Here is a 110,554-nt window from a genome sequence, read left to right as displayed (position 1 = left end):
TTCTGAATCTGAATTCTGAATCTGAATTCTGAATCTGAATTCTAAATCTGAATTCTGAATCTGAATTCTGAATCTGAATTCTGAATCTGAATTCTGAATCTGAATTCTGAATCTGAATTCTGAATCTGAATTCTGAATCTGAATTCTGAATCTGAATTCTGAATCTGAATTCTGAATCTGAATTCTGAATCTGAATTCTGAATCTGAATTCTGAATCTGAATTCTGAATCTGAATTCTGAATCTGAATTCTGAATCTGAATTCTGAATCTGAATTCTGAATCTGAATTCTGAATCTGAATTCTGAATCTGAATTCTGAATCTGAATTCTGAATCTGAATTCTGAATCTGAATTCTGAATCTGAATCTGAATTCTGAATTCTGAATTCTGAATCTGAATCTGAATCTGAATTCTGAATTCTGAATTCTGAATCTGAATTCTGAATCTGAATTCTGAATTCTGAATCTGAATTCTGAATCTGAATCTGATTTCTGAATTCTGAATCTGAATTCTGAATCTGAATTCTGAATTCTGAATCTGAATCTGAATTCTGAATTCTGAATCTGAATTCTGAATCCGAATTCTGAATCTGAATTCTGAATCTGAATTCTGAATCTGAATTCTGAATCTGAATTCTGAATCTAAATTCTGAATCTGAATTCTGAATCTGAATTCTGAATTCTGAATCTGAATTCTGAATCTGAATTCTGAATCTGAATTCTGAATCTGAATTCTGAATCTGAATTCTGAATCTGAATTCTGAATCTGAATTCTGAATCTGAACTCTGAATCTGAATTCTGAATCTGAATTCTGAATCTGAATTCTGAATCTGAATTCTGAATCTGAATTCTGAATTCTGAATCTGAATTCTGAATCAGAATTCTGAATCTGAATTCTGAATCTGAATTCTGAATCTGAATTCTGAATCTGAATTCTGAATCTGAATTCTGAATGTGAATTCTGAATCTGAATTCTGAATCTGAATTCTGAATCTGAATTCTGAATCTGAATTCTGAATCTGAATTCTGAATCTGAATTCTGAATCTGAATTCTGAATCTGAATTCTGAATCTGAATTCTGAATCTGAATTCTGAATCTGAACTCTGAATCTGAATTCTGAATCTGAATTCTGAATCGGAAATCTAAATCTGAAACCTGTTATCTGAATTTTTAACGCTCAAATTTTGAATTTTTTTTTCTGAATTCTGATTTAAAGATGTAAAATTTTGTTTTGCGTTTATAAACATAGTTTTCATCTTTGAATCTTTAACCCGATTTTTTATTTTAATCATTGTAAAACTCTTTCTCCGTGAATTGCAAAATGAATTTCGATAGCTTCAGTGCTTGTAGTGCTGTAGAAATCGCCTAAATGTTTTTAAATTCTTAAAGTTCCAATTTTTTTTTCGATCTTTATCAGTCAAAATTAAGCGCCTTTAGTTAGGCAATGCCTCTTAACAAATCTGTTTAAAAGTTTTTTTTAGTTTTTCGTTTTTAAAATTAAAGTTTCTCTATTTTAAATATATTTAAAAAAAGTTAGTTGAGAAAGTCAACACCTTTAATCGTATTTTTTCCGGTTTCAATTTGTCAATCCAATAGCTTTACAACGACCTCGATGGCAGGCTTAAGTTTTGGCACGCTGTTTCACTTGTTTTTTTTTCTTTATTTTATTCAACTTACTTTCTATAGATGATCAATCAGATTCACCAGATGTGTTGAGAGTGTGCAAAAGTCTAGATTGAGCTTTCGAACTTTTTGCATTTTTCCACCGTTTTCTTATGTCTGAGAAGATTTTTCCCTCTTATTTACACTAGTGGTTTTTTTTTAATTTAAGTTTAAATTTACCTGGAATTAACACGTTTACACCAGCTTTTTGTTGAATCTTTCTAGAGTCCAGTGTGATTTCCGAAACTCTTCACAATCCATTCCATTAAAATTCGTTCGCTCAGTTGACTCGCTCAGCTTCCGGTTTTTGGTTTTTTCTTCTTCTAAATTTTACATTCCTCTTTCCAATTCCCTTATCTTATGACATAGACGCCGAGTACAGAAGCCCAGAAAATCGTTACACAAACGATTTCGAGCTTGTTGGGTTTCGTTTAGTTCTTCCGGTAAAATTCTTCCAATCTTGAGCCTTTGGGTTGAGTTTTACTCTATAGCAAATTTCGTTCGCCTTCGTTTTTAACCTTAAAGTTATCATAGTTGATGATTTTAGTTTTGTATTCGTTTGATTGGGTTCCTCATTTGACGTGTTGGGTTTGGTTTTGTTTTGAAAACTGCTCACGTACAACTTAATTCTATACGTCTTTTTTTGTTTGTTTTCTGTATCTGCAGGGATTAAATCATTGAGTTGTTGCCCTTTGAAAACAAAAAAAAGTTCAGTACCCATCTTTTTGTTATTTATTCCTTAAAAAAAAAAAAAACGATTTTTCTCTCAAAATAATTTAGTACAAAAGGAAGTTTTAATCTCATCTCAGTTTCGATCAATAGCTTTGGTTATTTACACAGACATGCAGATCAAATCTGGCATTCATTTATCTACTTTTTTTTTAAACGTTTTCCTTTGTGAAAAAAAAAACTTCTTACAAAACTTGTACTCAATCGGAACCGGAACACAACATTTTTTTCCGTTTTGTTTTACAAATCAATTTCCCCCCCACCCTTTCTCTCTCTTACTTTCTCCTCAGAATACTAACGAATAATGCAAAATATGTTTGTATATATATTTTGTTTTTTTGTTATTAACATTCTTATAAATGTCACACAGCCTTTTCGTCAATTAGATTTCAATGGAATTACTGAAGAGAGGATTTTAAATTTAATTCAAAATGATTCCAAACAACTTTTTGAACTAAGCCAACTGAAATGGATTGAAAAGCTTGTTTTTCCCAAACGAAAAAAAATTCTTAATCTCACTTTAAAAACTCCGTAAACTTTCATCGTGGAAATTTAAAGTTTGTCAGGTTTTCTCCATTTAATTTTCCCTTGTTGTTTTGTTTGTTTATTTTTTTTTAGATTTTAACCTTTTTTGCTATTTCATCTTCTGCAGGATATGTATAAAACTAGAAATATATAAAACATTCATATATATATATATTTTTATTTATATATATTTGTTTGCTTGTTTTTCCTCTTCTCTTTTGTGTGAAGATTTTCTGTTTCATTTTTTTGCTGCTCTATTCGTTCATCTTAACGTACTTCTATTTTGCGGTTAACGTTTCCTCGTTTTCGGTTTAGTGGTGTGGTTGACTGTTTTTTTAGTGTTGATTGTTTGTTGGTGAAAGGAAAGTTTATGTTTCTGGACTATTTTTAATTTTTTTTTCCAAATTCTCTAATGGTTGAATCTCCGTGGATCAATCGGCTAAGATTTGTGAAGCGTTCTCTCTCTTTTTTTCCAATTTTCGGTAAGCAGTAGCACTTTGAAGATCTTTTCAAACAATAATTTTATTAATTTTTAACAATCCTGAGATCAGACAAATATTGAATGGGATTTTGGCTTTTTTTTTCAAAATATTTCTGTCGTAAGGTTAAACAAAAATCGAAATCTTAGCTCATTATTTGTACCAGTGTTGATGAAAATGTTGTACGAATTATAGTTCACACCATTGAGCAATAAAATGTTTTGTAAAGTTATATATTCTGATAGATAAAATGCTTCGATGCCTAGAACAAAAAATCTCCTGCAATATCCAAGAAATTCTCCATAGATTCAGTGTAAATAAAGCGCCTTTGTGTAGGCAACAGATAGTACAATTGGAAAGAGGAAATCATTTCACAAAATGGAAATTGAAATATGTGTTGTGAGCCTACTTCGTTGAATAATTCTACTGAATCAAAGCAATCGAAAGATTCCCTTTAATTCAACCACTATAAAAATAAAGTTCAGATACCGGTATTTCAATCGAAAACGTTCACTGAAGAAGATTGTAATTTGCTATCGAAATACCGGTATCTGAATTTTTCTTTTATCGTGGTTGAATTAAAGGGAATCTTTCGATAGCTTTGATTCAGAAGGAAATTGTGTTTAAAATTGAAAATTAGGCACAACATTTTAAAGATTCGAAAAAATATTTGTATTTTCAAAATTGACTCAAAACGACAACCATAAAACAATAAAACAGCCGCGTTTGTCGAACAATTTGCCAGATCAATAATGAAAGGAATTTTGGCATTTTTTTTCAATATTTCTATCGTAAGATTAGCAAAAATCGAAATCTGTGTTCATAATTTGTGCCAGTGTTGTTATAAATGTTGTACAAACATTAGTTAATTCCATTTTTTTGAAAAACAAATAATTGTAAAGTTCTATACTCTGATAGATAAAACGCTGAAACGCCTAGAGAAAAACGCCTGCAATGCCAAAGATATTCTTCAAAGATTCAGTGAAAATAAAGCGCCTTTGTGTAGGCAACAGCTAGTAAATTTGGAATGATAAAGTAAGGTTGCCAGAATTTTTTCAGCACTTGTCCGTACCGGACAAATCCGGGAAATTGTATACAAAAACCTGGCAAAATCAGGGCATTTGATTTCAAAATTGACGTCCAAAAATCCGGGCAAGACCCGGGCAAATTTTGTCAAGATTCAAAAATTACTCAACAAAAAAAAAATTAAAAAAAAATCATCAAAACTTTCTGACAGATTTCAGATCGTATTGAAGGCTTCCAAAAAACCTACCATGATTTTTTTTTTTAAAGTTGCTCGAAAAAATTGGTTTTGGAGGCATAAATAAGAAAAAAAAATCTACAAAACTTTTTTTTACGTTTGATTTGACAAATAAAGTGGAAACCTTATGATAAAACTAGTTCCCCAAAAGGAAATTGTGTTTAAATGTGAAAGTTTGACACAAATTTTTTTAAAATTTGTAAAATTTTTTATCGTTTCGAATAGGATTGAGACAAATATTGAATGAAATTTTGGATTTTTTTAAATACCTATTTCTGTCATAAGGTTAATCACAAATTATACTTTGTACCAGTGTTGATGAAAATTTTGTACGAATTATAGTTAAAACTATTGAGAATTTTTTTTTGTAATGTTCTACATTCTGATAGATAAAACGATGAGACGCGTTGAGAAAAACGCCTGCAATGTCAATGAAATTCTTCATGGGTTCAGTAAAAATAAAGCGCCTTTGTGTAGGCAACAGCAAGCAAAACTGGAATAAGAGAATCAGCTCACCAAAAGGAAATTGTGTTTAAATTTGAAATTTAAGCACAAGATTTTTAGGATTCGAAAAAAAATTGGCGTTTGGAATTGAACTTAAAAGACAACCTATAAAAATTAGACGTTTAGCCGCGTTTTTCGAAGCAATTGTTGCTTCAGAAATGGATATCATCCAATGGCAATTAAAAAAACAATCATAACTCTCTTTCTTTTTGGAGCCACTTTAATATGTAAAAAGAACACAAAAAAAAAATATCTGCTATAAATTCGAAGGCTGCATGGATAAAAAATAGGACTGAGTTGAACTCGATACATATATAAAACTGCAAAACAACTTCTCATCTCTCTCTGGAGCCACCTTATAGCTCGACGGTGCCAAAACTGATCAAATCCAAAGCTGATTGAGTAAAACTCGAAACTGAAAAAGGTTTATTTTCCGGGAAATTTTATTGTAACAAACGCGTTTTGAAGTTGATAGTAATTTCTCCCAAAGAAACCACCCAAAGTCAGGAACTTTTTTTTTTAAATAATGCTCAATAAATGCTTTACAAAAAATATATATATTTTAAAATTTAATTTCTGAATAACATTTGAGTGAAATCTTAAAATCTTCAAAAGTCCAAGGAGTACTTTTTACGAATATTGGTTGAAATCTTAAATCTTGAAATTGATGCTGTTCCACGGTGTTTCTGGAAGAAAACTTTATTCTTCGAAAATGAGAAAGCTTATTTTTGCACCATTCGAAAACTTTGACTTTTCCCTTTCATTTGAGATCAAATTTGAAATAATCCATCGAGGGGTCTAGAACAATTTATTTTTTCTGACGATTTTTAAAGGTTTTTTTCAAAGAGAAAATCATACTTATCACTAAAGCGCATGTCTTACCTGAATAACATGATCTCATAGGAAAAGTGATACAAACTGAGAGAAAAGAGTTGTAATGTGACGAACAGAGTGATTATTTTTTCATTTGAAAAAAAAAACTTATATAACTATTCATCACTGATTGTACCAAGACCAGAAATAGTATTCTGCCAACTTAGTTATTGATTGTAAAGAGTTTAAATGATCAGGATGGTTTATTTTCATTAAACAATCAATATTTTATATAAATTTTCCCAGGATAATATGAAGTAAAGAGCATTTGTGAGGTTTTATTATGAAAATAACATACCCCTCTTTTTCCTTATTCCTTTTTTACTTTTGGAATTCCAGAAACGTGGCTCCAGAAATAACTTACTGTAAGTGAAAAATTGAATCTCTCAACTGTCCTTTTTTCCTTTAAGATATTCACATATATTAAATCTCACAATTCGATTGTCAATTTTGAAGTTGATTTTTTTTAAATATAAAATTTCAATGAGGAATCTTGCAGTCTCAAAAATGTTTCCGCCTTACAAAGTTTCCGATACATTCTCATGCTTACTTCATACTCATTCTATGTCAAGTAAAATTGTTTAAATATTTTTAATCACTTAAACTGTGGAATGTTTCATCAGTCTCTCTTGAACAAGAAGTATGTTGGTGACTATTATCATACCCCTCTTTTTCCTTATTATTTTTTTTCATTTTGGAATTCCGAAAACGTGGCTCCAGAGATAGTTTACTGGAAAAGTGAAGTGAAAAATTGAATTTCTCTATTGTGCTTTTTTTTTTCCTTCAAGATAATCACATGTTTACAAGCTCACAATTCGGTTGCCAATTTTGAAGTTGATATTGAAAAAATATGAAATTTCAAGAGATTCTCAAAGTTGAATCTAGCTGTTTCGAAAATGTTTTCGTCTTACAAAGCTTTCGAAACAGTTTCATGCTCAACTCATCACCATTCATTGTCAAGAAAAATTGTTTAAATATTTTTAAACACTTGAACTGTGGAATGTCTTGATCAGTTTCTCTTGAAGAATAAGTATGTTGATGACTTTTATCATACCCCCCTTATTCCTTATTCCATTTTTTTCCTTTAAAACTCGACTCCAGAGAAAATTTTGAAAAAGTGATAATCACATATTTACAAGCTCACAATTCGGTTGACAATTTTGAAGTTGTTTTTGAAAAAATATGAAATTTCAAGAGATTCTCAAAGTTGAATTTTTCTGCCTCAAAAATGTTTTCATCTTACAAAACTTTCGAAACATTTTCATGATAACTTCCTACTGATTAATTGTCGAGTAAATTTTTTGTGAATTTTTAAACACTTAAGCTGTGGAATGTCTTGATCAGTCTCACTTGAACAAGAAGTATGTTAGTAACTTTTATCATATCACTCTTTTTCCTAATTCCTTTTTCCTTTTGGAACTCAGAAATGCTCAATTGGTTTATACAGACAAATCATGATATAATATGATGTTGAACTTGCATTTTTTAAAATTTGGATTCCCTTAAAAAAATGTTTTTTTCAGTGGTCCAATTTAATGTAACATCAGGAAGCTTTTTCATAATTTGCATGAAATTGCAACAATTTGAATTCAAAATATTGGGGAGAATGGAAATACTTGATACCTTTGTCTAATTTTCATCATTCTTTTTTTTAATTAAAGATCGCCGACTTTTGCATTTTCCGACAGTGTGTAATTTCAAGTTTATATGCTCCTAAAGTTAGATCGATACATGAACCCGGAGATGAACTAGAAGCGTTTTCTTGGGACTAAAAATATAGTGATATTTTGGAAGTTAAATTGGCTTTAGGTTTTTTAAGCTTCGGCAAAAATCTAGCAAAACACAAAGATAAATGGTCCGTTGACTATTTTTTTGCCATATGAGTTCTTATTTCACAGTTTACAATTTTCAGGCGAAGGGAATTCTAAAATTTTAAGAGGAGAAATCACCGTGAATTTGTTTTATGAAATGAATTTGCGGCTTTATCGGTGAGGGTTAAAGAGTTGAAATGAAAGACGAATAGAAGATCAGAAGAAAAATTCTAAGGTGGTGAAAAGAGCGAAGAGCATTTGAAATAGAAGCTTGACCACATGCTAAATTCTTTGTCCCGCATCAATTAACTGTATTGAAGAAGTAGTACCCAATAGAGAAGGCACTACATTTTTCGATACAGTTAATTATGGATGGTTCGACCGCTATGTGAATGTGCACATGTGCCGTTCGGCATGTGGTCAAGCTTCTATTTCAAATGCTCTTCGCTCTTTTCACCACCTTAGAATTTTCTTCTGATCTTCTATCCGTCTTTCATTTCAACTCTTTAATCCTCACCGGGAATTCTAAAAGTTTGTCAACTCCTCTAGTTTCATTGCATACTTTAAGGCGTTTTACCCGTTTTAAGAGAAATTTTTAACAGATAAATGCTGAATCAACATCTGTCATAGGACAAATATTAGTAATTTCGAGATAATCAATGATCAGGATCCATTCAGAAGAGAAATATACCATTTTGAGCTCTAGGGATCAATTTTACCAATAACATTTATTTTGAAAAACCTTTTCTTTAAAAAATTGGCTATAGCTTTGAAAATTGGGCAGTTCATATTATGCTTTAACGATTGGCATATTGGAATAGATATTTTTATCATAATTTTTTTTCGTGTGGGAAACATTTTAAAGTGATAAAAAACGATCTTCAAGTCACATTTTGTTAGATTTTTCAAACAAAGTGCAATAACTTAAAAAATAAAACTTATTTTTATTATAAATATCAGGTTTGTTGTTTTGTTCTATTTGGCAAATTTTTCTCTTGAACATTTGATCTATGCAAGACATTCCAGTTTCGATATGTTACTTAGGAATCAAGAATCCTCATGCTCTCCTACTTATATGATGATGAAACAGATGTAAAAATTTCACTCACTCATCTGGTAGAAACTTCCATTTAAGCTGTGTCTCCAGAGAGTGTTTTGAGATAATTTTTTTCTACCGGAGTTTTTTCTACGGCTTGGTAACAGAAATTGTCTTCACCATTTAGGACTTTCGACAAGAGCAAACGCTCAACTTGATTCAAAACTGAAGGTAACTCCAGTTCGACTCAATTTTTACTGCTACTCTAACAGCAGTTTCTGAAAAAAAGCACAGTGGAAAAAATGCAAATTAGAATGTTTGTTTTAACATGATCTGCTTTACAGAAAATGCTTTTATTGGGCATTTGGTTCAGCTTGTTTTGTCTGAATTGTCGCCTCTGAATTTGTTGAAGGTAGAGTGGATAAAAAAATATTCATAATTTTTTTTTGGTAGGTATATGTGCATAATTTACTTTTCAAGTAGCTCGAGAAATTTACTATTGACTATTGAGTGGACAATTTTTCTTGGCAATTATTCTTTTTTAATAGAAGTTCAAACTAATGTGAGTCACGTCACGTGACTCTCAAGCAAGGTTGCCGAAAAAAAATCTGTGCTTTTGAGAAAAAATTTCTGACATTCTGTGATTTTACCCAAAAATTCCGTGATGGATTTCTGTGATGCTATTTTCTTAAACTTCATAGAAAATTCATGATAAATTGGGTCTTTTTCACATTTTATTTGGGCAAAATCAATTACCATTACCAATCTTATCATACTTTTCTAATTCAAAGTAAGAAATCTAAATTTTATATTGTCAAAAAAAATATAATTTCAGAAATCCGTTCAAGATTTAAAAATTCTGTGAAATCTGTGAAAATTTCAAAATTCTGTGTTCTGTAACACAGATTCTGTGATGAAAATTTGCTCAAAATTCTGTGAAATTACAGATTTTTCTGTGATTTCGTCAACCTTGCTCTCAAGATATGGCCTTATGACTTCTATTTAGCGAGTTCTATTTCAAATTTTGTTCAAATTCGATAAATCTTAGCACAGTATTTTTATATTAATACACTAAGGTTTCAAAAAATTTTCCCATATGCCTCTGGGCCCGACAAATCCAGACTATTTTATTTAAAAATCTGGCAATATCCGGGCATTTGATATCGAAAGTTTTACAGAAAATCCGGGCAATATCCGGGAAAATTCGGTCAAAATCCAGGAACAACGCAAAAAAAAAATCAGGAAGATAAATTCTTGAAAAAAAACTTACTCTATCGAAAGAGATCAGCAAGTTTTAAATTTCTCATATTTTTTGGTTCCAGAAAACCGTTCTTCGTTATTTTGACAAAACTTGCTCAAAAATTTCTTTTTTTAACGAAAAATTTAAAAAAAAAATCAAGAACTCATCATAAGTTTCTTGTTTCACTTTGTAAATAAGTGAATAAATCCGGACTATTCTTAACGAAATCCGAGCAGTTCAAATTTTGTGTCAAATATCCGGGCAAGTCCGAGTAAAACCGGGCAATCTGGCAAGCTTACTCTACACACTCATTATCTGGAGCCACCCTCGGAAGAGTTGTATTTGCTAAAATTAGGGGAAATTTTAATGATTTGAAACTTTATGGTTCGTTTTTCTATTTTAGAGAAATTTAGGGAGTCAAATACTTAAATTGGCATGAATTTTTTTTTTAATTTTTGTGAATGTATCTCAGAATTTTTAATGCCACCTCGAGTAAATGCTTTCAAATTTTTCCATTCCTAAATTAGAGCGAAGTGAAAGCTACCGAAGCAATTTCTATTCTTTTTTATTCATTCCACCTATTTTTTTTCTCAGAAAATTGATTGTTTTAAATCTAAAAGTGATTGAGAAACTGCAATTAATTTTTTTTTATTAACTTTTCAAGGAATTTCAATAATAAGAGTTTTGGCAAGTTTTAGAATTTTTCTTTGTCAATTTCCAGAGTTTTTTCACAAAATTCAAATGGCATCGCAGTTAGAATTGGGCAACCAGTGATCATAATTTTGAATGATTTGTCTAATTTTTTACTTAGTCAGCAATCTCTGAGATTATTTTCAACTGATGGGGATGTATTTTTGTTTCGATTACGAACCTTCCGAACTAGAATGAGAACGACATCTGGTTGTTGAAATTGCTCAATTTAGTAGTAAATCTCAATAGTGAGAACCTTCTACTGGAGCAATTTTCAACTTCTTTAAAAGCTACTTCAGTTGAATTTCAATCTCACTGACACTTTGCTTCAGGTTCAGAGAGTAATCTCTGTTAAAATTTAGGCAATTTTTTTTGGTTAGAGAGTTAAAAAAAAAATGCAGCCAAATTTCCGATAAAAGTAGTCATAAGAATGACCAACAATTTTTTTTTGGTACAGGCTTAGTAAAGATATAAGGGTGCAAACTTTTGAATTGTTGAAATCGAAAGTTACTTCAGCTGAATCTTAATGCTACTGAAAATTTGCTACGAAAATTTGAATCACTGAGAAAGTTTGCTGCTGTTGGACTTAAAAGTGATTTAACAACTGCATTTTTTTTTTAAAATTGTTTTTCGAATTTCAATAAGTTGTGGGTTTTAGTGTTTTTTTGCCAATTTTCAGAGTTTTTTTTTACAAGATTCAAATGGCATTGCCAGTTAGAATTGGGCAACCAGAGTTCATAGTTTTGATTTAAATTTCTTATTTTACACTCGCTTGGTTCAGAGCGATCTAAGAATTGATTTTCTACTGATTTTCAATTGATATATTTTTTTTCGATTTCAATTTTTACTAGTAAATATCAGTATTGAGCACCTTCTACTGGAGCAATTTTCTACTTGATATGAAATTGAAAGTCACTTCAGTTAAATTTCAATCTTACTGACACTTAGCCTCAGGTTTCGGGAAAAATCGCTTTTAGAACTTATGCAAATTATCTTTTTGAGTTGTGTCAATATTTTTTTCAAACAAATGTTGTCAGTATTTCGAAGTTTCGTCTGGAGCAACGTTGAAATCAATCTGAAATTGAAGGTTGTTTCAGCTGAATCTCAATGCTACAGATAATTTTCAACAAAAATCTGAATCTTTGAGAAAGTTTGTTGCTGTTAGATTTAAAGTAATTAAGCAACTGCAAGAAGAATTACATTTTTCTTATTTTTCAAAGAATTTCAATGATTGCAGTTTTGTGGGGTTTTAGTAAATTTTTCTTATTTTCCAAGATTTTCACAAGATTCAAATGGCATCGCCAGTTAGAATTGGGCAACCAGTGATTTTGATTATTATTTCTAATTTTATACTAAGCTGGCAATCTCTGAGCTTATTTTAAATTGGTTTTCAAGTGGAATGAATTTGTTTCCGAATTTAAACATTTCAGTGGAATGAGAACAACATCTGATGGTTAAAGGTGCTCGATTTAGTAGCGAATGTCAGTATTGAGAATTAACTACTGAAGCAATTTTCAACTTAATATGAAATTAAAAGTAGCTTCAGTTCAATTTCAATATTACTGCATCTTACTTCGCCTCAGGTTTCGGAAAAAAATTCTGTTAGAATTTATGCAAATTGTTTTGTTTGAAGGTTTGAAGGTTTTTTTAAAATAGAATTGTAGCCAAATTTCAGATAAAACAAATCATAAAAATGATCATAACTTCATTTCGGTGCAGGCTTATTGAAGATCTAAGGGTGAAATTTTTCGTTACTTTTTTGAGTTGTGTTAATTTTTTTTTTCAATTAAATGTTGTCAGTATTTCGAACTTTCGTCTGGAGCAACGTTAAATTAAATCTGAAATTGAGTGTTACTTCAGCTCAATTCCAATGCTACTGATAATTTTCTACGGAAATATGGAAAAAGTGCTCCACGAAGTTCGAAAACCTTGAAAAATTTATCGTGGAGACGTGGTTGTTACTTTTAAATTCTTGGTTTCAAACTCCCTTTAGAGTGTGGCTCTAGAGATATTTTCAATGAAAAAACGACAAAAAAAATTGCTAAATTTAACTGTTTAAATTTTTTTTTTCAGTTTCTGAACAGTTTGCGGCTTAGTTGAGATCTAAGGCTGCACATTTTTGTTACATCTTTTTAAGTTGTGTGAGTATTTTTTTTTCAATCAAATTTTGTCTGAAATTGTTCAATTCAATCTGATATTGAAATATACTTTAGCTGAATGTCGATGCTCAAATCTGAAAGAAAAAGTACTCCAGAAAACTCGAAGAATTTTGAAATATTTATTTTCGATGCATGATTTTTTTTTCAAATTTTTGGTTTCCAACTTTTATTTGAGTGTTGCTCTAGAGATATTTTTAACGTGACAAAAAATAGCAAAATTTCACTGTTTCACTTCTTTTTCAAATCTTTCACAGTTTGTAGCTTTGTTAAAATTTCAGTGAGCAAATTTTCGTTAAATATTTTTAAGTTTTGTGAATATTTTTTTTCATTCAAATGTTGTCAGTATTTCGAACTTTCGTCTGGAGCAACGTTCAATTCAATCAGAAATTGAAAGTTACTCCAGCAAATTTCAATGCTACTGATAGTGTGCTACGAAATTCTGAAAAAAGTACTCCAGAAAGCTTGAAAAACTTTGAAATATTAATCTTGGATGCGTGGTTTTTTCTTTTTCATTCTTGGTTTCCATACTTTCTTTTGAGTGTGTCTCTAGAAATGTTTTTAATGTGACGGAAAAAAATTGAAAAATTTCACTGTATCAATTTTTTTTGTTACCTGCACAACTTACAGTTAAGTTAAGATCTAAAAATGCATTTTTTTTACATTTTTTAAATTAAATTAAAAGTTTTTTTTTTAAATTTATTTATTATTGAAACTTCAAGCAAGCTGGTTCATCTATTTAGTAGTCTAGAGATGTTTCAAACTTGACAAAAAAAGTTATAGCAAAATATAATTGTTTTAATTTTTTTAAATTAAATTCCTGAACAGTTTACTAAAAGCATTTCATTTTGATCTATCAATACACCAGTTTTGGGTTTTAGCTTTGATCTGACTTAAGTTGGGTAATTTTGCAACTGAGAACTTCAGTTATCAATGTTTGAGACACTTGTAGAAGGAAAATCGATCATTTTGATCCGAAATTGACTTCAGTTAATTTTAAATCTTACTGAAAACATGCTGTTAAAATCCAGAGCAATTGTTTCAGTAGAAACTACAAAGAATTATAGAATTTCCAATAGGCTTGGCGTTCACTCTCTGGAGCCACTCTCTAGAAAGTTATGTACATTGCACTTGAAAACCGCTGTATTCAGAACAAGTGATTGAAATTAAAATTCCACATGACTCAACTCAGATATTCAATTTTATTTAAGATGAAAATTGGTTCAAAATAAAGAATTTTCAGATTTGGATCTGTATTTTTCTCTATTTTCATTGATATTTCTATTGACACTTTTCAAAAACTTAAAAAAAAAGTATTCTGGTTTTTCATAGAATTATTAAATCCACAAGGTTGGTGATATATGAAACTTCAACTGTTACTTTAGTTAGGTTTGGATTACTCCAAAATTTTCAATCAATTAGTAACTTATACGACTTATGTTGACCTTGTAGTGAAGATTAAAAAACGCGCAACAATCTCAAAAATATATATATTTCATAGAACTTATTAATTTCATATGTAGTTTTAAGTTCCTCGAATCCCGTTAAAAGTTGAAGTTGAAGAAATTTGAAAAAAAAAATCAAAGTGCTAACTGTTCCCTACTCAAAATCACAAATTCTCATCAAAACGATGTTTCCTTTTTGACTTTTCTACTGTGAGGTTCGTCCCCGTTATTTATCTGACTAGAATCTGAATGATGATGAACAAGTAAATTGTCCCTAGTAAATACACAACCAAGTATGTTTGCATGCTGCCATTTGAATGTTTGTTGAGGATGATCCTTTTCAATTGGGATGATCGGGAAATAATAGATTCTTTCACTGTTTTTAACAATTTAAACTAGAGAAAAATGCGTTTTTCTTGATTTTTGATAGCATTTGTTTTTATATCCATCCAGTTTTTTACTTTTGTGTGAGAAATCGATTGGATAAAAATAACTTTAACCCCACCATTTCCACTTTGTGGCACGCGATCAACCTTTCTTTGTTGGGTGCGAAATTTTCAAATTTGCTTTTGCAAAAATTTGCTGAATCTTGGTTTCGTTTATAAGTTTCTTTTTTCTGTTTCTGTTTGTCTTACATGTTTGAAATTCTGTACTATTTTTCTCGCTTTTTGTTGCTGTGTGAGTGACTGAATGTATGTTATGTGTGTATTTGTGAAGTTATTTCTTAATAGCTGGTTTTACTATTTTTAAGTTTTTTTTTGTTTTGTTCATCTCTTTGACTCGTTCTTCTCTAGAATAGCTGCCTTGAATTACTTTAAACGTACTTTTGTTTTCAGTGAATATGTTTTTCATTGATTTTGGGAAGAGATCTGGAACGTCGTTCCATTCCCGTCATTTTTTTTTCTATTCTCTCTCGTTTTTCGGGTAGTTTTGTCTTTGTTTGGTTATTAAAATATTACCTAATTTCTTTTTTCCAAGAAAAATGATCGTCACTTTCGGGTGTTTGTTTGTCTCATTTTGGTTTTTGTGAAGTCTTAATTGGTTTGAATTGATTTGATTTTTTTAACCAACGTGCTTACTTAACTTTTTACATCGGCAACACTGCTGATGCTGACGAAATTTGCGACGACGATGCCGGTGAGATCAAAGTCGTTGTTGCTGTACCGTGCGGCAATCCCAGATATTTCTCCTCGTACACTCGATCCTGTGGCAATGAAAAACAATCAAAAATTAGTTTGACTAGATTTAATTGTGAATATTTTTTCGTTTGTAAATCGTTGAAGTTCAGTGTTTATTATTCGTTTACATTTCGGTGTTTTGCATAAATCTTTACATACTATTTACTCTACTGCTACTCAAATTTTCGTCATTAAAAATTGAAAACTATATTGAAAACTATATTGAACTATATTGAAAACTTATTTAAAATGTTTGCCTTTCACGTTTTCAGAGAGCCATTTTCTTAAGTTTAGCTAGATCTATTATGTGATTTCGTTAAAGCTTGGGATTTTTAACGGTCGCCATGAAAGGAGAACTGAGATCTTTGCTATTTTAAATGACATAAGAAAGCAATTCTTTTGTTTCCTTCAAGAGCATTAACAGAATTTTTTTCACCTAATGGATTGCACCAATTCACGCACCAAAGTTCGCATTCATGTAATGGTCACCCAGTAGAGTGGAGAGGTCTCTTCAACGGTAATTAAACGGACAGAGATACTGGAACTGACCGAAAAACGGAAACAGCATCTCTCCATATCGACGATACCTGGGTTTACTTTCGGGGCCCGCAGGAGAGGAATAAATTCGTTTCTACTATTATTTTAACCCGTTTAGCCGAGACACCATCTGCGACATACGAAATCCGCACCACATGCGGAAATACCAAGGGGATGACGTGGTCCAATCAGGATCGTCGACATCACCGATTGGTCGTACCGGGGGAGGTGATAAAAGGCCGACGCACCAGAGGGCCGGCCTCTTATCCCTTGGGAACGTGAGTCCGCTAAGTGTCGTTCGACCGTTGTGCGCGCTTTATATTATCCGCCAACTAATCATCCACCATCCAAGAGTCGTGACAGTTGAGACCTTGGAGGTTGTCACTTAAAAAAGTTCAATTTGCTAAAGGCACCTAGGCAAATAAGTGCCTAAAGAGTGATACGGTCAAAATTAGTCATTTTCAACTTGACGTATTTCTTTCAATTTTGCATTTAAAAAACCTGAACATTCCTCATTTTTAAGGTGTGTATGTGTAGAATGTTGCTTCTATTTTGATTTTGGAATTCACTCTTCAGTAGTCTAAATGCCGTCCAAGGAAGAAGAGCAGCGTATCAATATTTTGCTCGCGCAATCGCGCGAAAATCCGAGTTACTCGCACGCAAAGCTGGCAAAATCGCTAAAAGTTGCAAAATCAACCGTTACAAATGTAATTAAAGTGTTTGGGGAACGTTTGTCGACAGCCAGGAAGTCTGGATCGGGAGGAAATCGAAAACCGGAAGCCGCTGAGACGACAAAGAGAGTTGCCGGTAGTTTCAAGCGAAACCCTAACCTCTCTCTCCGAGATGCCGCAAATAAGCTGGGTGTATCGTCTACAACCGTGCATCGAGCCAAAAACGAGCCGGACTATCGACTTACAAGAAGGTAGTGACTCCAAATCGCGATGATAAACAAAATACGACGGCCAAAGCGCGATCCCGGAGGCTGTACACGACGATGCTGACGAAGATTGACTGCGTGGTAATGGACGACGAAACCTACGTCAAAGCCGATTACAAGCTGCTTCCGGGACAGGAGTTTTATACGGCAAAAGGAAGAGGAAAATTAGGGGAAAGGTTTCCTAAATGGGCCTATCGGGTTAAATGACCCTACGGCTGTTTGATGAAATGGCTGACTAGACAGCTTATCTGACCAATGCATTTTGAGGGTGATACGCTTAGAACCAGAAAGAATTTTATGAATTTCCAAACCCAAAAAAAAATTAAAAAATCATACAAGGTTTTGATACATTTTGATGTAATATTTCGACTTTTAAAAATTATACGTAAAGAAGCTTAAAACAAAAACTAGGATGGTTTTTGTTTCTTACTCAAATGAACTTTAGAAATTAAACATATTTCAGCTTTTGTGGAGGTTTAATAATGATTATATAGTGGAATAATAAAGTGTTTTTGTATGCCCCCATCATGTTTGTAAAATGCCTCCATCCTAAAATAACAGGTTAAATAGAATAAATAAATGATTTTTATCGTTGAACCTTCAAATCTAAGCTCTGAATAACATCTTAAGAGAGAATTGAATATCTGAAAAACAGATTTGATAAAGTTTGTCTCATGGATGAACTGCCTCCATAGTACGACAACCCTAACTTTTGTTTTATTCCATAAAATTAAAATATACATTGATTTTCATAAAACTTCAGCTTTGTGGTACGGAAATTATTACTTTCTAGCAGTTTCAATGAAATTTTACGGAAATATTGCCCGAAAAACAGAAATTTTGTTCAAAAAATAAATAGGCGCATTTAGCCCGCACGGTTTGAGGTTCGGCATTTTAGACAACACTTTTAATAAAATCGTTTTCTTGAAAACAGAAGTAAATTTTTACATAAAAATTACTCCAATGTATAGAAAACAGATGCCTGCACACGTGTATATCGTTTTTGTACACATATTCGATGTGATATTTGATTAAATCAGTATTCTGCTTAATAGGCGCATATAGCCCGCTCCTCCCCTAGTAGATATTTTCAAGCACATGAAACTGTCAAAGTTCGCGAAGAAATATCTGGTTTGGCAAGCCATCTGTACCTGGCTTGAAAAGCAGCATTTTCATAGCTTCCGGGACTGTAAACAAAGAAATTTATGTGAAAGAGTGTTTGAATAAACGTCTGCTGCCTTTCCTCAAGAAACACGGTTGTTCCGTACTGTTTTGGCCGGATTTGGCATCTTGCCATTATGGTAAAAAGGCCATGGAGTGGTACGCCGCCAACAACGTGCAGGTGGTTCCCAAGGACAATAACCCTTCCAACACGCCAGAGCTCCGCCCAATTGAGAAATACTGGGCTATTGTTAAGCGGAACCTAAAGAAGACCAAAAAAAAACTGCTAAGGACGAGCAGCAGTTCAAGGCAAACTGGCTTTCTGCGGCGAAGAAGGTGGACAAGGTGGCTGTACAAAATCTGATGGCAGGGGTAGGCCCGGCAATTCGGATTTGGAAAAGCGGAAGCCTAACTGCATATTTTTCCTGAATTTGATACTAATTAAACTTGAAAAAGAAATTTAAATCGATTTTTAAATAAACGATTTCACCGATTTAAACGCGTTTTCCCTTGACCAAATTTTGACCGCATCACCCTTTAGTGCGTCCCGAGAGGGTCAAAAAGCCGTCCGTCAACATACGGCTAAGGACCAACCGTAAAAACCGCGATTTTCATCCACCATCTCCCTCTCGGAAGTAGGCCTGGGTTGACGCAAGTTAAACGCGTCTGACTGGCCATAACGAGGGAATCCGAGGCCGAGAAAGGAGCCCTGACAACACGCCAGGTTATTGATAACCCCGGTGAAAATTCAAGATCCAGACACGTGATACCACGTCAGCAAGTTTCAGCAGGTGTCCGGCAGCATCGACGAATTAAAATTAGTGAAACTCTCGAACATTTTTCAATATACCCCTTTTGCTGCCCTATAATTTTTTTTTAACTTTATTGCATGCACCAAAATAGCATCTAAAATACGGGTTATAACTAAGTAGGAGTTAACGACATCGAACTGGTGAGTGAGTGTTTTCCTAGTTACGACGAACCGACCCTGAGGCCTAGTTTCAAGAAGAAATTGGCTTAGGATGCGCAGAGTTTTAAGACTGCTGCTGCTGCTGATAGTTTGTTGTGATTTGACCTTCCGGTGTAAAAAGACGGATTACCTTATAGTGTTTTCGTTTATTGCTAGTGGCAACCTCACGGTGTCTCTGATGGAACGATTTTATTTATCGAAAATTAGCATCGCTAATTTTTGCACCATTCCAAAGCTGGGACTTTCCCCTTTCATTTGAGCCCAAATGTGAAATAATCCACCGGGGGGTCTAGAACATTTTATTTTTTTTAAGATTTATTAACCTTTTTAAAGGTTTTTTTTTTCAAAATCAAAATCGTACTAATGACTGTGAAAATGATTGTCTTTCCATTAGCGCAAATCTAACATCATATGTCAATAACATGATTTAATAGTAAATTTCCCTGGCTACAATTTTGTAGAATACATCAAAGTGATACAAATTGAGAGAAAAGAGTTGGACTGTCACAAACAGAGTGATTATTATTTCATTTGAAAAATCTCATAAAACTTCTCACCACTGATTTTACTAAGACCAGAAAAAATATTCTACGAGCTTAGTTATTGACTGTAGAGTGTATTAATGTTCAAAACGGTTTATTTACATTAAAAATCAATCTTTCACATAAAATTGATCAGGATTATCTGAAGTTATGAGCATTTTTGGGGTTTTATTATTCCGGAACAAATATCAAATTCTTTTTTTTTTTTTTGTCACTCCAATTATTCCAAAAATCCCGAAGTAGGGAATAAATAAAGTTTTACGTATTTTAAACAAAAATTTGATAAATTCTTCGAAAATTAAAACAGTTGAAAGAGCGAAAGCCAAACTGTAGATGCTAAGAGTAATATCACCTGTCGTTTAGATTTTTTTTTGTTTAAATGTTTGATCCTAATTTTCTCGATTGTTTGATTTTGTGCAATGTAAATAGTTCGTATACAAGTTTGTTGCAAGCCAGCTTTGGTTCAATTTTTTTTCCAACGTATCGAAAATTTGAATTAATATAATTTGAATTAAAATTATTTTAAGCATTTCAAGCCACTGCTTTATATACTGTTTATGACACGATGTTATATTTTGTTTTCATACAAGTAAGAAAATAACATTCCAGGGGAAAGTCAAAAATGCAGAAATCCACAGACAAATGTTTGCAGTGTTCTATACTATCAGATAAAAATCCATTTTTATATCTAGGAAATTTGAAAAAAAAAATCAGCAATTTGAAGAAATAAAAAATTTTCAGAAAACGGAATAAAAAATTCGCAAAAAATTTGATGACTTCAGATCTGAAAACTTGAAGTGAATTGAGAGAATATTTTCACATAATAGTATTACATCAAATCAACCTTTTAAAATTGTTGAAAACAAAGTTGATGTTGAGATTTTGTAATCTTTTTTTTGCTTTTTATCAAAAAAAATCAATGAAAGATAATGAAAGATTAGGTTCAGTTCGTGCACGTTTGAGAAAAATGAACAATCTAGAATTTTTGCTTGAAAACTTATGTAAACTCGACAACATTTTTACATACACGAGTGCGAGTGGTTCCAAAAATACTAATTTATGCAATTAAACATAAAAAAAAGATTGAGTTTTTTATTTTATATATGACACTTTATCACCCTTGTTTAAGGTTTAACAATCAATCAAAGGTGAAAAGTATGAAAACCTTCAGAATTCATAAAAAAAATGAAAGATTTTCAACCAAGATGTTTGATTATGCAATTCAGGTGAATTATTTAAAATTTGGGCTTAACTGTAAGAAGTAAATATGATTTGTCTCCTAGTCTCAAATGTTTGTTTATAAAGTATTCAATCTAACTTAGCTCAGAATATAAATAAAAGAATTTTCAAGATAGGCGGGAGACATTTTTTCCAGAATAAAAACCTACAAATGCTCATAACTTCAGATAATACTGATCAACTTCATGTAATAGATTGATTTTTCAATGTAAATAAACCGTTTTGAACATTAATACACTCAACAATCAATAACTCAGCTCGTTGAATACTTTTCTGGTCTTAGTACAATCAGTGGTGAGAAGTTTTATTAGATTTTTCAAATGAAATAATAATCACTCTGTTTGTGACAGTCCAACTCTTTTCTCTCAATTTGTATCACTTTGATGTCTTCTACAAAATTGTAGCCAGGGAAATTTACTTTTAAATCATGTTATTGACATATGATGTTGGATTTGCGCTAAGGGAAAGACAATCATTTTCACAGTGATTAGTACGATTTTGACTTTGAAAAAAACCGTTAAAAAGGTTGAAAAATCTTCAAAAAAATAAAATGTTCTAGACCCCCCGGTGGATTATTTCAAATTTGGGCTCAAATGAAAGGGGAAAGTCCCAGCTTTCGAATGGTGCAAAAATTAGCGATGCTAATTTTCGAAAAATAAATTTTTCTCCCAGAGACACTGTGAACCTAGTTATCCACGAGTTTTGCCCTAACTGCTGTTTTGTGTTCGTTTATTAATTCAGAAGTCCACTGGTTTTGCCCGAGGTTTGAACCTCAAGCAGGCGGTTGCAACCCGTAAAAGTTGTCAGTGTTGGGGGTAAGCATAAGGGTGAGTATAGCAACCATATATTTGCATCATCCCGGGTAACGATTCTGTTTGTTTATTCAGAAAAAGTTTCGCCCCGCGCCAGTGGAGAAAACGAAAACGGCATTAGAAAGCGGAGATTTTGCTACTGTTGATTGTTTGCTTCGATTTGGTGTTTTGTTTGGGAAAGTTGTTCCTAAGAATATTTTCGGATTGTTCCGACTATTGGGCTTTTTTAATCAGAATAGAGGGGAAAAGGAATGAAGAGATGAGATGAAGGATATCCAGAAAACAAATAAAATTTTATAGATTTGAAAAGCCTGTGCTAAGAATTCATTGAAGAATTAGGAGGAAGGATATTTAGAAAAGTCGCGAATGACATAAAGGTGTTAAAACGACTTTAATCGATACAATAAAAAAAACAAAAAAAAAAAAATATTTGGAAAAACAAACAACAGCATTTGCTTGGAATGTAGAATAAAGATAATGGATGTTTGATAAAAAAACCAGAAGTCGATAAGTAAAAAGTTTTAATTGAGGATAGAGGTGAGAAGGAATGTAGAGATGAGATGAAGGATATGCAGAAGGTACATTAAATTTAATAACACGAGAGTTTTTAGGATCGCACAATTGATTCCAATTATCCAATTTTTGTCAGGGGCCGGAAAAAGGGGTCGTCCATATTACCTAATCACTGTTTCTGCGATATTGACGATATTATAGAATGGATTAAGATGAAAATTGGTTAAACGAAAGTTTTCAGGGACGGATAATCGATATCTGGTATCACATTTTGTGTGAGGGTTCGGCAAAGAGGGTCGTCCATATTACATGTTCACTGCTTTTGTGACACTAACGTTATTGTTCATAGGATTTCAATGAAACTTCACGCATGTGGGTTTTAACAGATGGTCAGCCTTATTTAAGTATCAAATTTTGTAACGAGTCGGCCGAAGGAGTCGTCCATATTACCTTATCACTGTTTTTACGATTTTGACAATATTATTTACTAGATTTAGATTAAAACGGGCAATCGATTTCATGTAGCAAATTTTGTGCAAAGGGACTGCAAAAGGGGTCGTCCATATTAACTGTTTATGGTTTTTAGATGTTGACGTTATAATGCATCGGATTCTGATTAAATATTCCACATCAGGATTTTAAGATAAATCGATGCGTATTGTGGCATGATGAGTTAAAAGGTATTGGAGGATCGATTAGAAAAAATTGTGCACAGTTATTTAATGAGAATTGTGGGTATACAATTTCGGATAGTCATGTAACGAAAATATACGGGTAAACGTACGAATTGAAGAACGGGGTTTGGAAAAAAACAGATACGTTGTTAATGTGGTGGTTTTCTAACTTTTTAATAAGAATACCTACTCTTACAAAACATACGGAATCAGCTGATAACTAATAAAAATACCAAATATGACAAGTTTGGCAATAAAATGACAGAAATCTTACAACACTATGACAATAATATTACAATTGCGATTAAAATATGACCAAAATGTGACAAAACCATGACAATGTTTACTCTTGGATTTGAACTCACAGACATTGACTCAGGAAGCAAATGACTTACCAACTGCGCTTATATCACAAGCACATACATAGTTTTATCTTAATTTTGTCATATTTTTGTAAAATTTTTCATATTTTTGTAACATATATTTTCTAATATATTTTGGATTTTTTTTCACATTTTGTTAAATTTTGTCATTTTTTTCATATTTTTGTCAGAATTTTGTGACATTTTTATCTAATTTTTCTACATTTTGCCAGATTTTTGTCATAGTTTTGACCGAACTTTCTCATATTCTATCTCATTTGTGATATTTTTGTCATTTTAATGTCAAATTTTTGCTATATTTTTACAATCTTTGTCATAGTTTTTTTTCATACTTCATCATTGACCATACTGACTCAAATTTGTATGAGAAATTTCAAGCTTGTGAAATGTTATGCGCTTAGGCTTAAATTGATTCTAAGCCTAGTACAAGGTCTCATGCCAAATTTGGGCCAGATCGGAACTCGAGAAGGGGTCGCTCCACGGGCCTAAAATTTGTATGGGAATTTGAGACAATTTGTTCGGAAGGAACAAGAAAGTCCAGTTTTTCATGTATAAATTTGGTCTCCTTCGGCCGATTTCTTTTGAAAACGGTTTTTCTTAAAGGCTGAACTATGACAAATATTTTATCCGAAGATTGCATTTCGATTCAAGCTAAGACACAAATGTTATTAAGCTTCAAAAAATAGTTATCTTTTTAAAGGGTGATATTCATCACGAAAATCCCATATAAACTTTAAGCTCGTTGAGCGAACCCTTCCCATGATCCGATCTGGCCCAAAATTGGCATGAGCCCTTGTACTAGGCCGAGGATCAATTCAAGCGCATAACTTTTTCAAATGTCGGGTCATTTGGGGCACTCTACTGGACATCGATTTCGTTTGTTGGATAATTTTTCCAGCAGGTTTGCCACCTACCGTTGGTATTGCAAACCTGCTAAATTTGACAAAAAAAAATTAGCCAGAAAATGATCGAATTATTGGCCTAAGTGTCATGCCAGTGTGATCAGTGGTTTCATCATATGTTTGTCAGATTTTTGTGATTTTATTTTAAATTTTGTTACTGTTTTGTCATATTTGTAATTTTTGTTTGTCAAATATTAGTCTGACTTTTAGTTCTGCCAGGGTTTTGTCATTTTATTGACCTGGTTTGATCATAATTTTGATATATCTGTCAAAACTTTGTCATATTTTTATCATATTTGTCCTTGGTTTTATTTTTTTTTTAATTTTTCTTAACTTTTTGTCAGAACTTTGTAATATTTGTTATATTTTTGGCCTAATTTTCTGTCATTTGTCACTTTTTAGTTTGTCATAATTTGTCATTGACTTTCAGATTTTTGTCATTTGATTGTCGAATTTTAGTCATAGTTTTTTTCATATTTTGGCAACAGTGTTATTATATTTTGACATTGTTTTGTCTTATTTTTTTTAACATTGGTCATAGTTTTGTAAATTTTTTCAGTGCTTTTTTCAAATTTTTGATATTTTTTGTTAAATTTTTGTCAGACAATTGTTTTTATCTACTTTTTGACTCTTTTTACTCAATACCCATATTGAGGGGGTTCATGCGATTTTCAGTTATTTACTACTTTTTGAAGTTACTTAAGCCGCCATCTTGGATTTCAAGAGGCGTCCGACATTGAATTTCAACTTCAATCCGTTCGGCCCCTTCACCCTGTACACTTATTGTGGTGGTTTTATGCCACCGGTTGTTTATTGCCAGTTCCAATTTGTTTCCATAACCATCGGAGAAACGGCGATGATAACTTTCGAAGACAACTTTCGAAGACAACTTTCGAAAAAAAATGTATTGAGAAATTATGATTTGCAATTGAAAATATTCGAGAGATCTATCTCATCTGAAAACTCTTTAAATTTTGATTTTAATTTTTTCCTGTTTTCGTTTTCGAAATACACCGCAGTTTTTTGTTTGAACTTCATCAAGTTTTTTAAACTTTATTGTTTATTAAATTGTTTTCGTGCTTCTGTTTTTTTTTCTTTTGCTGAATAAATCAAGTGTCTCATCCAATGCTCAATCTTTAGGCGCAATGCGCGTTTTAACTCAAGTTAGGCATAGAGTTAGTTACGATCGGCATTTAAATTTGACAACCTCTTCGGGGGCTGTGGAAACAGTGAAAAAAACTAGTCTTTTTTATAATCAAGGAAAATTGTCAAACAATCAGATACAACTGATTGTGTTCCTCACTTAAAACACGAACTTTGAAGGAGGCTCGAAAGAATGGTAAAAGAACAACACAAAACTGCAGTGAAAACACCTCCATTTTGAAGCTTTTGGAAACATTTTATAGCTTAAAAAAATATCACTTAGACTTTCCAGTCGAGTCAATTTTCACTGAATATTCTAAGATTTCACAGAAGGTTTGCGAATCATCGCCTAAGATCAAGTTGAAAATCTGTTTTATCATAAATTCACAATTTTCGTAATTTTTTTTTAAAGAGTCGTAGCACATTAAGCTTGTAAACAGTTTGGTGATTTTAGAATGAAATATTGGAATGACTGGATAAATCTCTTCCAAAATGTGTATTGGGTTTTTCGTTAGTAAAAACAACTAAAAAGTTATGAGAAGTGAAAAAAAATATTATAAATTTGAAACTTCCATACAAAGCTTTCAGCGGTCTTATAAGCGTACCCTTCACAGTTTTCTACAAATCGTTACAACAAATCAAATTTAATTTGTTTACTTATTTATTGTTTAGAAATATGTAGGTACTATGCCAATGTAACCAATTCTTTGATACAGAGGGTGAATGACCACGACGAAGGTTAAAATACTCTTTAAATAAATAAAAGTAGAATAGTAAAGAATAGAATATGTACTATGTTTACGGTGAAATCGGTAAATGGCAAGATTAGAACACTTAGGCCTAACGTTGACTATTTTTCTGTAAAGTTTGAAGAATTTGAAGCTTATGTCAGTGTGCTGGCCATCTTTTCTTATTATAGTTATCCTAAATAGGTATAGATAAAAATTCTTAAAAACTATCAAAAGGTCGTCAGAAAGTTTGATAAATAACGATGGATATAAAACCTTAGAACCAGGATCGCTCCCAACAAAAAGACTTCAAATCAAAGCTAGACTCACCTGCGCCCTATCGTACTTGAGCCGCTTCCAGATGGTGTTTCGCTGCGAGCCGCCTCCCTCCGAGCACAACCCATCGACCCCGTTGTAGTTGGGGTTGGTAAACGTCAGCACGTCACTACCACTGCGGGACGTTTTCTTACTCTGTTTCCGTTTGCAGTTAACAAGCAGGGCTACAAGGCCGGGTGTTGCGATTTGTTGTTGTTTGACGAACATCCGGTAAATTTTTGGAAAGTTTCGAAAGAAAGTTGGGAAAAGACAACGAAGAATGTGTTAGTAATTGGGTGAGGTATGAGTTTGGGATACTAAGCAAACGCTAAGCTTAAATATTTGGAATGTTACCTATGGTAGTAATGACTACTAGAATGACCAGCACTGCCAGTACGACGGTTGCGATCAGAACGATTTGAGCGTGCATCTGATTCTTGTAGAGCATATTGGATCCGCTGGATTTGGGTGGCTGGCTTTCGATTTCGAGTGCCGGCCTCAGCTCGTTGTTGGTGTGAATAGGAACATTGAATGACGGTTCTAGGCTACAGTGGGTTTCGTCCGGGACGTCCGGACATCCACAGACGTATCGCGTCTCAGCAAACAGGCAAAGATGACTGCATCCGCCATTGTCCTGGCCGCATGGGTTCATGTCATGTGGTTGCCGACTTCCTGACACCGATCGAATCTCCAGGGCACCTCTCAGGCCAAATCGAACCTCTTCAACTGGAGCGGCGACCCGTTTCGGAGCTCGAAGGACCGATTTATTGTGCCAATCGGTCCAGTACATGTAGCCCGAGGTCAGCGTCAATCCGAACGAATGTGAGGCCTGGGATATGACGCGGGTGCGCTTCTTCCCGTCGAATTCACACATTTCGATCCGATCCTGCTGAGCGTCGGCCCAGTACAATCGCTTCATGTCAAAGTCGATGGCCAATCCGGTGGGGAAACCGAGCTCCGAATCGATGATGCTACGCCGTTCCGAACCATCCATATAAGCTCGTTCGATTCTTGGTGCCTGGCCCCAGTCAGCCCAGAACATGAAACCACGCTTCGGATACAGGATAATTGATCGGGGATCGTCCAAACCACCAGTCAGAACGGCCTTCCGGCAACTTCCATCCAACCGAGATACTTCGATCTTCTTCAGCGCCGCATCTGTCCAGTACAAATTGTCCGCCAACCAATCGACGGCAATTCCGTTTGGAGTGTTCAGGCCACTCGAAACGATTACCTTGGTATCGGCCAGATTGCTCATGCTGACCCGCCGGATCGCATCGACATTGACGTCCGCGTAGAAGATGTACATCCGATCGAAGTGATAATCAAGCGCAACCACCCCATGAACGCCATCGATCGGCAGAACCACATCATACATGTCCTGGGTGTCCAGAGAGATGCGCCCGATGCCAGAACGCAGCGCTACCAGCAGGTATTCCTAGAAGAAGAAATCATTCATTAAAAACAAGTTCTTATAGACGCCGTCCATAATACTCACATCCGGAACGGTTTTACATTCGGTACTGCTACCCTCCCGCATCAGCAACCCAGTTGGACATTTGCAAGAGAAACCCTTTGGTTTCCTCAAACAAAGATGCGAACATCCACCATTGTTTCGGCCACAAGGATTTTCACTGTACTCGTTCTGTTCCAAAATCACCTTTACGTCCATCAGCCCTTCGAGATCTTTGGCAACCTTCCGGGCCTTGCTGATGTTCGTTTTTGGCACCGAGTGCAGCGCTTTGCTAAGCCAATCGGTCCAGTAAACCATATTCCGGGTCACGGCCAACGCATAGGGATGCTGTAAATTCTCCAGCAAAATCTTCCGCGAGTTTCCATTCAAATCACACGACTCGATGGTCTTCGCTTTTGAATCGGTCCAATAAATTCGTTTCTCCTGACTATCAACCGCCAGGCCACAAATGTATCCCAAATCTGTAGCCACAATAACTTTCCTCCGTTCCCCATCCATATCGGAACGCTCGATGACCGGATCCTTACGCCAGTCGGACCAAAACAGGAACCCGGTATCGTAATCCAGTGCGATTCCCCTCGGATGAACCAAATCGTGCCAAACCAGTACCGTCCTAATTGTGCCATCCAGTTCGCTGACCTCGATTGAACATCGCCCGGCATCGGCCCAGTACATTTTTCGCCCTATCGAGTCAATCACCAAACTATCGACGCTGTCCATACTTTCGCTGAACACCTGCTTGATGCGCATCCCGTTGGCCGAGGATCGCATGATGACGTCCTCGATGGTGTCGGCCCAGTAGACGTCTCCGGTTCGGGTATCCACGTCCAGGGCAACGGCGTTCGATATCGGTGGCAGCGGTAGAACGACGTCAATCTGATAGTCACTGTCCAGCGATACTTGGCGGATGTCTGTGCGATGCGCAAAGATCAGGTAGTTCGAGGGGCCGTCCTTACACGTTTTGCCGTTGTCCTGGGGAAAGAGAGAAAGAAAAATTGATTTAAGTGTTTACGACTGTACGGCCTAATTATCTAGCAGATGTACGGGAAAGGTAACTATATTTCTCCCACGGTCTGACGGTATATTTTTACAATGCAATATGATACACTCATAGATAAGCTTGCCAGACTACCTGGTGTTACTTGCCCGAATATTAAATAAATTTTTTGGGAAAGGTTCGGTCCGGCCCCGGGTGCTCAGATTTTGTTGAAAAATACCAGAATTTTGCCCGGATTGTTTCATTTTTTTCGCAAACTCCAACAAAACACTTAATTTTACTCATGGAACATGTTAAGATACGATGAACTCAGTAAGGGAAGTTGAATCTACTTTCAATGACTAATACAGGGTCCGGCAATTGAACTGCTGCATTACTTCAACAGTTATTATTTCGTTGCACGCGAAACAGTATTGAACGACCCCTCGTCGCTTTGTTCACATTAAGTCTGAGCTATCATTAGATGTAAGTGTTACTTTGTAATCAGGTGTTGTCCGGAAAAATGGATCTCGAACAGAAACTTAGCGCTGTGGTTGCCTTGTTCCTAGCTGTCGAAGTGCCACTAAATTGGCAGAGGATCTCAACATATCGGATCGAAGTCTCCGTCGGTTCCTAAAAGATAAACTTCAGATCAAGCCCTACAAGATCCAAAAGGTTCAAGACCTTACGGTGAAGCAGAAACATGAACGGGAGAAAAGAGCGAAGGCTCCGCTGGTTTTTCTCCCTGAAGGAGTGAAGATCAACCAAAATATATATCGGGAACTAGTTCTACAGAATGTCGTCGAAGCGTGGGCACGTCGACATTTTGGTTCCAGGGATTGGGTTTTCCAACAGGACTCGGCGCCGGCTCACAAAGCCAAGAAATCCCAACTTTGAATTGCGCAACATTATTCAGGGTTCATTTCGAGCTCCGAGTGGCCGGCGTGTTCGCCAGACCTGAACCCTATGGACTTCGCTGTTTGGAGTATGTTAGACCAAAGTATGCTCTAAGAAACATGAAGGTGTGGAGGTCCTGAAGCGACATCTCGTGGCAGCCTGGGATAAAATACCACAAGAACACTTGCGGGCCTCATACGATGCGTTCCTCGACCGTCTGCGGCGAGTGGTTAAACTCAAAGGCGAACAAGTCGAACTTTACCAGTGAATTTTGAAAAAGTAATTTGTTTCCACGAGGAATTGAATAAATTTGAACTAAAAAGTTGTGTTTATTTCAATGTAGCACTTCAATTTCCGGACCCTGTAGGTAAGAGGATGGTTGACCTACGTCAAGTTTCGGAATCAACTTGGAAAATCTCTAGGAGAAGCTTCGCCAATCATCGCCAATCATTAAGTGGAAGCGAGGGTCTTTACCCCTTCCAACTTTTCATGCTATGGCTTGTAAGAGGAGGATGTCTATTGTTTCGACAACAAAAACACGCCCAACGTACGAGATCTCGCCAAAGAGAACTAGATGTTCAACTGGCTGCAGCTATGGGACAGTAGACTGAGTCGATTTTGGGTCATTTTGGAATTTCTCAAACCCTGGGGTCTTAAAAGCTTCGTCTTGGTCCAAAACTCATCCATGATTTTTTGCAGAATTTTAAAGTAATGTTTACATGAGTAAATTTGAACTTTTAGGTTTGTATGGGAAAATTGAATATTTTGTACTGAAAAATCAACATTATTTTTGTTTCGTCTATGGAACCGAGCCAGCGGATGATTTTTGTGCCAATTTATAAAATTCCTAAAGGAAATTTTCCGCTGAACAACTTTGTCGAAGACCATAACTTCGTATCATATTAGGTTAAAAAGTTATAAGCTGTTTCACAGGGGTATGTCTTTTCGCACTGATAAACAATAAATTCAATTGACATCCCTGCAGGGTGCCTAGCGAGGTATTGCGTGAATACTTTCCGTGCAACACTTCGCGAGGCTCAAGCAGTGATGTCAATTGAATTTATTGTTTATCAATGCGAAAAGACATACCCCTGTTAAAAAGCTAATAACTTGTTTTCCTAATAAGTTACGAAGTTATGGTCTTCGACAAAGTTGATCAGCGAAAAATTTCGTTGAGGAATTTTATAAATTGGCACAAAAATCATCAGCTGGCTTGGTTCCACAGACGAAACAAAAATGATGTTGATTTTTCAGTACAAATTAATCAATTTTCCCATACAAACCTAAAAGTTCAAATTTACTCATGTAAACGTTACTTAAAAATTCTGCAAAAAATCATGGATGAGTTTTGGACCAAGACGAAGCTTTTAAGACCCCAGGGTTTGAGAAATTCCAATATGACCCCAAATCGACTCAGTCTAATGGGACAGCTCAGCGAGAGAAAGGTGGACCCATCGTCTGATCCCGCACATCGGGAGCTGGATCGGAAGAAGACACAGTGGACTTCCATATGACGCAATTCCTGACTGGTTCCGGATGCTTCATGAAGTACTACTACCGGTTTGGGCATGTGGCTTCGCCATATTGCCCAGTTTGTGGAGACGAAGAGGAGACACGGTACGTACCAACATACTTGCCGTCAGTTGGCCCAACACGAGAGTAGTCTATCGTCGGGAAGCATCTGAGTAGTGTGCGTCCGGTCGTAGTAGAGGTCATGGATACTCCGCCAACCGATGTAGGATACCTCATCGCCGGGGAGTATCCGTGTAATGCCGCTTCCTACGGGGGAAACTGCGGGGATAAGACAATACCTTCCATGTAGCGGACCTCGCAGAAAGGAGATAAACCAGTGTCGGGGGTTACCCACGGGTAGAGAGGTTCTCGATGCAGAGCGAGCCTCTCGAGTCGGTGTAGAATGTCGTCACTGTCGGGAAACATCCGAGTTGTAGCGGTAAAAGTCCCGAATATGTTTCGTGATAGGCGCAAATTCAGGACAAGCTGCTTTCTAACACACGACGGGTAGAAAAACGCCTAGGGTTGCAAGCCAAATGAGTGCAAGAAGACCGGACAACTGTCGAAGTAGACTGACCATATCGACGGGGGGCTGCCGAGTAGAGTGCGTCCGAAACCACGGTTTGAAGCTACAAAGATTAGGCAACATCTACTGCGTAGTGGATGCCGTGGGTACGCTGTTCATGAGTAGAATTCTTCACCTCCGGGGAGTATCTGGGTAGTGCGGTTTCCAACGATCGAAGCTGTGGGAATGAGACTTTACGCAGTGGAAATGGTTGAAAAAGAGTTATTCCACAATCGGAAATACGGGTAGAGTGGTTCGCGACGCCGAGTGAGCCATTTGAGTCTGTGTAGGATGACGTCTTCGTCGGGAATCATCCGATTAGTTGCGTTAAGTCCCGCGCATGTGTTTTGACAGGCGCGAGTCTAGGATAAGCTGCTCTGGAATCGGCACACGACGGGCATAAAGGTGGCAAACCTCGATTCCTGGAGATAAGAGGTCGGACTTCGAATCGTTAGAGAAGAGGTCAGGTTTCAAATCTTCAGGAGGAGAGGTTTGCGTGTTTAACCACGAGTCTTTGCGAGGTCGGGTCTCGAGTCGCAAGAGGAGAGATCAGGCCTTTAATTAACAAGAGAAATGGGGTGTAAATGTTTACCTCGAGTTATTACAAGGAGAGGTCAGATCTCGAGGTATTGCTGAAAGTGGTCTCGTCTATGAGTATTGCCTTGGAGCGCGCTAGCGCGAATGGACCTCCCTCTATTGAAAGGTAGTGTGTAGTGTGTTGAACAGTTCGAAGTGGGAACTAGGTCTACGGCTCCCGGTGGAGTTCAGGAAGTAGGAGGTAGGAGTCTTCCCATTACCAGCTCTACACCGAAAGTGCGAACGGCCTATCCGACAAACAGTTCGGTTTCGGAAATGCCGCAGTACGGTGGATGCCATTCGACGGGTCATCGAAAGGGCAGATGAAGCCAGAATGAAGAAAAGGAGAGGAGACCGGTCACTCTTCAACGCCTTCAACAGCGTCAGTCGGGCAGCGATTGCGTCGTCGCTCATCAATATGAGGATTCCGGCATATATCTGTAGGATGTTGGAGTATTACTTCCGTAACCGCCAACTACAGTATATGACCAGCGAGGGACTGGAAACAATGAGAGTCTAGGCAGGGGCTCCACAAGGGTCGATAATTGGCCCGGTATTGTGGAGCATTGTCTACGACGAACTGCTGAGACTGCGTTTCCCCACGGGAGTGAGACTTGTGGGATTCACCGATGACGTGGTTCTCCTGGCATCGAGCCCATCAAACGAAGAGGTCCAGCCACTCGCCACAGTAGCTATCGAGAAGGTGAAAAGTTGGATGCGCTCCAAGAGCTTACGTCTGGCTCATCACAAGACCGAGTTGGTGCGATGGTGCGTCAGGGACGATTGCAGCTGGGCCGTGCGCAATCGAATCCAAGCGTGCGATCAAATACCTGGGGGTGATAATCGACGACCATCTGAGCTTTACGGCCCACGTCGACTACGTCTGTAAAAGAGCAGCCCTCTCAAGTCGACAGCAGCCCTCTCACGGGCCATGTCAAACAACTCGGCGGCACCCTGGAAGGCAGCCTTGAGCAGGCAATGTAACCTGCAAAAGCTCTGCAGTGTGCAGCGGCTGATGAACCTGCGAGTAATCAGCGCATACCGAACAGTGTCCTCGGTAGCTGCTGATGTTGTGGCGGGGTCATGCCCCCGTGCGGAAATATGCCAGAGAGGCCTCGATGTCCAACTGGCAGCACCAGTGGGACAGCTTGGGACGTGGCCAGTGGACCCATCGCTTGGTCCTTAACATCGGATCCTGGATGGACCGGAGATATGGAGAGGTTGATTTCTGCATGACACAGTTCTTGACTGGTCACGGATGTTTCATGCAGAGTCTTCCCATTGCACCCATGAACTCGGAGAAGCAAACAGAGAGGGGGGGGGAGGTGGGGGGGGGGGGAGTGTTGAGGGGTGGGGGGTTGGTGAGGTGCGTGGTTACTCGCCGTGCCTTGGAATACAATCCGTAAACCGTGATTTACCACCTGTGGTTACCAACTAAAAATAATGCTCTGGTTCTGAACCTTGGTCTTGTAACTCGTAAGGGTTTAGGGAGGGGGGGTTTTTTCCCTTAAGTTTGGACCCATAATATTTTGAGCAGTACTAACAACAACAAAAACATGAGGAACGTTCTCTTCACCATGAAAGAACTCCTGAAGGTCTCCTTCATTAAGCAAAGTTGTCAAGGAGTAAGGAATAGAGATAGGTTGCTAAAAGATTGCAAAAGATGCGTGCAGAAATTGGCAAAAATGTAAGGCACACAATTTGAGGATGTCGAAGGAGCAACCTTCATAGAGTTGTTTTTGACATTCCTCACGCACATTAACTGGCGTCCCACTGGCGTGTATACGGACAAGAACGGGACAATTAACCTCCAAAATTTCAGTGCAAAAATTGAGAAGCCGGCCGACGAACACGGTCGCTTCTGAGGTTAATGTTCCTAATATGAAAAGTGTTATTGGAACGCCCTGGATAGTGACACGAATACGACTAGCGGCAAATAGGACTATAGCCCAAAGCTCCACGAGTGAAGCAACGAGTAGAACAACGTTCGTGGACTTATTTCGGGAGCTGCGTTCGAAACCTAAACTATCTGGTCTCGGTAAGAGGGTCTCCCGAAAAGGTTTTCTCAGGTATAGGTGACATGGTGAGTTAGCGAATAAGTAGCCTTAAACTTTACAAATGGGAATGGAAGCATATACTGATAAAGATAAAAAATGGTAGCAGAAGTGGTGTTTTGATGTGACTCCTCACTCTTTTCGAATCTTGGAAATGCAAAAAAACTTGTGAATCCATCTTAATAAATTGTCCATACCCTTGCGTGGTACCCCAGCAAAAATTCAAGAAAGTATGTCGCAGAAAGAAGAGAATGACTCTAATATACCAGATGGGATGGTTGTATTAAACTTACCAAAATAGCATATAATTACAAAAGTGGACATTTTCCGTCACTTTATCAAGAGTCCAATTCTTTAGGTAAATTGTGCTATTTACGCTGTAACTGAATAGTCGAGATTTTCTTTTTTCGAGCGAGTAGAGAGAAGCAAGGTAGCGACTCGTTTGTGTGGCAATTTAAGCCCCGCTAATTTATCGTAAATTGCTTCACATGAATGATATACTAAATCGTAAAAAACAATCAACATATTGCTGATTGAAAACATATTAACATATTAACGGAGTAACTTATTATGCCCTCGATTCAACTTGTGTTTAAGCAAAGCGTGGCGCGAATAAATAAAAAAAACTAGTGAGGCTTATTCTGCGGCTCGAGTGACGGGACTCACAAAATTTTACGTCTTCGTCACTCTGGAAAATGCTTCAAAAAAGAAATTTTTGTATCGACCAGCTCTCAAGACCAATAACAGCTCATCCGAACGTAAATTTCGAGGCTAGAGAGGCTAAATATACAAGCCAGCAAAACGATATGAAATTTCATAAGTCACGTCACTCGAGTCGCAGAATAAACCCCAGTATTACTTTATGCGCCTCATTTTCCGACTTAACTGCGCGGCCGAAATATTCCAGCGAGTATTGGAAAGAACTTTTTTACTTCATCAGGAAAGTGACATTCATAAGCCATCCCATTATGTTCTGACATTTTTGGCACATATATGACGCTGAGACACAACCAAGAAATTATGCAGCTTTCTTGGCTTTGTGAACTGCGCCGGAAAGTTCATCCTAAATCTTTAAAAAATCAGTCAGCACACCTCTACGCTAAATGATTCGCTAGGAATAACTTTTGAATACATGGATAGAAATTGCTGAAATATTAAGTGAAACTACTAAGTAATGTAATGTTTACTTTGACTTTATTTTTGGGCGTCACTTGCGCCATCTATATTACTCACTATGAACCATCTCTTTTACAAATCAAGGATTTTTTGGAAAACGTTTTCTATTTCCCGGAGGATCGAAGTAAAGACAAGTTCAGCACATTGTTCTCCTTCTGCAAAAAAATAAAAAAATAAATAAAACAGCAACACTGATTTATTATCATTCCTCTACAGTTTTCTCACAATAACACGATTCCAAAAACAGCCAAAATAAAATAACAGCTTTGTGAGATTGATGAAAATGCTTTGAAATTGTCAGCCTTATTAAAAACTAGATAACAATTTTTTTCCTTGTTCTTTTCCTAAACATCCAGGCGAGACTTGTCAACGAAAAAAATCTGGCTGGAGATCTGCTAAATGCCCGCCTCAAAATTTGGTTAGCTGAGAATTTTGGTTTTTTTTCTATAAATTTCACTCCGCCCAACAAACATGAAATCGAATCAGAAATGATAACTTAAATCGTTTATAATGGTGTTGCGAATCACAATTCCAACTGTATAATGAAAAAATCGTATAAAATGTCGTCTCAAGTCAGTTTAAATCGGATATGATAGAAAGTTTGCCTTATTTGAAAATTTAAAAATGAATTTGCTCCCGCGTAGGCTTCAGTTGTTGTTGTTTGTTTGTTTGCTTTATTATAGAGGCTTGTTGGGTAGATTCGCCAAGTCAAGTCGGTATTTTATAAAGCCTTAACAAGGACAGAGGGAATTTGACCACCTTTTAAGGGTAAAGAGGGATTCGTTGAGACCGATAGGGCAAAGGTGTCCGATTAGCCCGATAGGGCAAAGAGGTATTCGATCGCCCATTAGGGCAAGAAGGAATTCGGGAGCCCTGTAGGGCCGAGGGAATGCGTGTGTTGTATGATTTCAGATTTCCCTAGCCCAAATTTTGCAAGCCCTGAAACGGCTAGATAATCAGTTAATTAGTTTGAAATTGTAGTGTATTGGCTACAACACAGCAACCAGCGAGACCGACCGAGGTGACGAAGAGTATAAATAAGCATCCCGTTTCCCAATTAGCTCAGTCTATTCTCATCGTTCAAATAAAACAGTTACTTGTTAAGTACACAGCTCGTCTATTTTTGTTGATTGATACATAGCAAATTGGCGACGAAGGGATATTTTTTTTTCAAGATGAACGTGAAGCCTCCAGAGTTCAACATCGGAGATTCCTGGTCACTGTACGAGGAACGCTTACGACAGTTTTTTGTGGCCTATGGAATCGGAGAGAAGGATGACGAGCGACGATCGGCATTTCTGTTGACGGCAGTTTCCATGGAGGTGTATCAAACTATTCGAGACCTTTGTTTCCCAGCGAAACCGGAAACAAAATTGTTCGACGAGCTATGCTTGCTGTAGCGCCAACGGTTTACCCCGACGTTGTTGGTTTTTCACGAGCGGACCAGATTTTTGGAAGCACGTCAAGGCGACGGAGAGTCGGTGATTGAGTGGTCAACCCGGTTAAAGAAGTTGGCCGCCGGCTGTGAGTTCGAAAACGATCTGTCAGTTTTCTTGACAAACGTTTTTGTTGTTGGTCTGAAACGCGGGCCAATATACGAACGGGTCTGCGAAGAGGATCCCAAGTCCGAGTTGGAAGTCCTGGTGAAAGTAGCTGTGAAAAAGGAATCAACATTACGACAACGTGAGGTTTTGGAAATTTTCAAGGTTCGTTCCGACCGTGGAAGGAAGGAAGACAATCTGGAAAGACCCGATCCAGATTCCCGTTGTTTTGCTTGCGGTAAAGGCAATCACAATTTTCGAACTTGCCAGTACAAGGCGTACGTGTGCAAGTTGTGTGAGCTGAAAGGACATCTGGCCAAGGTTTGTCCTAACAGGAAAGACCCGACCGAAGGAGCGACAAAGCCCAAAGTTCATCATTTGGCGATGAACAGATTGGATGTTCCTCCTCCCATCATTGTTCCTGTTCGAGTTGGTGGACATTCAATCGATTTCGAGCTGGACACAGGGAGTCTGGTGAACGCTATTCCTACGACGTTGTTCAATCGGCTTTTCCAATCGAAGGTGCTCGAGCCTGGCGGATGCGATTATTTCGTGTCATACAACGGCAACAATTTCCAGGCGGTTGGAAAATTCGAAATAGAATTGAAGTTCAATCGCCACAAATCGAAGGAAGCAGTCTATGTTTTCGATGGTGACCGGCAACCGTTGCTAGGGCGGCAAACAATGTTGCGATGGGGATTGTCAGTCGATTTTGGTTCTCCTACGGAGCCTCAAGCTCCAACAAAATCAGCATCTTTTCCCAAGTTTTTCAGGCCCCATCGGAAACCTAGAGCTTTCAAGGAGGAAGCAAACCAAGGCATCATCAACGGCGGTGTGCGAGTCGATCCAAAGGAAGCGAAACCAGCCGGCATTCCAACGAGGTACAAGGTTAACGAAACAGTTTTTATCCGAGACTACCGGTTACCCAACAAGAAGTCCTGGATCCGAGGTCGAATCGTGGCAAAACGAGGATCTAATCTGTACGAGTGCCGCACTCAAGAATTTGGAGTCGTCAAACGCCGAAGTCATCAAATCATCAAATATCCATACGATGATTTTGAACGTGAAGCAGATCCTGGGTCTAACGATGACAATCCACGGGAGAGCTACGTTAAAGTTGAGTCATCAGTTCCGATGCCGCTTTGGTCCCATCAAGCCCCGACCATCATCGTCCCGATGGAACCTATGTGACCGGATACAACCGTATCATGAACACGCTTCGTTACTTGGAGAGGGAGTAGTTGTAGTGTATTGGCTACAACACAGCAACCAGCGAGACCGACCGAGGCAACGAAGAGTATAAATAAGCATCCCGTTTCCCAATTAGTTTCAGTTTATTCTCATCGTTCAAATAAAACAGTTACTTGTTAAGTACACAGCTCGTCTATTTTTGTTGATTGATACATAGCAGAAATCAAAGAAAAAAATCAATCGATAGTGAGCTGGGTTTAAGCAAATAACGGTAGAAAGTGAAAATAAAATAAAAATTAAGATGCCCGGGTTTCAGCCCATGGCATCTGATGGTGGCCGAGTTGCCCATGGTAAGTAAATAAATTCGATAGTTAGCCGGGTTCCAGCCCATGGCTGACGATAATGAATACATGACCCGGGTATAGCCTACGGCCATCGGTAATACAAAATTGAATAAGTTGAGAAAAGCCCTTGCAATGAATGAACCAATAAGAAAGTACGCTATGAAACTTCAAAACGGGGAGAATGTGGCATCCTCGAGTATGTCTTTTTTGTTCTCACATCACGAGAGCCATATTGAGAGACTAGCGATGTTGAGCAATCGCTAGCACAACTGACCATTCTAGCATCTAGCTAGTATAACCTCGACAATCTCGAAATGAACCTTTAAAACGGGCCGTCCGGGATTCCACACTAAATCTGTTGTACAACATAGAGCTGGCGTAGAATTTAACATAACATATAATAGATCATCTATAATATAAAAAGGCACTTACATTCAACTGGATTCCAATCGGACAGGCACAGGCGAACCCGGATGGATTCAACAAGCAGATGTACGAACAGCCACCATTGCGCACCCCACAGGGATTTCTCACGTCCTTCCGGTTCCGGTGAAACACCCGAATGTCCATCAGGTCCGTATTGTTCGCCAGGATGGTATGTCTCTCGGCACCGGTAAGCTTATCGGCCACCTGAATGCTGTGGGTGTCCCAATCCGTCCAGTACACTTTCCGATCGTACACATCGAGCCCAAATGGGTGCTTGAGGCCTTCGGTGATTAGTCGATTCCTTCCCGTTCCGTCAAAGTTGACGTATTCTAGGGCTTTGGTTCCTCCGTCAACGAAATACAACCGGTGGTTATCAATGTCCAGGGCTAAACCGTTGGGCCACTGAAGATTTTCCGATACCAGCGTGAATCGACCGCTGCCGTCCATTCCGGCTCGTTCAATCAATGGATTTGATCCCCAATCGGACCAAAACATGAAGCCTTCACTCGGGTGGACTACAATGTCCCTAGGTTTATCCAACTTTTCCCAGATCAGGAGGACTCGCTGCTTGCCATCGGTAGTTGCCGCCTCTATTCGGTTAGTTCCGGCATCGGTCCAGTAGATTTTATCGGTGATCCAATCCAAAGCCAGTCCAGCGGGTGACATGAGGTTCGACTTGATGATTGCCTCCTGTTGACTTCCGTTGATGAACGCCCTGCTGATGATGCTCTTGCCGACGTCGGTCCAGTAGATGACATTCGTTTGACTGCACCAATCGATCGCTACGTTTGATTTGATTCCGTCAAGGGGAACGACCATGTCAACGCCCTTTGTTGGATTCTGCTGATCCAGCTGACGCACTCGGATATCCTTTTTGCGAGCAATCAAGAGCAGTTTGTCGGGGACGTTTGAACAGGTTCGCTGGTCACCTTTGAGGGAGAGACCTATTGGACAGGCACAACGTCTGTGGTTCCGGTTTGGTAGACACAGATGCGAGCATCCACCTGGACGTCCTTGTGGATCAGGTTGACAACGGTTGGTGTAATCCGGCTGTCGCGAAGGATGGTAGCTCTGGATATCCATCGGGAAATGAAGACCTTCATGAACTACCCGGAAACCGCGGCCGTTGACTTTGTTGGCTGTGGATACGGTTCGAGTATGCCAATCAGTCCAGTACATCGAATCCTCGAAAAGGGTCATGGCGAAGGGATGCGGTAGATTGTTACTCAAAATCTTCTTCCTGCCTTTTCCATCAAAATTGGCACTTTCGATGACATGTTTGGCGTCAGCCCAATAGATACGATTCGTAGTGTAGTCGATTGCTAGACCATTGGGCCAGAATATGGATTCCGATATGATAGTCTGCCTTTCGGAACCATCCATGTAGGACTTTTCAATTTTCGGAATGGTTCCCCAATCGGTCCAGAAGACAGTTGCTTTCCCGGGATGAACTGCTATGGCTCGGGGTTTGTCCAGGTCATTGGCTGCAATCACGGCACGTAGCTTCCCATCAAAGGTGCTGACCTCGACTCGACGTGTTCCCGAATCGGTCCAAAACAAAAGGTTGTGAATCCAATCAACAGCCAGTCCACCCGGAGATTCCAATCCCCATTTGATAACATCCTTGATGCCGGTTCCATTCAGATAAGACCGCTTGATCACATCGATCGATACATCCGTCCAGAAGAGCAAATCCTGTTGATAGTGATAGTCGATTGCGATGGCATTCGGCAAACCCTTAACGATCGATGTGAACTGGTTGTTACTCAAAGAAACCTGTCGGATGTCAGCTCGATTGGCCATCAGTAGCTTAACAGCTCCACCAACGGCTTTGCAGGTTCGCTGATCCGGCCTTAGGATGTAACCCGGCTTACACGAGCAACGGAAACTTCCAATCGTGTTGATACACTCCTGAGAGCAAACCGGATTGTTGACGATCGAACACTCATCGATATCACTACAATTGTAGCCGTCGCCATTCAGTAGATACCCCGGTCGGCACAGACACTCTTCGCGGCCACTGTAGGCCGTAGCACAGAGCTGTTCGCACCTTGAATGGGCACTACAAGGGTGGACAATTGGACATCGCAGCTCGTCTTCACCGTCCGCGCAATCCTTGTGGTTGTCACAAACGTGTTTCTGATTTATGCAAAGCCTGATTCGACGAGAAGAAAAGAAAAAAGTTGTTAATTTAGGTCATGGTGTTATCAGCACTATTCGGATGAAAGAAACTTACGAATCCTTTGAGCTATTCCGTTTGTTGGTGGGACAGGCAAACTGATTGACTTCACATTTTAAGTCGCAGTCCTGTTCGTCCTCCCCTCGCTTGCAGTCCGCCGACCCGTCGCAAACCCACGATCGCTAAACACATTTCGAAAAAAAAATGAAATTAACTTCACACTCGCAAAAAACCCTCAGCTCCAACTTACCAGAATGCATCGTCCATCCTTGCACGGGTACTCATCCGGGGAGCACGTTCGGCCACCCAGCTTATCGACCGGGCAGCCCTTCTCGTCCTCCCCGGCATTGCAATCGCGCTTGTCGTCGCATCGCCACTGCACCGGAATGCAATCCCCGTCGTCGCATTTGTACTCGTTCGAGCTGCACATGGCCTGTTTCTTGGGACATCCCTCTTCGTCGCTCCAGTCGCCACAATCGTTATCACCGTCGCAGCGAAAGCGCATCAGCACGCAACGACCCCCGAGGCCGCTTAGACCTCCCAGTGAACCCTTGCACTTGAACTCGCCCTCCGGGCAGCTCTGCATCGGTCGGTCGCAGGCCGTTTCGTCCGATTCGTCGATGCAATCCGGCTCCCCGTCGCACTCGAACGAGGCCGAGATGCAGGACCCATCGTGGCACCGGAACTCGTCCTGGGTGCACCTGTAATGGAAAGAGTGAAAACGAAATCATTTGAAAGTGCCCAGTAATATCTGTAATATCTGTAGTGTAAATATGTACCTATTTATAAGATGTAAGGCGTTTGGAGCCAGAACGGACCATCAGAATGTCTAGATTCAGTCGTTCAGTTCTCATCGATTAGATTTATGAATAAAATCTTTAAAAATCCATTTATCAGTTTATGGATTAAATCCATCAAAAAACGCCTGAGACCCGAATCATTAAACCTGTATCTTGGGTATCCACCATGGGTGCTTGGATTCACCACAATTTCTGCCTTAGTATGGGCTTGCATGTATTTTTTTTAAATAAATTAGTTCGACAAATCACCAATGCAGCGCGTACCCCATGCCTGGACCCAACGACATCGAATGAACTGTTATAATGCGAATGTATTGCGTGTTTTGATGTAGGGTGAGTGCTCCTAAAGTCTGTTTCACATAGAATCTCATCTCGCATCTTTTCATTTACTGCAGCGCCCCTAGTTGTCACATCGCGAATCTATTGACAGTGTTTTTATATGGATGGTTTGTTTACTGAGTGGTGAAAATTTGATCAAGTCAGTCAAAAGTTATCGACGAAGGAACGCGAAAGGCGAGAGAAAATTTTGCACACTCACGTAGAGAAACTGACGTGGTCAGGGGTAAAGATCGCGAAATTCCTGAAATATCCAAAATCGACTGTAAATTCGGTGCTGCAACGTTACCGGGAGACCCTTACGATGGATCGAGCAAAACAAACCAGCCGTAAAAGTGGAACATATGACCGGAAGCTGCGAGCAAAGGTAATTCGATCAGTTCACTAGAAGTCCTGAAATCTCCTTGCGTGATTTGGCGAAAAAGTTCAAGACGAACCACAGTACAGCTCGACGAATTTGTTTGCGAGAAGGCTTGTGGTCGTATCATGCAAGCAAACACCCCAACAGGACGCTGAAACAAAACCTGGTTGCCAAAAGCAGGGCAACGAAGTTGTACGAGAAAGTGTTGACCAAGTACAACGGATGCATTTTGATGGAAGACGTAACTTACGTCAAAATGGATTTTGGACAAATACCCGGCAACAAATTTTACCTTGCGAAGCGTAAATGGAATGTTGCGGGTAGATTCAAGTTTGTTTTTGCAGATAAATTTGCTTGTAAGTTGATGATTTGGCAAGGGATCTGTAGTTGTGGGAAGAAGACTAAGATTTTCATCACTGGGGACACAATGAATGGTAATGTTTACAAAGAAGAATGTCTCCAGAAGAGGGTATTGTCATTCATTCGGTCCCACAAAGGTCCGGTGAAGTTCTGGCCGGATCTGGCAAGCTGCCACTACAGCCGGGATGTCGTTAAGTGGTATAAGGAGAATAAGATCGATTTTGTTAAAAAAGTATCAAAACAATCAACTGTCCGGATTTTCGTCCAATAGTTTCGGGCAATAGTTAAGGGCAAACTGAAGAAATGTGGCAGAACCATGAAAAAACCCGCTCAAATGGAAAAGTGGTGGAACAAGATGGTGAATGAAGTTACCAGCAGTACTGTGCAGAAAACGATGGGTGGTATCACAAAAAACGTTCAAAAATTCATCCGAAAAGCTGACGAATGATTTTTATGTTTTTTTTTCTTAAAGTGCAATAAAAAACCCTACAAAATGACATTTTTACTTTTGTTGTACGTTATTTCTTTGCAGAGAAATGATCTATTTTATCCGACCAGATTCAATGCGAAACAGACTTTACTTTGGACCTGGAGCCTACTTTAGTCCAAAAATGCCGAAAATTGTAAATAATTCATTTTGCTGGCATAGAACCGAAATATTGCTAAGCACACTATGAACTTTTATTCTTCCTGAATCCTACCATACCATTTTTTGCCATTAAAAGTCTTTCTGAAAAAAATCATCAGTGGTAAATCAGACAGCTCAATTAGTGGGGCGCGTATGGACAAATGAGAGAGTTTAAGGAATTTTACTGCCCAAGCCAAAGTTTAAAGGAAATTTGCTTTCACTGTGAAGAATATGAACCGTTCTACCTATTTTTCTTGAAATTCATGAAAATCAATGAAAAATTCGGAAAATTTGCATAGGGTCCAACTAGAGGAAACTTTCGACTTTGATGTTCCTTGTTTAGACCTGACATCACCAAAACTTTGATTCAATACCAACAAATCCACAAAGGCCAATACTGAACATTCCTTACATTTTTTGCCAGATCTACGCAAATAAACTACAAATAAGTAATCACAAACAAGTTTCAACTATTGTTCTGCTGATAGAGCTGACGGAGAGTGAAAGTGTTTGTGATGTTCATAACAGAAATTTTAGTTCAGTAGGAAATGTGACGAAACTAATTAAACTAACTTACACCATGAATCTCAGTGGAAAGATATTTCCTTTGAAGAGATCCATGTTAAAATAACATTTTACTATTCTTTACAACAACAACAAAAATTTACAAAAACTAATTAATAAGATTTAAAATGTTTCACTAAGATTCTACATACAGTCAGTTATAGGAGTAAAAACATATTATCTGTCGGCCACTTATGGGATTCGAACCCAAAAGATTTTAGCCGATATCGGGAATCAAACCCAATACGCCTGGCATAGCAGACTCGCGCCAGCCTATCCGTTAGACCACCGTTTGGGACCTGACCTAGAATTTAGACATGTAACAGGACTTGAGACAGGAGACCTGAGATATGAAATATAAGACATTGAAATTGGGACTTGAGACCTGAGACATGAGACGTAAGAATACATAAGGAGTGAGGCATGAGAAGTAATAAGTGAGATGTAAGATGTGAGAAGTTAGAATTGAGAAGTGAGAAATAAGAAATAAAAAGTGTGAAGTAAGAAGTGAGAAGTGAGGAGTCAGAAGTGAGAAGTAAGAGTGGAGAAGTGAGGAGTCAGTAGTGAGAAGTTAGAAGTGAGAAGTGAGAAATTATAAGTGAACAGTGTGAAGTGAAAAGTGAGAAGTAAAAAGTGAGAAGTCAGAAGTGAAAAATGAGAAGTTATGAAAAGTCAGAAGTGAGAAGTGAGAAGTATAGTGTGAGAAGTGAGAAGTCAGCAGTGAGAAATGAAAGGTCAAAAATCAGAAAATAGACTTGAGAAGTTACCTCTCACTTCTCACTTAATACTTTCACATTTTCGTAGGTGATGGAAAGAAAAAGAGAAACATGAGGTATCAAAGAACGAAAGAACATAAGCTGTAGGTAAATATCATGAATTTTTAGAAAAAGATACAACGGCTCACCGGCAGGACTTGAACCAGCAATCTCCGCTTCAAGTCAAGGTTCAAGTCCTGCCGGTGAGCCGTTGTATCTTTTTCGAAAAATTCATGATATTTACCTACAGCTAATGTTCTTTCGTTCTTTGATACCTCATGTTTCTATAATTCTTTTCATCACCTACGAAAATGTGATTATTTTCAGGTACAAAGATGTACCAAGCGATTTCAGTTCAGTTTTAAAAATCAGAATTCAGATTCAAAGTTTGTATTGAGAATTGATATATGACATTACGATTCAGTTTAGTTTTAAGACTATTAGTCCAGATCAAGGAATTTGTTCAGATAAAATCTCCCAAAATAAGAATCACAATTCACATACAGGATCCAAACTTAGGGTTCAGATTCAGAATTCATTTTTCATGTATTACATTTTTTCTTTTGCAGAAATAGCTAATCCCAGCTTGGGAGGATGGGTTTTTTCGTGTTCTAGCAAAACATAGCTACAGCATTGAAACAAATTCCATGCATGAGAAGATGACCTGTTTATAAATTTACGCAACAACAATTTCGATGAGAAAATTTAATGGATTTTTTTATACAGGTAAGAGTTTTGTTTTCCTTTTCTCCGTTACTGATTTCAACAATATATATTCAATATAGTTTTGATTCATAATGCTACTATTAATTTTAAATTTCGAGGATTGAAAAAACTCCACTGAAATCCTAATTAAATTTGAATTCAAAATTAAGAGCTTTTTTTAGAATTCAGAATAAGAAATTATGCCAGAATTTGGATTCATATTTCAGTTCAGAATTTTAATTAGGATCAGATCTAATCAGATTCTAATTTGGATTCAGAATTTTTAATTCAGATTAAATAGATAGATTGAGATTTGGATCCTGATCAAGAATCGGAATTATCAATTAATATTTTGAAATCAGTTTCAGTTTCTGAATTCAGGATTGTGATCAAGAATTCATAACCAGAATTCAATTTCAGTGTTCAGATTCTAAATTGAGGGACATAATTAGGATTCATAATCAGATTCAGATTTTTATCCAAATTCCGATTTGGATCTAAATTCAGATTGAGAATATAGATTCAAATTATTAAACTAAATAAAAATTACTGATTTGTTTTAAAACAGTTTTAGGTTTTAACGTTTAACGACAAATAGAAAAGAAATGGAGATTCATTGATCTTTTTTACAACATTATTATTCCTGTTTAAAAATTTTGAAAAAGAAAGACTAACATCGATGGATTCGAAAAACGTTCAGCAAATTTGGTCATTTATGTCCAAGAGAGCCTGAGGCTGAAGGATTAGTTATGGGCCGTACTTATAACGTTCAGGACGCAGCCAAAAAATGTTACAAGATTGATAATCCGAATCTGGAACGAGAATTCGGATCTTGAAAATGGATCTTAAATTTTTATGGTTTGAATTTTTGAGTGCATCTGATTTATGATTTGAGTTTATTCATCTGGTCTATAGTTTTTTTAAAATTTATTTCAATCAGGACTTAAATTCTTAATGCAGATTCAGGATTTGAATTCTAAATGCATGTTCATAATTCAGATTCAGATTAAGGATTCTGGTTTATATTTCACATTTAGATTCAAAATTAAAACTCAAACAAAACCCACGTCCACCCAGGTCCAAAATTTAAATTCATATTGAAAATTTAGATTCGTAATTCAGCTTTCGGATTCAATATACAGATCTTAAATTGGGTTCAGTGAACAGATTCGGATTTAAAAATCATTTTGATAATTTAGATTCAGAATTCAGTTTTCAGATTAGTTTTGTTTAGAGCTCAGAATTCTGATTTAAGAATTATTCATTAATCAAAATTAGAATCCTGATTACAGATTCATATTTCAAAATGAAATCACGATATTTGATTCAATTTTTTCACCCTGAGCCAATTTTTTCTACTCCAGTTTGAGTTTTTCAAAAAGATAGGTATCGTCCGGCAAATTATTGATATTAAACTTTCATGCCACGAGCTATTAATGAATTAAAAAAATATTCTTTACTTTATAGAATTTCAAAAAAAAAAGAAAATTCTTCAAACTAGATTTAAACTCGCATCCTCCTACACGTTAGTTTTGACTGCTACCACCTAGACCTCCTTCTCTCTTACATAAACTAAAAATTGAATTCTTTAAATAGCAATCTTTCCCCCAAAAAAACGTTCCTGTCATTTTTTTTTTAAATTGATTTCGGATTTTCTGCATGAATTAAAAAAAAACTCTTCACTAAATAGAATTTCAATAATTTTAAAATCATCAAACTAGATTCAAACCCGCATCCTCCTTCACGTTAGTCTTGAATGCTACCAACTAGACCACTTTCATACTTACATAAACTCAAAATTGAATTCTTAGCAGTCTTTTCCCCAAAAAAACGAACTGGTCATTGTAAGAAAGGCTCCAATCCACTGTTTAGTGTATTAAATCGGGTTTTTTTTAATGGAGTATCAATCCATTTTTAGAACCTATGAAACATGTTGAGTAAAATATCTTATTTATTGCAGTTTTTTGAGTTCGCTCAGAAAAAGATTTAAATCATTTCATTTCACCTATGTTAAAAGTTGGAAAAGTAAGTTTTTATTAGCTTTTCACAAAAAATATTTTCAATATTTCAATTTTTCAACTCTTTCACTCCTGCACTTTGAAAATGGGATTATGAATATCTCGAAATTGATTGTCTACTTCAAGGCGTTTTAAATCTTCAGCGAACTTTTCGTCAGTTGATAAATTCTGTGATTAATCGAGAAAATGGACAGTAAATAGTTGAGAAAACTACATTTGAAAAAATATACTACTTTCATTTTCCTATATTTATCTTATTTGGTCCAAAGTAGTATTAAAATCCAACTAAATTTATTTATTGCTTTATTTTTTTAAAATTTCGTTTGTGTATGGATGCAATGTTAGAAGAGCGAAAATTGACAATTTAAAAAAAAAAAACAAACCGACGAATTCAACTGAATTGTCGAGAACTCATTTACTGTAAGAAGCTAGGTTCTGTAACCTCCTTTTTTATTTGCCGTTTTTCTTCTAAGAGTTTCATTTTTTTTGGTTCGCGAAATTGTTTATTATTGAATGAAGGTTAAATAATCAAGTTGCACTACTCTGGGTGCTGCTTTTCTAAATTTCAAAACTAGGTACTATTCCTTTTCTGCTATTATTTACACCCATTAATTTGTTTGTTTTTTAGTGTCTTAGTATTTCAATTCCTTCGTGAGCCCAAATAGCACAACCTTCCAGTCGCAATAAATCGTCGCAAATTCAAACAACCAAATCATGCTTCAACGCGCTATTTCAAAGCTATGAATGAAAGCAACCAAGTATAGGTACCTTCCTACCTAAGAACCAACTTACAAAATTTCGTCCCACTACATGTCGAAACCGCAACTTTGCGAGGTCATAAGAGGGAGATGCTCCCGGGAGCAGATAGCAGAAGTTTTAGCGAGCTTTTTCCTTTGTGGAAAAGCTCTTCAGCTGATCCGTGAGGAGGAAGTTGCTCTCCCTCTCGAAAGCTTTTCTGCTTGCTGGACCCATTTTCATATCCGAGATGCTGGGAAACTTCCATTCCAATCTCTCCGTAATGTGCTCTCGCGAGAGAGATTTTTCAAGGCACCACCTAGATTTTCCGAACAACGAAATCATTGTTGGGAAAGTTTCCAAAAATTTCCTACTAAACAGGGAGCTATTTTTAAAAGATCGCCAAAAAGGCAAGGAAACTTGTTATTTCTTATTACTGTGCTTTTTTGCAACAGGATTACGAAATCATCTTGATCTAGTTTAAATGCGGTCCCTCGATGTTTAGGATTTCATTACCATCCATCCTACTTTTATCGATTGCTGCCTGTCTGCCTGCCTGGATGTCAAAGACCACCTACGCAGCAATTTAATAACATGATAAAGAATGTTGAAAGACGTGCTACAGACCGAATGGACGCTTTGGGCGAGTGTGTGTGGTGCGGTTTGGGTCGTAATTGGGAAAAACTTGACGAGGAAGCTGGGAGCTTGAAATAAACCGATTCGAGGTGTTTAAAAAATCAAATATTTAGTATTTGTTGAAACATTGTAAAATTCATTCAAAAATATCGATTAACACTCAAAGGGCTGACAGCTAGTTACACTAAAACCCTTAAACCCAGGCTCTGAAAAAAGTGGAAACGCCAGATTCTGCACCTTGTATCTTACGAGCTGCTGAACCGATTTCCACGAACTTTAAACCATTGAATTACTTTAAGTCGCAAGATTTGTTTATCGTCTTTCAGAACTTTTTTTTACACTTAAGCTTCAGTATTTTGAACTAGGTTGAAATAGATCTACATATCTTCTTTAAGTGACAAGCCGGACGCTTGAAAGAAAAAAAAAACAAGCGACATATAAGTTGGGTGTTTCTCCAAGAACAAAAAGCACGGTAGTTGAGTGACTGGTAGCTGCTGACAGGCATGGCCAGATTGCAAATCGTTGAAATCCGTGGATTTGACTAAAACGAAAAGCATACAAATTTTGACTTGAAGATGTTTTTGTGGGTCGTCAGATAGAATTTTCGTTAATCCGTAGAATCTTACTGTTTTTGTCGATAATCCGTAGAAAATGCTGAAAATCCGCAGATTTCGAGCATCGACCCGAAGAAGTGGTTATATCCGTAATCTACGGTAGGATCCCTAGATCTGATCACGCTGACTGTCAGCCAGCATCAGTTTGAGACTCCTCCCTCTTACTGGAAGGAGGGAGGGGGTCTTCCAAGCAAAATAGAAACGTTTGCATAACTTCAAATCAAGCAAATGATACCCATGCTTTGCATGGGAGAGTATTTGTCTACGAAAAATATTTCTATGACAATTTCGTTCCTCTTCCTTTTTCCAGTGAGAAGATATTAAAGGAAGGGGGGTTGGGGCTCTCTTACATTTTTTTACATAAATCGAGAATAAGTCAAGTAAATGGATCCAGATTTGGCATGCGAGGGAATTTGTATACGAGAAAGGCTTCCATACAATTTTTATTTAATAAATCGATAACTTTCCGAGCCAAAGAAACCAAATTGGCATGCATGAAAAGGTACTATGATTATTTGAGACTAATCCAGATTTGCATTGGGAGCATAGGAAGAGGGGAGGAAGCCCATACAACTTTATGCAATATTATATAACTGACCAAGCGAGGGGAATCAAATTTGGAATGTGAGAGTATTTGGATGACTTAAATGTTTCCAAGATAGTTTAAGCCCTTCTCACTTTCGATTAAAGAATCAGAAAGGGGGAGGGGGCTCTCATACAATTGTTTGCAAAATTGAAGAAATTATCAAGCAAATGGAACTGAATCCGGCATGTGTTGATATTTGGATACGGAAAAAGACTCTAATGATGTTTGAACCCCCTCCTTAATCCCAGCTCACAAATTTTGCATCGAAGGGATTGATTTACGAGAAATATTTTCTCGATTATTAAACAGGGGGACTCTCATAATTTTTGTTAGATGACTTGTAAACTAATCAAGCAAATGGAAACAAATTTGGCATGGGAAAAGAATTTTGTACAAGTAAAACATTTGTTTTGGCAGAACTAGATACAGAGAATTAAATGAATACAGAGTCTTAATTTTAAATACTAAATAATGATAGGAAACAACTTTTTGTCAGGTTTTGAGAACAGAAAAGAATATTTAAGAAAATTAGAATCAATCTCTTTTGTCTTGCAATTCGAAACTCAAGTTGAAGCTTCCATGTCAAAAGGTTGATATATATGATGATGAGATTTAAAAATAAAATATTTTTCAAACAAATTTAAATTTAAATTATTATTAAAATTTCCATCCTTTTTATGAGGCGTAGCAAAGCACACCGGGTCAGCTAGTCTACAAATAAAGAGATAATGCGTGGTAAAGGTGGAGTACATTAGGCGGTTGGCGATTAAATTTGAAAGGAATTTTTGGCTTCAAAACTATTTCGTTTCCACGATTTTTGTTTTGCTTAATTAGCTATGGAAAACTCAAAAGTTATAGCACGATAACAAAATTTACCAACTGGAGGCATATCCAGCAACTTTAACCAATTTTTTACAATGAGTTCAATCAGTGGTCGGTAAGTTATTGCTGTTTGAACTTTTAGGACCGGCTAAGGTAAAGTTGCCAGATTGCCCGGTTTTATCCGGGTTTGCCCGGTTATTTCTTACAAAATTTGGGAACAGCCTGGTCCGGCCCGGTGTCCCGGATTTCATTGGAAAATGACCGGGTGTTTCCCGGATTTATTCACTTTATTTGGCAAATAAAACAAAAAAAAAACAAGTAGTGTTTTAAAAATTCACAATTTATGCCTCCAAATCGAAATTTTTGAGCAAGTTTTATAAAAAATAATCATGAAAGGTTTTTTGGAAGCCTCTAATAAGATTTAAATTCTGTCGATGTACTTTGATGAAAATAATTTTTTTTTCTTAATATTTGTTGAATAATTTTTGTGTTTTGACAAAATTTGCCCGGATATTGCCCGGATTTCGATCGTCAATTTTGAAATCTAATGCCCGGATTTTGCCAGGTTTTTATAAAAAATTGCCCGGATTTGTCCGGCCCGGATAGGTACTGAAAAAATTCTGGCAACCTTAGGCTAAGGCCTTTAAATGTGAATAAAACATCTTCTGAAATCTTCTGACTTAATTAGAAATTTTCTCATTTTTAAAGAGTTCAATCCAAACAAAATTTTTGTAGGTATAATTTAATTTGAATTAAAAACCTAGTAGATAAAAACAAGTGTAAAGACAAACGCCCACATAGGATCTCAGTGAAACTTTATGTTTCTTCGAAGAGATATTTTTTCTTTACCTTTAAGCGTACATCTTTCGAAGTTTCCACCAGACCACAGAAAGTGTACTATGTATACCATGACTGGGATTCGAACCTTGGCATGATTAGCGTATTGAGAAATTTGGGCAACAAATAATCTTTTTTTGTTATAAAAAAATCTAGCGACACTGCCAAAAAAAAAAGTACAATGATCAGAAACATTGTTAAATTGAGAAAGTTATTGACTTTAGAGTCTTGAAATGTTCAGATAAATTGATCGAAGTGTCTCGTACATATATTAATTCAGGATTAACTATAGCTCAGGATCACTAAAAGTCATGGTTTGAAACAAAGTGCTTGGATATGGTTGAAAAAATAAGTTTTGGTCTTTTTTTTCTTTTATTGAAACGAATAAAAATTAGAATTTTTTATTTGTTTGTGTTTGTTTTCGTTTCTACTGGAAAATTTGAAGAGCAAAATTTTTTGGTGGGCCGCACATAAAGTTAAACTCAATTATCACTTAAAAAAAACTATAAACCAGAACTGGTAAGGTGGTAGGTGGCAGACACGAAACTCGTTTTATCAATAAACCTCGCACTTTCTTATTCCGTGCAGACACATTTTACTTTTTATTTCAACCCAGAAAAAAAAAAATCAAAACTCAGTTTAGTAAATCACAATGAAGAGATCTGGATCTGACATTTAAAGTCCATAAACTATAGCCAGCAACGAAACTTCAACTTCACTGTTAAATTTTGGTTTGAAAAAAAAAAATAAGAAATAGAAATTTAGAATCGCATTATAAATAAATTACCGTGTAATGGGTTGAATAGGGGAAATTTTAGGAATTTTTCGGTTATATTTTTATCAAATGCACCAGATTTGTTTAGAATGGTGTATTTTTTGGCTTAAATCAAACTTTATCGAAGAAAAAAGATAAAATTACAAGGGTTTTTTAACTATCACTTTTTGAACATGAATTTTTTTTCATCCCCCAAGTTTGGTGAGTGGGGACAGTTGCTTATTCCTTGGGAAACTCTGTTCAACAATTAAAATGTGTTCATCTGAGCTTCTTTCTTCAAAAACGCAAATCAGTACATAGTTTTCGCTTTACAGATATCATCTTTTTCTTCATCAAAATTAATATTTGATGAAATGTTAATATTTGTGCCTACCTTCAGGGGCAAAAAAAAATCAAATTAAATTTATATTTTTATTTCTGGATTTCTGGATTAACGCCACGATAATTGGGTCAAAGAATGTTTTGTTAAAATGTCTCACCGTGCGAAGCAGTATCAATAAATTGTCTTAGTTTTTTCGCCTTAATCATGTTGAAAGAATTCGTCAACATATATCAAATTTTTGACATGTCATATTACTATTTGAAGTGATGCCGAACAACACTTGTCGTGACTATTTTTTAAATTTATTCAACCAATATAATGATGATGATGGCCCTCCACTATCCCCCGTACATGGGAAATTGGGCTGGATTATCTTAATAGATATTTTTTATAAATTGTCTCATTTAGTCTTTGATCAATTGATTCGTTGAATCTTACTGGATTTGTTCCCATGTACGTCCATCATTGCCTTTTTTATTTATTGCTTTTTTTTTCTTGCTGTTTCTTTTGCTGCTTCAAATTTTTCAACTTAAGAACAGGGACCATCTGGGAAAAGGGACATTTTGGGGTGTAGCCCCATCCCACACACACATGAGTCCATTTTCAGGGTTTTACCGCGCCCCAGATCGCGTTGCTTTTGAGATTTGTCATGTGCGGCCCAGAGACGTTTGTTCAGTTGAGTTCATCATCATCATGTAATTTAATTACTAGCTTATTTTAACACGTACTATATCCTAATATTGTTTTTCACGAACGCCAAACATTTATTTTTAAAATTTGTCAAGTTTTCTTCTCGCTTGATGTCCATAGGTAAAGTGTTATACATTTTTATTCCTTTATAATATAACGAATTCTGTGTGGATGCTAATAAAAATGAAGCTGCTCTTATCTCACTGGCAAAACGAGTTCCATAGCGATGCAGGTCAGTTCCTCTGATTATTCTTTCCTGGAGGTATTCTGGCGCTATTCCTTTTACAATTTTAAATATCAGGATCATGGTATGATACGTCACTCGCTGCTTAACTGAGAGCCATTGTAATGTACTCAGCATAATTTGAATAGGGGTTCTTCGGTCACATCTTAGAATCAGTCTCATTATTTTATTCTGACGCCTCTGTAGACGAGCCATTTGTTGATCATTTGCAAAGCATATTATTGAGGGGCAGAAATCAAAATGCGGTGATATTATTACCTTGTACAAGTAAATAAGACTCCATTGAGTCAAATCATTACGCAACCGACATAAAATTCCAAATTTTTGTGCTATTTTCTTAACAGCATAGTCGATATGGTTTTTGAAATTCAATTTTTCATCAATTATAACACCAAGATACTTAATTTCGTGAACTATTTCAAGACGCACACCATCGATACTAACATTAACTATATCACAGTTTGCAGGCTTGTTGGAGACAATCAAACATTTAGTTTTCGAGACATTCAGTTTCAACATTTTAAAATTCAGCCATTTACTTAAGTTTTCTAGATCACAGTTCAGTTGTACAACAGCAGCATCAGCATTGTCATTAGCAATAAATATTACAGTATCGTCAGCAAACAAATTTATATCACAGTGGTTCAGGATTCGTTTCATGTCATTAATGTATAAAATAAAAAGCAAGGGTCCAAGCACACTTCCTTGTGGTACACCGACCTTGGTTTCTTTGGTATTGGATATCACAGTGGCATACTTCGTTCGTTGATAACGGCATTCTAAATACGATTGGAACCAATTCAGAGTTGTGCCCTCTATACCGTATTTCCATAGAGTTTTTATAAGATTTCTGCGTGAAATTGTTTCAAATGCGCGTTTCAAATCTAGAAATACTGCGATTATCTTTTGCCTTTTCTCCAACATTCCTTTCCATTTGGCCAACACCAAGTTTAAAGCTGTCTCACAAGAGTGATTCTTACGATAGCCACTCTGTTCTGGGATAAGCAGTTTATACGTGTCAATATAATTTATTAATTGTTCCTTAACTGCTAACTCCAATACTTTCTCGTACAGAGGAAGCATATTAATTGGACGAAATTCTTCTGCTTTCGATGTACCATTGACTTTTTCTATTGGGACAACCAAAGATTCTTTCCAAGAGCGGGGAACAATTCCAGTCCGCAGTGACTCATTTATTATGGTTAAAATATTTTCACCGATAGCATCAAATGCATCTTTTAAAACTCTGCAACTAACCTCATCCGCACCAGAAGATGATCCCATTGTCCATATAATTTTCTTAAGTTTTTCAAGCGTGATGGGCGAGAAACGAGTTAATTTGCTTTGGGTGTAAACTCCTCTAAGTTGCATTGGTTCGGGCTCTGCTTTAATAGAGTTGCTAATTTCTTCAATGCTTTGGATGAAATAATCATTGAATTTATTTGCGATTTTGGTTTCGTCTAGTTCAACTTCTCCGCCAAATTCAATTAGACTTGGATTAGGTGCATTTGGACTTAAAAGCCTTCTGAGAGTTTTCCACAACTCCTTACTATTATCTCTGTTTTCTTCAATTGTACGCTGAATCCACTCTTGTTTTTTTCTCCGTAAGCAACAGGAGTATTCATTTCTGTACGTTTTATATACCAACCATGTAAAATCAGAGTTACATTGTAGAAATTTTGTATATGCTTTATCTCTTTTTCTTTTCATTTCAACAAGTCTGAAATCATACCATTTATTTGATTGTTTGGCTTTTATTAATTTATAAACCACTAGGTTATTAACACATCTTTTGACAATTTGTACAAGATTATTTGCTTTGTCATGTAGATCATTGGATAGCTGATCTAAATTTGTTTCTTGCTTGTGTTTTCTCAATAAAGTGAGTAGATTTTCTCGAGAATAGTTTTTCCAACACTTTACCCGGACAAAAGTATCTTCAACATTATTAACATTGCTAGCAACATGTATACATAGAGTTTCATGGTCAGATATTTTAAAATCATTGACGGCACAAACACTGATATCACAGTTCGAAAATACCAAGTCAATTATTGTTTGGCTAGTACGTGTTATGCGAGTGTAGTCTTTGACATGTTGATTTAAGTTGTACGAGGACATCACATTCTTTAAGTTTGCAGAATTAACCGAATTAGACCAATTGATATTGAAGTCTCCAACAATTAAGTTGAACTTAGACAAATCTACGAAATCATCAAGCCAGTTTTCTTCTAAAACCTTCAGAAAATTTGCATCGCTTTCGTTTGGCGAATGGTACAGAATACCGTATCGTCCGGCAGTTAGTCCATTGTAAATTTCTATTCCAAGGAACCAATTTTTATCTTTCTGTTCATTTAGTAAGACCTTGTATTTCATACTTGTGTGTATATACATCATCACGCCTCCTGTGTGTCTCGAGTCAGAATAACAACTTATGGAACGGAAGTTTGCTATTTGAAAAAGATTTTCTCCCAGTGCTTGTGTTACATGTGTCTCAGATAGCAATAATAATTTCGGTTTGATCGTGTGCATCATTAAACGAATTTCTTCAAAATTTGTAGTCATACCTCCACAGTTTAAATAAATAACAGCTGGATGATTTTTGCTTAGTTTGTGGGATTGCTATTGAGCATAATCTATGAAACGACGCTTATTCGCAACCATTTTTTTATAAACGGGACATTCCTCACTGTAAGCAAAATGATTTATATCCAGGTTCATGTTCCGCTCTTTGTTGATGTTTTTGCAATTTATACAGATCCTAAAGTCTGATTTACAATCGGAAGTTCTGTGATTTAAAGCGCAACGTGAACAGATTTCAATGTTTTTACAGTCTGCACTCTTATGACCATATGCACAACATTTGAAGCAACGCATTATGCTAAACGATTCGACTACTCTGCAGCTATCCCATCCTATGTTTACACGGCCCATTTCAAGCATAGTTTCTTGTGAGGCCAAATCGACCTCAATGATTGCTGTATATTGTGTGTAATTCATATACTTACTTGCAAAACTAGTAACAAGCTTTAAATTTTTGATATTCAAATATTCGTTTTGGTCTGTTAGGCATTGTTGAAGGATTTCGGCCGATAATTTTTCCGATAATCCTGTTATTTTGAGTCGTGGTTTGATCGGCATAGACATGGATACATCATAGTTTTCTCCTAATAAATCTTGTACGTTTGAGACTACTGATTCTAAGTTGTCGGAACTATTAACACCGAGAATCACCCTACCATTATATCCTTCTCTAACGGTTTGTATTTTAGCAGCAGATCTATCTACTTTGGCACGTAAAGCTTCCTTAGTTTCTCTAGATGTTTGTTCTCCCTCTTTAGGCTTAACTATAACCATTGGCTCTCTTTTTTTCAGGGGCGTTTTTTCGGAAAATCGATTTTTACCTTTTAAAAGATCAGCAAAGGTTGGAGTCTGGTTGCTTTCTATTAAAATGGGATCATCTTCTGGGTTTTCATCAGCGCTTTTTTCCAGACGAGCTCTCTTCCTAGATCGTAAATTAGCACTAGGGCCAGATGGAGTATCAAGACTTATTATTTTTTTCGATTGTATTGGAAGATTTTTAATATTTTCTTCCAAAACACTTTTGACTTCATCAAGAATATAATGTAAATTTAACCCTTTGCTTTCTCATGGTAGCACCTTTTGGTAGCAATTTTTCACAGCTCGCATTTGAACTGGGCGCTTTGGATCAACTCCATTTTATCTTCAAATGTGTAAATATGAGTGAATTGAACATTGCACAAAATTTGAGGTAAATCGATTCAATAGGTTTTGCTCGGCGTATCAAAAGCTGCACAAATGTCGGATTTTTTCGTATTTAAATCAAGTCGTCATTTGTTGTTCAATAACTTGACAAGTTTTCATAATTTTCCGCAAATAAAAATAATGACGTGCTGAGTAGGTTGCCTATGCTTAGGGATAAAACAGCTGTCAAATCGCTAACAAACGCACCGAACCAATTTTTGGTACCAGAACGTCACTGTGTTTCCCAAAATTAAATACTTCACTCCAAAACAGACTGAAAATAGGGTAACATTTTGATTGTCAAACGCATCTGTTGTTGTCATACTGCAGATTTAATATCAATTTTAACAAGGATTATGCTGAAAACTCTGCATTTTGTGCCAAACAATAATTTATTAATGTTACCAAAGATCCCTTTGATTGTCATTCCTGAGCAGCACGTTTTTCAACCCAAATGGAACCATCTGATCCGATTCCAGAAGCAAAATAGTGTGGTATATATAGGTATATATAGGTATTTTCTAGGCTTTCTTCACCGGAGATCCTGTTTTTGAAGTTATTGTGACCTGTTTGATATGGTGAGTGCTTTTTTACCGACAATTGCTCTTGCCAAGGTCTTTTGAAGGCGTTTGGAGGATCAAATCGATGAAAAAATTAAAATACATGGAGAAACTTATGTGTCCGTCTTACCCGCCTTAGCAACTTTTTTTTCAAAACGTTTGTTGTTAAGCCCTTTGACCGAAATTCGCTGATTTACCTCCAGATGGTTAAAAAGAAGCCTAATAAACACTCTACCTAAGAAAACGGTTGAAATTTTCGAAAATTTTGCGAGTTATGAACTATTTTATGAAGAGAGAAAATTGCATCAGAAAATGGATCCTCAAAGTTTTTGTTTGTTTTGTTTAGTTTCATGGGACCTTGCGTGCTATAAATAAAAGTGTTGATACACTTAGACGAACATATTCCCATCTTTAGATTTGTGCCAAACATTGTAATTTTCGAATTATTGAAAGTGTTCAAAACGGGTAAAACTGTCGCTGTGTCCGTCTTACCCGACTTGCCCCTACTAAATTTTATTGCTTCAGTTTAGTTATTTAATCTTCTAAAATGACCACATGTCTCGGAATATTTTTAAAAGTTTGTGATTTTTTTTTCCGAAAAATGCCACGTTTTGATTTCTTAGCTAAAAGTGTCAAGGCAAAAATGAAAATTTTGAAAATTTCAATAATAAGACTTTTGATGATGATTTTTTGACATGATTTTTTTTTACCAAATAGGATTTTTCAAGTGTGTGACCAATGAGGTGTTGCTATCTTCCCAATGGAGCATACATATGTATATGATCCACCTCAGAACGCAAATTTAACAAATGAAATATTAAAGCAGTCTAAAATTATGCATCTTTTGTTTTAGAACTATAGTTTTAAATAGATATTTCTTTTTTTTAAACGTGTAAAACCTCGTTAAAGGTAAGGGTTAATTTATATTTGCTTTGACGGCATAAATCAAGGAACGTTTTGGTCTGGAAAGGAGAAAAAAATAATGTGTAGATTGCTTATTATTTGGATCACAACAATTTTCCCTGTTTGTGTCCCTATTCACCCCATTTAACGGTACTACAGTTTGAGTAAGAGTTTTAAGTTGAATCCAGAGCCACAATTCACAACAAAAACTTATTTCAAAATTCTAAATTTGGATAAAATATTTTATCTATTTGTCTATTTAGCTTTGAAAACTGAAAAACAAATTGTCACACATTTACGATTAACATAATTCTGCTAAGAATTCTGTTCCCAAAATCTAAGTTGGCACTGGAAGTCCTAAATTTTCCCATACAGATTGAGATAAATTTGATGTCTGCAATTCAATTCAAAGCAATGGAAAACTGTTAACTTTTTTTCAGAAAAAGTTTTCTAAAATGTTCGTTATGGGTACAATTAATTCCTAGAGTTCAAAAAACGTATATACTTCTGCTGAATGGATCGTGATCATTGCTGATTACGAGATTGCTAATAAGCATCCAAAAACTAATATTTATCCAATAATTGTCTGAAAAAAGGGCTAAAAACTGACTTTCTCCTAATTACAGAAAATTGCGCCCTGAAGTATGCAATGACACAACTGTTGAGTGAGGTTATGGAATTTTCTTCTTCTGACACTTATAAATTGTGAAATTGGAACAAACATGATCAAAATAGTTAACTGAAATTTTATCTTGGGTTTTGTTTTATCTTTTTTTCAAGGATTTGGGATTTTTTAATAAAAATTCAAGCCTCTTTCAATAGAGGATCAAGTCTCCCTTAACTTCAATGATATCGCTTTATTTTACTTCTTCGAAAATGCTTTTAGTTCATCTACGGGTTCAAATATCGATCTGACTGTTGGAGCAAAGAAACTTGAAGTTATAGGCTGTCAGAAAATGTAAAAGGGTGCGAGTTGCTGAATTTTCCCAAAAAGATATGTTTAAAATAAGAAAATGGGATCAAGTATCCCCATTTTCTTAATCATCTTATAAGAGTAATTTATAAAATAATTTATATCTTAGAAAAGTTCTACGGACCGCGAGTTGCTCATCCTTGGTATGTATAAAGGATTATACGGTCAAAATTTGGTCAAGGGAAAACGCGTGTAAATCTGTGAAATCGTTTATTTAAAAAATCAAATTAAATTTCGTTTTCAAGTTTAATTAGTATAAAATTCAGGAAAAATATTCAGTTAGTCTTCCGCTTCTCCAAATCCGAATTTCCGGGCCTTACGCTTAACCCCTGCCATTAGATTTTGAACAGCCACCTTGTTCACCTTCTTCACCGCAGAAAGCCAGTTTGCCTTGAACTGCTGCTCGTCCTTAGCAGTTTTTTTGGTCTTTTTTAGGTTTCGCTTGACAATAGCCCAGTATTTCTCAATTGGGCGGAGCTCTGGCGTGTTGGGAGGGTTCTTGTCCTTGGGAACCACCTGCACGTTGTTGGCGGCGTACCACTCCATGGCCTTTTTACCGTAATGGCAAGATGCCAAATCCGGCCAAAACAGTACGGAACAGTCGTGTTTCTTCAGGAAAGGCAGCAGACGTTTATTCGAACACTCTTTCACGAAAATTTCTTGGTTGACAGTTCCGGAAGCTTTGAAAATGCTGCTTTTCAAGCCACAGGTACAGATTGCTTGCCAAACCAGATATTTCTTCGCGAACTATGACAGTTTCATATGCTTGAAAATATCTACTACCTTTCCCCTTCCTTTGCCGTATAAAACTCCTGTCCCGGAAGCTGCTTGTAGTCGGCTTTGACGTAGGTTTCGTCGTCCATTACCACGCAGTCAAACTTCGTCAGCATCGTCGTGTACAGTCTCCGGGATCGCGCTTTGGAGTCACTACCTTCTTGGAAGTCGATAGTCCAGCTTGTTTTTTGGCTCGATGCACGGTTGTAGACGGTACCCCCAGCTTATTTGCGGCATCTCGGACAGAGAGGTTAGGGTTTCGCTTGAAACTACCGGCAACTCTCTTTGTCGTCTCAGCGGCTTCCGGTTTTCGATTTCCCCCCGATCCAGACTTCCTGGCTGTCGACAAACGTTCCCCAAACACTTTAATTACATTTGTTACGGTTGATTTGGCAACTTTTAGCGATTTTGCTAGCATTGCGTGCGATTATTTTTATTTATTTACATAGTATTCCGTCTCACGACATAACTTGACGAACATAATTCCTAAAATTCACTCGGTTCATAGCAACCGTTCTCCAATTTCTCGGGCACCCCACGTTCGCCAGATCACGCTCCACTTGGTCTAACCACCGGATTCGTAGCGAACACCTGTTTTGCAGGACAGTCGTCCGGCATTCTCGCAAAATGTCCCGCCCAGCGTATCTGGCCAGCCAGGTTGGTTATTCAGAAGGTGGTTATTCTGGATACTGGGTTCGCCGTAGAGTCGCGCGAGCTCGTGGTTCATCCTTCGCCTCCACACTCCGTTCTCCTGTACGCCGCCAAAGATGGTTCTTAACACTCGTCGCTCGAATACCCCGAGTGTACGCAGGTCCTCCTCGAGCAATATCCAAGTCTCGTGCCCGTAGAGAACAACCGGTCTAATGAGCGTCATATACAGGTTACACTTCGTGCGAGGGCTAAGTCTTCTCGACCGCAGTTGCTTGTGGTGTCCATTAGTAGGCACGACTTCCGCTGATAATTCGCCTCCGGATCTCACGGCTGGTGTCATTGTCTGCGGTCACCAGTGAGCCGAGATAGACAAAGTCTTCGACTATCTCCAGCTCGTCGCCGTCGATCGTGACCTTGTTATTACTGGACAAGCGGGTTCGGTCGGACTCGGATCCGCAGGCCAGCATGTACTTCGTCTTGGACGTATCAATCATCAACCCAATCCTTCCTGCTTCGCGTTTCAGTTTGCGGTAGATCTCCCCCACCGCCGCAGATGATCTGCCGACTATATCAATGTCATCGGCAAAGGAGATAAGTTGACTGGATCTGTTGAAAATCGTGCTTTGCGTGCGAATAGCTCGGATTTTCGCGATGCGCGAGCAAAATTTTGATACGCTGCTCTTCTTCCTTGGACGGCATTTTGACAACTGAAGAGTGAATTCCAAAATCAAAATAGGAGCAACATTCTACATACACACACACACCTTCAAAATGAAGGGCGTTCAGGTTTTTTAAATTCTAAATTGAAAGAAATACGTCAAGTTGATGTTGACCAAATTTTGACCGTATCACCCTTAATGGCAATTATAAAAATACGGAGTAACTCATCAAAGAACGCACCAATTAACAAAATATGATTCTATTACCCTGGGTTATTATTTTGGCTATAAAATTGAACAAGTAAACCAATGATCTCAAAATTATACCATTGAATCCGAGCCTTTAATAACTTTTCATGATTTCATGATATGAGAAAAAATAAAGATTACTGTCTTGTAGGGTGGCCATTAATGTATGGGAAATCATTCATTTCGTTTAAAAACTGACCTGTGCAAAATTTCAGTTCAATCGAACTTGATTTAGAGCTGCCTCAAAGCGCTTGATGTTTCGGGTCTTTTTTACCCTCAAAAATCACCTAAGTCGTGACCAAGGAAATCGGAAAAATTAAAAGTTATTAAAGTTATTTGGCAGACTTTTGAATCCAAAGGTTGTGCAAAAAGTCGATCAAAAAAGCATAAGATACGATCATAGCAAGAATAATATAAATTATAAATTTGCACTTCTAAACACTAAACATTAAACATTACATTCACCTGCACTTTGATGTAGGCTTCCAATATGTGAACCTTCACTTGATTTGAGAAGCTTACATTACATTGAGATTGACATATTTTTCACAATCAGCGGTTTGTTTTGCCCTTTTCACCTTTAAGAATGAGATGAACTTTTATAAAATAATTGCGTAACATCTCATTTGAACGTTCATCGATTTCAACAAAGCTCGAAATTTCAGATCGGATGATTAATGACAGCTAAGGCTAAGAATATGCTAGTTAGTAAAAGAATTTACCTTATTCGAAAAGTTTGATTGATTGATATCGTTAAATTCCTGTGTAGATTTTATTCATCTTTACGAAACTTTCCCATTAAATTGTTATATTTACCTAAAAAAAATTTACTGAGAAATGGTTTTGTTGAAAAGTTTTTTTTTGCCGAAGTTAATTTTCACGAATTCATGATTATTTTTTCCGGGTAATAAATGCCCAGTAACATTTTTCTCATATATATCTATCTGATAAAGCCCAATGGTGATCTGAATTTTTGGGAATATTTCTCGTAAAATAAGTATAATTTCAGATCCTCAAACTCGAGGCTTCCATTTTTTTGGGGTTTCGGTTCCAAATTTTTTACAGTTCAATGGGTCTCTTACTTGCAGAAAAGCACAAATTTAAAAATGGCTCGTAGGATTTTTTTTTTATGAGCATTTCAATTTTGAAGGTAAAAATGGTAAAAATTGGCGTATATAAATATTTTTGCTTAAAACTAAACTTTCAACACAATTACTTTAAAATTTAAAAAAATGAGAAACCGAATTCTGACATTCAACTTCTTTTGATCATTGCAGAATTCTTTACACATGTATAAACTAGCTTTCGGATTGACTTCGATTTTCCTCTGTGGTAGGTTTCCGATATATCATGGGATTTTCTTTAACCATTTTACTGATATACAAGCACACTAACACATTCACAGCCAACGAGTTTTCTCATCGAGCAGCATCGAGTCTTTGAGCAGGATGGCTATTATTATAACGTTGCACGAGAAATTCGGTACACCCACGCATTTTCCGGAATATAGAGACATCGACATTGCCAGTGCCAAGACAAGACAAGTGGGGAGATTTCTGGGCTTCCACTTGTATCTCCTTGGGGTAGTTACTGTACATAAGGCGAAAGCGTTATTCAATGGGAAATTAAAAATTTTTATTTTTTCAAAATAATTTTTACTAAACGTTATATGTTTAAGTTTGTTTTATAAATGTAAATGTAAATATAATAAAAGCATGTTTGAAAAAATAATTTTTTGCAACCGCACAGTGAATTTAATTGATTTTTAAACTATCGTCGTTACTCAGCCGGAAGTAATCCAAACGATGACGTACTCCCGGATGTTGCTTGCTGGTTGTTGTGAATCTGGTGGGCCGTTTTTCGATGGCTTTTGGGAATGTTCCACTTCGAACGAAAAAAACCGTATGCCTCTCTGGTGACAATGTGTCCATCCATTTTCCATTTCACCAGCAACCATTTTCGGTTGCTATCCACGCGTGGGGCCACGCCGCCGTGATGATGGGTTATGATTATGGATGAGATTTTTTTCTGGATCCGTGGCGGTGGCGACGGTGCGGTTTGCCTACTTGCTGGCTTATTCGTGGCTCTGACGTCATGGGGTTGTGTTTTGCTGCAATCGTGACCAGCAATTTCGATGAATTTGATTATCTTTCCGGTGAAATGATATCAGCTGAACATCGGCGTGTACCGATTTAAAGGGCGAAGAGGCATTATAATTGAATCAATCGAATTACGTCGTTTAAATTTGAAAGTGAGAATTGTGAGTTGAGTCAATTGAAGGACTCAATAGCATATACAAGGATTAAGTACGATATTCCGGAGGTCTTTTATCTCTAATAAGTGATATTTAATCTTAACTGTTATAAAGCTCCGTTCCACAGAAAAATCAAAAATGATGTTGATTTTTCAGTACGAACTATTACATTTTCCCATACAAACTTAAAAGTTCCCATTTACGTAAAAGTTTCATAAAAATTCTGGAAAAAATCATGGATGAGTTTTGAATGGAAATGAAGCTTTTTAGACCCCAGGGTTTGGGAAATTAGAAAATGACCCCAAATCGACTCAGACTAATGTACAGTAAAGTGTGTCGTTTTGCAACTTTTCTCGAATTTCAAAAACTCTGTGGTCGAATAAGTTTCCTTTATGGTCAAAACGGACGTCAGAAATTTTGCTTTTTTAACTTCTGTAAAATTTTATGTCAGTAAAATTCCATAGAATGAACTTAAAGGTAATTAGTACTTAATTTATTTTTAACTGCCAATTTACAGGTGAAAAGATAAAAGGACGTGATCTGTTTTGCCCCTTTCTTCCCCCTTCACCCCTATGAAAAAGATGTGATTTTATAAAATAATTGCTTTAGGATTTACTTGGAAGTCGACCGATGTTTACATAATGATTATCAGTTCAAAGCTTAAAAATTGAATCAACCATGTCCAAACTTAAAATCGTTCGACTGATACAATATACAATTTTGTATAAGAATTTATCTTTTCAAAATGTTAATTAGTTGAAATATTTGTTTCATTAATTTAACCTCTGTAATGAATCGAACATAACCTCTGTAGCATTACATCAATCTTATAGAAACGTTCACATCACATTGAAATGTTTCCCATCAATTTTACGGATGAAAACTGTGTTGATCATTTTAAGTTGTCCGAAGTTATGACTGTTTTTTTTCTGGATAATAGGGGCCAAATAAAGCTTCACTTAGATGTCTCCGGTCTAACTTGGCGGCAGTTTTGAATTTCTGAGAAAATTGCACATCAGATAAGTAATATTTCGAGTCTTCCTTTTTGACTTTGATTTTTATGGTATTAAGGATCGAAGTTTTCCTACTATACAATATTTTGACAATATAATTTTCAAAATGGTGGTAGGTTTGGTGTTAACATGAAGCACATTTTTTTAAGATTTTTCGTCTCGAAATTTGAGAAACAGGGGTTTTTTTCAAAACAATCTTTAGATTATTTACATAAAATGTTGAGTTAATGGCCGGGATAAAGGATTTCAAAATATATCTGATAATATCGTAGTCTCTCAAAGTCAAATCAGTTTTAGTGACTCAAGCATTTTTCAGACATTGCAAGTTGCCCGACTTTCATACATACATATGGAACCAAATTTGGTATGGGAGTGTATTTGGTTACAAGAAATGTTCCTAAAATCCCTTTCTTCTTCCAGTGGGGAAATAGGAAGCGGGGAGGGGGGCATCCATACATTTTTTCGCAAAGTTCTAAAACTAATCAAGCAAATGGAACCAAATTTGACAAAGGTAGTTATTTGGGTACGAGAAATGTGTCTATAATTATTTGGGACTCCATCCTCTTCGATTGGGAAGATTTTCAAAGACAGGGAGGGGAGGCGGTCTTACTTACAATTTGTTGCATTATTTGATAACTAATCATGCAAATGAATTCAAATTTCACAGAGGAAGGTCAAAAGCTACGAGTCAAGTTTTTACGATGTTTGAGAACCATCTGTCCTTCTACTGGGGAGATAAGACGGGGGAGGAGGTCTTCTATACACTTTTATGCATTACTCGAGAACTAATCGAACAAAAAAACGAAATTTATCATGGATGTATATACGAGTACGAGACATGTTTGTTTATGTTTCGAGACCCCTCTTTCTCTCCAACGGAAAGAGGAGATTTATTTGAGATTATTTTTGGATCAGTCGAGAACGTATTATTCAAATTCAACAGCAGAGGGTATATCACAGGATTTTTTTTCTATGAGTGTTTAAGTCTTCTTCCTCCTTCGCAGATTCTAAAGGAAGGGGGAAGGGAAGCTCCCATACATTTTTTTAATGACTCGAGTGCTAATTTAGCAGATGGCAAGATATTGGGAAGAGTATTTAAATACAAGAAGAGATGTTTTAGTTCCCCTCACGGGATAGGAAAGAGAAGACAGAGACATACGTATGTTTTAATAAATTCAAGAGCTCATCAAATAAATTTAACCAAATTTACAATTTACAAGGGAGAGTACAAGGGTACGAGAAATGATTCTATGGTTATTGAAAAAAAAACCCTTTTCACCTTCCAGTGGGGAATAAGAGGGGAAAAGGAGTTTCGCACAATTATTTATATAACCTGAGAACTTATCCCACAAATGGAACCAAATTTGAAAGAAAAGATATTTGAGTACGAAAAATGTTTCTATTTTTTTAAAAGGAAAGTTACCATACAATACAGAGCCGGGGATGGGGGACCTTTCCAATATGCCTTGCTACTAAAAAGTCATATAAACCATACATTTTTTATGTTAAAATATCGGCTGACTGAATCGATTGGTGTACTTCAATTTTTGTTTTTACTACGAAAAGTGGCTCATTTTGCCTTTTTTCCCCTAAACTTAAAAAAAATTTCATTGACGTGTAGTCAAACTAAGTGTAATCCAACAATTTTTCATCATGAATGATCGTTTTTGGTAGATTTATTCATTCTCAAGCTGATAGGGTCGTTTTTTGTACTAGAATGAAGACAAACGGTTTAATATCCCCGTGAGGTTGACGAGAAGAGCCTCAACCACCCCGATTTCCCCTTAATTCCTGCAATTTCTTCAAAAACTAAAAACTAGCTGACCCGGTAAACTTCGTTTCACTCGTTACATAATAAATCGTTGGAAAATGTTTACAGTTCTTTAACCTCTTTGTGCTCGTGAATCAGTTTTCATGAAAATCGTCTTCAAGTTGTTTGAGTTTTGTCCCGTTTCTAGTTGATTTTGTCTAGGAGCTCCCCTTCCATAAAAAGTGAGATTCTTAAAACTATTATACAAACTATCTCTGACCCAAAAAACCGTCGGATACCAAATGTCACTTCATTACGACCGACCATTGATACGTGATGGTGTTACAAAGAAAACGCCTCCATTTTCATATATAAGAATGTGGAAAAGAGATAATTTTGTATGGGGACCCTCCTCCCACAAAAAGTGAGATTCTTGAAACTATTATACAAGCCATCTCTGACCCGAAAAACCCTTGGATACCAAATTTCACTTCATTACGACCGCCCATTAATACATGATGGTGTTACAAAGAAAATGCCTCCATTTTTATATATAAGAAGATGTGGAAAAGAGATAATTTTGTATAGGGAACCCCTTCCATGAAAAGTAAGATCCTCAAAACTAATATACAAACCGCAGCCGCAGCCCGTGGCGTAGAAGATAGCCTTCAAGTCTACTAAGCCAGTGGGCATGAGATCGAATCCCGGTCACGGCATACAAAGTACACTTCCTGTGGATTGGTGGTTTTAGCATTTGTGAAATGCTAGCCATCATATCCTCGAAAAATGTACGCTTAGAGTTAAGAAAAAGGAATCTCTTCGAGGAAACATCAAGTTTCATTGAGATCCTGAACCTATGCGTTTGTGTTCGTTTTAAAAAAAAACCATCTCTGACCCGGAAAACCCTCGGATACCAAATTTCACTTCATTCCGACCGACCATTCAAACGTGATGGTGTTACAAAGAAAACAAAAATGTGGAAAACAGATAATTTTGTATGGGGACCCTCCTTCCTTAAAAAGTGAGATTTTTGAAACTATTATACAAACCATCTCTGGCCCGAAAAACCCTCGGATACCAAATTTCACTCCATTTTTATATATAAGATGTGGAAAAGAGATAATTTTGTATGGGGACCCCCCTTCCATGAAAAGTAAGATTTTCAAAACTAATATACAAACCATCTCTGGCCCGGAAAACCCTCGGATACCAAATTTCACTTCATTTCGACCGACCATTCAAACGTGATGGTGTTACAAAGAAAACAAAAATGTGGAAAAGAGATAATTTTGTATGGGGACCCTCCTTCCATAAAAAGTGAAATTCTGGAAACTATTATACAAACTATCTCTGGCCCGAAAAACCTTCGGATACCAAATTTCACTTCATTACGACCGACCATTCATACGTGATGGTGTTCCAAAGAAAACGCCTCCATTTTTATATAAAAGATGTGGAAAAAAGATAATTTTGTATGGGGACCCACCTTCCATGAAAAGTAAGATCTTCAAAACTAATATAAAAACCATCTCTGGCCCGGAAAACCCTCGGATACCAAATTTCACTTCATTCCGACCGACCATTCAAACGTGGTGGTGTTACAAAGAAAACGCCTCCAATTTTATATATAAGATGTGGAAAAGAGATTATTTTGTATGGGCACCCTCCTTCCTTAAAAAGTGAGATTCTTGAAACTATTATACAAACCATCTCTGGCCCGAAAACCCCTCGGATACCAAATTTTACTTCATTACGACCGACCATTCATACGTGATGGTGTTACAAAGAAAACGGCTCCATTTTTATATATAAGAAATACTTTGGAACATTCAAGAATGCATAAGAAAGTGCATTTGGGTTTGCTCTCATTAACTGAGTTCTGAACGATGCTTATCATTAGATTGAACAGTGAGTGTAACACCTGATTTATTTTTAAAAAAAAATTCTGAGGCTTTCTCATTTCGATATTTCAAATTATATTGGATGTATTATTGAATGAATTTAGGAGAAATTGTAGGGAATGAGACATAATTCGTGAACTGAATGCTAAGCGGTGTTGATAATTCGATTGAGCAATATGTTTAAAATCTGATTGAATCATTTTTGTTCTTTTTTTTGATGGTCTCTCATTTGTGACGACGACGATTTTTTTATACATATCGCCTGATTTTAGGGGAAGTTGGGCTGATTGAGGCTCTTCTCGTCAACTTAACGCTAAGCGATGTACATCATTCGATTCAGCAATGAGTTTTACACCTGTTTCATTCATTTTTGTGCGTTTTCTGATGCATTGTCATTCGATATAATTTTTTTAACAAATCACTCGATTTTAGAGGAAATCGGGGTGATTGCATCTATTTTCGTAAGCTGAGCACTCAGCGGTGTACGCTTCTCAATTCAGCGACAAATTTTACACTAAATCACTTGGTTTTTGCATGTGGTATGTGAACAGCTCGATTGTCACTGTGAAATTTATGCACAAGTTTGAAAAGGCTAGGGGAAGTTGGGGATATTTAGCCGTTTCTATTAATTCTAGTGCAAAGAAGCGAAACGATCAGCTCGAGTATGAATAAATCTACCGAAAATGATCATTCATGATGAAAAATTGTAGGATTACACTTCGTTTGACTGCACTTCTATGAAAAAATTGCTTAAGTTTAGGGGAAAAAATGCATAATGAGTCACTTTTGGTTGTAAAAACAAAAATTGAAGCACACCAATCGATTCAGCCGACATTTTTACATAAAAAGTTTGGTTTATATGACCTTTTTATTGCATGGTAGATTGTTATAAACAAAATTCCACCTTTACACCTAAAAATAGGGGACATCGGGAAAAATGAAGCGTTAAGAGTCATTTCATCAAAAAGTGGTGTAGACCATTCGATTCCTCGTGATTTTTTTGCATAAGAAATGATAGTATTTCAAAAGTTAGTGTAGTTTAGGCGATCGTCACTGGAATAACTACCTTTTTTTGATCGAAATCTCCAGTCCCCACTGAGCGATGGGCCAAGGGACAAGGATTGGCAAATCACCCTATCTACGTTTTTTCTTAAAGAAAAATGTCATATTTTGAACGTAACTGAATCCCTGTTCTTATATTTTTTTTCAATCTCATTTTTGAATTTAGCGCCCGATTTTAGACTTGAAACATGGTTCAGCCAATACATTTGCGTTTTTTTGAATGTTGTAAACTAGTGTAACACACCCCTACACCTTACACGAAATATCAACAATATGTGAAAAAACAAATTGAATTGCGAATATCATCACCGCAGTAAACTCGTATAGCATAACAATCTTCTACAAACTTTTTCCTCATTGTTTGAACTATCAATTCTGCAATTTTGAGTTATAAAGTATACTGAATTTTTACTATCCTTGACCTTGTACAACAGTTACATGTAACTTTGAGGCTACCGTTATTTCGAATAATAAACTTAAACTTAAACTGAAGGTATATTTTAGAACATAAAGAGAGAAAGTATGTTGAAGTCGAATTCGCCAGTTGGTGTTTCAACTACGTCTGAGTTAAGAACACTATACATGCAGAACATTCGCTACAAGTTCATAAAAGTTGTAGCCAAGAAAGTGGATTTCTCAGTTTTTCCAAAACAAACTGTTTCAAATTTCCATAAAATTTGAGCATATAGGTGACGGAAGCGCTGCCAAATTTGGGTGATGGATTTGAATTAGTGCAAGTGGGATGCGCTTTAAATTTCACCTAACTTTTGACAGATCTTACGAGTTTTTCTTAGAGCAAGTTCACTGGTGTTGGGAAAAAGTGGTAAAAATTTTGACATTTTGAAAATTTTACCATGCAAAAATGTTTTCAAGATTTTGGGGCGTTGTATTTTTTTACAACACTGTTTCTATTTCTGCCGTATGTGATAGAAATATCGCTATTTTTGCATCACAGCATGCGACAATACAACACGTGTAAAAACTTGAAGGCCACAGATCTTGAAAATGTTTTTACATGGCAAAATTTTCAAAATGTGCCATAAGAGCAAGTTCACTGGTGTTGGGAAAAAGTGGTAGAAATTTTGACATTTTGAAAATTCTACCATGCGAAAATGTTTTCAAGATCTTTGGGCGTTGTATTTTTTTACAACACTGTTTCTATTTCAGCTGTATGTGATAGAAATATTGTTATTTTTGCATCACAGCATGTGAAACTACAACACGTGTTGTTAAAAACCTTGAAGGCCACAGATCTTGAAAATGTTATTACATGGCAAAATATTCAAAATGTGCCGTAAGTGTCAAAATTTCTACCACTTTTTCCCAACACCAGTGAACTTGCTCTTAAGGAGAGAAAAAATAACTTTTTGATTCCATCGCCAATTGTTGAGTGTCCCAAATTAGTTAAACAAATCAGCTAAATTCGCTGGGGCATAGCAGGCCTAGGAACGATTTTAGCCTCCAAGGTTTTAATTTCGAAACAAATCTCTTTGTATGGACCACCCTTTCGCATAAGATTCTTTGAAAATTTCTGGAACGTTTCTCAATCAAATGAGAGACTCCTGAAAAGACAAGCTCTAGACAGACTGAAACCACGCGCAGAAAAGTTAAACCATTATTTTTGACAAATCTGTAAAGGAAAGTACATGTAGGTATAAATGTTTTTTACGATACTCACTGTCGTGTGCAATTCCGCTCATCAGAAAGATCGTTGCAGTCGTTGTCCCCGTCGCAGACCCACTCCCGCGGGATGCACAGCTCGTTCTGGCACTCGAACTTGCCCTCAGTGCACTCGTGCCGGTTACCGCAGTGCGTTTCGTCCGTGTAATCTCCACAATCATCGTCCCCATCGCAAAGCCACTCCTTCGAGATGCAGGTATAGGTGGTGGCACAGATCACGTGCGTTCCCGAGGCTTCGCAGCTTTCCTTCATCTGTTTCAGCAGCTCCTGTTGCACCACTTCGCAGTTCTGCTCATCCTCGGATAGGATACAGTCCGCCTGCCCGTTACAGTGCAGATCCATGTGGACGCAGGCACAGCTTTTGTCGCACTTGAACTCCTTCGGTTCACACTTGAGGGCGCAGTTATCTACCCCGGAGGCATTTTCGCCATTTCCTACTGATCCCTCACCCAAAAGTTCCAGTTCCGGAACGAAGACCTTATCGTAGGTCTCGTAGTTCCCATGGTGAAATGGGAAGAAATCAGCGGGTCGTTCTCCGCCCGGAGGCTTGTTGATCCCGTGGTGAATGGTACCGTAACCGGGTGGCACGTAGATTGGAACCGATGGCCGCCGGTGACTTCGCCAGTCGGGTATCACCTGGTTCGGGAATGTGGGGACATTCATCGGTGGAACCGGAGGCCTTGGAGCTAGGACAACCTTGCCCAGCGGAAGTGGCGGGTTTCGCATTTTAGGTTTCGGAGTTGGCTTTATCTTGCCGGCCCGTCCCTCCGTCGCTTTTACCTTACCGGAGGGATAGAGCTGACGTGGGCCGGTGAACTGATTCGCACCGGGGTACAGTATAGGTTGGGAGAAGCGCCGGCTGTCATCCAGCGGATGGGGAGTCGTGTCCTCGTCGCAGACCACTGTAGAAGGAAGAGAGAAAAAGCAATCGATTAGATAGGATAAAAACTTTCCGGTTTCAGTATAATAATAGAAATTCCAAATCAACGCTTATTTTAGTAAGAATCTAGTATAGTGGCAGTATAACATTTAACACTTAGTACCGAGATGGGAATCTAACCCTTGCCATCAGTGGACCAGTGATAATCGTTCTACCGTGCTAACCGCTCAGCCACCGAGACAGCTGCAAGCTTTGGATTTACTGTGCAAAGTGTCAAGAAAATTACCTACAGGGTTCTTGACCATAATCTGCTCTTGAGTGACAATAGATACTATTGGCGGCTTGTTACTTTATTTGGGTGCATCCAAATAATAAAAAATCGAGGTCGCTCAAAGAATTCTTGAAATCTTTCATTTTACATCATTATTTTTTATGTACGCGCTATGAAATCCCAGGAAAAAAAAACTCCCTAATCAGATCTTGAGCGTCAATTTAAAACTCCTTGCTTAACCTCGTAATGTAAACCAAAAATGTTCCTCAGACAATATTCAGCTACAACACTTCAGTTTTCCGTTATTTAAAGTCTAAGATAAAATGTTAGAAAAAACATGCTTCGGAAAAAAGACTGTGGATCAGCTACGGGAAGCTAAAAAAAAATTCACTTAGTGTCCTAAAAGCAGAAGTTAGAAAGTGGTGTAAAAACCCTATTTTCATTAATGAACCGTCAAAGTTGATTAAGTCACATCAAATAAATTTTGAAAAAAAGAATTGAACAGTTGACGTAATTTTTGCTTTTTTAGATTTTAGAAACAAGAATCACCGAATTTTTGACAAATTTTTAAAAGTAGCTGTTTTTCGAAGTTTTTATCAATTTGAAATTTCTCAGATTTCACGAAGATTTTTGCGATTAATTTATATGTCTACTCACCAGAGAGGAAATTTCATATCGATTCTAGTGGTTTAATTACATTAGCGCTGCAATACTTTACAATAAAAATATGTAAAAATCGGTTGAGAAACAAAAAAAACTATGTAAAAATTGGTTGAGAGATATATTGGTTAATGTCAGGCAGGAGTGTCAAATTAAAACTTCAGGGACTGTAACGGTTAAAATTGTAGGGACGGATGAGGGTTAAGAACCATGCAACTTTATATGGATTTTCAAGATTTCTTTGGAAGAACTATGGTTATTCCTGATAACTTGTAGTGCGCTGAAAATCAGGTAAATTAAAAGAAGACCATCGAACTGCAATATACCAGCGATGCGATATTATAAAAATAGTTAAATAAGGTAAGGTACAGCGGGGCAAGTGCAAACCCGGCTCAAGTGTAAAGATAAAACTTTTCTCTGTTACCAAAAAATTTAAAAAATATTTCTTCTTCTATAAATTGTTGTTCAGGCCTAAAGAAACAATCTGACATAGATTAACTAAACTTACTTTAAATTATTCACTAAAACACTGCACTGTTTGATTACACATGAACTCAAGTACGTACTAGACATGAGCAGTGTGTTTTTGTTTTGCATATTTTGGCTACAAAACAGGGCATTCAAATCCGGATTTTCGTTGAAAGATGAGTGTTTGGGACTGATATACAAGTGAAAGCAGTAAATTTATGATAAACATTCAGCACATCCTGAAAGTTGTGAAAATGTTATTCACTCTTGTCAACCCAGTTGATGATCAGACTTGGTCGAGATAATAACTATTATCTCATGAGATCTTCAACAATAAAGTGCGGTTTTGAGTACTATAACCTTAAAGTAGATCGACCACGTGTTCTACGATGGCCGACGTTTTAGTTATAAACACGTTGTCGTTTCTATTCCCGGATGGAACACCAGGACCTAGTTTGTATGAAGTGACCCGTTTCGTAAAAGCGTTTGCAGCTTATAAGGGGGCATCCATAAATTACGTAACGCTCCTAGGGGGGGGGGGGGAGGGAGGGAGTAAGCTCGAGCGTTACGAATTGTGACATAGGGGAGGGGGGAGGTATGCTCATCGTTACGTAACGATTTTTTCCTCATGAATTTGAGTGTCATCGCAGCTATTTTGATTTCATGCAATTTTAGCAAAATGATAAGTAAACCAAAATCAGCCTTAAATTTGTAAGCTTCAACATGATTGAAACTGGTTTGTAACCTTTTCTATTTGAAGATTCTGAGATAGATTCCTTAAAATGTGTATTGAATATCCGTGAAATAACAGTTGGAAAATCGAATATTAGATACACTCAACCACAAGAACTCATTTCAATCTTAAGACGGAAATTTCACTATTTTTTCTCGATTGATTTAAAAATGCAAAATAAATTATACCGAAGAATATTTTTGAGTGGAGTATATTTTGCATAGCAAGTTATGCTCCGTGAACAAAATAAAGTAAACAAGATAGATCTCAATCACAGAGCAACTCGTAATGAGATATTCAATTTGTTTAATCAGAGAATTATCATCAATGAGTACTACAGTACTAGGATGCGATTTGAACAAAATTTTATGTTAAAATCTTTTTTTGACCTTCGAAAAATAGTATTTTAAACACGAGAAGTTGAGAGGGGGGGGGGGGGGGGGGTAATGAGATATTCAATTTGTTTAATCAGAGAATTATCATCAATGAGTACTAGGATGCGATTTGAACAAAATTTTATGTTAAAATCTTTTTTTGACCTTCGAAAAATAGTATTTTAAACACGAGAAGTTGAGAGGGGTGGGGGGGTAATTATCAGCGTTACGTAATTTGAATAGGGGGGTACGTCGAAGTGTTACGATTTGTGACATACGGGGGGGAGGGGGTCAAAGAAGTGCATTTTTTGCGTTACGTAATTTATGGATGCCGCCTAAGCTATCTATGGAATCGACATTTAAGATAGCAGAAGAACGCTTTTGTTTCAATTATAGTCGCTTTACCATCTTTATGGCATTCGCTCACGCTCACTTTTCATGAAGTTCAAATTGGAAGAAGCTTTCAAAAATGCGGTGGCTCAAAATCCACAGGATCACAGTTTTGAATATTCCACTGGAGAAACTGTTACGTTGAAGATGGGTGTGGCTGAAGGCATCACAAACTATGTGAGGTTCTTCGATTTACCACCGAAATATGGACATGTGAAACGACTTGTACGGGAGAAGTTTCCAGGCGATCTTGAACTAGATTTTTTCATCGGTGTCCGACGCGTCTATATTGACGTAAAAAAAGAAATCCCAGCATCTCTCTTCTTTCTCAATCGAAAGGGACGGCTTTACTATGAAGGCATTAAGCAAAAGTGTTTCCTTTGCAAGTCTGAGGGCCACCTGAAAGTTGAGTGCCCAGACGAAAAATGTATTTAGATTATCGAATGATCCCTGTTCAAAGGGGTCGTCCATACAACACAAACACGGTTTTGGCGATATTATCGTTTTTTGGATTGAATGGGGATGAAAATCAAGAGTTTTCAAGGACGCGTAATCGATTTCAGGTATCAAATTTTGTGTAAGGGACCGGCAAAAGGGGTCGCCCATACAACAAAAATACTATTTTAGTGATATTGACGAAATCGTACTTGGGATTGAGATGAAAATTTGCTCACTGGAGTTTTGAGGACGGACAATCGATTTAAGGTATAAAATTTCATGTAAGAAGTTGTCTATGTTACCTGTTCACTGTTGCAGTTTCAGAATATTTCATTTGTTAAATCTATATTCAATCAGAGTCAGTTTGAAACACCAAACATTATTGTGAAATAAGATCTTAATTGGTTTTGAATATTGTTTTCTTTGAAGATCTAGATTTTAATTTCAATTATTTTTATAGAAATTTAATAAAAAAATCTTTGGGTAAAAATTCAGCTGAAAACATATTTATTTGGTTATTGTTAAACATTATTTATATTGTAAATACTTCAAAACCAATGTTTTCAATTTAAAAATTCAATTTTTTATCGAGTTATAAATCTGATTTGAACCGCAAACTTAATCTTCAAACTAAGAAATCTTAGTCGGAAAACACCTGTATTCGACATTCTATATCTCAGAAAAATCTGGTCCGAATTCTACAAATTTAGAATCTTTAGGTTACCAAGCGTGTTGTGTTCAATTTTACAGAATATAGTTTCATGATTAATGTAAAAACTGCCTTTCGCCTCGCGCTGGAAATCTCCGGTTGATTGATTGTCCTCGACCGGAAATGGTTGACCTGCTTGCTGGTATCCGCCGACGCTACCTTTCGAGGCCGTTGTACTCTTCGAACTGAAGCGGGAAAGTTGTGTGTTTTTGTGTGAGAGCAAATGTAGAAAGGCTTAACTTAACGAGGGGTGCTCAAATGTAAATACCAATTTGCGTTTAAAATTAACCACACTTCAAATTAGCCATTACTTACAATTAAAATTGTAACAATTGAGTTACGCTTCTGAATGTACCGTAAACTGGGGGAACTGATCAGCGGGGTAACTTTGAACAACATGAAATTTTTGCAGATAATCATCATTAACTAAGTATAAAGTTAAAATATCTGAAAACTGTTTGCTACGTTTGAAAGCCTATAAAATGAGATACAAATAAGCTAAATTTGGTTTTTATTATGAGATTTTTTATATTATCAAGAATATAATTTTAAAATCTTGAAATATCTGGTTTTTGGAAGGCTCACAAACAAACATCTCTCCAGATCAAATTTCAACATTTAGGAGCAAATGGGTTGTTTAATATGAAAGTTCTACTTTTTTCTCGGTTTTGGTTTAGTTTAAGTGTTATTCTTATGGTCATTTGATGATTACTTCTGAATATTGAAAAAAACGGTCATTTTCCACGAAAAAGACCGTATAGAAAAAATGGCTGACACCTCTATCAAATAATTAAGTTAGTATAAATAAAAGAACCAGGTTCCTGCAACGATACAGGATTTGTCTTTGTATCGTGTGACCAACATCTTTTAACTAAGCGTTGGTGAATCTCGTTTTTAAGCTTTTTTTTCCTCTGATTAAGCTTTTTTTGCCTTGAGAGCATAGGAGACGGAAGCTCAAATCTGAAGAAAGAAGCTTAAATCTGTCAAAAAAGGGGAAATCTGAGAGATGTGCTCCATACGGTTTGTATAGCATTGCCAGGATGTGAAAAGAACATGGGAACAGTTTGAGAACTTAGGAAATTGCATGAAGGTAAAATTTCATTTGTTTTTTAGGCTAAAAAATATGGAGAAATGTTTATAATTTTTGCCCCTAAATGTATGCAGCAACATTGTCCATCTTTTGAGTATATTTGTTTTTGAAAGAAAGCGTTAAAACATTTAATTGTGTCCAAACCAAAACTTACTGTTATCGATGTTTTGAGCCTTCTGTGCTAAATGGCATCGAAACCATAGTGATAAAAATTACCCCGAAACTCGAAATCTGGTTTTGTAACAAACATTTAATTATAACCACCAATGTCGTTTGAATTTACTGCACTCAATGGTCATGTTTAATACTCCTCACCTCAGTAAGTGTTTTAAAGATTTTAGGTATTACGAAAAAACAACCCTTTCCACAATATTCAAAAACAGTTTACGGTACTTATTTAAGTTTATGGAAAATCGGCAAATTAGAATTCTAATTAGAGAGCAATTAAGACAGCTTCTGAATGTGGCACATTCGCGGCAAGGGAAAAAACGAAATATCTCGTATTTGGTCTGCAATGTGTAATAATTATTTTTAAATTTTTGACACATTTTCATCGATGTTTTCCACTGTTTTTCTTTCAAATGGAGTCTTCAAGATCCCTCATTTATTTCTAGAAACTTCATAAAAACTTGGAAGTATTTAGGGTTACCAGATCCCGCAACACCAAAAAAAGTACATTGATATCTTTTACTCAAAAAGTCAGGAGAAACGGTATAACTCCAGTTTTCTGAGCTCCCAGCCATTTGGGTGATACAAGATGCATTTAATTATCGAGTTTTGCACCCGGATGGTATGCAAAATAGCAGAAAAAGGATGTACATATTTCGAATTATCTGAGGACTCCCCTAATTCCTCGAACAAGCGTGGATCTACTTTTATTGAAAACCGAGATATTTCAATTAAATCTAATTCTGCCAATTTGTTGAGTTTTTGTAAAAGTTGGATTGTTCGAAAAGATAGCAGTATTTAGACGTTATGCTGACAAACCACAATAAACATCATAAAACAATCCATTTCAAAAATATTTTTTTGGGACGCGTACATTTCCATTACGATCATTATTTGAGATTTGCGCGCATTTAAACATATTACTTAAATGGTGTTCAAATGGATAACTGTTTGCATACTCAAAGGCGCTTATCACGTTCACTTTATTACGATTAAAAATGCATTTTATTGAAAACAAGATGTTATTGAATTTAATTTCTTGTAAGCTGAATTCCTTTTGTAGTTTTCGCATAAGATGTGAAACAACCACATAAAATGGAAGTTATACGTTGGTTTTGGAGATCAAATGCCTTTCAACAAAAAAAGAGTACATTTGGTAAAATTTCACAAAAAGAAGAGTACGCCCATTTTTCGATCGAAAAAGAGTACATGTACTCTTAAAAGAGTACGTATGGTAACCCTAGAAGTATTAGGACTTAATTTAAAAAGTTATGATTTTAAATGAATATTAATGAAAAAGCTCTTTAGCAGGAGTCGAGTAGGCATTGACACGCGCGGATGTCAAAATTTTCTAATGATTTTCATACAAAGTATTAAGTGTATAGTACCAAACCGAATAGCGACAGTAGGACTAGCAACGCTTTTTACTAGCGAGATTTCTGTCATTCGCAGGTTTGTATTTCTTTTTTCAGTCCAGTAGGCGATTTCGATGTAGTACTCGAACATTGTTTATGTTATTTACTGTCCATTTTCTTTAGGGCATCAATCGCATGCTCCAGGTCTCCTAGGAAACTTGCGGTGCGTCGTTATTATTTTCAACGTCGCGACGTATGCGACGTGTCGCTAGTAGGCAAAGCTGCTATGATTATTAGCGCTCATATTTTGGATTGTTTCTGCATGCATAATAAAAGAATAGTATGCACATTATTCATATGCATGAGAATAGGGTTGCCAGAAAAACCCGGCAAAATCCGGGCATTTGATTTCAAAATTGACGACCAAATTCCGGGCAGTTTCCGGGCTAATTTTGTCAAAACCCAGAAATTACTCAACAATCACCGAATGATGTAAAGATGGTAAAACAACTATAATCGAAACAAAAAAATCATATCATATGATTGGTCTGGCCGTAGTATATGCAATGCATTAATGTAACAGTCTTTCATTTTTTAGGATGCTTACCAGTTTTGGCTTTGTTGGCAAAACAAGAATAACTTATAATGTAAAAACACTTAAACCCAAATAATTAGATACTTTTAGTACCTACACTTTTTTCACTATTGTTCAGGTATGCATTGTTCAAGAAAAAATCTGAGCAAACCCATGAGGCAGTTCTTCCTACGGCCCTTGGTTAAGGTAAGAAATATTTGAATTTATTTTATAAATTTCTACAAAAACAAAATAAGTCTAGATTAAGCCTTATGATTTTTATAAAATCACTAAGTTTCTGTATTCTTTTTAACCAAACTTGGATACACTGATCAGGTCAAATATTGTTATAAAGGGTGATACGGTCAAAATTTGGTCAATATCAACTTGACGTATTTCTTTCAATTTTGTATTGAAAAAACCTGAACACCCCTCATTTTGAAAATGTGTGTGTGTAGAATGTTGCTCCTATGTTGATTTTGGAATTCACACTTCAGTTGTCAAAATGCCGTTCAAGGAAGAAGAGCAGCGTATCAAAATTTTGCTCGCGCATCGCGAAAATCTGAGCTACTCGCACACAAAGCTTGCAACATCGCTAAAAGTTGCCAAATCAACCGTTACAAACGTAATTAAAGTGTTTGGGGAATGTTTGTCGACAGCCAGGAAGTCTGGATCGGGGGAAATCGAAAACCGGAAGCAGCTGAGACGACGAAGAGATTTGACGGTAGTTTCAAGCGAAACCCTAACCTCTCTCTCCGAGATGCCGCAAATAAGCTGGGTGTATCGTCTACAACCGTGCATCGAGCCAAAAAACGAGCCGGACTATCGACTTACAAGAAGGTAGTGACTCCAAATCGCGATGATAAACAAAATACGACGGCCGAACGCCATCCCGGAGGCTGTACACGACGATGCTGACGAAGTTTGACTGCGTGGTAATGGACGACGAAACCTACGTCAAAACCGGGACAGGAGTTTTATACGGCAAAAGGAAGGGGAAAGGTAGCAGATATTTTCAAGCACATGAAACTGTCAAAGTTCGCGAAGAAATATCTGGTTTGGCAAGCCATAGCTTCTGGGACTGTCAACCAAGAAATTTACGTGAAAGAGTGTTTGAATAAACGTCTGCTGCCTTTCCTGAAGAAACACGGTTGTTCCGTACTGTTTTGGCCGGATTTGGTTAAAACATCTTGCCATTACGGTGAAAAGGCCATGGAGTGGTATGTCGCCAACAACGTGCAGGTGGTTCCCAAGGACAAAAACCCTCCCAACATGCCAGAGCTCCGCCCAATTGAGGAATACTGGGCTATTGTCAAGCGGAACCTTAAGAAGACCAAAAAAACTGCTAAGGACGAGCAGCAGTTCAAAGCAAACTGGCTTTCTGCGGCGAAGAAGGTGGACAAGGTGGCTGTACAAAATCTGATGGCAGTGTTAAGCGTAAGGCCCGGAAATTCGGATTTGGAAAAGCGGAAGCCTAACTGAATATTTTTCCTGAATTTTATACTAATTGAACTTGAAAAAGAAATTTAATTTGATTTCTTACATAAACGATTTCACCGATTTACACGCGTTTTCCCTTGACCAAATTTTGACCGTATCACCCTTTAAGTGATAGTTTAAAAGCTCTTTAAGCGAGAGTTTTTTCCGGGCTAAGAAAATTTAAGACATTGTCATTTATGAACTCATGTTTTGGAATAAAAAGACATCGTATTATGAAGGAAAACTGAGAGTGTTTTGGAGCAACTCACCAGGAATTTTTTTCCAACTGATGTATTTTTTCTATGATTTAATGGATTACTTTTCAGATATGCATTCAATATTGAATTTGTTTTGGTTTTGTTCATCATCTCTATAAATCGCATAAACACTAATGTGCTTTAAACTCAGGAGAATGCGACAATTACTCTATTAAACGTGAAAACATCTGAAAAGCTTAAATCTTATCAAAAAAGTTTAAATCTGACTTAAAAAAAACTTGAATCTGAAACATGTTCCAAATTCATTCCCTTGGACAATCGCTTATCCAGGTTCACCGGTTTTTTTTCAAAACAAACCCTCTTCAAAAAGTGAAAAAGTGATGATCTAGACCGAAAAAAAATGTAAACATACAAAACGAGCTAGACTTCTAGCCACGAGGTATGAGCCGTTTCAAATAAAGAAATTACAAAAATAAAGGTGATTCAATTCCCATCTTCAAAAGTTTGACTTTCGTTCTTTTAACTTAAACAGTCTACGAAAGGCTTATCAAAAGCTTATCAAATTTTTAAACAAAATATTTTTAACTCTATTTACTTCCCCCTTCTGAATTTTCGAAAGTATCGAAGGGGGTGGGGGGAGTTTGGTTAATATTTTTTTAAAAGATATTTTAAATTAAAATAGCTATTAATATGAAATAAGATTTGTCATGGCAAGATTCGACCCTAATAAAACTTTTAGAACTTAATGCCTCGTTTCTAAGAATTTTATAAACTTTTGTACTATTTTGTAGTTGGTTGATAGAAAAAACTATTGATATTAATGTTGATTCTGAATTTTTAGGATTGAGAATTCTGATTATGGATTCAGAGTTTAAAATTCAAAAACATAACTTGAAAATTTTATAATTACATTTTCCAATTTTCCATTTTTTTTGCGTTTGCCTTTATTTAGGTTCAATTTATACTCGACAAGAATCACGACGGAGATAACCAGCGGAGGATGCATTTGTTTTGTGTTTTTTTCGAAAACAAAATAGCTTCATCTCAGCTGAAAACAGCAATTGTCAACATAGGAACTTGCTCGCTTTCCTTGGCTCACCAGAAAATTTCGCTCCCTTCGCTCAGTTTTCCCTGAGCAAAGTTCAACATGTGGCTACTCTCGTATTAAAAAAAGCTCGTGCTTCGCTCTTCGGACGACACATATTTGAGAGATTCATCTCTCTGATGTTGGTGCCAAATTTTGGAAAGGATCTGAAAGTAGGAAAAAAACAATCTCCAGCATCCCAGCGTTTGCGCACTTACATCCCAAACCGACCAAAATGTCTTTCATTCAGATTTGCCATACCCAAATCGAGGCAAAATTTTCCACTTTCGGTGGGGTACTAAAATCGAAGCATTTTTGAAACGGTTAGTTTTTTAAGACCATTAAAAGAGTTTATCTAGGAAAAAACAAAATCTTTGGGAATTATTCTTGGAAAATTTATTTTTTGGTTCACTCGATTCCTCCCACAGCGAAATCTGGGAACTGAAGCTCCCCGGTTGGGGCTCCTGGTCAATTTACTCGGTCTATATCCATTCTGCGTGGGTGTGTTACTTTCATTCATGAAAAATTGAGCCTATTCTTGTTCGAGTCGAGGCTAAATCGTTCGAGGCCATCCCCATCTTGGGATCTTGGCATGGCCATTTATTGTGGGTTTGCGATAATTCGGGCGATGGAGGGACACTCCAATTCTGTGAACGGGATTAGCTGAGATTGAATCGGGTGGGACCCATTCTGGAGCAGGAAGGTTTTGCTGTATCGACAATGTTATGAGTTGATGAATCAAAAAATCTTAAAATCTTACACGAAATGTGTTTCAAGGTTTCTTTCAAATCGTTTCTTTTAAGATTTCGGAACCTTCAAAACGGAAATCAACTGAAAATTTGAATGAAGGTTCTTAGTTCACTTTTTTAGTTTATATTCGTCGATTAAAAATTTGCACATTTGCACATTGTAACATTGTAACTCCTTCCCGTCCGTTAGATGTAGCTGTAGATGTAGCTTCCCACATTGATAAATAGAAGCTTACACTCTGCTTCTTCAATCTTACTAAAAAACGGGAACATTAGGTACTGTTGTGGTAAAAAAAATCACAACGTCCTGAATTGTTTGTTTTAACTTAACCAATTTTTTATATTTTTATAGTTAGGTCAATCCATACCAAGTGACCGTGGAAATGCATCAATCTTTTCCGATTTTGCCCCAAAATTAGTAGGATGATTTATCGTAATGTAAATAAGAAAAATCCAAAGTTTTGGGTGATTCGGACCACCCTTCTTCGAATGGGAACCTCCCCATTCTTTAAAATTTGGCCTTTTTCCCAAAAACAGAAAACCATGCCAGTTAAAAGAAAGCTTGTTAATGCCGGTCCGGCATAGATTCTTATAATGATATTTGCACTTCCAAGAAAGTTCATTATTGGAGTAGAGTCTGATATGTGAGTGTATCATAATAGATTCAATAATTTTCATCGTCTTAAAGTTTTAGATTATGCTTAAATAATCAAATAAAATGTCTACATAAGACTAATGTAACTACTAACTTATGGAGGGGAAAAAGACTTACGTAGTTAATTAAAATTTTAAAGTAATTTCAATTGACAAAACATACAAATGCTAACGTGCGGGCCACGTGCTACGCGTCTCGATGTCACCATTAATCAGACGAAGCAAAACATTCCCACTGCCATCAACGTCAAAGGTCAATTGTCTAAAATTAGAAAGTGCATCAATTGCTCCATCAAGCCACTACTGGAATCAAATAAATTATACCCATCCCACTGACTGGAAGGGACCAATTCGGTCACCACGTGGAGCAGATGCATGGCGATATCATCAGCTCAAACGATACCCACTACCCAGCAGGGCCAATCCACGATAAGTTTATTCTGTTTCGAGAGATCATTTTCTTGTTTAACATTATATCGTAGATCTACTTTGCAAGGAAGCAATTTTAAATCCCATCTCATAGGCAAAAGGTTGGCAAATGGTTTTTTTTTTCGAGAAAGTGCACCCCCTGATTGGTTGATAAACCAATCAGGACGCTGATTGTTGTATTACAGTAAATTTTCCACGAAGTCTCTCTAACTCGGATCTAAATTTAGCCCGAGAATGGGTGCACTGTAAATTAGACGTGTAGGTAGATCACAATTCTCATCGGGGGAGTTCCAGTTGTGGTCGTAAACGTGATTACATGCAATCAAATTGCACTGAATTTGCTTTATACCATGTATTATCAGAGATAGAAATCCAAAATGCGTTTTGTAAAAATGACAAAAATGAAAAACATGACAAAAATGACAAAAATGACAAAAATGACAAAAATGACAAAAATGACAAAAATGACAAAAATGACAAAAATGACAAAAATGACAAAAATGACAAAAATGACAAAAATGACAAAAATGACAAAAATGACAAAAATGACAAAAATGACAAAAATGACAAAAATGACAAAAATGACAGAAATGACAAAAATGACAAAAATGACAAAAATGATAAAAATGACAAAAATGACAAAAATGACAAAAATGACAAAAATGACAAAAATGACAAAAATGACAAAAATGACAAAAATGACAGAAATTACAAAAATGACAAAAATTACAAAAATGACAGAAATTACAAAAATGACAAAAATGACAAAAAATACAAAAATGACAAAAATTACAAAAATTACAAAAATTACAAAAATTACAAAAATGACAAAAATTACAAAAATGACAAAAATTACAAAAATTACAAAAATTACAAAAATTAAAAAAATTACAAAAATTACAAAAATTACAAAAATTACAAAAATTACAAAAATTACAAAAATTACAAAAATTACAAAAATTACAAAAATTACAAAAATTACAAAAATTAAAAAAAATACAAAAATTACAAAAATTACAAAAATTACAAAAATTACAAAAATTACAAAAATTACAAAAATTACAAAAATTACAAAAATTACAAAAATTACAAAAATTACAAAAAATACAAAAATTACAAAAATTACAAAAATTACAAAAATTACAAAAATTACAAAAATTACAAAAATTACAAAAATTACAAAAATTACAAAAATTACAAAAATTACAAAAATTACAAAAATTACAAAAATTACAAAAATTACAAAAATAACAAAAATTACAAAAATTATAAAATTTACAAAAATTACAAAAATTACAAAAATTACAAAAATTACAAAAATTACAAAAATTACAAAAATTACAAAAATTACAAAAATTACAAATATTACAAAAATTACAAAAATTACAAAAATTACAAAAATTACAAAAATTACAAAAATTACAAAAATTACAAAAATTACAAAAATTACAAAAATTACAAAAATTACAAAAATTACAAAAATTACAAAAATTACAAAAATTACAAAAATTACAAAAATTACAAAAATTACAAAAATTACAAAAATTACAAAAATTACAAAAATTACAAAAATTACAAAAATTACAAAAATTACAAAAATTACAAAAATTACAAAAATTACAAAAATTACAAAAATTACAAAAATTACAAAAATTACAAAAATTACAAAAATTACAAAAACTACAAAAATTACAAAAATTACAAAAATTACAAAAATTACAAAAATTACAAACATTATAAAAATTACAAAAAATTACAAAAATTACAAAAATTACAAAAATTACAAAAATTACAAAAATTACAAAAATTACAAAAATTACAAAAATTACAAAAATTACAAAAATTACAAAAATTACAAAAATTACAAAAATTACAAAAATTACAAAAATTACAAAAATTACAAAAATTACAAAAATTACAAAAATTACAAAAATTACAAAAATTACAAAAATTACAAAAATTACAAAAATTACAAAAATTACAAAAATTTCAAAAATTACAAAAATTACAAAAATTACAAATATTACAAAAATTACAAAAAGACAAAAAAAAACAATAATATCCTTATTTGAACAATGATCTTTAAAAAGTAACTTCTAAATTTTCTATTATTACAAATATTTCTGAAAGAACTAAAGGAAGTTGAAAAATGTAGGCGTTATTTCATTTAACAAATTTTTTGAAAACTGCAAATCGATTTGATTTAAGTCTTTACAAAAAATCTTAAAATCCAGTTAATTAATAATACCAGAATAGGGAATAATAAAATTTAAGAAAAAATAGAACATTTCTCTCAGGAGTCAAAATTATTTGCGATTCTCGGGAAAGTCGATCATTGATTTACATCCTTTTTTCTAATTTTTGTAATAATTTACAGTATTTTAGAAGAAAGTGCAAAAATTTTAAAATGATTTTCAACCTATTTTCAAAAGTTTTTTTCAAAACCTTAAAATAATGTGAATTTTGTGACCTTGTGTAATTTATCGAAACCCTTTTGAATGTGGTATTCAGCATTTTGAAAAACAAAACATACAGAATAAATTTGAGACTGGAATTGGGTTTTCAAATAATATTTTATGCTGAATGAATTTTGAAGTTAAAGGGGTTGGCTTCAAACTCTGAACTTGTTTAGTTACACTTTTCATACAAAACCCATTCGAAGGCTGAGTTAGGGTTTTTGAGTGTCAAATTACCTAAATATAAGATTCAATTTGTGAACATCCTATAGTGGCATACAATAAAATGTCTTAGGCCTAGAGTGATATAAGACTAAAGTCCGCTGGAGGCGAGCCAATTATATGAAATGTTTGTTGACACTTTTTCTTAAATAACTTTTGGAATCAAGACATTTCCCGTTACTACGGTAAATTCATTTCTTGAACTACTTGAAAAAAATCTGCATGGAGGGGAGGGGTCAAATCCCTAAAAACCCCCCTGTTCGCACGGCCTTGTTGTCATGTCTTCAACGATGTGTCACACTTTTTTGACTACAATATGTATTCAAATCTATGTTTTAAGGTGCGATCAATGACGTTCCATAGCTCTAACATAATTTTAATTTAAACATATGTTAACTCTAATACTCGGTCCGTATGACAACAGTCAAAGACTTAAAAAATAAAATGCGAAAAGATATACACCCTTATTCTTGTTGACGGCGTATCAGACTTTCGTTCGAACGGATTCTTTCGAATGAATTCGAAAAAGCTATTTTTGTTTTCGATCGAATTAGAGTGTCCGTCCCGAAATTAAAAAAATTCGGGAATTCCCGTTTGACGGGAATTCAGTTTTCACTCTAGGGATTTCCCGACACATATTATTTTTTGTACGGCTTGATTTTTCAATTATCTCAAATTTCAGTGAGTTTATTACAAATCTTTAAATAGATTGGTTTTTAAAATGTAGTCATAGAAAAAAAAGCTTTTTGAAAATGTGTCGATCTCTTTATCGAACATTTTGCAGTGTTGTAGAGCAAGTTTTAGATATTTGAATTTTTATCTTCATTCATTTTCCATCAAACAAAATCTACAATTTTTGGAACATATATGCAAATGCACGCAGTACGAAAAATTTGAAACGTACTTTCTCAAAAGTAACAACTTTTATGGTTCATAAACAACTTTTCTGAAATCTTATTCAAGAACGATTATTTTTTTTTTCGTTTGAACGACATGTTATTATTGAAGATTATTGAAGCAAAAAAGTTTACTTTCTCATAGATTATTCAAGCTTTTGACTCAATCTGTCTGTATCGGATACGCTTTAGAGCAAAGATGATGCACGTTTAGCACGTTAAGTCGTTGCAAAACGCTTAATTGAATTAGCTCAGAGGGTTTTCAAGATACGAATATGTGTGTAGGAAAGTTAAAGTAAACATTGATTATAATAATAAAATATAACATAACACTTTCAATATGATAAGCATCCAAATAAATTAAATTTCTTCATTTTGGTATTCGTATCTTCGGCTTGTGCACAATATTTGTGAATAATATCTATATGGGACTTTTAATTTGTAACTCCCATTTCAAATACACATTTGAAACCTTGCATACCACACACCGTAAACCTAGGCTGGCCAGATACTTTCAGAAAAATGCGGAACATTTTACGAAAAAAGTGCACACATTTTATTAACATTCCGGCGAAAAAATTGAGATCTATAACCATTTGGAAGCCATTTAACTAATATTTTCTTCATGCCAAAGGTATTTACATTGCATTAGTTGAACGTGCTCAAAGAATACTCAACTAAATCAGAATCTTACTGTAATGCTAAGAACTCTAGAGTCATTTAGCCTTATACAAACTATGAAAATAGCTGCTTGTTTTGAGAAAAAAAAATCGTAATTGAAAGATTTTTTGTGTTAAACCAATGAATTTGGTTGAGGCTTAAGTTTGATTTTCAAAGTGTAAGTCAGTGGTTTTTTTTTTTAATTTTCCAAAAAGCAGGACATTTTGAAGAAAAATCGGGACGGCGGGATACTCAACAAAAAATTGTTTTATTTTTTGATTCGATTATAGTCGTTTTACCATCTCTGTGGCATTCGCGACTTTATCAACGTTGCAGTTGGCGGAAAGTTATTGAAAAACTTATCCGGTACATCTGAGTAAGTTGCCACAGAAATGGTAAAACGACTTTAATCGAAACAAAAAAAAACAATTTTTCGTTGAATATCCCCCCGTCCCGATTTTTCGATTCGCAACAAAAAATTGGTACATGTCCCGCTTTTGCGGGACGGATGGCAACTCTAGTAATCCTGATTTTTTTATGGGACATCCGCTCTTATCACAATTGATGCCCTCAGTATCAAAGGGGTGCAAGTCCAAAATAATCAATTTTGAGTTAAGTATACCTACACAGTAAATTTGGCCTCGATTTCCAGCAAAAAAATTGCTGGAAACGTTCTTCAATCCAAATTTTAGCTGAAAACCAGTAATCAGTTTTCTGATTGCTGGAATTTTCAGCATTAAGTTGTGTTCTTGTCATTTTTGATGAGAAATCAGCAATCGGTTTTCAAATTGCTGGACTTTTCAGCAGTTGATCTAGCTTGCTGAAAATTCAGCAATTGAGTTGTCAAATTGGAGTCTGTTTGTTTTCGTACGCCGAAGCAAGGTGAGACTCTATTTTACGAATTTTGGTTAGATTAATATAATAATTTTCATTTTCCTCTATATTCTAGCAACCAGACATCAAGTCAAGGATGAGTTTTTATTGGACAGGTACATAGTTATTTCATATAAGATACTTATCAAAAAAACTATTTTTACAGGTGGCGAACGATCAACAGTTTGGCACAAAGCTACCACCCCAGAGCCGATGTTAGAATGTTGAAAAAAAATCGTGTTTCTGGAAATAAATTAATCCCTTGTTAAATATGGGAGAAAATAATTGTTTTCATTTCTTGTTATACGCACAGCCAGTATTAAAAATTTAATGTTGAATTGAAATATAAATATGATATTAAATACAGCCGGGTGTGTTGAAAGAAATAGCTGGTTTCCAGCAAACTGGATTGCTGATTTTCCAGCAATTTGAATTTCTGGAAATCAGCATTAACGTTTGCTGTTTTTTTTTCAGCTATTTAAATTGCTGAAAACTTTGCTGGAAAGTCAGCTGGACAAAAACGATTCTTGTGTATTGGTTCTTTTGTAACTATTCTTCATGTTTCAATGAACATCTGATGCAAAACTCGGATTTTTTATAAGGTACACCGGGGTAAGTGGGGACGGTTTTTCGTATAGTTCAACTTTAAAAAATCATTAAAAAATCAGCAGTGGGTCAATTTTGATAAAATCGCGTTCAATGTGATGCAGAACATGTTGTTCAAAAATGCTGAAGAGATGAGCTTGATAGACGCAAAGCGAAAAAAGTTATCACGTAAATTGTTATGGACGGCTGGTGTCTTCACTTACCCCGCTTTATGGGGTAAGTGGGGACGGTAGATTTTCCCTTTGATTTCTCAGGAAATTTTCAACAAATTTGTGTTTTTTTGGTTGAATACGTTACTTCATTGCTCGAACCGTCCGAAATTTTGAAAAAAGTTCATGGTACTATTAATAAGGCATCTCTCAATTATTATTGTGTGTAAACCGATATTATCGAAAATATATACTTATTTTAGAAAAAAAAACAAGTACTTTTCCCAACTTTTCATGATCTGAATGCTAAATAAAGCTAAATCGTATTGAATGAAGGAGAGAGAAATTGAAAAAATGTGTAAACATCGAGTATGTATAAAGCCGTCCCCATTTACCCAGGCAGGGTTGGAGACACAATTTTAGATTTTTGCAAATAAACCCTTTTTTCGCAATTTTTCACCGCCGTTTCTTTTCCTAGCTGGTTATTCGAATGTAAGGATTGTTTCAATGTAGAGTTTTTCGCCAAGAGCCTGCTAGTTTACGAGAAATTTGCGATTGAAAAAGATGCACATCAACTCCACATCGTAGGTAAAAATAGAAAATTTACAAAAAGTCACCATAATCATCCGCTATTGTCGGAACCGTATCTCTTTTACAGTTATTTAATAGATTACAAGTAAATTTAACATTAAGCATTAAAAGTTTGAAAAAATAGTTGACAGTATTGTTTTAATAGCCACCGTCCCCACTTACCCCGCGTCCCCACTTACCCCGGTGTACCTTAATTATTTTATTCGAACACTTATTTGATTGAATTAAAACTGCTCGAATTCGAAAAATAAATGGAAATTCAAATACCTTCACAACTTTGAAGTCCGTTTCCCCGAAACTATTATATAGGCACTTGCGCCCAAGCGCCTCAATTGTAAACATTGAATTAACAGATTGCGGACCAAATACGAGATGTCTCGTTTTTTTTTTGCTCGGCGCAAGAGTGCTACACTTAAAAGCAGAAACTTTTTTTATGTTTAATAATACAACTATATTCCACAAAATGAAACCAGTGATGTAAACGTCACCCAAAAAACAGTCGGGATCGTAACATTCGCATAACATTTTCCAATGACATTCAAAGAGATCTCATTGACATTGACGGTCATACAAAAAAAAATTAAACGACTGGAGAAAATGTCATTCAGTTTTGAAATGACAGTCGCTCAGAAAAATGTCATCGAATTATTCATCTCGATAAAATTTTTGACTCGTAACAGTCGAAAATTCTGTTGGAACTCTGACTGCCGGAATGAAATTTTTGAATTTTAAATTGCGTGACTGTCGTGGAAAAAAATATAAAAATTTCATGATTTTGACGGTCATGAAATTCATTGGCGACGGCCAATCTGGCCGGTTCCGGAATCTGAAAAATCAAAACGATCTGATTTTACCTTGCGACACATGAAAAGAAAGCTCTTGATCTGTACGTAATGGGAATTGATAGGAGAAGTGGTTCGGGCCATCTGTTTTTTTTTATGATAGGAAAAAAATACATGCTTTACATAAGCGGCACTAAACTAGGGAACTTGTGATGCCTATTATTTATCAACTGTTTTTGGAAGTTTTTGGCCTGAATTTGAATCATTTGCCAGATGTTGTCTATCAGCTCTTGATCCAGTGATAATGCGTTTGAAAATTTTGAAATTGATAGAATTCTGAACGGACTTTTTTTGTGTTTAGGAAATAACTGAGTCCAGAGCATTGATTTCGACTTTAAATTTAAAGGAAAAATTTTATACTTTTCCGGACCTTTACGTAAACCTAAATCTAAACTCACTGCCTTAAAATTCCTAAACCTAACCTAAAGTAGTCGAGCTCCGGCCTCTTTCAACCACGTCTTGAGCAAACGACTGTTAAACCGAGAGTGAGTCCAACATACTCAAGAGTGGTAGTAGACTACGCGACAACTTTACACGCAGACTACAAGCTCGACTAGCCAGGGCTGTATTCAGACAAGGAGGTTCGGGGAAGAACTAGCATAGTCTCCTTAAGGCCTCATGAAGATTCATTCTAGTTTACCCATTCTAGATTACACTAAATTCAAATTTAATATTTTCAATGTATTTTTCTTAATTCATTTATTTTTCAGAGTCATAAAGATGGTAAAACGACAATAATTGGAACGAAAAAACTATTTGATAGCAAAAATGGATCGATTTTTGAATTTTAACAAACACATTATCCTGTTTATTTACCTTACGAGTAGAGATGTACCGAATATTCGGTCGGCCGGATATTCGACGCCGAATATCGCCAAAAAACTGTTAAGCAGAATATTCGGCTCACCGAATAGTTGAGCTAAGTATCCGGCCGAATAGGCCGAATATTTGTTATTTAAATTTATACAACAACAGACTTGTCAAAATTTATGAAATATCCTTAAGTGATGTTGAAAGAGCTAAACGATCATCAAAAACTTATGGTTTCAGCAAAACATCTTAGGGGTATCTGTATACTTTTCACTGAAGATCGTACAGGAGAATGCTTCATCTCTACTTACGAGTATGTATGTCCACGTGGACATTACTCAAACCCTGACCCCCTCTCCGAAAAATGCGTGAAAATTTGCAAACCTTCATCCCAATCTAAGTTTTCCACGTCATGTGTGGATGGCCTCTTCATAGAAAAAGTTGCCAGAACATTGATTTGACTTTTCACCTGAGTCGCCCAACCACACACACGTCCTATCCATCCCCATCATGAACAGACCAAGAGCGTTCTATACACCTGTTGCAAATTAAAATCTGATCATTTTGATTTTTCGGTTCCAAAACCGTTCAGATTGTCCAGTCTGCATGGGCAAAGTCTCATGATTCTCCTAAAAGGCATAGTCTCAAAATCTCCTGAACAAAACTAGCAAGGAATCGTTTTAACTGTCGCGACATTCATTTCTATAACATTTCATTGAGATTCCTATAAATGTTACGATTATGATACTGTGACATTCAAAATGTTGAATGTCGCAATAACATTTGCTAAAATGAATATCATCGATGCAACGGCCGACTTTCATCTGCGTAGTTTAACATTTTGTCCATGACTCTCACGGTCTCGATGCAAGTTGTTAAATTCATCCCAAATGTTATTTGACATTATCTCGATGGAATTTCTCAGCGATGACATTCACAAAATCCAAAAAGGACATGACTGCGACGGTCGTTTTCGTACTGATGAATGGCTTCGGAGAAATGTCAAATGACATTCTGCTATCATCCCTGAATCAATCCCATTTTGGATACTAAGAGATACTAAATTTGGAAAATTTTGCGACTTTTCTCACCAACGGTGACTACAAGAATAGGGGAAGAACTCACAAAGTTTATCCGAAGTGACGTTCCTCACCTAAAACGACTCCTGGAATCAAGTGGTGACTCGACTATCATCACCTCACGCGCGCCGCAGAATGAAGGCCTTTGTCTTTTTTGTCTTATTTATTAAGTAAATTTTAGTAAATCTAGTAAAATATTTGTTTAGTTTACGATATTAAAATCAAAAATGGATCTCTTTGAAGGCAATTGACTTTCTATTGAGATCCTTATCATTTTTTTAGTTTAGTTTAACTATACTATCTAAGAAGGGTTTGGGTTCATAATTTCATTATTTGAGGGGAGGGGGTTTCATGATCGAAATATATGGTCTGATTCAGGAGAAACTGTGTTTTGATTCTACTGAAATGTTGAGCTTGGTTTTCTTTAATATTTTAAAAATAGGGCTTTTTTTTGTATGAGCAAATCCACTGCGACCAATTTATTTGATATATTGTGGAGAAGATGGGGCTTACCAGATGTTCCGAAGGGTTTGTTACCGTAATACACTCCTGTATGCTACAAACGGCCCAGAAAAGCAGACGTATATCGCAATTTCAAAAACTTGGATGATGATAAAAATTTACCGCAATGGCACCGATAATTCGCAACCTGCGACTGCACTTAACACCGCACAAACGTGTCAACGGGTTTCGAAGAAATTAAATAGGTTTTAAACTTCTATTGGGGAATTTCTTGAGTAGTCTTTAGTAAGACAAAAAACATATTTAAGAGCTTTACTCAGTGCTTTAATTTAAACAAATTCGATTGTGAGTAGGCTCTATTAAAGTGACTACAAAAATGAATAATTTAGAATTTAGGGTTTCATTTCAAAGATCTTTTTGTTTAGATTTTCATTGGTACCGTAATCCGGGGTAATATTGATCACTTTTTTCAATATATTTTGATTATTTTTTCTCTGAAGTAGAATGTGGCATGTTTTAAATTTTTAAAACCAGTACTGGACTCCTATGAACGTAAAACATGGATGCAGAAATTTATTAGACTACTTTAAAATTAATTGAAAAATCGTTTTCGTCTCTGTTCAGAATATGATGCTTAGGGGTGACATTGATCAGTCTCTATTCTGACGGTTTTTGCGAATTTTCTTGATCATAAAGGATACAAAACACCTTCATGATATTTATATATGCTAATTTATCAATTTTATCTTGGTTTTTAGCGTTTTATTTTAAAAATATTTATAATCGAAAAAATAACTGAGATGCTGCATACATTTAGGGGCAAAATTTATAATAATTGCTAAAAAGTTTGAGCTTCTAAATACAAATGAAATTTTACATTCACACAATCCTCTAGGTCCTCCCACTATTTTCATTCTAATTTTTTCTTCAAAGTTAACGATTTAATAGGGTTTCTATCCATTTATTCAATTCGGGCTTACTCTTGGAAAATGTCCTTATTTTTTAAATATAAAAAATTTATCATTAAATGACTATAAAAATAGAACTATAACTGTTAATATACAAAGAAAAAAAGTTGATCTTTCACATAAAACAAACCGTTTGCTTCTAAATGCTTTTTGATATCATCATGAGAGCTGTTTGTTTGCGAGCCTTGGAAAAAGAAAATATTTTAAGATTGAGAAATTAGTTTTTTACTAACAGGAAAAAAATCAAATTCAAACAAAATTTTGCTTATTTGATATATAACTAATAGGCTTTCAAACCCAGAAAACAGTTTCCAAAAATTCAAACTACAGACTGAGTTATTGATGACAATGTGGAAAAGTTTATTGTTGGTCAAATTTACCCCGGTGATCAAAGTTACCCCGTTTTACGGTACCAGAGATATTATTCTTTTTTACGAGTATTTAAGTCAAAAGACACAAGGAGACGATTCTCAATGTAATCTTTAGACCAACTATATAAAAATTTCAGCATTTAGTCTATGATTTGTTATAGAAAATTTGCGCAAACACTTACCGACTCCGATGACCAGCAGCAGGGCCGAGAGCAGTGTGGCCACGGTTCCGATGAGTCGTCGATGATGCCGCCCCGAGACATGCCGAATGCCACCGCTCCAAAAACTTTGTCTTCGTTCACTACTACTCAACAGCAGGACCAAACAGTTCCCCAAAATCCAGCGACGATGATGATGCTGGCTACTCATCATCATCATGGTTCAACAACAAGAACAACAACAACAACACTGGGCCAGCTGGAAGGACACAAAATTCCGTTGCAGCAAATGTTAGTGGTCTTTTTTTCTTCTTGTGGTTGTTGCTTCCCTTTTTTGTTGGCTCTCCTTCTTAGTTATCGCTCCTTGGTTAATCCTTGAGCGATTCGGGGTACTTTTTCTTTCGTTTTTTTTCCTCTGAGCTTGTCAGAGTGTTCGTGTAGTCGCCTTCGTGTAAAGAATAATCCGGGGGTGGTCACAAATTTGATCCGGTTGGTTGCTTCTTTATGAGGGCTATTTTTAAGCCCAAGCTTATTGCACTTCTCTAAAATAGGAATCACACACCATACACTCCAAGACTCTTGGCTTGGCACTTTTCTTCAGATGAACTTCTCACAAAATTGTTCCAGATTTTCGAAAAAACACTCTTTTTAACACTTAGCAATGCTATTTTTTTTTTTGGTACACTTTGTGACTCGAACTGGTAGGTAACTTTTTCACCTGACTTTAAGCTTAGTTCGTTTGGTTTTTTAGGTGCTGAAATCGGTGATGACCAGTTCCAGTAGGAATCTTCTCTTATATCCTTGATTCATAGTTTCTTCTTCACATGGGACCCTGATAAAGATAAGATGATTTAAAATAACTCCCATAAATTTAGAGAAAAATACGGACCAAACAACCCCGAAGAAAAACTGATGAAGGAATTTTCCGATGCCCAATCGAAACCAGCAAGAGTCAACACACATACACAGATTCGCACGGCCTTCGCCAACAAATCGAATGAATGAACGACTGAATGAAAGCGCCTGCTGGTGGGGCAGAATCGCAGCATCCATTTTTATTATTTGATGATGAGCTTTCGTCAGGAAAACGTCGTGATTTCCCAACATTCTCTCTCTTCCACTAACACCACACCAACACATTCGCAGAGCAGCTGAGAAGCAGCAACAGCATCCTTCCATATAGTCGTCCACCATAGCCCAGGACTGAACTTTCAAAATGGCGAGCTTTTCTCAGTGAAAGATGGTCTGAGATTGGAGGATTTTGTGAGAGAGACTGGATGCTAGGAAAAAAAAAATGACGAGAGGATATGCGATGTTGCTATCCGATGGCGACCGATGTTTGGCTTTTTGGGCGTGAGTTGATCTTTGAAGGGACACAATAAAGAGGGACATTTTAATTTTGAATATATGGGAATTTAAAATACCAAACGATTTTCTTCAAATCAATCTTACAAAAATCTCATGAATTCCGTAGCACGGAGATCTGAATGAATGAAGATTGTAACCCTTTTTGCCCCTGAGCAGATAAATTCAATCTTCAAAGGTATTAAATTTTCGAATTTTCCGTTGATTACAAGGCGTCCGTTATAAATCACATCAAACAACATCAACAGATAATCATACCATTTGTACATCAACAGTTTCAAGGTTGATGAGACATCAAATTGACATAGTCAGAAAATTATTGGTTTCACCAGTAATTTTTAAACTTAACAAAAAAAAATGAAAAAAGGGTAAGCACAACAAACTTTGTTTTTAATGAAAAATCAAATGAAAACCTTTGAAAATTATTAGTTTTTAACCACGCATAAAGTACCTACCAATTGAAGTTTTGGTTTTGTTCGAATTAAATTTTACATTTTTCTGTCAAAAATTTGTTAAAGAAGAAGCAAAGGGTGCTGCATAAATTTAGGGGTAAAAAACTACAAGAAATTCTACTAGATGAAATCAAAATAAAAATGTTGGATGGATGAAATTTCGAAATTATCATGATGCGTGATGCGAACAATCATATTCCAGCATATGGAAACGAGATTTAAAAGATGAATCTATGATTTGCATTTCGATGCATATTAGCCCAGACTGGTAACTGAATTATGAAAAAAATTGAAGGTTGTTCGAAAAATATTTTGATGTTGGTATAGAACAGTGATCTTTTTATACTTTTCATATTGCAAATTTTCTTTTAAACAAAACCTTAGTTAAAAGTATTGAATCTAAAGCTTTACTCAATTAAATGCACAAAACTAGAATAATCTTTTCAAACTTAAAAAGACACCTTTGAATTTTTCCTGTTTTCAACGTTACTGTTTGACAAACTTCTTTTTGTTTCCTCCAACTTATCTTCCGAGTAGACTTTTATGGGAAAATTATACAAAAATTTTCTACCTTGCCTTGAATGTGAAATTTGGTATCAATTTACCTGAAAAAAGGTGGTACAATGCCAAAATTTGGGTTTCAATTTTCATATGCGGATACCATAAGTAAGCCAACCGTAGGTTTCACTGGAAGTTCAACGATACCTCGTTTAACAGACAATTCCACCTGAGTTTTGAGAGCACAATAATACCGCTTTCTGGTTCTAAACACAACCTAAATTAGGCATCACCTGGTTCTTAATAATTGCATGGCTGTAAAACGAGGTATCGAAAGACTTTCAATACAACCAAAGGAAGGAAAATGACAGTCAAATGTTTGTATTGTACTATCTTTTTTCGGGCATAATCATATCAGATTTCACTAATAAAACATAATAGTTAAATTTAGTGCAATGTTATTATAAAAGTTTATTCAGGAGGGATAATTTGACTTTAAAAATACTATATTCTGTTAAATTCAAAATCAGTCAGAGAAAACTCGGAACATTTCAGCTTGTTGTTCGAACCTCATTTTGGTCTAGGTTTGCTATCTATGGAAAATCAGTGAAACCTTATTGATTTCTAGCTTTGCTTGCGGTGAAAAAACAATCATTTTGCTGTTGATACCTCATCTACGCGTCACATTGCTATTCAAAAACAGATTTCGATACCTCAATGATGTTTTGTTATTGCCTGAATAAGTACCTAAAAATGTTATCATTTTGAAGCAGATGCATCAGTTTGGTAGCGTTTTGCTATCGATGACTAATAAAAAAAAATGGTTTCTTGTCCGAATAAAATTAAAAATATTATACATTTGTAAAACTTTTGCTAAATTTATGTTGAAGGCAGAATACACTTAGTTTTGTAGATTTTCTTTGATGCGGCTCTTTTAAATTTGAAATTTTGGAAATTTGAAATATTATGAACTAGCTGACCCGTTGTGCTTTGCTACACCTTCCGGAAATAAATGTAATTTGTAAAAATTTGTTCAAATTTAGATTTTAGAGAGCATTTTTTCAAATCAAACCTCATAATACTTCAGAACCAACTACTTTGAAATGAGAGCTGCAGCTGCAGTTCTGAATTGCAATTCAAAGATGGTATATATTATTTACTGAAACTTGAACTCTAAACTCGTTTTTCAAGATCTGAAATATGTACTCTGTACCCAAAAAAAACCTTTTTAAATATGGTCCCTTCTTTGAAAAGCTCTTTATCTTAAATTTACATGGGAGCTCTCCCATCTTTTCCAATTTTGTCCCCCACTGCTTGAAGAAGGTAGGCAAATTAAACCGGCTCGATACCCAAACAGCACTTATCATTGTAATGAAAAATATATTAAATTAGTTATGTATTAAGTACAGTGCAATTTTTTTTTTTACAAATTTACTACGGTAAAACATTTATATTTAAAAAAATATCAGTTGCATCACTAAATAAGTTCTCAGCGTTTTTTTTTATTTTCTCTTTGAAAGTCAAATATTCAAAAATGATGGCAAAAACAAATTTCTAAGTTTACATTTGTCCCGTATATTGAGGTAAGTGTCAATGCAAAGCTTATTTACAGATGCGTCAGAGTAATGGCTTTAAAATGGATATAATACGAATTCCTGCTTTTTGTTCTATCAAGTTTCACTGATATATCTGCTGTATTCCTGCAATATAAATTTATGTTTGTTACTCCACTTTTAACGAATGCTGTTCAAAGGGAATGACCTTCATTCACGAATACATTTAAGAATTTTCAATATCCGCTTCAGTTTCAACATTCGGAGTACCCATTCTGATCTTTCCAACATGTTGAATCATTTTGAAGATGAATTTCTTAAAAGTTCGACGTTTGCCCTTTCCCCACCGTGTAAGTTGACAGAAGGGAATATTGTTTTTAACACTTTAAGGGTATACTAAAAATTTCTCTTAAAAATTTTGCTTCCAGTTGGATATCCGTTCTAAAGTCTCGCTTTTCAAAAACGAAGCGGATCAAAGGTCTCTTTTATGCAGACATGTAACACAAAAACACTTTTCATGTTAAGTACGTTCTTGAATTGGTATGTAAGCAAAAAGTACGATTTTTTTCAGAGCGATTTTTAAAATAAAAAGCTCCCATTTTCATTTCTAAATTCGTTTCAGTTGTGTTTTTGGGCCGAAGTAACAATTTCTAAAAGAAAACATAATTTTTATTTTTTTCATCAGAAAAAGTTGAACGTTTGAACATGTTCTAATGTTCCTTGAATGAAAATTCTAATGCTACCTACATTAACATGAACTAAATATAGAAGTATTTTTCAAATCTTTAAATTAGTTTTGATTCGATTGATAAAATACCAATCCGTGTCACATCTAGGCGTCATTTATTACCACGTGCTGTGTACAAATCAAATAAGCAAGAAAACACATCTAGGTTGCATATCGCCCCCACGTGTTTGAGAACAGGCGCCTTATTGTTAAATTTTCCAGCAATCAATGAACAGTGCTTTGGTTACTATCCTCTTACGACGACGTTTGCTCGCCCATGGAGACGAAAAACAAACCCTTCAAAGAAAATATGCTTGGTTGAGAAATACGCGCGAAAATATTCCTACTGATCAGTATGCTTTGCCTGGGTTACTCGCGACGCCTCGACCATAGAGACGAAAAACAAACCACCCAAAGGAAAAAAAAATCTCAAGAAAATGGATGTCATGACTTTTATTTGTTTCGAAAAACTACAAATTTTGTATGGAAGCCCCCCCTCCCTTAAGTCGGATGGAGTTTTGACTATTACAGAAACCATCCCCGGCCTCAAAAACCCTCAGATGCCAGTTTTGACGATGATCGGTTCAGTAGTTTCCGAGTCTATAGGGAACAGACAGACAGACAAACATTCATTTTTATATATATAGATAAATTTGACATATTATTGAAAAGTCATTGAAATATTATCGAAAAATTCTTTAATACGATGAAAATCAAATACGAGATACTTTGTTTTCCCTTTTCTCCCTGGCAATCAGACCTTTGGTAAAAGCAAATTTTGAGGAAACACGCTCTAAAATTGTGTGTTGGCCATTTTCCATATATTTTTTTCACTTTTGTCGATCGTAAAAGCACTGATCACACTGACATGACACTTAGAACAAAAATTCAACAATTTTCTGTCTAATTTATTTTGTCAGATTTGGTAGGTTCGCAATACCGACGGCAGGTGGCGAACCTGAAAAATGTTACAAAAAATGCCCTGTAGGAAAAATGTATCTGTTAAGCCCGATTTTATCGTAGAAATTGCCTGTTTTGTTTTTAAAGTTAGGTGGCATTTCCTAAATAGGATAGCATTTCCTTAAATCGATCGATGAACGAAATCGAAATTGAGTGTCCAGTCAATATGATCAGTGGTAAAAGTATGTTTATAAATTCGATAAATCGGGAAAAAAATCGTTAAATATTTAAAGTTTTAAATATGACGATTCGTTTGCTTAGCTTTGCTTCGCTTGGTTGATTATTCATATCCGCTTTAAATTTTAAAATAAAACTTAAGTAAAGTAAATTGAATTTGGCTTTGCTCAACTTTCGAATTTCAAATTCCATGATCGTTGGCGTGGCTAAGCAGAATGCACAGGGTGCAGGACGGAACTTTATCGTGACAAAATTTATTACGAAGGTATTATAAGAGCTAAACTGCTCATCAAATCATGCGCTTTAATAATCTTAAATCATAGATTAGGGACGTGTGTCCTTTTTGAATGATTTAAATTTTTTTTTCAGTGAACAGGTATACCCAAACTGTTTTCTACAAAGTTGTAGCCAACGGTTTTTGAAGCAACTTTACCAAAGACACCACAAAAATATGATGTTTTGTAAGCCAGTTATGATTTTTCGGATATAAAAATGTTAGGGTGTGTCGAAAAAAAGGTATTCTGGCTGTATATTTTGTGAATTAATTCATACAATGAAATATCAATTCGCACACTTTTTTCTTAAAGCGCAAACTTGTATCTAGAGGCTTACGTTAGTTATGAGGGATTTTTGGCTACCATTTGTAGAAGACAGTTTGGCTCTATCTGTTCACTGAAAAAAATTTTTTAGTGTAAATCATGCAAAAATGGCACACCCTAATATTTAATTATTGGAGCGCATGGTTTTCGCTGAAGACACCATTTATCTGTTTACCATGTCTTTTTGCATCGTAAATATCTCAAACACACGTTAACTTAAAAATCTACCAAAAATAGGCAAGATAGTCCTTTTCATAACCAACACAACGCTACTAATATCCGAGCTCTAGTAACGTAGCTATCACCGAAATAAAGTACCCTCTTACTAAATGATCATAGCCTTAGTTTTAAAAAATCAGAACAAAGGTAAGTCAATATCACCAAGTGTAGATATCGTCTATACGTCTGCGAATCTATATTCAAATAGAGATGGTAGATGGTGCGATCGTCATTTCGCAAACCTTCTATGCTGCTAGATATTTCCTGAGGAAACTCCTAATTCTATCTGTGTCTCATTGATAAGATGCTTTAAGAACTGTATTGAAGACAACAGTGTTACGGTAATCGTAAAGTAGAGAATATTTTTAAATCTTCTCTGAGCTAACTAGTTCTCCTAAATAGCTGTTATTTTAGCTACTATTACAAGTCACTTTGAAACTGTTCTATTATTTCTTAAAAACAAAAGAATAAAACTTGATATTGTATTAAAGAAAAAAAAAATCAATTCTCGCGTGAGCTTTCGTCACGTCGTATGAAAAATCTTGAGAACTCACAGAAAACTGCTGCAAAAGTTGTCAAAACAACTTTAAAATTTGTATCTCACATAAAGAATATAGAAAATGGAAAATGGAAAAAAGTTGCGACTCGTTTATGTCAGTTTTTGTATTTTTTTTTTGTAATAAAACTGTTTGTTTACATTTTGTTTCGACCTAATGAAAGCTCACGCGAGAATTATACTTCGAAAATCTGTATGCTTCAATTTAAAGCTTTTCGTTACAACATTTTCTGTTAATTAAAAAAAATAAATGGAGATGCGATATTTGTTCTGTACCAACTAGTCTGAAAATATCCAGTCTTTGTGAGTTTTACATACCTACGCTGCAAAAAACCCACACTTAGAGTTTATGTTTCTTCACACATACGTGCTTTGATATCTCCAACTCATAAGAATTACGTTTGAGTTTTAATTTGTATTGAAATAAAATATGAAATTCATTAATTGACACATGGCTTTATTGGTTATCATCTTTGAAAAACTCACACTTTCAAAATGGCTACCATTGGAAAAAACGAAGTGCCGTAGAAGCATTGAAATTATGTTTGAGCCAAATTTAATCCCTTTTCCAACACTTAAGTGTGCTATAAATACAGAATAATTGTACCGTTGTAACGCTGTAACTTGCAAAACGGTTTTATGGAGGTGAGTTAAGAATTTTATTTTCCTGATTCAATAGATTCAATAAATAGATGTGCATTTGTTTCTTGAGGTTTTGGTGACAAAATTTATCCTATAACATTTTAGCTTGGAAATTTCATACATAATAGTAAAAAATATGTGATACTAAGAGTTTCTCATTGTTCGGGTTAAGTTCTTTTAATTAAAAGTTATTCATTCCAAATTATTACTTTCGAAAGTAAGTCCTTAAAGTTTCCAATGAAGCCTTAAAAAATAAATGAGAGATCTTGAGGGTTTCATTTGAATGAAAAACTTTGGTAAAAATGTATCAAATATTAAGGAATAAACGAAAAAGATTCAGTTTGTTGTTCACATCCGATTTATTTTCAACTCTTGTAGACTCGATACATTTTTGAAGAATCTTTAATATAAATGGCAACCAATTAAAAATATTCCCAGCTGAATTTTCCTGAACCCGAAGATTAAGCACAAGAAAATTCATCAACAAAATGTTCTGATGAATAATTCATTGAATTATCAAAATCCTGTGAAAAAAAAATTAATTAAAATTAAGATTTTTCAAAGAAAGAAATCTTGAAAATGAATTCAGATCTTATTTTATCATTTTATCAAGGTTTCCACCTGTTTTGAGCTTTTGGGGCAAATTCAAATTTAAATTCAGAATCTGAATTCTGCATTTTGAACCTGAATAAAAATTCTGAATTCCTTTTTTGAAATTATTTCGAAATCTAAATTCCAAACAAGAATTCCCAAAAGTTAAGAGCCGATAATGGCATTTTGTTGCATAATTTTTAACCAGAAATCTTATAAATATTTGCATTATAAATCTTTGATTTTCTTTATTCTATTCTTTAAATTTTTATTCGTAGCTCAACTGGTGAATCTGAAAGAAAATTCCGAATGATGAAACTCTGATATTTCAATTCTTTATCACCGTTATGGAACTTGTTGAAGTTTCAATTCTGCATAAGAATTAAGAGAAACAATTTCAAATTCAAATCTTTGAAATTGTTTGTAATTTTAAGTATTCCGGTATGCTGAGTGATGACCATGGAAAATGAATCTAATTTTAGTTTCAGATGAAAAACCAAGATTCGAATCATGATTTTTTCCCAATAATGAACCGGAATGAAAATAAAAAAAATTTCCGCACTTTTCCGAGCAAGCCAAATCTAGACTATTTTATCTTAAAACCTTACAAAATCCGGGAATTCGATTTCAATGTTTACAATCCAAAATCTGACCAATTTGACGAATTTGAAATTTTTTTTAATTAAAATCAAGAGAAAAAAAAACTCGAAAAACAGTTTTTTTTCATCGAAACACATCTGCAAGTTCTTTTTGGATTAATTTGGCTCAAAACATCGTTTTGGACGAAAATAACATAATAGTGAACACGCAAATTCAATTTTTCTTCGGTTTCGAAAATCAAGTGAAAACATTTGGGCAAAATCTGGGCAATCTCGCAACTTTAATGAGTCGAATCAAATTCGATATTCGGGACTAAGGACTGCATCCAAAATTCATGCATCAACTTCTTTCGTGAATAACTTTCGAAAGCGTTTATCAAGTGCAGTCTTTAAATTTCTATCAATAGCTTAGTTTTTTTTTTTGAAAAATTGTAGTAGAACAATGTACTTGGGTAAGATTTCGAGGTTTTGGCCTTAGTTCTGTATCGAGTGGAGATGTTTACTTCATTTTAGTCGTTCATCAAAATTTGATAATGAATTTTAATTTTTGAGTTTAGAGAAGAATATTTTGCTCGACGTTGTTGGAGCCTAAAGGGATTTTAAACGCCCCCCCCCCTTTCCTACAGCTATGACTACGTGTGAAATTGCATAATGTTCAGCACTGAAATATTTCCTTAAACATATGTGTTTATTATAAACATTTTTTTTTAATTTGGTGAAAAATTGCAAGAAACTACACAGCCATTTTTTTTGCTGGAAACCAGCAAAATATTTCTTTTGGTCCCGCTGTTTTTTCAGCTATGAGAATTGCTGAAAATGATCAGCAAACTCATTTGCTGGAAAACCAGCCATCTTAGAAGAATGATTTTCTGAAAACCTACAAATGTTTGTTTTTTTGAAAGGCGTTTTCCAGTCATTATCATTCAAATTTTTTAAATTTAAAACTTTTAAATGCTTTTGTTAGACATAATAAACTTTAGATATATCAGACACACGTAATATAAGGAAACTAAATGTTTTTCCAATATCTATCCGCGGCAAGAAACAACAGCCCTTAATTATGTTTTGGCCCACCAGTTGCTTTTTGAAGTCGTTTTCCGGCTGGAAATGAAGATTAAATTAACTACTTCAACAGGGATACTTGAAAAAATATATCTTACCTCGAAGCCTTTTTAGAGGAAGATTTGCGAGACAGATTGTTAAGGACTTTTTAGGCAAATTTAAAGAATTAGAAAACAAATTCTATTACTTATGCTTTGTAGTTCACACTTAAAGCATTTAAACGATCAACTCACAGAAATAAATTCTTTTGGGCGAAACGAATTTCAACTTTAAAAATAAAACATGTTCCAATTTTAACCAATTTCTAATTTGGTTTTTGAGAATGCTTGCTGGTTTCCAGCAAAATTAGGATTGCTTGACGTTTCCAGCATTTTTTTTTGCTTTAAAAAGAAGCAAAAATTTGCTGAACATACAGCCCGACACATTGGACTGAGTTAATTTGGGGTCATTTTTAAGTTTGTCAAACCCTGGGATCTAAAAAGCTTCGTTTCGGTTCAAAACTCATCCATGATTTTTTGCAGAATTTCTAAGTAACGTCTACATGAGTAAATTTAAAATTTGAGGTTCGAATGGAGAAATTTAATACTTTGTACTGAAAAATCAACATCATTTTTGTTTCTTCTGCGGAACTGAGCCGGCTTATGGTTTTTGTGCAATTTATATATTTTTCTTAAAAGAAATGTCCCGCTGAACAACTTTGTCGAAGATTGTAATTTTGTATCTTATTAGTCAAAAAGTTCCGACCACACTGGAGCAAGGCTTGCTACGGTTTTTTTTAAATTATGACGAATCGGTTTTGCATTAGGGTATATAATCTAGATTTCAACAGGAGCTAGTTTTCGACAATTTTTTGATAAAATGCTTATTTTTCTATTTGGTGACTCAAGCTTTCTATGTTCATATTTTTCTATTTTCGCTCTCCCAGTATTAAATGCGTTGAATATCAAAAATCTTCCAAATAAGTTGTTTAAAAGTAGTAACTCAATAATTTAAAGGTAACATATTAAATCACCTGTGAAGTCCAAGCCATCGACCAAATAGGAACGATTTGTAATCATGAAAATCTCCCCTTTTATTCGATTGAAAGCAACATTAAAGAATCAATGGATGGATAAGGTTCTGAAAACAATCTTTTCGGTATTTTTTTTATATTTTTGCTAACCTTTTAACAAATTTCAACTGCTTTTTGAACTGTCGAAAACAAGTACAGAAAATCATCTAATAATCTATCTATATTTTTCAACACCCATCTTCCTGGGTATGTTTATACTGTTTCCATGGTGTAAAAAACGCCGTGAAGTAGACAAACAACCATAACATACAAATATTCATATCCCAGTGCTAACAAAGGAGGTGGAAATGTTCTTGTCGAAAACTAAAACTTTTTGTGTCGAATACTAAAATTGAATGTTGAAAACTAGATCATCGAGAAGTTTTCGTAAAAGGATAATAAAAACTTTGTTTTGAAACTTTTGATCAATTAAAAAGGTAGAAAATGAAGAAAAAAGTCTGACTCATCGAACCAATCATATTTGAGATGAAAAACTTTAGTCAATGATCTTATTTACATGACTTTTCTGACAAAACAAGCAAAAACTGTCGAAATGTAGGTATTTTACCCTATTAATTTAAAATCGATCATTTTTGCACTTGTACTCTTTGGTTTTGAGAGTCTCAATTGTACATTTGAAATAATTTAATTAGAACAATTTGTGTGACGTCGGGGCCTGTGGCCTTGAAGTTAATTTTTCAAAGAACTGGATCATTTCCAATACTCGACCAAACGACCTGAAAAAGTCATGAAGCCCTAAGTCATGTTTTGAAAAGGTTTAAAAATGGGTTCAAAATCAGCCACTAGGACGTGTATTTCCTTAAATTCTAGGTTTTTTTTCAATTTTTTTTTTTCAAATGGCGTTTCGAGAAAATCGTGTTAAAAATTGAAACTTGTGTCGAAAACGTCCTTTAAGGATTCAGGGTATAGATACAGACATCCAAAACCGGAAGATCGTGTAAGTACCAAATGTTACTGTTACATGCTGCAATCTGCAAATTAACCGCTTACCAATTCGATATTAACAAGGAAAGGAAATCTGCAACTGATGAAAGGAAAACTCATTCAGACTCATTCAAGGATGCCTCTCTCCAATTTGTCTCGAGAATGAGGAGAGCAGAGATTAAGGAAGTTGGAAACCACTCCACTGAGTAACTGCGAGCTTTGTCTCATCTGCTGCTTCCCACACATCCCCGAAAAGCTCGCACTTTTCGCGAAAGCTTTCCGGAACGATTTTCCTTTGGTGATGGGACAAATTGCAACCAACAACAACAAAAACCTAATGGGTGTGTTTTTCCTGAACATTCGCAGCAATACTGGGTTTGGAAAATTCCTTCCATCCGACCCCGGGGGAAAAGTGCTCGATTAATAACGGAAGAAATGGCGAATGATTTGAACTGATCCGTAGTTTTTTCAAGCTTTGGATAATATTCTTCTCGATGCTTATCAACACTTTGTTAATCAGGTTGGTGGTTTGGGACACGCACTTAGTAAAGATTTTATCGCTCAATCAGGGCGATTTTTCCACGTGGGCGTAAGGATGGTGATGCAGGCACCCAGCAGTAATTAGTTGGAACCAGATTTTCATCCATTTTAAAAATCCAATTGTGCTAGGTTCCGCCGTTCGAAAAGATCTGGGGCCCTCGCCGAGGCCAAATCGCTGTGGCTTCGATGGCCACCGGGAGACACAACGACGGTGGAAAATTTTCATCAACCCCGGGCTGGGCCATCTCGTCGAGGCCACATTTCCATCCGGACTCGAGAAAAGGCCCGGATGGCCAACGCGAACACTCCCGAAACAATTCCGCGATTCTCGGTTCCGATTTCCGGTTTCAAATTCTTAACGAAATCCGCCTCGATAACCGATAATTTTCACTTTTCACTCGAAACACTTCGCAACGTCGGAAAATAAAGATGGTGGATATTCGCAAATATGGCTCTCTCCCAAATTCAGTCTCTGTGGGTTGAAATTGCGTTTCCAACAATCCTGCCAGGAGCAGTCAGATAGAAAAAAAAAACTTGGAAGCAACGCCCGGTGATGATGATGCTTGATCTCGAATTTTGGAGGATTCCCGGATTTTTGCTTGCGATTCTCAACGTGGCCGACTCAAGACTGAAAACGGGGTCGCCAAGCTGCCAGATCGAAAGCCCACGGTCGCCGCCAGCAGATGAGCGCAACTAGAGACACAGAGAGAGCTTCCTGCCAGCATCCGAATCCCAAGTATCAACTTCCCACGACACATCCCAACGAGAGCAGAGCTTTTGAATCAGCATGAATGAAACGCCACAGCATCCCTGGTGTTGGCTCATTCGTAAATTTAGTGAATGAGTAGCAGCTAGCTCTGTGCGTGTGGAGAGATAAAGTGCACCGCCTCCCGGTGGGTACAATCAAAGTGTGTAGAGATTCATCCCGTCACATTGATAACAAAATTTGAAATGATTGCTGGAATTAGTGCTCTGTTTTCTACGATATAAATCTACATTCCAGAACATTTTGTTCCAGAATGTTCAAGTTTTCAAAAATAAAAATAGTTTTTTGTATTTACAGGTTCGAAGATAAACTATTATGCACATGTACAGTGGACTGAGTCGATTTGGGGTCATTTTTGAATTTCTCAAACCCTGGGGTCTTAAAAGCTTCGTTTTGGTCCAAAACTCATCCATGATTATTTGCAGAATTTTAAGGTAACGTTTACATGAGTAAATTTTAGCTTTTAGGTTTGTATGAAAAAATTGATTATTTTGTATGGGAGAGTGGGGAATCATGTGCCACTTTTTTCGTTGTTCCATAACTTCTTTATTATAAAAGATAAAATGAAAATAAAAAATGTTTTGATTTTCTACATTTGCAAGGTATCAAAAGGATTTTTTAAATTTTATTTAAAAGTTATTTTTCTCAAATTCTGACTGTTTGAAAAAAAAGCATTCTTTTTTTGGATTTTTAAAAATGGTGGGGAATCGTGGGCCACCAAATCCGAATTGACCAAATAACATGCAAAGTTTATGAGTTGACCCAAAACTGTTATTTCATAATTCATTTCGTTATTTAAAAGCAATTTCAGATGATGAAATAAAAACGATAATAATAACTCTTAATTTGGCATAAGAAAACTTTGCAGATAGGTAAAACGTATTTTAAGTTCTGAATGTGTATAAAAACATGAAAATATAGGTGATTCAAGATGTGTGGCCCACGATTCCCCTCAAGCTATGATTTGTAAATTGGTTGCGTTTGTGTGACTTGTTGATGTTTCATAAAAAATTCCTTTTCCATGTGAAAGATCATGACAAAACTAAGA

The 110,554-nt window shown here is 35.8% G+C and overlaps 1 protein-coding gene across 2 annotated transcripts; it reads right to left on the bottom strand.

Moving 5' to 3' along the window:
- Positions 1-1,160: 1,160 nt before the first annotated feature.
- Positions 1,161-109,355, bottom strand: LOC129749369 (low-density lipoprotein receptor-related protein 4). 2 transcript variants are annotated; one of them, XM_055744336.1, is made up of 10 exons: positions 108,743-109,355; positions 96,229-97,036; positions 72,337-73,240; positions 41,607-42,057; positions 41,414-41,538; positions 39,184-41,332; positions 27,944-28,891; positions 26,800-27,883; positions 26,461-26,630; positions 1,161-15,615 (listed from the first exon to the last, which is right to left on the bottom strand). In XM_055744336.1, the coding sequence occupies exons 2-10, from the start codon at positions 96,422-96,424 to the stop codon at positions 15,499-15,501; spliced, it is 6,144 nt and encodes a 2,047-aa protein (XP_055600311.1). In that variant the 5' UTR covers positions 96,425-97,036; positions 108,743-109,355; the 3' UTR covers positions 1,161-15,498. The 2 variants fall into 2 exon arrangements, with proteins under 2 accessions (XP_055600311.1, XP_055600319.1); XM_055744344.1 differs by lacking the exon at positions 1,161-15,615 and having other exon boundaries at positions 26,501-26,601.
- Between the last annotated feature and the right edge of the window lie 1,199 nt (positions 109,356-110,554).

This window comes from Uranotaenia lowii, chromosome 1, assembly GCF_029784155.1.
Source record: "Uranotaenia lowii strain MFRU-FL chromosome 1, ASM2978415v1, whole genome shotgun sequence".
NCBI classification, from domain to species: Eukaryota; Metazoa; Arthropoda; class Insecta; order Diptera; family Culicidae; genus Uranotaenia; species Uranotaenia lowii.
The sequence above is the reverse complement of the archived record's forward strand: the minus strand, read 5'-3'. Positions and strand labels throughout refer to the sequence as shown.

What these genes read in the sequence shown, in the direction of transcription:
- LOC129749369 (XM_055744336.1), bottom strand. Translation starts at nt 96,424, where the DNA reads ATGATGATGATGAGTAGCCAGCATCATCATCGTCGCTGGATTTTGGGG. An exon ending in GAGCGGAATTGCACACGACA is followed by an intron (nt 42,058 to 72,336) that starts GTGAGTATCGTA and finishes TTTCCATTACAG; the next exon opens with GTGCACCCAGGACGAGTTCC. An exon ending in CGATTGGAATCCAGTTGAAT is followed by an intron (nt 28,892 to 39,183) that starts GTAAGTGCCTTT and finishes CTCTTTCCCCAG; the next exon opens with GACAACGGCAAAACGTGTAA.